This window comes from Melospiza georgiana, chromosome 4, assembly GCF_028018845.1.
Source record: "Melospiza georgiana isolate bMelGeo1 chromosome 4, bMelGeo1.pri, whole genome shotgun sequence".
NCBI lineage: Eukaryota > Metazoa > Chordata > Aves > Passeriformes > Passerellidae > Melospiza > Melospiza georgiana.
This window is the reverse complement of record NC_080433.1, coordinates 56,642,355-56,775,739: the sequence shown is the minus strand read 5'-3', so window position 1 is coordinate 56,775,739 and position 133,385 is coordinate 56,642,355. Positions and strand designations below refer to the sequence as shown.

The window sequence follows — 133,385 nt, the reverse complement described above, 5'->3', positions numbered from 1 at the left end:
CGGTGCCGCATCCAGTTTCTTCTTAAACAGCTCCAGGGACGGTACCCCTCCCACCTCCCTGGGCAGCCCATTCCCATCTCTAATCGCCCTCTCAGTGAAGAAATCCCTCCCAACACCCAGAATAAACCTCCCCTGGCACAGCTGAGGGCTGTGTCCTCCAGTCGTGTCCCTGGTTGCCTGGGAGAAGAGACCAGCCCCAGGCAGGAGCAGAGTGTCCCGGTTTCAGCCCCATGGCAGCGGGCGCTCAGTGAGTGCGGGGCCCGGGCGCCCCACAGGTGCTGAGGGCTAATAGCAGCGACAGAAATGCGCGAAGTGATTTGTACTGTAGAAATTGGACGTGGATGGTGTCAGTGGGAGAAAAATAAGTAGATTGAAAGTTTTTTACCTCCAGACTAAGAAATTGTGAAGAATGTCATCCAGCAATGTGACATTGCAGCTCCACGGGGATTTGGGATAATGACTTGCAGGGATTGCCTCTGGGCTAGTGGTTACTCTTTGAAAACATTTACAAATACAATTTCTTAATGTCCAGCACAGTGTACTTCATCTCAGTTATGATGAACAAAGAAAAGCTGATCGTTGAGGGGAAAATCACAGGTGCTGAGATGCACCTACATCAGTCATGGTTAGTGGTGTGCATGTAGCCAGCTTCAAGCCAGAGAATCTTGTTATGTTGTGGAATTCGTCCACATCTGTCTTTCTTGCATGAATATTTCTACATAAATGCTGCCAAAGTGCAGCAGAACAAAATATGCCTATACCTGTAGAATTTTTCAGGGCTGTTACTCCAGATGCTGTAAGAGGACTGCCACATGGAAGTGAAGGAAAGTGAAGTTGGAGACAAAAAGTGGTTCAAGCCAAATGTGGATATTCTAATGGCACAAAGAAAGTCAGTATATAAGGAAAATATGTAAATGAAAATAAGTAAAAATAATTAATGTATAGGTTAGAAAATATGGCTGATTCAGGACAGTTGAAGAAAGATTTAAAATACCCGAAGCCATGGAGGACAAAGATAATGGACAGTAGTGTATTTATGTGAGGAACAAGATAAATGACAACCAAAGCTAATGTTTGACAAGACCATTGCTAGATTTAGAGTAAAGTATAGAACAGAAGATATGTATCTAAGAGATATCTGGGTTTTGAATATTTTGCATATATTATAGATTTTATATCTCAATAATAAAAGGTAATGGTCTGTAGCAGGGAACAGCATTGTGCAGCATTCAGTGTCATGCAACAGTACTTTATAACTTCCACCCAGGAGTCTTAGGAGAAACTGCCTGAGGTTGGTGAAATGCTTCTGTTAATTTTTAACACACCTTGGGTTTTGCCAGCTGAGGGATATTGCCATATATTGCCATGGGGGTTGCTTTATTTAATGTGTATCAGGAAGATAGTTCAAAAAGGTAGATCTTCTCAGATAGATGTGAACAGTTTTCTTGTAAGTTAATGTATCTGTCTGTTGGATGTACCATGCTTACACCAGATTTTTCTTGGAAGTTTGCTGAAACGAGCAAGATGAAGTGAATGATTCAGATGAGGACCCTGTAGTCATGATAGAAACTGATGTGAATCTTCCTAATAGTACCCTCACAGGTACTTTACTGTGACCTTAGGACTTAATGGGAAATGAATAATCATGCAGAAATAATGTAACTTTGTGACTAAAGTATTTTGGACTGTTTGTGTGTCTTCTCAGGAAGAATACGGAAATTTCAGAGGGATTTTAAAGGAGGACTGAAAATAATCCTGGAGATGCAGAGAAAATTTCAGGATATGGGGCTTAAGTCTGTCAAGATTGAGAAGTGATTTTGGATATAGCAGTGATACATGAGTTAGTTTGGAATTTAAATGCATCTTCTGTGAAGTCGTATATCTCTGCTTGCTGTTTTAAATTGAATACAGCCAATTTCCAATCAGTAAATCTCATATACAAAATTCATATATTTTCATGTGTTGTTGTCTCTACACATTGATGAAAGGCTAATTTGCACTACAATCACATATAGAACAGCAGAATATCCTGTTGCTTACTAGCTAGCTCATGTCTTAGCAGCTGTCTAGTCCCACTACATGAAGCTCACCATGGGCTAGGAGATCTGTCTGATGAGCAGCATGTGGTTTAGTGATGTAGTGGGAGAAAAATGAATTAATTATAAAAACAACCCACTCACTCCCCAAACAACAGCTATTGAGTTTTACTTAATCTGATCAGACATAGTAGAGCTATCAAGTACCTTGCTATTTTTCTGAACTGCTTCTGTCATTTTTTTCTGTATTGACTGCAGAGCCAGACCCCAGGTCCTTGAGTTGCATTGGAGGGAGAGCACAGAGCTCCTCACTGCAAGGTCTCCCTGCAGGGCAACCAGTATGGCTTGAGACAAGTGCAGTTTCTGTGCTGAAGCCATCCTGAAGATTGGCAGTGGGGTGACAGTGGTTAGCACAGCACGCCTCTGGCCTTCTGCACTGGTCCTGAACATTTAGATCAACAATGCAGAGAAGAATAAATTGCATTTTCATTCTTCTTTATCAAGGCAAGTGATTGACATTTTATCTATTGCATCTGCTCAAAGGACAATCTCATGAGAGGTGTGTTTGGGGCCTACTTGTTTAACCTGGAGGATGTACTACATTCTGTAGATTTTCTGTAATGAAAGATTTTTATAAGAAGTCACTAATCTTCTTTGCTTGACTACTTCCTTTTATATTTCAGAAGGAAATCAGGATTCTTTCTTAAGAGAATTTTGGATTCAGCCCTTTTGCAAATCTGCAAATCTTATCAAACAATACATTCAAGGAGTCAAAGGACAGGTAAAGAAAAGAAGTTGGCCACTGTAGACTACATTTAATAGCTAACACTGTGGCTTTTAAAAAGCTTGCATACTAAGACAGCAAAGATAACTAACACATTTGGAGAAACCTACAATCAGATCCCCTATGTCAGAAGAATACAGGCTACTACAGAATCAGTGGAATGGTCAAATGAATCATCTGTAGAAAGATTTCATTGAGTATTTAAAATTGGATCATTGGGGAGTATTTTTGATACTTAGCTGATAAACACCTGAGTCTCAGCTCATGATCCTCAGCTTCCATCAACAGGAAGAAATAAGCAACCAAAGGTGGGATTCATCTGACCTAGTTGAGACACCTTTCTTGGGACAAGGTTATTGTCTATATGAATTCAGACCCAGATGTCTAAATATTAGGTACCTGTATTATGACAGCCAAATCCCCTTTCACTGTTAAAAGATCAAAAGGAAAGAAGGAGGCACAAGGGGCAGCTGAAGTTAAAAAGCTAAGGGAAGGAGAGAGGACTTGCAGTTCAGCCCTGCTCTGTGCTCCCTAGGGAAGCTGAACTCCAGGTGGTAAATCACATATTTATGCACAAAGGACTTTGTACCAGGAGGGCTGTACTTCTGTACTGCCTTTATTGCAGCTCCTACTCAGACATCAGGAATGCTGCATCAGTAGCTATTGATAATATGGAGATAAAGCAGGATTGAGATTAACAAAGGAAGAGAACAGGCTGGGAACCTGAACCAGCCTCACTCTCTTTTGGTGTACCTGTTTGTTTGCCTCTGCTCTGTACCAGGACAGACTGAGAAAGCAAAACTGAGGAGAGCAAAGGAGCTTGGAGCACTGCTTGTCCCAGCCATCAAATTATTACAGGAATAGAACAGTAGCTCACAGGATTTGAGCAGCTGTCTGATTTTGAAAAGCTCCATTAGAAAACATAAAAAATTCCTTTCCTTCCCTTTCACTGAGCCTGGTTCTTGCTTATATTTTTAGTTATTCCTTTCTCAAAAAAAAAAAAAAAAAAAAAAAAAAGGAAGTGTAGTCTTCTAGCTGGATTTATTTACTTTCGTTTTAAAGGAGACATTGTTTGGCAATTTTATTTTTCAACAGGAAATGGTAAATGTGCTGATTTGTTTAATGAAGTTGAGATTCACTGTTGGAGTCCAAATTCCTTTTTTGTTTTTTATTCTGTAGAACTGCATGTCTTATGTAGATAAAATCTCAGTAAAGATAAACCATTCAAACAGATGTGAGTAAAGAGCTGAGAATTTCTGGGCTAGTGTAGAGAAAAATGCCTCACAGAGTCAGTGGTACTTCATGCTGCTTAACAGTGGTGTGGGGCCCTAATTTTTGATCTTGTGAACATATTGGAAGAAATAGTAGGAAGAGAAGGCTGGATATTGAAATAAAATAATTTTGGTTTTGAATGTTGGGCATGTGAATGATAAACAGCATAAGCCCTTGAGCACACTTGCTTCTGACCTCATTAAAAGTCCTGAATACTTGTGAAAGTCAGGGCAGTGTCTGAATGTTCATGTAGGAACATTATTTCTGTTATCTACTTTTGAAACAGTTGTCATGTTATGTCTTGATAAAATCACACTGATCTATTAAAACACGTTTCTTTTGTTTGTGTGCTTTATTTTGTTTGTTTGTTGTTTGTTTGTTTGTTTGTTTTTCTTTCCCTTTTTTGTTGTTGTTCTGCAGTGTTCTGTTGAATCAAAGACTGGTTGAGACAGTGATGCAATTTGCCTGTAGCAGCCAGGGCTCACCCATGGCCTTAGAGCCCAAGATCTGCTTCCCTGGGGGCTCTGTCATTTCTCAAAACTGCACTGGAACACAGTGAAACCCCATTAGATGTAAAAGATACTGGAGAATTTATCTTGCCATTTGACTTTAGCAAAAGTAGTCCTATATATGACTGTAGTAATTGCATTGTTCTCAATTTTCTGTGGTTAGAAAATTTGAGACTGCAAGAGAGCCAAGATTTTACCCTCATGGATTCTGAAGCTGATGATGACTGTGGATAAGGTCAGGTAAATTAAATGAGCAGGAATCAAGGAAGGTTACAGGTAAATGTGCAGTGTGTCTGAGGGAATGTTGTTTTATATCACTATATATTGTCCCAAGATAGCATTCAACTGTTTGACTTAAACCCCCTACATTATCGTATTCTGAGGCTGCAATTTTACACTGAATTTGGTTTATAATGGTACAGAGGTCTGTTGCAAAGAGAAAGATATTAATATCAGAGGCGTAACAAAGTTAGTGCAGGAATTATCCATTGCATTATTAATTTAATAAGTTCAGAACAAGCATTATTAATCAACAATTAATTAGAATTAGAACTCCCTGCCCCAAGTATTTCCACTGTTGATTATCTCAATGGGAATGTTTTTGATTAGATTAACAATTCTGTTTATTCCTGAGAAGTTTGTAAAAAGGGAAAATGCTTTTTGTTGTTGCAGTAAATTACGTTATAGGGATTGTTCTCCCTCAGCTGTCATGAAGACAATTGACAAACATCTAATGCAAACCCAGAGAAAATGCATCCCACCATAATGTCCTCAACAATTCACCAAGAAATAATTTTTTTGTTAAGAAGAGCAATTCAGAAAAAAAAGTAACGCGAAGATGAAAGGTCTGATTTTAATGATTTCATTTCTCCAGGCTCAAGAAATGCACAGAGGAATAAATCATTATATTTACTCCAAAAAAAAAAGCTGTCATTTCCCTCTTTGTGGCACTTTAGAAAGCCTTTTGTAGGGACTAACTGGGAATGAGAAACCTCAGAACTGTAACTGTATTTTGGTAGTAAATAATAACTCGCTAAAAAAATTTAATATCTAGATGAATTATTTCAAACCAAAGAAAATGCTTTTGATCCTGAAAGGGAACAAAGTTTTATTCCACATGCACTTTAACCAGTTTTCCAATTTTTAGAGAACCGCATTTGTACATACCTGTGCCTGTTTTAATTCCAGTTGCTGTGCTATAATGATATCCCTGACTGACATGGATCAGTATCAGTCTGAGCAAAAGCCTGGTGCACATGCCTCCCAAATGGTTAGTTCAGGCTTTTGCAATCTGTGGAAAGTTAGTGCAAATACTGTGCTCCACTTCCTTCCTCACAGTGAGATTTTGAAGTTCTGGTTTTAGTCGCTCATGTCAGATCAGGAAATGCAGCAAAAAAAGGAATTCTCGTGTTTCTGTTGGGATGTGTAGGATGAAGTGATGAAGAGCTACAAGCAGAAGTGGGATATCCAGATCTGTAAGTGTGATGAAGAGGGTTCTCTAGTCTCCCTATTATTTGTTTTTTAAACTTTTGTGGCCCTCAAAAGTAATTTTAGGGAAAGGGGGAAGAAGAGCAGCAAGGTGCCTTTATAGATGTTTCAGGTGCAACACAGGACAAGAGAGAGTTATCTTGGAATGTAATGGTAGCAGAAGATGAGAGTTGGATAACCTATGAAAGACCTAGAAGGAAAGATGGTGGAGGTGTAAGACACAGGTGGACAACTGCCTTCCTGTGCTGCTTGCTGACATGGTGACTTGAAGAGCTGTTTCTAAACCTGGTTGAGCTCACACACAGAACTGCTGTAACTGAGTCCAGCTTCCTCATGCAACTTGTGTCATCACACATGGTTTTCTGGCCATCCCCTTGTGCTGCACAGGATGGTTGGAGCTGTATGTGTTAATTTCTGGTGGTTTTAGCTCTTCATTGCCACTTGTTTCTAGGTTTAGCTCTACATTCCTTTTAGTCACAGTCTGTGCTCTGAGCCACATCAGACTGCTGATTCCACCATTGCTCGCTGCCTTGTCTGCTGGGGATTCTCCTGGGAGCCAGGGAAGATAGAGTGCACCTAGAAAAGGAGTGGGGAAATGGGAAGGTAGGGAGAAAAGGGAAGCAGAGTTCATGTTATTTTTTTTCTTACAGCACATTGCCCTTCACAGTTTCCATGCAATATGGCCTGTCTCTTCTTGTGGGCTGTGTTCCAGGGAAGGATTCTTCAAATGCTCTGTTAATATACTGAGTCACAAAAGTCTGTTGCAGCTCTCTAAATCTGGCAAAATTGGGGTTTAGTTGTGTGCATGGTGGACAGCCTGGTGGGGTCACAGGCTGGTGACCAGCCCTGCTCATGGCAGAGACTGGGAAGGACAGAGGCGAGGGCCTGATCCTGCCCATGGCACAGGGTGGGGAGGAATGACTAAAATGGGCCAGGTCCATGTCATAGCAAGGGTTTTATGTTTTAACATTTACAGGAGTTTCTCTTGGCCAACCAAAACAAAACAAAAGGGAAACCAAAACAAATAGTGAAGTGTTTTCAATGAATGTCAATGGACTAGTTGCCCTGATGTCAGGGGGAAGCCCATGAATAAAGCTGCAAAGTCTGAAGGATGTGTGCTTGACTTCTGTGCATGCTGCACACATCTGTGTGCCCAATGTCAACTGAGACGTGCCTGACACTATATTTTATGGATTAAAGATTAGTGATACCAGGCTATACAAAAAACCCCGGTGAAATATGAGTCCTTAGGGTGGGAGGGAATCTGAGGCAATTGGCATAGAGATTGTAATCTTTTTTTTCCTGCTGCAGGATATACAGCCTTAATTTCAGGGTCTCTTTTGTAGTTTAAGGCAGTCTATAGTAAAAGCTGCCAATGAATGTACTTTAATGTAGTGTAAAGGGCCAAGTGTGATGCTAGATACAGTGGGAGGACTGTGTAGGATTTTGGGAAAAGCGAGCCGAATCTGTATTGTGTCTGCCTGAAAGGGGGCCCTGCATGTAGGTACAGACTGAGGAATGAGATGCTGGAAAGCAGTGCTGCAGAAAGGGACCTGGGTGTCCTGGTCAATGGCAAGTTGAATGTGAGCCAGCAGTGCCCTGGCAGCCAGGAGGGCCAACCCTGTCCTGGGGGGCATCAGGCACAGCATCACCAGCCAGGCAAGGGAGGGGATTGTCCTGCTGTGCTCTGCACTCCTGCAGCCTCACCTTGAATATTCTGGGCAGTTCTGTGTGCCACAGTGTAAGAAAGATACAAACCTATGAGAGAGCATCCAAAAGAGGGCAATGAAGATGGTGAAGGGCCTTGAGGGGAAGCCGTGTGAGGAGAGGCTGAGGTCCCTTGGTCTGTTCAGCCTGGAGGAGACTGAGGGGAGACCTCATTGCAGTCTGCAACTTCCTCATGAGGGGAAGAGGAGGGGCAGACACTGATCTCTTTTCTCTTGTGACCAGTCACAGGACTTGAGGAAACAGCATGAAACCGAGTCAGGGGAGGTTTAGGTTGTGTATTCGGAAAAGATTCTTCACCCAGGAGGTTTTTGGGCACTGGAACAGGATCCCCAGGGAAGTGGTCACAGCACCAGCCTGATGGAGTTCAAGAAGCATTTGGGCAATGCTCTCAGACACATGGTGTGATTCTTGGGGTTGTCCTGTGCAGGGCCAGGAGTCCAACTTTGATGATCCTTGTGGGTCCCTTCCAACTCAATGTATTCTGTGATTCTAATAAAAAGCTTTGAAACATATGCAGAAAGTTTTATCTCTTTTAGTGCATATTATAAAGATTATAACTTGGATTGGAAAAGACCTTAAAGATCACCTAATTACACCCTCTCTTCCCACTTTGCCTGCCCCTGCAGTGATCAGGGCTACTTTCACCAGAGCAGGTTGTTCAAAGCACCATCCATCCTGGCCTTCAGCACTTGTGGGGATGGGGCATCCACAGCTTCTCTGGTTAACCCGCTCCATTGTCTTACCACTCTCACAGTAAATAATTTCTTCCTGATAGCTAACTTAAACATACCCTCTATCAGTTTAAAGCCATTCTCCCTTTTTCTGTCACTCCATACCTTATAAAAAGTCCCTCTCCAGGTTTCTTGTAGGACCATTCAGATACTGGAAGGATGTTATAAGCTCTCCTTGGAGCTTTCTCCAAGCTGAACAACTCTTCTTTCAGCCCAGATAACATCTAAAAATAACAAAAATGTTTCAGTGTAGCTGTTTTGGAACAAAATTATTTAGAACCTGAGAATAAATGTCAATGTAGACCTTTATTTGTTTCAGGTAATTCCCAGTCAGCAGTTAAATCTACTAAGTAGATTTAACTGTGAGGTTTTACTACAATACAAATGTAAATATGATGTAAGACTGTCTTTGCCTTAAAGTTATATATTCCCCACCTCGGGACCTCAGGCAAATGGAGTGTGGCATTAATTTACCAGTCCTTTTTCGTTAGCATGAGGAAATAGTGAAATAAAGAATGAGGCGGTTCTGTGTGGTGCTCTGACCCCAGCAATGCACTAGATGGCAATGTTGGTTTTAGTTTTACTGCTCCTCTTCTCGGGAGCTTGTCTTAATTAGCTCCTTTTGAAAACAAACACGCTGTTTCAACAGAGGGTCAGTGTACATTGTTCTGGGCTGCTGCTTTTATATTTATAGTCATGTAATCAATATGTTGGAAGGGTAATTAATTTTTAACTTCAAGCCAATTGTAGATCAAATGCCACTGGAGTTACTGGGTGGAGACAGTTTAATTTCCTTTGAAGCAATGATACTGATTAGCTGTAAAGGGTTTGCAGTGAGTTGCTAGAGATCCAGAAGACCTTTTGCTTTGAAATACTGGTGTTAACTTTAAAGTAACACCATTACTGTGATACAGATTAATGAGTTGTGGCATAATTCTGATAAAGTTCCACTCATGCACTGCTATATTTTGTCAATTCCTATTTCAAAGAAGCTTTATCTGCTTTGACTATTCCCCTCCTATCAAAGGAATGGTACAAAGTAAGCATTAAGTTGATCAAACTGACTTTCTGCTTTTTATCCCTGTTCTCTCATTATCTGTCTTTGGGGACTCTAGAGGCCCATGGCTAAGGATGAGATGTGACCATCTGCACTACAGCATATTGGAAGGATGGCATGAGAATTTTTGAGAGATTTTTTGAAATCTCTCCAACCCGTGCTTGTCAGACATGCTGATGTCCTGGCCTCCTGTCCCTTTCTCCTATTGTCTAGGGCAGCTCTGTGTGTCCCTCAGGTTCCTTACTGGGAGATACTTGCTGGCTCTCAGTGCTCTTTCAGTGCTTTCAGCCCATCCCCTTGATGCGTCCTTTTCCTCTGAGCTAACCTTCCTTGATCATATTTTCATCTGTTCACTCTTTCATCTTCTTCTTTGTCTCTGTTCTTCAACATCCAAGCAAACTGGAATCTCAGCGCTCTGCTGTCTATCCCTGTCTTACAACTTTAACACCTTCCTTCTCCTTTTTGTAATCAATAAATGAGCCATTTTCATGGATAGGCTATTGATCCCTTCTCTGGATGTTTGGATTCTTTCTGATCTTGTGGCTTTGCTTTCCGTTACACAAAGACTTTACTACAGGCTCTGACTATCCACTCTTGGATAGCCTCTCTGCTGTCCTCATCTTTGTTGATCTCTTGGCTGACTTTTGATACTTTGATCATTTAATTGGATTTCATGCTGAGTAAAACCATGAGCACTGGTTTAATCTGAAATTAAACTTTTGTTTAGTCTAACATTAAAAAAATAAGGTCAATTTCAAAACAAAAAATATTTCCGTTTCTCTTTAAAAAGCCAGCCTCTTGTATTTTTATGTTTAAACTATTAATTTAATTCAGTCTGGCCTGAGCAAATATTTCTGTCCTTTCAAGTAATACTTTTGAGTAAATCTTATCAATTAATGGAGCTATGTTACTGAACTGTGCTGCAAATGTCTCTGATTTCTGCTGGAACCAAGAATAGCCTTCAGTACAGATGGACACAGCCATCAGATATTGAGACTTGTCAGAATTTTAACCTTTTCAGGAAGACAAAACATCATAATTAGGAAAATGATCAGCAGAGGTTAGGGTCCAGCCATTACATTTTCTGTCAGAAATTAATATTGTGAGTAATAAAGGCAGGACTGCAGTTACTGCAGCAGACTGTTCTGTAGACTGTAGCCTACAGTTGTTTGTAAGATATTAGATTAAGATCATGAAATTTATTCTAGTTTTGAGACAAACTAGAGATGGATATATAGAAGATGGATATGCAAGAAGACTGAAAACTCAATTATCATAACCACAAAAACTGAAAAGAAAAATCTGTGCTGTCTTCCTGTCTGCCGGTTCTGCAGGATCCATTTTTCCAGTGCTTCAGAGCAGTACTTCCGTCAAACCTGAGCATTTTGGGGAGCTCTGGGGTGGCAGAAGAACACATCCCAATGTATTTACAGTAGAGGGAGCTGATGTTCAATGAGCTTGCCTGTGAGTTTTAACTGCCGTGCCAGTCTTTGCACAGAACATGCCATTACCAGTGTGTGTGTAAGCACTGCTGAAGAATCAGCTTCTCAGGAGTTTGAGAGAACTTCATCCCTTTCCCACTGGCTGCAGTCTCACAGAGCTCTCTGTCAGGGTCAGTGGCCTCAGAGAGCCCTGGTCAGAAGGAGACACCTCCCAGGGTCCTTGGGCATTTTTCCCATGCATCAGGTTTGGCATGAGGGAGAGAGTGGCAGGAGGGCTGGTATGACATTGCAAATGTGGAGCCTCAGTGCACCTCCTCCCTCACCTACCCGAGTCTAATGTTTCCATCTTTCCAAATATCATAACTCCCTATTACACCATGAACAATGTCTCTATTGTGCCCTGGGCTTTGCTCTGCTTCCTGAATCTGCCCTGTTTTCTGCCTGACACATCCATGAATAAGTGCTCAAGAAATTCCTTTTCGTACAGCTCCTTTTTAGAAGCCAGAGGTGTCTCATTTGTTGGTATTGCCTGGCTGGATTATGCAAGTTATTCAAAGTTAATGGATCAAAATTAGTTAAAATAGAGACAAATGAAGTGTGAAACCACTAAATACATATGTATTTAAAAATATGTATTATGTAAAATGAATGTAATATTCTTTTAATGCAGGCTAAGGTATGCAGGATTAGGGTTCCAACTAACTTGAACTCCTGCTCCTGGCTTTGCTGCAGCTGCTTGGTTAAAATTGTCCTCTTGGGGCAACTTTCCTGAGTGCAGTGGTTCAACTAAGGTAATCACAAGAGAATGAGTTAGGAGAGGGACATAATCTCAGAACAAAAGTAGGATATAGACTTATAAAAAAGAGGACTCAGTGTATTGCAGACCCATCTAACTTGTATGACCAGAAAGATCCTCAGGCAAGTTACTTATTTGCCTTGTTCGCACCTAGAGCCACATTTCTCAATCTGTTTGTGGGAAAAAGCCTCTGAGCACGTAATGTGCTGCAGTATGTTGTTTGTCCAGGCAACCTGGGTTATATTATTGGTGACTTAGTTTAGCCATGAGCAACACAGCTGCTGACCTAATCACTCTATAAAGTGGTACATTCCGAGTTTATCTTTGGCACCACACTTTAGAGGGAAAGAAATAAAGATAGACTGGGAAGAACCAGCAAGAAGAAACTTAATGTGTTAAGAAAATAAAGGCTATGACTAAGGGATGAAAAGAGCTTTTTAATCTGAGAAAAAAAAGAGATTAAGATGGGACATCTTTGCTTATTTTTTTTCTACAGATAACCTGACAGTTGTTTGTTGGCTATGTAGCCAGTGTTGGGACAAAAAGAAGGATATGGGTCTCATACAAAGTGAGAAAGGTTTAGAGAAGTAATTGAGGAGGACTTCTACCACTATAAAAATAATGAAACCTTGAAATCCTTGTAGCTTGTACAAGTGGTTTTTAAAAGAAAACATCAGACAAATGTTTGCCAAGGCAAACATTAAGTGTGTCTGCCCTTAGTGACATGGGTTGGACCAAACAGTCTGACACATCTTCCAGCTCTGTATTTCTGCGCAAGTACTTTGAAATTTATTTATGAAAAGCACTCTCTCCAAGCTAGGTAGTAGTATTCATTATAGTAAATGAAAACTTGTATCACCAAAAAGAGAGATAAAATTGGTTCTTTCTGCGAATTCTCTGGTCAGCTTTCCTCCTCAGGCCTTGGCACTAGGCAGTATCATAGCAGGCTGCAATTTTCATTAGCTGTTTAATCAGAGGAGTATTTGATTAGAAGCATCATCAAAGGAAACAAGGAGGCTTTTATGAAGACACTTATACAATTTTCAGTATTTCCTAAACAAAATAATTTTGCTAATCATTTCCTTAACAAGTCTTCCTAAGAGGGATTGATTTTTGAGCTGTATGCTGTGGTCTGCATAGCTGGTTAGTTCCTTCATGTCAAACAGTGTACTGATGTTAGCTGATCACAGAGGTAGGATGGATTTGATGCTTTTATAACAGCTTTTTTTCAGTTTTCCCTTGTCTTGAGTGAAAAATGATTGTAGGCTGAGGAATATCTCTCATGTTCCCTAAGTGTAGCTTGGCTCTGTGGGAAGATGTGATATATATGCAATCTGTACCTGAGGAAAACCCACTGCACAACAGAAGTGTCTGCATTTGTGGATACCTTTCACACACGATAAACACAACACTGGCATGGCAGAACATAGATAAGCCAAAGCAGCAGTCCTCCTTGTTCAGATCCCCTGTATCTGACAGCTTACTGCTAAATTGTGCTTTATGACTGAACAGAAGTTCCCTTGCAACTGTGCAAATCTGTCACTTTATGCTCAGATATTTGGAACTTGCAGTAAGTACATCTGGGAAGTGAAAAAATGCTGGGAAGCGTTTCAGGTCTTGCAGTTGAGCACTTCAAACAGATGGCTTTTGTCCAGAGAGAGCTCTTCCAGCTTTTAAAATTACTCCTCATAAAATTTGACCAAGCTATTTAGGGGTATTAGTAAGAGTGGTGGGGAGGAGTGGCATTAAACTTGTAGAAAATAGTGTTGGATACCTTGAGCAGTAAAATCCTTTGATCTTCTTGCAGTCTCTAATTTCCTGATTGTGGCTGAATGTAGAAATGATGGACAAAGTTTCTGTATTCTCATTCAGGTGATAAAGGAAGTTTGGTGAGTTAGTTTTTGTTGGTTTTTTTTTTTCCACTGAAATGAGCCCTTGTTGATTTGAATTCAGGTTGAAAATACCAGAGTGTTGATCCTGTATGTTGTACTTTATGAATGAGTCATGAGTCTGTTTTATACTATCTGCTTGGCAGACTAGTGCAGAAGCACAATATGAAAAGTAGGATCTAAACCAAGCATTTCATTAAGCAAAGACTTTTGTTATTGGCTTTTCAGTATGGGCCATTAACCTTCATGGACACTACTTTCTCTGCAATGAAGTTACCATTTTAACACCATTCACTATTTTATGCAGTAAAAGATATAACTACATAAATTTTATGGTAAGTACTATAAGGACTTTGGAAGGGAATCTTGAGAGAAGTGCTGTGTCAATAATGACTTGTTCATCACAGTAGTAATAATAGAAACCTATTGTTCATCACCATCCAGACTTATCTTCCTATTCAGAATTATCTACAGAGAATAATATCAGGTGAGTATTTGTGCACAGAACCTCCAGTGATGATGCCTTTCTGGTAGTGTGAAGATACTAGAGGCAAAGACACAAAACCTATTTCACAGTGCCCAGAATGCCAATAGAAAAGAATTCTCTTCAATTATCCAAATGAATTGGCAGATATATTTGGAAGCTCCTAGATATATGACATAGATTTAAACATATTTTAAAATAATTCACTTTGTATTTTTGTGATGGTCTTAAGAAAATCCTGCTGATGCAAATTAATAATAAGATTTCTAGCAAATGTATTTTATCACTGTTATTTCAGATGTACAGGTATTTTTTCAGGATATTTTTGAGTAAACTTAATAAAAAGAAGTAGAAATAGTTCTGACATTTGTTTACCTTTTGTTGTCTGCCTTTTGTTTACCTGCATTTCGTACAACAGGTCAGGTGCATGAAATGCTTGTATGAAACAAACTCACCTTTCAATTAGGTGATTTTGTTTTCATCACTCACTTCAGTGACATAATTCATGGGAATTGCATGGGCCTGACAATTTTTTACCCTCTTCCCATCTGATTCAGAGCTACTGTTTGAAAATTCAGACAATAGCTGCAACATATTGGTGCTCAAAGCTGTATGGAGGACACAGCAGTGCTGGAGCACTTTTACAGTTATTGAGCTGTTGACGTTTGAGGGAAATGTTTCAATGCTGTTGGAGTTCTTGTGAACAGGTGGCAGAAATATCACATAGGCATGGCTAGTGATTTAATAGACCAAGTAATTTCAGTAGGTACATTTCCAGTAACTGACAGTGAATGAAGAAGCTATTAGTTTAATTACATTTCTCTACAAAATGCAAAAATCACATGGTCAAAGTGTTTTTAACTTCTGATGGTGGTTGTCATTCCTGTAGCAGTCTCTTCTTCTAAGGTTTGCCCAAAGAAACTGGTAACATGCAGTTGGAGTTGGATGTGACTGACTCCTCGTTATGTGCCACTTGCTGATGAGGGTGTGTGTATTGTCACATCTTCCCACATGTTTGCCATCAATTCTCCATCATGAGCTCCTACAGGCTGCAGCCCCACTGTATTTCTTAAACTCCCTTTATTTTATATTGAGCCACACAAGATAGAGCATATACCACTGTTGTCTGGAGGGCTTTTTTTCCCTTCCTAATTAAATTTCAAACTCTTTTTTTAGCATTTGCATTCAGTTTTGTCACACTTGCAAAGCATGCCAACTGCCCCAGTGAGATGCAGCCTCCTGGCAGCTGAGGTATCCATGTTTGGTCATGCACCCTAAAGTTTTTGGCAACAAAACATTTTTTACATCCTAAAGAAGGATATTCAACTGTCATTTGTGCCAGAGAGGGTCTCACTGTGTGCTTGATAATTAGAACCTGGCAAGTGTTAATGCATGGTGTTTGTAGGAATGCACACAGCCTCAGAGGCCTGAGCAAGGATGAATTCCCTGTTAAATTGTAGTGCATGTAAGAAAGGGATGAACTTCCCAACAGCACTGGGCTGCATCAAAGTACTTCCTGCTGAAACAGAAAAGCACATGCAAACCAGAGGGTCCCCCTGGGCTGAATATGGCAAGGATTTACCTTCTGCTGAGGGTCTCTCCCAGGCATTGTGTGTAGTGAGGAGGCTGCTGGTTCTTGAAAGGAAAGCACCAAAATTAATAGTAACAACAGCCAGAGAAGCAGATTCTCTTACAAAACAGAAATCTTTTCTCTTCTGTCCCCCAAGAGGTCATGGAGTGGCTACAAGTGCTTAGCTTAATCAGAAAGACTCTTTTGGAATCCTCACTGGAAAAATGCTCCTGTAGTGTTAGCAGGTGGATGGGGATTGCAAAAGGAAAATTCAGGTTTAGTGTCAGAGCACAGTTCTGGAGTGAGAGACTGATTTCCACTGGGCTGGTGTCTTTTGAGTCAATAAAGTTGTTCTGAGTTCTCCCTGCTGTCTGTGAGATCACAATTTCTTGTAAATGTTTTTACTAATCAGTTTGGCACAATCCTAAGATTTCCTGTGTCTTTCTTTCATGCTCGGAATACTCAGTTCATGACCTGTTTGTTAAAAAGAATTGAAATTGGAATTTTCAGGAATAGATGTTTTGCTTAGTGAGTAAAAAACCTATTATGATTTCTATTTCATTTATCTACTATGACCTTTTCCTCTGATATAATATTATGGCTGAATCCCAGAAATCAAATTCCCAAAGGGTGAATTTCCTCTTTACGTATAAAATTATTTTGAGGCCCTTTTGCAGTTTCTCATATGTACTGTTTTGCCACTGCAACCTCATAATTTATTTACATAAGGCATGTAGGTCTCTTCTTCATGACTGATTTTAACACCAGAGACAGAAAATTAGCAATATGCTAAGCCTTAGAAACCCAGTGGTTCTGTGTACCATTTTCCTTTGTTTTGGAAACCTTTGATATTGGTGGATGTATTAAAAATCTTCCTTAATTGAGGCAAGTTACTCTCAATGGAATAAAAATCTTCCTAAATAGAGGCAAATGACTCTCAATGGTTGAGTTAATAGTGCACTCAAAAAGTTGGTGTAAAATCAACAGGAAAATTAATTTCTGTGGGGTGAGATATCCCTGCCTATTTTTCAGTCTCTTGGCTTTTGTTTAGGGTATCTGTTATGCAATGTTTTGGCCATGGGCCCCATCCACTGTTGATATTCCTGTGGTGGGAAGCTTGCCAGTGTAAGTCAGCTGCAGATCTGCTGCAGTGTGTACCTGGTATAATCAAAATTACTAGGATGAGCATGGGAAGCTTGTGATTCTGTTGACCCTTTCATAAATGCAATATATAACATCCCTGAGAAATCATGAGAAGTAATCAGAGGAATGTGTTACAAATCTGGTATTTAAGTTCAGACTATCATTTGACTGTGTGTTATGCTGGTTTAGATTGAAGACCCTAGTATTAACAGTGGACTGTTTTAAAACCTCGGAGATTTTTTACTGACTTTTCAGGGAAATCCTGAAATATTATTGGAAAGTAAATTAAATGTAAATAATTAGAATAAAAATGGATCAGTCTTGTGACATAGCAAAATGTTTTCATTCTTAGCTGCTATTTTCAATGCATTTTTCACAGAATAAAAGAATATTTAGGGTTAGAAGGGACCTCTGGAGATCGTCAAGTCTGATTTTTTCCCTGAAATATATTTGGAGGTAAAACTGAGTATATATATTTTTTGTTAAGAAGTAAATGTGTCTGGAGAAAATGTGTTTTGATGTTGAGTTTTCCTGATATTTTGAAATGACAAGGGCATATAAATACTGTTTTTAATCAGTTGAAATCACAGAATTAACTAGGTCGGAGATCTTTGAGATCATCAAGTCTAACCTATGACCTAACACCACTTTGTCAACTAGGCCATGGCACTGAGTCCCTCAACCAGTCTTTTCTAAAACATCTCCAGGGCCCAGCTTAGACTGTGTCCTCTTGTCCTGTCTCTGGTTCCCTGGGAGAAGAGGCCAACCCCCCCCCGGCTCAGCCTGCTTTCAGGTGGTTGTAGAGTGATAAGGCCTCCCCTGAGCCTCCTCTTCTCCAGGCTAAACAACCCCAGCTCCCTCATAGAACTTGTGTTCCAGACCCTTCACCAGCCTTGTTACCTTTCTCTGGACACATTTCAACATCTCAACATCCTTCCTAAACTGTGGGGCCCAGAGCTGGACACAGCACTCAAGGTGTGGCTTCACCAGTGCCGAGTGCAGGAAAGGAATCACTGCCCTGGTCCTGCTGGCCACACCATTGCTGATCCAGGCCAGGATGCCATTGGCCTTCTTGGCCACCTGGACACACATTGGTTCATGTTCAGCCTGCTATCCATGAGATGCTGTGCATTGAAATAATATTGAGTGAGTTAAGTACAAAATGTTCCCCTGAGATAAGACTCTGGAGAAATAATTGTGAAGGATCTGACTTAGAGAGGCGCAGGATGGTGTGTATTGCAGTGTTTGTGGGATACTCACTAAAATACACTTCATGAAAGAGAACTTGTGAATTCAGTGGGATACATCTCCTTTAACTGGGAGGAAATGTGTGGGGCAGGCTCCTCTTGTTCCAGAAGAACCAAGAGCCCCATGGATTTTTCTCACAGATACAAAACACCTCACAGCCATGAAACGCAGGATGGATGACCCTGAGGGGCACAGGTTCAGGTAATTGAAATTTCTTGTGAATTGTGACTGATTAGGGACTTGGATACCAAACACAAGCGCTGGCATCCTTGCTGGATCATGCAGGTACTCCTTATGATAGCAAATTTCCAAGCTTCAAATGCCACCCCAACTCAAGAATTGTAAGGCTCTGCATGGGTAGAGCCTGTGGTTAGGCAAGAGGCTTCCTATTCAAACAAACTATGCCATAGTTGTTGACAACAAATATTTGGTATCTTTCTCTGACGCATTTATGACTAGGAGGCTGATTAACTGTGTGTTTGATTTATTGCTGCACTCTCTATTTTTAGATTTCTGAGGTTTTTTCCCCTCTCCCCCACAGTTTCACAGGTTGCTCTTCCCATGTTTATCAGAAAAAGTATATGGACAGACTTGTCAGTTTAACAGTGAATGTGAGCAGTAATTCTAGCACGAGGAGTTTAACATATTACAATAATTCATTTTAATAACATGTTTATTCAGTCATGACAACAACTATAAACATAAGTACCATTCAGCTCTTTGCCAATATATGAACTTACTAACATCAAATCTTACCAGAATCACATATTCTTACAGGTGTCCCAGACACAACGTTAACTTTATTAAGCAAAAGTTCATAAATAGTAAAAATGTCCTCTGTTTCACATTGCAGCGTTCCTTAAGCATGTACGTACAAGTTTGGAGTAACTTCTCCAAATCTTTGTGTCATAAACTTCCTTAGCTGTTTTAACAACCATAGAGATGATTTTTTTTTGCCTGCAGCAAAGCCTTTTGTCCTTGAGCAATCTACAATTAGTATCACTCTCAGCAGACATGAAAGTTCATTTCTGAAATGAAAGTGGTGATGAAACACAATACAATATTATCTGCTCAGAGCTTGCCTGCACACTCTGCCCTCATTATAAATCTTTCAGTTATAACACAGTCTCCTAAAGAACAATATATCTCCCTAATATCAGTTCTTTATCTGCATTACCTCTCTTTGAAGATCTTAAAATGCCTGGCCTGCAGCAATGCAGATATTATACTTAGGGTGGAGTGTGTTTACAGTCAGTTCTTTTCCTTTTTAATATTTACACAGTATTTCTTAAGGTTGCTACAGTTTATGAATCATGTACATTGACATACGTTTTCTGAAATGTTCACAGTGCAGTATTTTGTGGCCTAACCAAACTTTGTAAATGTCATTAAAAATAAACTTTTTTTTTAATATAAAAATAGAATACTTTATGTGTTTACACCAGCAAACCCAGTTCTATTCTATTCTAAACAAACTATACAGTAGTATGCACAGAATTCCACAGGAACAGAAATGACATGTGATGTTTGCCCTAAAGTTATAGTACTCTTCCCTAATGAATATAAGTTTTATTTACTATCTCTTTTCAAAATTGTTTCTCTGGTCATAACATAGCATTAAAAGTAGATAATTCACTGGGTTGTGTGATCCAAGAAGAGAGTAAAGAGGGCCTGAAGCCATTTCTTCTTTTGATCAGTCTTCTCTGCTCTTCAGGGCTGGTATGAAGAAGTTACTGATATGCCTGCGATGGTGGGGTCTTTTTAGGTCAGGGCAGCCTGCAACACCTCTGCTCCTTGCTCACCTTTGTTAGGAGCTCTACCCAAGGGCAGGTGGCAGAGCTTCAGCTGCTCACCAAGTGACTCACCAGACAGCAGCCTTCAGGTTTTAATTCCTAGAGTGATTCACTGTTTATTGAAAGAAATGGAGGCTTTTCATTTTTCAGCAAGAGATCTGTTGCTGTAGACTGTTTGACTCAAATAAATGACTGAATGTTGGAATAATGTTGACACTAGGAATGCTTTAAGCTAGATGATTTTCCCTTTGTTTTTGTACCGTCTGACTATACCAGAGAACTGGTAAGACACAGAATCAGAGAATCATAGAATGGCCCAGGTTAGAAGGGACCTTAAAGATCATAGAGTTCCAGCCCCTCTGCTGTGGGTATATTGATTAATGTTGAAAATTCCAGGGATGGGGCATCCACAACTTCCCTGGATAACCTGTTCCAGTGTGTCACCACCTTCACAGTAAAGAATTTTTCCCCAATATCTAATTTAAACCTTCTGTCTTTCAGTTTAAACTCATTCCCCTTTGTACTGTCTCTACATGCCTTTGTAAATAGTCTTGTTCCATCCTTCCTGCAGGCTCCCTTCAGGTACTGGAAGGCTGCAATTAGGTCATGCCAAAGCCTTCTCTCTTCCAGGCTAAACAATTCCAATTCTCCCAGTCTTTCCCCACTGGAGAGGTGCTCCAACTTTCTAATCATCATGGTTGATGATTGATGTCCTTCCTGGGATGGGCCCCAGATGCAGCACTCCAGGTGGGTCTCACCAGAGTGGAGAAGGGGCAGAATCCCCTCCCTTGATCTGTGGGCCACGCTGCTCTTGATGCAGCCCAGGATACAATTGGCTTTCTGGGCTGGGAGGGCACTTGGCCTGCTCAGTGCAGCCTCTCATGCACCCCAAGTCCTTCTTGGCAGGGCTGCTCTGCATCTGTTCATCCCCCAGCCTGTGGTGATACAGGGGTTGCCCTGACCAAGCTGCAGCACCTTGTGCTTGGTCCTGTTAAAACTCATGGCATTCCCACCAGCTCTCTTCTTGAGCTTGTCCAGGTCCCTCTGGATGGCATCCCATCCTTCAGGTGTGTCAACTGCACCTCTCAGCTTGGTGTCATCTGAAAATGTTCTGAAGGTGCACTCGTGCCCTTTGTCTGTGTCATTAATGAAGATATTAAATAACACTGGTCCCAGTGCTGACCCCTGAGGGACACCACTTGTCACTGATGGCCATGGGGACTCTGAGCCATTGACCTCTATCCTCTGGATGTGCTGTCCAAACAACTTCTTATCCATCCAACAGTCCACCCATCAAATCCATCTTTCACCAGTTCAGAGAGGAGGTTGTGGGGGGCTGTGACAAAAACCTTAGAGAAGCCCAGGTAGATGACATCTGTACACCTCCCCTTGTCCACTGGTGTAGTCACTTCATCCTAGTAGGCCACTAGGCTGGTCAGGGAGGACCTGCCCTTGGAGAAGCTGTGCTGGTGTCTTGAATTCTGGTGAAGAACTGCTCTGTCCTTCATGTGCCTTCTAGGAGGGTCTGTTCCATGACCTTCCCAAGCACAGAGGTGAGGCTGACAGGTTGGTAGTTCCCAGGGTTGTTCTTTGTTCTCTTCTTAAAGATAGGTACACTGGTCCCTTTTTCCAGTCACCTGGGACTTTCCCTGGCTGCCATGACTTTTTGAATATCATGGAGAGCAGCTTGGTGAGTGCATCAGCCAATTCCTTCAGAACTCTGGGATACATTTCATCAGGTCCCATAGACTTGTGCACATCCAGATTCCCTGGATGGTCATGAACCTGGTCTTCACTTACAGGGGGAGGGGCTTTGTTCCCCCAGTCCTCATCCTGTTGTCCATCCTTTCCAGAGGTGTGGGAAGAAATGATGCCATTGAAGACTGAGGAAAGTCTGAGGACTGAGGGAATTCTGAGGACTCAGACTTCTCCTCATCCACTAGCACTGTTTAACAGAGAGGGAGCACCTTCTTTGGCCTTAGTTTTCTGATTAACATACCTGTAGAAGCCCTTTCTGTTATTCTTTGCATCCCTTGCCAGATTCAGTTCCAGTTTTGTCTTGGTCTTCCTCACCCAGCTCTTACTCATTCATACTTTTCTATACTTATTTTACTGCACACCATTTCTTGATTTTGATTTCTGTTAAGACACCAGGAGGCTGGCTATCTTGGCTTCCTAGGTTCTTAGAAACCTTGTTGATGTAGTTCAAAAATCCGAAGTTTTCCCCATGTGGGATGAAAATACATTTTAAACTCTTGTAATTTTCATTGCATTTCTTGGCCTTTTGTGTGAAAACCATTTCTGCACTGTTCGTTATCCTAAAGTACATGCACAGTAACAGTCCTTCCAGCCATACTGATTGATATTCTACTTCCATGGCATTTGTTCTTGGGTCTGAGCACACATTAATGACAGTTTGTGGGAACTAACTCTGGAGGGTAGCACACCACATTTCTATTTGGTAAATTGATGGCGTTCTCCAAATACTTGGAAATTACTGTTTATGGAATCCTGTATCCTTAAACAATATGATATTGTGTCCTTGTACTAGTGCAACTTGGGCAACAACATAAACATGTGCAACAGTGTTCTCACAAAGACTGGGCAGTAAAAACTAGTGGACAAAATGTTTTGCTCTTTGTTCATACAATGAAGAATGGATTTTCCTTAATTTCAGACATACCCGTCATGTGTCAACATCCATGTCTGTGTTGTCTTGTGATGACAGAAGAGAAGGATATGGAGCAATGGACTTGACATTGACATAAGTAGCATTGACATGAACATAGTGTTCCCCAATAAAAGTGGAGAAGATTGTTGATATTTTTGAAACAAGTTCAGAAAATGCTGGACGCATCTCAGGTTTTGGATGCCAGCACTTCAGCATGACTTCATACCTGCCATTCAAATAGAAGAGGTGTTCAATTATAAAATCACATAAAAAGAAAAAACCCAACTCTCTCTTTCCTCCCACAGCCTCAATTACTATAGCAGAAGAACCAGCAGGATTTGCAGAAGCCTTTGCAAACGATTTACTTACAGTGGATCAGGGCAGTATTCAGGTTGCAGCAGCCTTCTTCCTTGTAGTAAGTAAACAGTTATATCAAAAGAATTTACATCAGGATAAGGTGGTGCCCCTCGTGTCATAAGTTCCCATAACAATACACCAAAGGACCACTAAGAAAACAAAGAAATAAATAAGAAGTTAAAGGGTTGGAGGGCTTTACATTCCTGTTTTAGAAGATGGTTTGACAGATTTAAGCATTTAACTGCATGGATTTTCCCTTTGAAAAGTTGTTTTACTGCATTCAGCTTTCTTTTAAGTGGGCTAATAAATGCTGTAGGGACTTGAGGAGCCACTTAAATACGAGCCAAAGAATCTCAACTAAGTAAATGAAAGAAAATAAAAGCCTATAGGCCTGCTACTTTGCTGGTATAAATTGGCAAGACTTCTTTTGAGGTTAATGGAGCTCTGCCAGTTTACATGAACTGATGATCTGACTAACTTTGTGTAAATACCTGCTGAAGACAATATACATGGTGAAAATTCTGTGCATCACAGGTCAATCTGAATCTGGATTGAAAAGAGAGCTAAAATACAAAGCAATCCAGCCAATGACTTCATTGTAACAATTTTTTCTTCGTACATGGCCAGGTAATACTTGAGATTACTGTAGGCAGCCAGACTAGATCTCCAATTTAACCTGTTCTGTCAAGCTTTCCAGAGCCCCTCCTATAGCAGGGTTCTTGGCTTCTTAGAATGTCCTTAGTGTCCCTTGGAACAGGGTTTAACTCCTAATTCTTTCCTGAGCAGTAACATATAATCAGGTCAACAACTTCTTGCTTAGTGATTGGGACAAATACACTTTCTGGATGTAGAAAGACTCTTGTTCTTATGTGAACAAAAGCTAGATTCAAATATCAGTTTTCATTTGGAGCTGTTCCATTAATTAAATACTAGAAAGATGCCTCAGGCAATATAAAAGAAATAAATAGGTGATACAAATATGTTTGTACATTACCACATCTGACTTTGTTGTGAACTTCTGAGTTTGTAAACTTTCTAAAGCCATCCATTTCACTGGCAGTTTAGCTCCTGTTTTATTGTGTACACTGTAGTATTCTTTATCATAGACATCTCTAGCAAGACCAAAATCAGCAACCTTGACAGTGAATTTTTCATCCAACCTACAGAAAAGACAAGAGGTATTATTTGCAACTGAGTGGGAAAGATTTACCGTGTTGGTGGATTATAATGACTGACTTGCATTTTTGAGACTGTGACTTTGGATGGCAGTACTTTATTTGGCATCTATGAACTAATGTAACACTGAAACAAAAGTGCAGCAAAGCATATTTGACACGCATTTAACACAGTGAATGAACTCAGGAAATTACTGATATTGTTTTGATAATACAATTTGAATTACAGCTATTTTAAAACAATTGCTATGTATAAAAAGATTTTTGCTAATAGCCTATACATCCTGATTGAGTTCTACATCATTTCTTCCACAGCTGTTTTTTCTTCTGTATCCTTAAAACCTGCTCATTTTTATTTCCAAGTTAATGCATCACCTTTCCTACTTACTCTGTTTTGATAAGGAGGGATCCATCATTATCTCAGTGACTGCCTTTATGTAATAATGTACTCCTGTAACTAAGGATGAGTTTAGTGTGTATTCTGGGAGAAAATTATGGCATAACAAAAGTTCTGTTGGGGTACCAGCTCAGCCATACCAGAAGACCTCCTTAGCTTCACTTCTCCTAAGCCTGGTATTTGTCCTGATGAGTGGTATCATTGTTACAAACAGACAGAGTGTGGATGTGGGCATTTTCAGGCCTATCCTTCTTTACAGGTGCAGACCTAGTCACAGCAAGCACTTCTTTTTGGGCTTCCTTACAGCATCACAAGGTCACATAATGGGTGTGGCTGGAACGGGCCCCTGAAGATCATTTAGTTCACCATAATCTCTCCTACTCAAAGCAGGGTCTGCTACTACAGGTTGCTCAGAACCATGACCAGCTGGGTTTTGAATATTTGCAAGGATAAGGACTCCACTACCTCTCTGGCAACCTGGGCCAGTGTTCAGTCATCTGTATAAAAGTGTTACTATGTTTAAATGCAATTTTCTCTGTTTCAGTTTGTGCCCACTGCCTCTTGGCCTGCCCTTGGGAACCACTTAGAAGAACCTGGCTTCCTCTTCTTTAAGTCACCATATCAGTTATACATATGGATAAGATCCCCTTGAACCTTCTCTAGGCTAAATGATCCTGTCTTTCTGTGTCTGCACATGACATTTCCTTGTCTTGAATTTATGAGGTTTCTGTCTGGACAACTCTGGTCTGTTGAAGTCAGTGCATGGGACAGAACCATCTGCTGTATTTACTGATGTTGTAACTTAATCTGATGAAGGGAGTAGGAGGAACTTTGATGGAGCAACAGGAAACAGTTTATGCCATAGCAGGTTCCTGCACCTCTTCCAGGATAGTGGAATAGAGTATATAGTCCCTGAGGACTATATTTGCAGCTGGCTTCCTTTCTGATAGACATCACCAGTGCAGCAGGGCCTGAACTGAGCGTTGTATTGCACATGGCCTCTGGGGACAGTGAGTCTGGTGGCTGCAGCTCTCCAGGCTCTGAAGTGCTGGTCCCTATAGGAGTACATTCAGTGGTCATGTGAGACACCCTGAGAGTTGCTCCTTCCTCACCCAAGGAAGAGACAGCAGGCCAGGGGCAATGTCCCATTGTCACCATTTGGACTTTGATTAGATGAACTAGGTCTTTTGTTCAGAAACCCAATGCATTTCTTCTTAGGAAGTATCAAAATCTGATTGTGGCTTTTTTTTTCCCATCATTTTAAACAAACCAATACCTGCAATAAAATGTTCTTTTTCAGAGGCTGTTCAGCTGCACAGGTGTGCAGCCTTGAAAGAAGAGTAAGACTTCTGATGTCACAGGTTAATGACCTTTTTGCAGCCAGAGTTCCAGTTTATGATGTGCTAAAAATAAACTTTAAGGCTGTGCCTCATTAATTCACAACATCAGTGATAAATCAGCATAATCATATTGGCAAATCCTGTATCAGTTTTTCTTTGTGGGAACAGAACTGTCTGGCTTCCCAGACACTAGTAAGATTCTTTGAATAATAATTTGTGTGCCTGTTTGAGCCAAAGCAAGCTCATACTCATGTAATGAAAGACTATTGTCAAGAGGTCTCACTGGTGTTTCTTTGTGTTCCTGTTTTTCTCACCGAGTTCCCCTGTGTTCCTCTCCCTCCTGGTTAGGTGTGGCAGCAGAGACATACTGCTTCTGAAGAGGCTGGGTGGAAGCACAGCAAGTTGAGGCAACAGCAGTTTAACTTCCCTTAGGAGATGCCTTTTAAACTCTAACCAATGATTTTGAGAGGCTACGCTTTCACCTCAGCTTTCTTATTTCTCACACTCAAAAAAAGCTTATGTGTTAGAAATGAGCCCTTAGCAAGATGAGTAGCTCATCAGCATGCAAGACAAACATCAGTATAATTGCAGAGCAATGAAAAAACCACCATCTTTTTACTAAAAAATAGCAGAATCCTGGAAATTTCAGTTTATCTCATCTCATCTCACTGTTTTACACAGAAGAGTGTGGTAATGTGGCTGAAAGTAGACCTTTGTACTTACATACAATTTCTTGCTGCCAAATCTCTATGGACAAACTTTTTACTTGCAAGGTATTTCATTCCTTTTGCAACCTGAAGGCCAAATCCAATTAAATCTTTTACTGTTGGATTCTGTAAAACACAAAAATTTATGATAAAATTAATGCAGAAGCTTAAGGATTGGAGAGCTTTATGCTGTGACTCTAGGTTTTATCCACCTCTCCTGCTGCCAGAATGATCAAGAAAGGTTGGTGCTTGTAGTGAAACTGGTTTAAGTTTAGTTCAGCTTCTTACCCCCAGTGAGAAAACACACTATAAGAAAACAAAAGAGCTGACAGTGTCCAGAAGAGTAGAGTTTGCAGCATACGCAGCATAACCTGACCTGAGAAGTGGAACAGTATGCTGAAACTTCAGCATCACAGATGATACAAAAAATTCACACGTGGACTTAAGGGTGATAGCGTGTAACTCAGTAGAAGGTAATAACTGTGAACTTGGAGCTCAACTGTGGTCATTATTCTATTTATTTCAGGAAGGAACATGGCACTATTTACAGACAAGGGTCCTGGTGCTTGTAGAATGAAAGAAGCTCAAATGGGAGCGGGTCCCAGCCTCTCAAAGCTTAACTCCTCCAAAAATTTGTTGAAATTATTTTTTTAAATTGTACTGTCCATTGATGGTTTCTGTAAAAGCAAGGACAAAATCCCATGGGCTCAGAAGTAACTTTATATTGTTCTAACACTGTGAAATAGGTGAAATACTACAGTGTTAAGTGTGCTCGCACTGCCTGAGGTAAGATCTGTGGTCTCCTACTTGAGAGAAAGCAAAGAGGCACATTTGAGGAATCTACAGTCTTTCAGTGGAAATGGGGAAGACTGCTGATAAAAGAGTATACATAATTTGTATAACAGCTCCTGTTTTTCTTTCTTAAGATAAGAAGAAAAAATACTGACAATAAATGTACTGTGACACGAGCTGCACATGGAGTTCCCTTACCTAGGAGCTGGAAAAGCAGATGCTGATGACTGGCACTGCTGTGCTAAAGTCAACAGAGATGTGCCAGTTTAACCAGAAGATGATTGAGCCCCTGGACGCAGATCTCATAAACACATTTGTTTATAAAGAGGCTTATGGATGGGAAATGAGAAATACTTATTGCTGATAATTTCTGGGAAACATTCTAGAGAGGAATTTGAGGGGGAGGGGAAGGAGTGGCACTGCTGCGGCTGGGCTCGGTGCCAGACTAAGCAAGTGCTAAAGGTTAAGGTGTAGGAACAGCAGCAAGTTGCAGACGTAATGCAATTATGAGAGCCTGTAAGTGTTGGAGCAGGGCGTGGCCAGACTTGCATTCCCCTCCACACCTCACCAGGTACTTACATGAGTCTCATTCCTAATGAAGTTTCGGAGATCTCCATGTTTCATGTATGGAAGAACAACTAATGGGGATCCTTCATTGGGCAAACAGATTCCCAGGAGTGACAGAACATTGGGATGAGTGAAATCTTTCATGATTATACCTTCTTTCAGAAACTGAGCTACTTCTTCCAGGTCTGTAATTCCTGAGAAATCCAGTCATAAAGTCAGTTAATTAAAAGAAACAGAAAAAAACTAGACTTCATTTCTCTACAGCATGTCACTGCACAACAAAGTGATAATGAGAGACTACAAACATGCTCTCCACCTCCCACATTAAAATGAGGTTATGTGCATTGGTTTTCCTACAATGACCAAATACAGGTTGTTGGTAATGTTGATTTTGTTTCTCCATTTCTTATGTTAAATGATTTAAAATTGAATAATAGCACTTGAATAAAGTCCTAAATAAATTTTATACTATCTTCCTGGTTTTCCAGCAGCTTTGCCCACTCTTCAGCAGTTTAACCTCCAAACCCGAATCTTCAGTACTCAGTAGAATAAAAAAGTAACACTACATTTCCCTTATTTTCCATAGTTGTTTTCTTTGTAGAGGAAATATATGGAAATTTCATTTGATTTAAAAATATATGCCAATATATTGTGGTAATTTGGAGTAATTGGAATTGCTCCAAAGATAAATCTGATTCAGCTGCAACTAAAGATCTTTGTTTGTGAATCTATACTTCACTGGAATTTATTGGTTCACCCCAGTTATCTTTGGAATTAATAGTAATTCTCACTATTAAACATGTAACTCACTATTCAGTGACTTCACAGCACAATGAATTTTCCTGCTATCGTTATCCAGCAATGTCCCATGGTACACACAGCCAAAATGTCCTGTATAAAAAAATGACCAATATTAGCTTTAAGAAGTAAAATTAGCTTTCTGGTATTTTCCACTGGGTAGCAATCATACTGTAACAAAGTGATCCCACTCCATTTCTATCCAATTCCCAACATTTGTAATATACACTTCCTAACTAACATATTAAAATAAATGGAATCAGACCATTACATAAAACCACCATTCATAAAATCACCATTACATAAAACCACCACTACATAAAACCACCATTACATAAAATGAAAACTCTACTTGCAGCATAATTGGTGTTTCTTGACCTAAATGCAGAGTATAACTAATGACAAGGCTGGCGCCACAAATATTTCGTGTTCTTGCAATGACTCAGCATACGAAACCCACGTCAGCCCATTCCCACCATCTCCTGTGACATGGGTGTCAAAGGAGGACGCCTGGAAGGCACAGGGAGCAGTTAGGAGCAGACATGACCACTGGATTGGTGGCTCCCAGTGATCTGCAAGCCCATGCTAAGCAGTCCGCTGGACTGTACAAACTTGATGCATCTGACGGAAAGGACAGCCACTCTGGGATTACAGTGGCTCAGGTCTTGCTGCTCCATGGAAAATGTTGAATGTTAAAAGTGATGTGCTGGCTGTGGATGGTTTGGGAGTTGCTCTACTGATCACACACTGATGACACCACTTGGCAGTTTTTTTCTGTGGCCTAGCTCCAAGTATAAAATATCACTAAAAGATGATGAACAAAATTTGCCTTCTTTCTCATGGCCTGAGCAGTGAAATGAATTGCCAGGGACACAGAAATCCTGTGCTTTCCTGCCAAGCAAATGATGTTGTCTACCAAAACTTACTATGAGAAGTCAGGTTTAGCAGTTTGGGAAACAGGGAAGTTTGAGCTCCAGGTTCACACATTAATTTCTCTAAATCAAGTTATGTACGTGCAGTTGTGGCTTCCTTCACAGATGAAATATTTACTGGAAAGTTTTAAAATACTAATATTTGCAGTTAGAAAGCATGATTTTTTTTTTTCTTAAGTGTGAGCTCTACAGAGAATAAGACTATCTGATTAATTTTACTATGTTCCAGTCATAAGCTCTGGTCAGAGCTCAGTTTGCTTTGCTTTTGGCTTGAAGTAAAATTAATCCAAAGTTTGTTTTATAAAAGCAACTAAAATCCCATCAGACCACAGATTGCTTGGAGCCTGGGCACAAATCCTAAAGCTTGGATTGGGTGTGTCTAAAATATTTTGGGGTTTGGCCCATTTCTAGTTAGAAGGGAGAAAATTTAAAATGGTTAATTATCTCAGTGTCATTCCAGATATTTTTCAAGATTTAAAAAAGGGGAAATTACTTGGATTTTTCCAAAACAAAAAAGAAAAGAAAAAGGCCCACCCTTGCTTAGGGGATGAAGTAGTGTAATACATAGAAATGTAACACACTGACTGTTTGTTTGATTTGTGGCTCTTGTCCTGAAGAAGAGGCATTAAGAATATAATTTATAGCCAATTTTTTATCAGTATTCTGATACTAAACAAGAGATCTCTCATGCATGATCTGTAGAAATACCGAAATACAGTTTGTACTTTGGTTACTAATAGGTACTCAGTCATACAGAGTTTAAAAATGTCCCAAACAGAAATACTGGCTTGGGCTGTGAAAGGTAAAGGGCGCTTGCTCATGAAGATGTAGAGGAATAGGAGTGATGAGAGAAATTTAGAAAAATAGGAGACTTGCTAAATCAGGGACAAAACTAAGGGGAAGTGAATCAGGAGCTACATATTTCTGCAGCTGGCATGAGAGGAATGAAGTGATATGAAGAGCATTTGCTGGGAGGAAACAAGCAGCAAATTCCTCAGAGCTGGTGGAAACTTGAGGAGGGAAAAGGGGTGTGGGCATTTCACCTGGGCCATGGGGACTTTTACTGTATGCACTAGTGACTGCAGGAGTCTCCCCTGTCATGCAGCAATCCTGACAGACAATAGGCTCCAAGTTTGAGGGCACTTGTGTTCCTGCCTCAGCATCCCCTGCCATTTAGGTGTGTGCCTTAGGTTTCACACAATACCCTGAGGCAGATTCACTCCCATACCACAGCCTCACGGATCAGAAGCCCTGGCTGAGCTTTCTGTAGCCTGGAAAAGGGTGAGAGTGAGGCACTTGTAGGGGAACCAGCAAGTCCATGAGTTTAAAAGAGCCTCATTAGTTGGCAGACTCCTTCCTCCTGATGGTGTCTTCTCAACAGATCAGATGCACTGACTTCAAAGGAGAGCCCCTTCATTCTCTGCTTGATTCAGTACATGGTATGCAGTGCTATAAGAGCTGAAAAGCTTGAAAAAAAATCTCTGTATGGACCCCTTATTCAGAATGGGTGTGCAAAAAGAGGAGCAGTTTGCAATGTAAGAGTTGCAGTACCCACCTCTTCCTATGACTTCATTGAAGTGCACAATCAGACTGTCAGCACCAATAACCACGTGCTGCACTTCTTTGACCAGGTCGGGATTTAAGGCACTGATGTCTATGTGGACATTGGTCTGGAGAAGTGGACTGGCTAAATCTGAGTCTCCACTAGACAGAATCGGGGAGAGGTCAGAGTGAGGATACTGGGCAGGTCTGCATGATCCATTCTGAGACATGCTTGGAAACTGATCTGGAAAATGAACAGAAACTGTTAGAATCCTTTCAAACTCCTCCTTGAAAAATGAAGAGTTTTATTGCATTGGTAAGAAAGGTTTGATTTTATCAGTTTGGAAGTGGCTTGGCTTTACGGAAGTTTTGGTCACAAAGGGAAAATGAAAATATGCCTTGGTAATCTGCCAGCCTCCAGGAAAACCATGTCACTAGAAACTTATGCTTGTCTCAGCTCATTTATTTTAAGAAAATAAATGGCAAAACTTGCACTTTTCTGAGGGGATGGAATGAAGCCTTGTCACTTCTTGCCAAAGAGAGGTTATAGCATTTCTAGCAATTGGGAGTAACAAGATTAAAACAGAAAAATGACAGCAATATGGGAGGAGGAGGTAGAGAACAATTGAAAACATGAAGCTTTTTATTATTGTCATGCTCTAATTTGGTAGGGAACTTTACACTTCACGAAGGTTTCCAAAGTGCTGGTGAGTAGCTGTATTTATCCAATGGTAAATATTCAACCAGGGAAATGCCTAGAGGTGATTCATTTCCTGTAACTGCTGAAGATATTACAGTTGGTGCTACTCATGAAAATAACATGAGCCATCTGATACAGCAGAAACTAAAATATTTCAGTAAATCCAGGAGTATCTATTTTGAGATTTTATCAACAGCATGTTGTTCAGGTATTTCAAATTGGTTTTGTTTAAAACCCTTTCCCTAGCATTTTGTGTGGCTGAATGAAAGAACTATGTTTAGTTTACATCAATTTGAGTCTGGAATGATTTCAGTGGAGTTGATGAGCTGAATTTGGTTCAGGGTCAAAAACAAAAAAGAGAGTAAATTTACTAATAGAAATTATCAGATATCTTATTACAAAAAGTAAAAAAAATATTGTACAGGTGTTCCTTATTTATTCCTGCATAAAACTTGTGGAATTTTTATAAAGTGCTTTTATCACTCTGGGAGCTGAGAAATACTCTGTTATTTTATCTAGGAGCAAAAATACCAGCTCTTACAACTTAAAAATTAGTTTATTTGTAACTAAAGGCAAATATCTATTTAATAAGCGCAGTAAAATAATCTAGCCATGGCCGCAAAATAATATTTACAGCTGCGAAATGTAAACCTGCATGTTTTCTAATGTTTCTTTTCTTTCATTCTTTGATAATATTGACATCAAATTGCTGCAGGACCATTAGATGAACACACACCCTTCTTGGATGCACTCTCCACTGCACTTTGCCAGTACACAGTGGCTGCATGACCACTGTGGATTTGCCTTTCACCAAGGATCTTTGCATAGTTTAGTTTTGTCTCGTGTACTACTTTCCCTTCTGACCAGTAGCACGGGATTTTCTTTCCCTTTGGAAATTTTTCAATCAAGAAACTTCCTGTACAAGCTGGTGGCAGCAATTAAAGAATAATAGGGGAAAGCTGGGAGCAGGCCTGCGTCTCAGATAGCTCTGTGATTGGGGCTTGCAAAGGTGGAACAAAGATTTGAGTTATTTCTGTTGAGTTGTATACAGCAGCACCTGAAATAGTACAAGACTATGTCTACACCAAGACTAACAATTATCTGTGATATCTCACACACCATAATGTGGTAACTCCTAATAGATAAAGGTTCTTTAATGGTAATCACAGAAAATGGTCTCCACACGTGTTAAAGGATCTTAGCATGGTGTGACAAGTGTAGCAGAGTGCTCTTCTGAAGAATACCCACTTTAAGGTCACATTATTCAGCACAAAAATGTATTTGGTGTAGGATTATTCCCTGAGACTGGCAAAATGGCAGATGGCATATGGACCTCCATTCAATTTGTCACAGTATTCATATCCTTTTAGCTTAACTTTTAAAGTAAACATTTTTGCATTATACAATGTCCCATTTTACAGGAGGGGCATTAACAGACAAAAGAATATGAGTTTACAAAACTCCATGTGCCATGTCAGGCCAACAGAACTGCTTTATTATAACTGTAGGAAGTCACTGGGACACACTAAACCTACAGCCACTTGATGTTATCATTAAAATCAGCCTTTTCTGAGGGGATTTGGGCATGGTGCAATGGATCTTATGACAACACAGAATCACTATATACACTAGCTCCTAATAACTTGTGGAGCATACTTATAGAGAGTTTTTACTAATTTTATTTTATTTATTCCTTCAACCTGAGTAAAAGTAAAAATCCTATGGACTTTGATCTTGGGAAGCACCTGAGAAGCTCAGTTAAAATAGCAAGCCTGTGAATACGAGAGAGGCCCAAAATTGCAGACAAATCAGATGAGAAACTGAAATTAGGATACTGATCAAAACAGCTATCATTTGAAGACATATGAAAATCAAGATGTGTAAAATATCCTCCATACTGATTCCTAATTAGAGTCATACCTTCTAGAAAAGTTGATCTGTAGTCTACAGATTCGCTTGAAACCATTTCTGTGGTTGGGCTTACACTCCTTGCACTCACCAGCCTGTCCAGGTGAGGAGTGTGCACTCTGCCATCATAACGAACTAGGTCACTTCCCAGATCTGGAGGGGGAGGAGAAAGCAATAATTAGAAAACCCTCATGTTTTCAGTATGCCAATATTGATTTATCTACTTATTTAAATTCAGATTTTCTGCTCTGCTGGGAAGAGGGTTAGGTTCTTGCTGTGGCAGATGTGCAGGACTTGATCTATTTTACAGTGCAAGATTTTCTGGAAAAAAATCTTGTGTTGAAGACTCACTCTTACCTATACTGGAAGATCAAAGACTGCTTTGAAGGCTCTAGGGGCAGCTTCATGGTCTGACTGTGACAGTGCATGAGGACAAGACTTGGTTATACACCAGCTCCCCTCCTCCTCCCACCTTACATAGTGTGGCTGCTCCCACTGGAAGGAAACCCAGACACAGGGGCCAGTGAGGAACAGAAGTCTGACCAAGTTCATGATTTGGGGGAAAAAAAGACCAGGAGACTGCAGCACTCTGTGTCTTGCACAACTCCTGCACAGCCTGGATGAAGCTGAAGTACTTGTGATTCCACGCATGTCATTTACCCATCCCCTCTTCCAAAGCTGATTAGGGAAAAGAAGTTACTAAGTTTTCCTAATAGCTCAGAGTTCCTCAGAAATCCTTCTGCTTAAGGCATAATGTGGCCCTTCACCCAGCTCAGGCTCTTGCCAAGCACTGAAATGCAACTAAACACTGGGTCTTGATTGTGAAACCTCTGCTGACAGGCTACAACAGGGCAATGCATGGCAGTTAAGCAAAGCACAAAGTTATGTCAGTTTTTAAAATCTAAGATAATAATGGAATTATTTGATGGGATTGACTATTATGGACCTTTAATTTGTTTCTTCTTCCTTCTCCAGAAGAAAACCATCAAAAAGATAAAAATTAAGATTGATGTTGAAAGAATTCCAGCAATTAGTCCCGTGAAATTCTGATCTTGCCGGATCAGCACTTTTCCAATAACTGTTGACAAAACTTCTTGCTTCCACTGAAATAACAAAGAAAAAATAGTGTAATGATTTCCAAAGACAAGTAAGAACTAGATTATTAGTACTAAAGTATGAGCTGATATGTCTCATATGTATTAAATCTTGATTTTGTGATGCTGTACTGCGATAAGAGACTGTGAGTGGAGAAATTGTTATATTGGTGTACATGAAAACAGAGCTACATGTTTATGACTCATTTCTCACCTTTAAGAGCTCTGGTAGTGACACAGCTCTGTATTTGACACACCACACACACAGCATGCACTCACATGCACTCTGGATAACAAGGTTCCACTGTTACCAGATGCTAATTCAAAAAGTTATATTCCTACTTTTGCTCATATGCTGCACAGAATGGGCCTATGGCTATATGGGCTGACATGTGCATTAAAAAACATAGCCCAACTGTCTTTAATGTGTGTCCTTCTGGCACAAATATGCTGTAACATCAAACTCACTCTCTTGTTGACAGCGTGCTTGCATTTTAGTTCCCAAGGTCACGTGAGCCTGTCCCTTGCCAGCTTCTAGCTTGCTGACAGTTTAAAGACACAAAACCAAACAAAAAACCATCCCCAAAAACCAACAACCAAACAAGCACCAAGCAGCTGACAGGGAAAAACTGTTTTAGGTCACACAGCACTAGCTCAGTCAGTTGGAATGCATTTGGCCATCTTCTCTCTTCCTCCTGTGGAATTCATCCCTCTGGGTACTGTAATGATGGATTTGCCCGTCAAAAGAGCAAATTTTCTTCTTCGCTGGGCAGACTGCAATTTCTGAGTCTCCTTGCCAGTAAACAAGTAGAAACCTTGTTTAACCCCTTTATGTTTTGTCCTTTTCTGTGCATGAAACATGTCACACATATCTGTTTCTTAGAAGTCAAGAAAATATCACAGAGTAGAACTAATTGAATCCAATGTTAGTCCTGGTCAGATATGTAAAAATACAACATATTAACTGAATGCAACCTGTGCACAAGTATTATTCTGTGAAACTAGGCACTTAAAATCTGGGAGACCTACACCAAAAGGAGAGCTGCATCTGATTTTATAGTTTGACTGATATATCCAAGAAAATTAATACTTACTTTAAAAAGAAATTGATATTAAAATAAATTACTAGTTACCATATTAATAAGTCAAATTAGTTATTACTATTTACTTAGATTGCAGTAGCACATAGGAATATCCTTCAGAGCCCAGGATCCTGTGAGATGAATGCAATAAAGACATTGAAAAAATAGATGTCCCTGCTTCAAAGAGCTTACATAGACTTTGATCCTAACCACACTTACATGACCAGCAAAGTCTCCACTGTTCTAAGTGAATCAGAGTACAGTTTCATAGTTTAAAAGCAATTCCATTCCAATTTCATTTTTTCCATATATTTAAAAAAATAAAAATGTATTGAAAGATTTATGTCTTATTCTATAAATCAGTATGTCTACAATTCAAATTTGCAGTAGCACACTGAATGACTCTAATGAGACCACCTTTAAAGCAATGACTCAATCATTTGTCCCAAGTGTCTTCTTCTTATAAAAAGAATTGAAATGAAATTATAAAATGCAGACCAAAAGAAAACAAAAAAACCTTCAGGAAAGATTTGATCCTCTTGACTGCAGCAGAATGTTTTGTTGAAAAAAGGGCTTGTGATTTCCAAACTAAAACTGCTCCATTATAGCTTCTCTTTCTTCCCCACATGTTTCCTCTTGTGTTTGGATTAATAACTATAATTTTATTTCTGTGCTTAGTTCAGGTCCTACTTTGTGCCTAAGGCTCCATAAAGTCTCTGTACAAACAGGTAATAACAACAATGACGATCATATTTATTTTAAAATAGCTGATACTACTTGAATTTCCATCCCAAACAAACAGGGATAGAGATATCTCTGTAAGCAAAGGCTTAGGCTTAAATTTTATTTAGGCTTAAAGTTTATTGGTTCAATAGTGACACTGTGAGTAATAATAAAAATGGCATTAATATCTCATGTGTGGTGCAGTTGCCTCACCTCTATATTTAGCTCGCTGTTGGATTTCAGGAGATCGCTGGGAACCGTACACAGAATTGATTCCGACTGCAGGAGAAGGTTTTCGCAGCTTTTGTTTCCAACTTTTAGCACCTCACCTTTAACAGCTTCTGAATCAATGTAATTTCCCTTGGAAAAAAAAAATCAATTTCATATTACATAACCATCTCATAAAAGTTAAGTAGTTATAAGCTTGGAAGATATTTTTAATGAAGACTAAATTGTGAAATAAAAGACTAATGAGAACTTACACTGTCCCGTCAATATGCATGTATAGGCTTATTTCATGTAAATGTGACTTTGACAGAGGGGCCAGTGTAGGATGGTAAGCTTTACAGATAAAATCTGCTGTCACTCATACAGCTCATACAGACTTCTGAAATTTTAAATGTCTGAGGGATTAATCCTGTTGGTCCTGTTTAGATTTTTGCATAATTTGTTTAAGAAAGGACACGTTATTTAACACTGTTGTTTACACAAAACTGGCATTATATTATCCACATGCTTAAGGCATCTTAAACATTTTGTTTTGCAAGTGGTTATGGTAGCAGAAATGAAGCTTTCAAGAAGAAGTAATTAATTAAAATAATACACAAGTCTGTTAAAATGATATTCCACAGACCAAAAAGGAAAAATTCTTGGTAAAGATGAGGCATGAAAATTTTACTTCTTACCCAGAAAACCTGCTCTCACATCCCAGACTTGGATGAGAAATTATTGCTTCTGATTCTGTGACAGCAGAATCCAAAGGCCAAGTTTAGGATCTTTTGTGCTCAGGAGTGCATCTCTATTTAAGAGCTGGCCTGGCCCATGTGCAGCCCAGCTCAAGATGAAAGAAGAGACATACTAAGTGGGATTGAAGGAAAGAAGGGAGAAGGGAAGGACTAATACAGGCTGTTTATATGGGCTGGATCTGGGAGTTTTCCATGAGAAGGGAGGAAGGCATCACAGCTGACACCACTGTGAAGCCTTGTATATTGGAAAGAAAACAAGAATTCCATTCTGAGGGGCAAAAAATAATCTTATTTTGGCATATGTTTTAGATCTGCTTCAGAATGAGACTGAACCCTGAGAAAACTGTAACAAATGTATAGGAGAGCCAGTTTAATATCCTATTTTGATGGCAAAGCCACACCCCAGGTAAATGCTTTTTAATTGCTAGCCATAAAAGTCCATTTTGCACTCTATCTTCTGTCTCATTGAAGCCATTCTGTTTGGTGTTAAGTAATAAAATATTCCTGGGCTGGGGAGCATATGAATGCTTATTGCTCATTTGTTTGGAGACTTGTGGCAGATTGTGAGCCACATCTTTCCTCTGATGATGTACCTCAAAAGACTTGAAGTTAATTCTTCCATCTTCAGGATAAATATATCATCCTGGAGAGTGTGGTTGATTGGTCTCTTCTTCTACATCAAAGCCTAGAATTTTTTTCTCCACCAAAACTGATGGAAAAATAGGAAAAAAACCAAGCTGATATTTCCTAAGGTGGTCTTTACCTAGTTATAGAGATGGCAGCCTTTACTTACTACTATGAACATTATGTTACCATTAATATATTTTAGTCTCAATTATATTCACCAGGATATCTAAATATATTAAAAGTTTCAAAACACTTAGCAGTGGTTTTGCTCTTCTTGGGACAACAGAATTTGCCTACAATTTTAGGAAAAGGAGGAAACTGGCTCCTGTGAGAACTGAGAAAAAATATTTCCTCTTTTCAAATGTGTATTACCCCCTTCTTGGTGAGCAATCCCCTTGAATGCAAGCTGGAGAAGGTAATCTTCAAGCTGTACTGGGTAGCTGTTGCAATCCAACCTGATAGCACAGCCACCTCACAACTTTTAGAGAGATGGGGATAACTTGGGTAAAAGTCCGAAAGCAGAAGAACAGTAAACTAAATAAGGGATGGAAATTCTGAGACTGGTATCAGAAGCAATTTTGAGGCTCCTAAGCAGAGTGAGCCAGTTGACTTGGGGAGAATGAGGAGTTACTGCAGCTGCAGAGGTTCCTCATCAGCTTGCTCAAAAATACCACGGTTTCCATATTGCTGTCTTTTGGACCAGGTTTTGAGAGTAATGATTTCCTACGCCATGTGAAAGATTGACAGTAGAGTGACCTATAAAGAGGCAAGAAGATTTCCTTATGATTGGCGCATAAAGAAAGTGTTGCACTGGCTTAAGAATAGAGTAGGCAAATTAGTAAGTTTTAAACTTACTAATTTGCCTACTCTAAACTTACTGAACTCAGAGTTTTAAGACAGAAGTGCCAGAATGCAGCCAGGATCTCAGATGTGCTGTATAGCATGCCAGTTGTTACACATTGAATTTCAACTGTGCTATGTATTTCTCTAGTGGAAGATTTCTATTTGTAAATATACTTTTGTTTCTCATGGCCCATGCCTAGGTCTCCTCTGGAACAATGCACAGAGTCCCTGCACCATCTTAGTGCACAATCACAACCCCAGAACAGACCAGGCCTCTGGGCTAACTGAAGAAAGATGCTTTTCTTATTTATTTGTTGCTTAGTTTTCTGTGGGGTTTTTTTGGGGGGTTGGTTTTTTTTTTTGGGGGGGGGGGGGGGTTTCCCCACAGCTAGGATGCTCTCATCTGTCAGCAGCCCAGCTTGCAGGTCTGGATTAATGGCTTTTGGGGAAGGCAGCAAGTGGACTCTGTCCTTTTCAGCAGACTCAGGAATGAAACACCAGTATTTCTCCTGCCCTGACAGCTTTCCATGTTGGCAGGAGATGGGAGTCCTTCTGAAGGGGTGTCTTCATGGTGTTGAAGGAGAGAGCTGTCTGTCATGACCCCTCTGACTGGGGCATGGTGGGCACCAAGAGACTTGAAAGGGCCACATACTTGGCATAGGAAGACAGTGATGATGTGGGATGTAGAGAGGCTGGCACTGAAGACAAGGAGGACTGGCATTTGTGGCACACAGTGCCCTGACTGTGTTTTAAATAGAAAACCTAATGTTTTCTTGTGTATAACATTTTCTTACAAAAACATCTTGTGGTCATCAGGGGAAACCAAACAGAACATTTCAATCGGTACCCACTGTCATTTGATGAAAGCCAAATATGTCACACTAGATTAGTTAGATTGAAAAACTTGTGATAAAAGTTCCCTCCTCCCCTCTGAAACTAATTAAGAAAGAGATAAAAGAACTTTGGTTTGGTAGAACAGACTGTTCACTGAAGCAAGCTGCCATTTAATTTCATGCTGAGCTTGCTTAATTACTGCACAAAATATGATCATGAGGCATGTAAAGTTGTGTGTATTTTTGAATGTGGGTACAGGGCGAGGGGGAAGTGTTGCCAATATGGCTTGTAATGCTCTTTTGGCTCCTGACTATAATTTTTGAAAGTTGTCTCACAGTTTTGATAGAAGCACCCCACTATAACTAATTCTATTTAGAAGAAGATGCTAAATTGGTGCCTGTTCATGCAGACCACCTTTCACTAATGCTGTTCTCCAGCTAGTTGTCAGGAAATAACCAGGACATTAGGCTTAGGGAGACATCTCCCTTGGGTGCCATCACTGCAGGTCAATACTACAAAATTGTGACTTTGGTCAGTTGTCACTATGACAATCCTCAGTCAGCCTTTCTTATCTAAATGGGTTTTTTTCCCAGCAATAAACAGCACCAGAGACTTCTACAGGGAGAATAAAAGAGTAAGCAGAGTAGAGAGTTTAAAAACCAACTAATTTTTGACCCTCAGTGTCTCTGAAGATTATAGAGCAAGTCCTCACGGACGCACTTCCAGGCAGAGGAAGGACAAGAACACGACTGGGAACAGCCAGCACAGGTTTCCCAAGAGTGTATTTTGCCTGCCCAACCTTCTAGGAGTACAGGACTGGCTCTCTAGAAGAAAGGAGAGCATTGGACAAGCAGGCCTTGGTTTTAGCAAGTTTTGCAACACAACCTCTCCTAGCAAGGAAAAAAACTTAAGATGGTATGGACTGGATGGATGGTATATAAAATGAGTGAAAACCAGATTGGACAGAGATCAAATCTTTATATGATAGTGGAACCAATACTGCTTAAGATCTTTTGACAGCTTGGACATAGGGAGAGGATGCATTGTCCTTGAGCTTTCAGATGATATCAGACTTAATAAAATGACTGACATGCTGGACCATAATGTGAAATTAGACAGCAGTATGCCACTTTAGTGATGAAGGCTCTGCACACATTTTAGCAGCAAAGCCAGTAGATTGAAGGCGATTGTTCTTCTCTGGTCAGCACTTGTGGAGCTGAATTGTGAGAATTGTGTCAAGTTTTGAACCCCACAGAAATAGAGAGGTACTGACAAGCTGGATGAAGTACAGAAGAGGGTCATTGAGCTAGGAAGGGACCTCAAGCATAAGATACACCAGGCAAGACAAGTGGAGCTGAGTCTTTTAAAGCTGTAGAATCTCCATTCTTGGAGATTTTCAAAACTCATGTATACAAAGCCATAGGCAGCCTGACCTAATTTTTATTTCAGCCCTGTTTTGAGCAATGGGGTTAGAATATGAAGACCTCCAGAGGTTCCTTCCAATCTACATTATTCTGAAATTTTCCCCAAATTAGTCCTCTTTCCAACTGGTTGATATGCATGACTTGGAAAATACTGGAAAACACTGCTGTCATTGCACAGAGGCACTGAGCCATGCAGCAGCTGTATATTCCCAGATCTGTTGACCTGCACATCAGAACTCTTTCTAGCGTTTCTCCATAACTGAGCAAGAGATTTGCTCTGCATTGAGGAAGAAGTGATTGCATGGCTAAGAGCTCAAAGTAGAAAAAAACAATGTAAAAACTAAAAATCAGACCAATTATTCTTTGGTATTTGCTTAAAACCCTTTGCAGATATGGATTAATATGCAGAGTTTGACTGGAACTCAGCATGGCTGACAGGAATTCTGAAGTAATCCTTCTGATGTCTTGCAGCCCAGAAGTTGGCCCACTGGACCATGTTAGATTCAAAGACCTTAGGGCTTCAAGCTTTCTTCATTGTGATGGGGTAAAAATTTTGGCTTACAGACCTATGCAGGAGTGACACAAAGAAATAACCTAAGCATTAGGACTGATTATCTTCCATAAAACATTTTTATCAATTATATTTTATATAGATTATAGATATCTATGTAAATAACATATAAATACCAACATTTTTTCATAAGCATTCAGTGTAAACTAGAAACACCCATATTTATAACTTTTCTATTTAATACTCAGAAAAAACTAGACTTCAAGAAATTGCATTCTTGGACTCTCGCAAAATGGATTTAACTTTCTCTACAGCATTGTATTAGAGAGAGACCTGTGCTATTGAGGACCCCAAATTCCTAAGAGATGCTTCTCAGTGCTATGTAGGCTATTCTCAGTGCACTTTGAATAGGCATTCTGCATCAACTTTGCATTTTTCATGGATCCATAAATATTTAGGCTACAGCAGTGACTGATCCTCATGAGTGACTTTGTGCGCAGGCCAGAGTTTCCCTCAGCTCCAGAGAACTGAAGAAGCCAGACGACATCTTTTGTGAGGAAGGACACATAACCATGGGACAGTAAGAGCCAGGGCTTACACACAGACCACATACTTCATGTTCTGGGCTGCTGGCCATGTTTAATCCTGAACTGGTGGTGCAGCCCATTGCACTCCGAAGCTGATGCTCCGTGGTCCTCCACGAGGACAAGGAAAGCCCCTCTCCCACTTCACCTGATGACAACAACCACCCTGGTACACACACACATCTTTGTTTTCAGCTCTGAATCTTTTAAATGGTGACAAGTGGGCTGGGGTGAAGGCAGTACTGAACACAGTGCTCTCTCTGCCCTCGCTTCCTCGGGGCTTCCTTTATTTCAGCAAAACGTCTCTTCCACGCTGTGCTGCTGATGTGCACTTGAGAATAATTGAAAAACTTATTTCAGCATTTCTTACCTTAATTTCCAGAACATTTTGGTTGCCTCTTGAGATGAACACTGTCTTTTCAAAATGCTTAAATACAGGATTATTTACGTAATCAAAATCAAAGTACAGGGAGCTGACACCATCAAAAATAAAGAACACTTTGGTCACAAAGGGTGGTTGGAGATTGAAATCTTTCAGTGAAGGTGTTGTACAGCAGATTATCTCTGAGCTAGAGCGGTGGCTACATGCCTATAAGAAAAAAAAAGAGGTAGTTGCAGTATCTACATGGAGAGGAAGTCACTGATTAATGCAGCTTTCTTTAACAATACACATATATTGAAAAAATAAACACCAAAGGTCTTGTTCTCCTTTAACCAAAGCAAAATCCTGATCAGTGCTACACAGCGTTTATGTAGAGCTGGGAGAAAAGTATAAAAACTTCACGTCAATGGTGTTTGCACTCTTGTTGAGGAAATGTTCAAGTAAACAAGCTTCCTGGCCTGATTGTTCACAGCACTTTTAAAGTAAATATTTTGCAGATAATTAATGGAAAATGATTTCCAAAGCCAAGGACCATCAGGAGGCTAGCCTGGTGTACTGAGCAGCTATAGTTCAGGTTTCCCAGCTTGTCACAGTGACTGCAACATGGATTTCTCTTTCTTTTTCACTACCAAAGCAATAGTAAGGGACCAGAGGACAAAATAAAAGCCAACAATGCTAACTGGAACAGTGGAAAACAGAAGTAAAGCACTGTTTACCCACAGTGCAGCTAAGTTGCTATGTTTCCAAAAGGCACTGTGGACTCTGAGAAAGGGCTTTAGAGCCAAAGCCACTGTGGATTCTGGGCCACAGAAGCTCAGCAAAGTGTATATTCTTAAAATGTGTATCTAGGGCCCCAGATGTGTGGCACTTGGTGCTGAGGTACAGAGTCCTGCAAGCTCCTGCTGAGAGCGTTGCCTGTGGGAAATGCTTTGCACTCTATCTCGGACCAGTAGGGACAAGAAGTTTCACCTCACTGTGGTGCAGGAGCAGCCTGACAACAGGCACGAAGCCACACGTGCCCCTCACTGCCACTACTCCTCATGGCAGCCTGCAATGGGGGAAAGCTGCACCCCATGATCAGAAGTCCTTTGAGAGGATGCTCTGTGCTATGAGGATGTGATCCAGTACAAAACGCAGGACTCATCTGAACTGCCTTTGCAGCTGACAGGGACAACAGCTCATCTAGAGTGGGTTCCATCTGATCCACCTTAGACAACAATCTAATCTTTAATTAGATTACTGGTGCTCTAGAAGAGTCAGCTTTGTCTGGACTGTGAAGGTTTCTACAGGAGTACTTTGCTTACGATGCCAGCAGCACATCCACAGCCCCAGTGGGAGGCACGGTGCGTGCCGGCTGCACCACACAACTGCAGAGGGGCTGTTTGTTATTGCCCTGCGCTGTTACTGCACTGTTGTTATTGCACTGTGCCCTCCCTCCCTGGCCTGCCCCTCCTGCTGCCCACCAACGACACGGCTGAAGGACTTCTGGCACAAACACAGTAGCTCCAGCTCCACAGAAGCATTTCTCTTCCAGCTCTACAAACTGTCTGTAAATAGTCCCTTCTGCACTGTGCCCTGAGAGAAGGACAAGCTTTTTCTTTTTTTACAAAATATAAAGGAGCATATCTGACATATGTTCCAGAAAGAATGGGGCTAAGCTCCTTGTCATCATAAAGCTTACATTTGTTTTACAAGAGATTTCCTTGGAAGATCAACAATGCTCTTGAATACCTTTGTGCATCCAGAGAAGGCCAAAATACATATTTTTCTGTTTTGTTTTTCAAAATAAATTTGTTCTCATTACCAAATGCTGCCTGAAGGAGCTTTGAAATTAGTTTAAATTAATGCAATGTAATTGTGCTTTTTCAAATCACTCAGGCTGTATCAGCTATATACCCACTTTAGCTGGAAAAGCGGGTTTAAATTAGCTGCAAACCAGCTGTAAATCAGGGGTTTTTGTTATCACCACAGCAATTCATGTTTCTGTGAATAATATTGTGAAATCTTGAATCTGCCAAGGGAAACATTTTCAACATTCTGAGCATTAGTTTTAGAGCTCCTATGTGCCTGTGAGCTGTGAGTTTGGCGCTCAGTTAACTAACTTGGTGGAGCTCTCTGTGATGCTAATGGCATTTGCACCTGTGTATCTAACTCCCCATTTAAATTCCTAGCAGAAATTCAGAAATATTTTTGTAACCCTCATGTCAACAAGGTAAACTGTGGGACACAAGACAAGGCAGATTTTTGCTCCATTTGCTTACAGTATCAGATTGTTCCTTAGAATACCTTGTTATACAACACTGACTATATCTCAGGCTTTGTTCTATCACATAGATCTAGAAATTAATTTCAATTAGTACGGAAATAATAAGATGCATCATTAGTACAATGGATGATCAAGCCATACTTTTCCATGATGTATGAATATTTGTTATCTATCATATTGTGTCGATTCTTAAAAAGGATTACTAAAATATATATAATTATGCACCCAAGTATGTCCCAAGTAATCATTATATTTATTTGATTAATGTAAATTCATTAGACTCTTTATCTACTGCAGAGTAGTGATGTCCATTAAATGAATAGCAGTGGTATTCATAACTTTGTTTGTGGCTATCTATTAGAATCAGATACTTTACTTTATCAGGCTGGTCTCTGAAGCAGAAGCTTTCAGAAAATGATAAAAATCTAATAATACTCTTTGGAGGGGATGCAATGTGACTGATTGGTAAGGTCAAGAAAAATCTTATTTGCAATGCCCTTATTGGTACATGATTTGACATGACATTTTTACCTTGAAATTGGTTTTAGCAATTGAAGAATATGACGGTTTAGTTTTCAAGAAATATTGGATTGAGGATCTCCAAGAAAACCCCCCTAATTCAATCTATTGCCTTCTCAATTAAGATACTGCCTATCACCCAGCACCTTTAACTTTTATTTAATTAAACTTTAAAGTAGATTCACTTTAAAAGCTAAGCCTACATTTTTCTTGTGACAATAATCTACATCTGAAGACAAAGAGGAAGAAAAAATATAAAAATTATGGAGCATTTCACAAGCATAAGTAAATGCTATACCCCAAAGGGAATAATAATCCATTGCACAATGCATATGACTCATCACTTAAGGTATGTATTCTTGTTCCATTTGTAAAATATGACCCTTGAGGCAATTAATTCAAACCTGACCTACAGAACCTGAACTTCAGTGCCCAATTCAATTCTTTTTCATCTGATAGAACAACAGGAGAAGTATGAGGGAGGATCTCTGAGCTCCAGAGGTCTCCCAGCAGCTGACCCAGATTAGAGAGGGGCAGTTGGGTGTGTATTACAGGATCTGCAGCTGTCAGAAAGGAGAAAAGGGCCAATTTGTTCCTTCATAAAAAGTAAACTTTTGGAGTTCCAGTGAAGAATGAAAGATGAATGAAGCTAAAGACAGACCTGGAGACTCTCCAACCATCCTTGCCAAAGGATGATTTCTCAATAGAAAGAGAAGAAAATACAGATCCAACATGAAGAGAAGCCCATTCAGAAGACTTTTCTGTGTAGAGCATATCCTGAGGGTTTTTCAGCAAATTCATTGCCTATTGCTGCCATTTTGGGTGGCACAATGAATGATCCTGATGTATTGGTAGCCTTTTTATTTTCGTGTTCTTTTTGGATGAAGGCATGAGAGATGATGCTTCTAGTCTATCAGATCATGAGAGCAGAAGGTAGAGTAAAATGTCTCTTGCTCTTGGGTCTGAGAGCCAGCCCTTTGCACGACATGGTAAATACTGGCTGGGAGTCCAAACTCCTCCCTGGGCTTGGGGTGGTCAATGTACCTTGTAGCACTGCATCCCTGGCACCCTGGTGATTTCACACAGGGGCTTTCCCCTGCTGTCCCCTTTTCTTGGCAGGAGATGTGTGTGAGCTACAGATTTGGCACAGAAAGAAAGATGAATTTTCCCCTCTGTGGGGGAACACTTCACTGGGATTCTGTGGCAGCTTTGTGCCCCGGAGTCAGGAGAGATAGAGGATCCAAGCCTAGGAGTCTTTGGATAGGGAATCATGAATATCTTCAATAATCACACACTCACTACCTGCACTCTACAGGGAATTTGTTTTATCATTATTTAATACATCTAAGGTAGACACTCACTGCTGAATTCTAGGCATCTTGATGAATATGACTACGGATTGCTTACAGACTTGGAAACATTGAACGAACTTTAGACTCTTTTAAAATTGTCCTGTAAAACAACAGGAAATGGCATGTGGCAGGGAAAAATTTAAAAATGCTGAAGAACATTCAAAAGACTACTTACTGAAGAGATAATTAAAAGTCTGTGGAAAGAGAAGATGTTGCATAGCTACAGAGTCAGTTGTTGAAGGTCATGTAATAAAAAAGCTTCTTCTTAGTTTTGCAGCCTTGCATATCTTGGGACATTCATTGTTAGAAGAGATTAGGTAGAGGGAATATATATTGAAATTAGCTAATAAATGGCATATTAAAAATGCCACAAGAAAGGATCCCCAAATGACCACTTGTTCACTTTGAGGGAATCAAGGCAAACTACAGGCTTTCAAAGAAAAAAAAAATAACTCACAAGTGCTTCAGAAGCAGAAGAGTCATCTAGAATGACTTACAGCACAGGTTCCTGATCAAACACTATTCCAAACTGTGCCTTGGGTATTCTTACAGGCACAATGAAAGGAGGGAACAAGCTGCTTCCCTGCTTGTGTACCTCACATAGGAACTGGATATGTGAACAGAAGTGAGAAGGTTTCTGTATTCTTATGCTTTCTCTAGAGCTTTTAGGAATTTATGCAGCACTGCCTATATTCCAATTTTTTTTTTCCGTAGTTGGAACAAATGATCAAACAAACTCATGACATAGAAATTTAAAAAACCACATTGCAATTATTGAAACATATGGTTCAATACATTTTTTCACTCATTGAAATAAATACAAAGGAGGCAAAATGTATTATTTTGACAGTATTAACATAAAATGTAATATAAACACAACAAGTGTGAACACAGTACTGAACAATTTTAAGGAAATTTAAATAAATATGAAAAAAATACAGTAAAATAGAAACAAGGCATTTTTTGCTCTATTGAAGAAAAATTTTCAGAGATACTAAACTACAAACATGAATGCTGAAAAGCTCAACTTTAATGTTTCTTCTGCAGAGGGCTGACATACTGTGCCCAAAACTTTTCAGTCTCAGTGAAACTGCACTTCGTATAGGAAGTTCTTCCAGAAAAACTTTGTATCAGTTGTACCACTCACCTCTACCACTGGGATGGAAAGAGGCAGAGAAAAGCAAATGCCCCAGGGCATGTCTGCTGGCTCTGCTCCCTGAGAATTGGGATGCAGAGCATCCCCAACAGCTCCTGCTGTTTACAGAAATGACCCTCCACCTACATTGTGACTCCATCAGGACTCTAGGCCACAAAAACGTGAGGATAGAGAGCTGACATGAAAAGGTGAGACCCATTTTAAATTGGGCACTGCCAGTTTCATGATCTGAGAGGTGGCTGAAAGAATGAGAAGAGCTCTAGGAAACAATATTTATCAGGAGAATTTGGAGTGGTTTGGTTGTTTTAACTGGAAAAGAGAAAGGTTGAATCATAATTTAGTGCAAATATATAAAATTAGCAGGAGGGACTGATTATCTGTTGCTTGTATCCACAGAGGGTTAAACAAGAAGATAGGTAATTAGCCACAGGATTTGGGTTAATTATTAGAAAGAAGTCTTTCCAAACCACTAGGTAAGCAGGTAGAGCAGCTCTCTCTAAAGCTTGTTTAAGCAAGATTGTGAAACTTCTTGCACAAGTAGCTTTAATAACAGCCTAAACAAGTATCTGGTAGGCAGTGGTCTGGGCACATTTGCTCCTGGCACAGGGAAGTGGGCCATGCTTGGCTGCTCTGGTCCCTCCCAGCTGTATTTTCCTTTGATGCTTTGGGATGTGTCTCAGTGCTGGCTTTGGTTTTCCCAAGAGCCAGAGTTTCTGAATGCTGACAAAAGCAGCTTCTTGGAGGAGGCTAGTGAGAGAAAACTGAAAAGAAAAAGGGCTTAAATAACAATTTAAAAAATGATTCATTTAGCTATCCTCTCCCAAATTAAGGAAGCCAAAAGACTCATTACCTCAGCTATAGCACTTCTTGAGCACTTCTTTGGTCTGTTCAGGAAAACAACCTGTCTTCTCTTTATAAAAGGGATAGTTGGTCTGGATCTCTGCTGGAAATAGTTCCTCATTGTTGTTTATTTTTATTATTGACTGGATGAACTTGGGGTTTTTTGGTATATCTCCCATGCAGAGAGCCCAGAACTTCCAGTGCAGGATGGGCAAGACTACGGCCATAGGCATCCTGCCCCAGAAATTTCCTCAGTTACACAGTACAATCCTGTTTTGCCACTTATAAATCTTCCCTTTCTACCACAGAATTAATACTCTTCCTTTAGAAATATGCTTGAGGTAGAGAATAGTGGCAGAACAAATGGCTGCCACAGACGCAGAGAATGCAACTGAGTGCCAGAAGCCTTTAATTTCACTAGAGCAAAAATATATTGCTTGGGCAATGTCAAAGTATAAAACACTCTGGATTACAAGCCATTTCAGGTTATATTCCACCTTTTGTGCTGGGAGAATGAGCTTGTGTACAGCTGCTCATACACTGGGGCAATTTCTTAGAGATCAGCGGTGGCAGGAGATTTGTTTGTTGGCAAATGTCAAATGCACTGCACGGTGTGAAAAGAAAAAGAGTAAAGGAGATAATTCTGACTGACTAAGTCCATGATTTTTTTCAACAGCAACTTAAAGGCAGAATGAAAGCAAAACACTGCTCAAGGTTGCTCCCCAATATTTGGGGGAAAGAGTAAATTCTATGGTGTTTATTGCCTGGAGTTGCCAGTCACTTTTGGACAGTGTATTTTCTTTAAAACTTCAGATCTTTCAAATCTGTTCAGATTCTAAGAAGTCCTAAATATTTGACAGGGTGTACAGTATCAGGGCTTGAAGAGAAGCAGTATTGCATATTCCCACAGGGGAATAGAAAAAGCAAACAAATGATCTTTGCACGAAGCAAAATCTCAAGACTTGATTTCAGCAACAATATTTCCCTTCAAAAACCTTTGTTCTTAGAAATAATTATGCTCACATTACTCAAAATCTAATAAATTTTGAGTTTGGTAGATTTCACTGGAAGATTTTATTTTCTGACTGATGGGTAAAGTGACTTTTTGATAACACTTAACACTGTGTTACATTGGAAAGGAACCGATTTTTAGATTAAAATCTGAACCTATTAAATTACAAGCCACGACTACATGCTGCGGAAATTCAGGTCCTGACACTCATAATATTATACAAATTAGGATCATGAAGAATATGATGACCTTGAAGCTATAAAAGACTGCAAATTTGCAGACGTACCATTTAAAATGCATTGAGCAAACCTAGGTCTGATAGTTAGAATTCAATTCAGGAAACAGTGTATGATGATCATTAGAAATAAGCTGAGAATATGAACAGTAAGTAGCATGTCATAAAGAGTGTAGGTCAATTTAGCAATTTAGCTCCAGTTAGACTAAACAAACCTTACAGGATAAGAGAATGTTGGAGGTAGAACAAAAATGTGTAGACAAAAGCTTACAGAAGGCAGTTAGAGTAAAACTAGATGGCAAATGCCATCTTTGCCCTATAAGAATTAAAGCAGATCATATAATCATATCTGTGTTTAGATTTGGACACTGTGTAGTGTCGACTCAGGAACAAAAAGAAAAAAAACGAGACTTACATCTCTGATTGAAACCTGCTGTTTAAGCAGAGGTACCCAATTGCAAGACCCCAAATCCATCTTAAAACTCAATGAACTTATCAAAGTTAGGACAGATTTCCCCAAAAGAGATTTTGGCACAGAAATTATTAAAAATAATACTTAATTTTGATTTTATATATTTACTCCTCCTCTTCCTTTGATATATACCCACTTCAGTATCACAGTAGTGCCTGAACTTGTCGTGTAATCTGATATATTTATATTGCACTGCTGCATGTTTAGTCATTCAATTTGTATTGTTAAATTGAAATATATAAATCTTCTTATCAGATACTGTACTAGCCTTATTTCTTCGGAAAAGCTTTACTGGAAACAGTTGTTTTATCTTCACATTAATTTCAAATTTGTTTTGAATTTTTCCTGTACAGTGAAAACAGTCTTTGCAGAAAACACAAAATATCAGTAGAAGCCCCAAAGTTTCAAGGCAAAAGTCAAAGTATTTGGCTGAAAATTCACAACCATTCACTACACCAAGATGAAAAGATAACAGATTGTGTTCTCTAAGATTGACTCACCACAGAGAAGTTCATGCCTAGTTTAGGTACAGTAATCACCATCTGAGGAAAGCACACTGAGTTCAAGTTGATTCCCTGAGCTGTGATTGTACTTCCACCACTAGGAAAATTCACCAAAAGAAGAAAAAAAATAAAGGAAGGAAAAGAAGAAGAGAAGATAAGTAGAATAAATAACTGCTGTGATAATGTAATGTTAATTACAAATTATATTTTAGAGTAAATGATAACATAAAACCATAATTAGGGATATGCATTGGGTAAATGCAAATACATAGCTTTGAGCAGTGAGATAATTTTTCTGGGAAACAAATTTTACATTTACTATAACAACTTATCAAAAAAAGAAAAAAGAAAAACAATTTTTAAAACTGTGATAAGCCAGGGTATATAACAAGTGCGTAAATTTTAAAAGAGGTTGCTTTTTCTGTACTTTGTATTTGCTAACTTACTTATTTCACCTATTGTGTTCAGTGATGCTGAAAAAGGTGTCTCTTTTACTGCTGACATTTTTTTGGCAAAGGCAGATGGCTTGGATTAGAGCTACTGGGACTATAAATTTGTCACTTGAAAACACACACATTCTAGCATACATATATATTCATAATGTTTATATAGCACTGGATTTAGACTATTTTAAAATCCATTTGCTCTCCTGAGTCCGCTGACTTGTCACATTAAATGATTTTCCTCAGCAATCAGTGTAATGTCCAGACACAGCATAGGAGACACACTTAGCAGAGCAGTGGGTATCTCAGTGGGACATCACAGGTAGGCTCAGCAGCAGCTAGGAGTGAAATCAAAGAGAAAAGAGGCACCCTTCCCCCTTCTCCTTCACCTCTGAAAGGAAATGATTTGCCCTCTGCAACTGCACCATAATAGAAACAATTGGCACGGAAGATAGAGATAAAAATGCAATTTCTTTTGATAGATTGCTGAGCAGCATAGCCGTTCTTCGTTCATTTGCTGCTTGTCTTATTTATATAAGAAAATTTCACTCACCTAAGAAAAGATTTGGCTGGATGAATTTTTAAAACAACTGGGTCTTCTCTGTATGTGAAATGGCTGCTTGTGTCTCGAACAGCTTCATCGATTTCCATTCTCACACGATATTCCTGGGGAATTTGCTGTGCTGGAGTGTAGCACTCCACAGTGCTCGCCGATATGCTGGGAGGACTGAAAACAGATTGCTTGTCACCATTATGAAACATGTACTTGGCTTAAAACACTGTCCTTTACTGAGCCCCAACCTTGCCTAAGGATCTGTTCGTAAAAAAGTAATTGATTTTCCTGCTGGATAATCAGATTGCAACAAGTAAGCATGGCATAAGGTAGAAATTGCAACAGCATGGCTTAAGCTCAAGATTAATCTTAGTTCAGTTGACTTGCACCTTCCTGATGGAAGGTGTTGTCCCAGTGCTGGTGACAACCCCATGAGCCCCTGCACCCTGCAAAGGCAGCTTCCAGCCTGGAAAACAAGAGCACGCTCCAGGTTTAAGGAGAATGACTTGATCTGCTGTAACCAAATAATGTAACCTCTTTCAAATCCACAGGAATTATTCTGTGTTAAAAGCCTCAAGTAAGGGTGCTTGTGTGGGATGTACCAGATGCTGAGGGGCAGGCAGAGGGCAATGAGAAAGAAGGACAAAATTCAAGAAGAGCTGGCTGAATTCAGTGGAGTGTCTGGAATATTCACCTTTCCCTTGCTATCATGGCTGGCCATGGAAGTCCTGCTCCTCCTACACTGAGCTCAGTGGGTGAGTGGACAGCAGGAAGATCCTCAAGTTTGAAGCGCATGAAATGTGGCCAGAGGGAGCAGGGCACATCAGAGACAAGGGTGGCAACTGACTGGGGAGTAAAAATAACTCTGCCAGCTGGTTTCAGGGATTTGGCCCCAAGCACATCCATGGGCCATGCAAGTGAGGTTGTTCTCATAGAATGTAAGAGATGTTAGACAAAAGGGACATTTGCTACCACCTCTGAAGCTTTCCAGGAAGGTGGGGTTCACCATAAGGGATAGCAATTCATTCATCTGTTTCTGGAAGCTTTTTAATGCCTCTTAAAGGAAAGAAGTAAATCTTGCTCTCTAGCTGCCCACAGAACGGGAGAAAGCTGCCTGTTTAGCTAGAGAAACACCTGCCTTGAGAAATTGGTTAAGATTTACACAGAAGTCTCCAGGCAGCTTGGCTAGTGAGAAAGAGGGGTACTGGAGATGCTTATTGGGAAAGTCTCAGCTATTGTTCAATACCTAGAGGTCCACCTAACCAACATCTGCCTCTGAGCTGGCTGCTGTCCCATCCCCATAACAGAATAATTCCCAATAGATTCTCAAATGAATCATTTATTTCTCCATTAGCTGACAAAGACACCAAGAAATGCAACCCTAACTATTAATGAACAGAAAAATCATGAAGATCTTTTTAGTGATCACACTTGAATATCTAAATCCTTTTCCTTGATTTAGTCAGACTTGGCTGATTTGATCAAGAACATACAATAAATCATTTAGTAGTAAAGAATAAATTTAATCTCTCCTGACTCTGAGTCTTGTGTTAACTAATAGGCTACTGCTTCCCCATGGTCTCCACAAGTGTGAAGTTTTACCACTATAACTTTCCATAATCATCAGATGATGCTCAAATTTCAGAGGAATTGCTGGATGTCCTGTTTCTGGAACACAGTGGGCCAGATTCTGCTTTGTCCAGAGAGGTGACAATTCTGGAATCACTCTGCTGTTCCTAAGCAGAGAACCAAGTTGGATTTGTGCCATGATAGAATGGCTACCAAATTCAGAACTTGTCTGCCCATAGTGGAGAATCTGTGTTTGGTGACCAAACACATCACAGATTTGTGACTGAGCTCCTGCTGGATCCAGTACAGAGCCACAAGGAATTCTGGCTTAAACCTCCAAAACAATTTTCTAAATACCAGGAGAAGTATGATGCTGCCAAACTGATGCTGCCTCTGTTTTGTAGGCTGTTCTCTGATAGCAGTGCAGAAATGTCTACCCCATGCTCCTCTGCATTGTCACCCTGGCCAGGTTTCCACCCAGGCAGGCAGCAGGAAATGGTGACTTGTGCCCACTGGCTGCTCGCTGGCAGCTGCTGCATGAACAGCAGCTCTTGCTAACAAAAGAGAGAGAGCTGAGTGTGTGAGAATCAGGGTGACAAAAATGATGGGAAATAAGCAGTTTCTTATCCATTAGAAGCTGATTTGACACTTCTCTGTGCAACCTTTTAATGAGGTTAATGAAGACACTAGAGAATAAACAAGACTTCCAGAAAACTATAGTTGCTTCTAGAAATCTTTCAAGTATCCTAAACTCAGGATACTGCGTATTATAAATTCCCCAATAAGTGACACAAGAAGAGGAAAGCAAATGTTTGAGTTTGGTTTTTTAACTCCAAGACTTTTAATCAAGACATTTCAGTATTAAAATGTGCTTTAGTCAGTGCATTACCTTTTCAAAGTACATGGTTGCTCACCAACAAAAATCCTCATGGATTTCCCACTGTCTAGGTATTTTCCAGCTACAGTCAACAATGTTCCTCCAGATTTGGGGCCATAGGTGGGAGATATACTTGTTATTACAGGATTCTAAGGGGAGGTAAAAATAAAACCAGTGGATTATGAACATATTTTCAAAATGTTGAGAGGACTTAAAACATTTGTTAACATTTCCGTGAAGTAACAACAAAGCCAACATGGATACAGAATTTACTATGCTGGATTGGACTCATGAGGAGTCCCTAACAGTTAATATTGAAGCTAATTTTGACTATAAAATTTTAATCTAGTGCTTACCACGTATGAAAATGTATTGAATAGTGTTTTGCCATGTCCAACAGAAACACTACTGGATATATTAAAACCAGGACTTTTTGCAGCAGGAACTGTGCATTCCAGCCTTTAGAAAACAAGGAAAAAATGGGATTACATTTTTTTTTCTGATTGATTTTTTCATATTAAAATAGAACCACTTCAAACTCATAATAATGGGGAATCCATACTAAACAGATCATCAATCTATGTGCACCACAGACATTTCAGAAATAATAGCTAAAAGAACTGTAGCCCTCTTCCTTAATAATAAATACAAATGCTGTGGACTTTATAATACTTGGCCACAGAAAATAATTTTAGTATATCATATACATTTCAGAAAAAAAAGCATGACAGAAAAAAACAAATACCTCTATTCAATGGCTGATATTTTTTAAAAAAATTTCCTTTAATATCAAATTTTGGCAGACAATAGCATTAGAAAAAATGAATCATATACACAAGTTTGTTATAAAAATTAAACATTACCAAAAATTAAACTTGAACTTCTGCAGCAGCATATGTCAATGTGTTATACTACATTCACATAGTCTCATATATAATCTAGTCTCCTTAAATCATCTTGTTTCCATTGAGACTGTTCAGAACAGCAGTTAGGAGAGTGCTCAACACTCTGGAGCACTTGCTGGAGTATCTGCACTGCTGTGTATGTGAACAGCAAAGCTGTGCCACGATTTGTGCATTGCTTTGGTGGTAGAGAGAGGATATTCACTGAACTTGCATTTCTGCAAGATAAAAATCACAGTAACCTCTGTCTTAAACTTAACCCATTATCCCTGTGCCTCAGATACTTATTTCTGAGGAGGAGGAGGAGAGGTGCAGTGGAGGGTCATAAGCCTCTGGGTGACGAAATACCTGCATCTTCTCACACTTCTCTCGAGCAGCAGCTTTACAGATCAGGAAGACAGAGGTGACATAACTTAACCCAGCAGGATCCCGGCCAAAGGAACTGCCCCCTTTTCAAACCTTTGAATAGACTCATTCTTGCCAGCTTTCACAGATGTTGAATAGCATTTCACCGACAAATCAGAAAAACTGCTGCAGGAGCTATTGGCATAAACTAGATTTATTTCATCTCCATTTTGAGCATTGTTTTTCTTGGTGACTTTATTAAACCATGGCATTTCTTCAAATTTGAAATTTCATAATCAGAGATGATACTTATAGACTGAATGTTTGTATTTGCAAAAAATTCCATACCACATAAAGAACATCTGTATAAATGAAAATTAATATTTTAGGTTTCTTACCTATTTTTGTTGCTAGATTTTGCTTCCAGAGGACAAATTTGTCCTCCAATATGGACTACGGTATTTTTTAATTCAAATCTATTATTTTTGTTGAATCCAAAGTCCCATCCACACAGTGTCAATTTTGTCCCGCCTTCTATGGGAGCGCTGCTTGGGAGAATCTGTTAAAAAAATATTGTGTTAGTTGAATCAGATTTTCTTGAACTTCACTTGGAGCTAAAGAATGGGCAAAGGAATAATTTTAGAAAAGCATTTCTTTTGGTAGACTATGTCCTAGCATTCATCTTAATTGTTCTTCACCTTTCATTTGTCACATTATGAGCTTTCTATGACAGTAGCAATAAATAACAAAACCTGTACTGGAAGGCTTTGAAAGATAGTGTTTAGGGGCACTGAACAAGCTGTGCATTGTAATAGTCTTTTAAATCCTGCAGTTCTTGTCTTTCACATCTTATTTCTGCTGTGTTAAACACACAATATACTTATTTTGTTAGAAGCTGAATGCTGAACACAAAAGAGCCCCCAAATGACCGTTTTTTGCCAGCTTGATGAAAGTTGGGTTCAGAGTGAAGTAGCTTCAAAGACACCATAATCCAATATTGCGTTGACTGTGATAAAGTTAACATGACTTCTGCTATTCTTTCCGTAAACGTTTTACATTTGGTCACCTCTAATTCCAAGTCAAAAATAAACTGCCCCTCAGAAACACAGAGACAATCTACAAAGGAAATACATTTTTTTTTTGTATGTGTGTGTGTGTATTGTAAATTGTCCTGTAAAATATAACAATGGTGGGAAAAACGTAGGAACATTATAGAAGTCTTACAAAACTCAGTAAAAGTACCGGTTAGTTCTGTCAGTAAAAAAAACCCAAAACCCACTAAAAAACCAACCAAAAAGAAAATACATTAGTTCAGGAATTATGAGGGCTTTCAACAATACTGCACAATTTTGCAAACATACCAGTACCACTAGACAAACAAAAAAGAATGAAAGGAATGAGAGACTGAATTTATACTTGTGATTATAGTGCCTAAGTATCTTAATGCTTTAGTGATAATAATTTTGCCCCTAAAATGCAATACAGCTGTCCTTCAAAGGACCCGGCTTAATTTTCAAGCTGAAAGGAAAGTGTTTGAGTGATACTCGGCTATTATTTCATCTGGAAATCCAGTAAGACAGCACATTTCTTTTCAACTCTCTTGTAGCTATACTTCAAGACTCTCACAAATGAACTATTGTAGATAGAAAGGCAGCTGAAGAATACTTCAAAAGAATATATACTATATATGGGGAAATTTACTGCCCTCATTAGAAACCAGACAAAGAGTCTGACTTAAAATGCACTGAAGCCAGGAGGAACCTTTTCTGTTTTAAAGAGCTTTGAATCAGCTCTCAAGGAGCAAAAAGGGAACCTATGCAGGACCAACACTTTTGTACAAATCCGTAAAGAAGGAGTGACACACAGCTGCAGCTATGAGCTTGGAGCCATTCTGTGCCCACAAAATCTGTGCAATTCCCAGGTTTAACTTTTCCTGTTTCTTTGGAGTTTTCTTCTTCAAAATCTGGATTTGACTTCAGATTCTAGTTTTCCACTCTGCTCAGTATCTCAGCACATTATCTATTTTTGAAATAGCAAAACCCTAGCAGAAAATGAAATTGCTCTGTGGGAGTACAGGATGTCCCGATGTTTTGTACAATACATTGACATGTGGCATTTGAAGAGTTTGAAATGTAATCCACAAGTTAGCAAAATAAGGGCTTCACAAAGCCATACAGAATAAAAACTGAATATGTTTTTAGTGATCTTATATGGCAAAAGAGACTTGTGATAGCAACCTGTGTGCCTTAATTGAGGGGTACCAAGTATTTAGTACATTTTGTCAACAATTTTAGGAGGCAACTCCTCTAAGTAGATAGCAAAATATAAAGAAACAAAAGATCAAAGTTTTTTTTTTAAGTTCTGCCAAACTCCCCTGTTTTTATTCAAAATTTATATTTGTTCCATTTGTTTTGTATGATGAAATGTCTGAAAATCAAATGTGGTTTTCCAGACCTTTTCTTGAGAGTGTTGACAAGAATGGACAGTGAATCTCCTGCACCTCCTACTGAGGTATTTGTAGGCCTCCTCTGTGTACTTACATTGCACTGGTAGTAACAGAAAACAATCAAACCAGTATAAATGCTATGAAATGCAGGATTCAAAAAATATTCTATTATTTCCACTGATAACATGGATCAAGTCCTGTCATTCTGCTGCTCTCTGAACTTTTGGTTAAGGGAGAAAGTGAACTTTTTGTTTTTGGAAAACTTTAAAGCATTTTATTTTCCTTTTATTTACATTGACAGCTAATATCCACTTAATATATTTTTGGAAGAAAATACGTATTTATTAAAGTTTTATTAGCACATTCATTTTAATTCAAAGACAAGAACACATGTGCACAACCACATGTGAAGTTTCCAGCAAAGCCTCCAACCTAAACAGGCAGCAGAAGGCCTGATGTTCTCGATACGTCTGATACAAAAGCCAGCTAAAATGACTCACTTTAAAAACAACAACAAACCATGTCAGATTTTTAACCACAACAAAGAACCAGAAGGGAGCCCAATTTATTTCTTCTTTTACACCCTTCACCTTTCAGCGTGACCTGAACACCACGCGCAGATGCCTGCGATTTGTTCCAGCACCAAGTGATCTCCCAGGAGACTCCCTCCTGGCTTCCCTCTGGAGCTGCTCATCCAGGCTGATGAAAATCCTCATTGCTGGCAGAGGCAGGGGGTGGGAGCAGACTGGGAGCTGGGCTCTGGAGGGGATGTGTCCGAGCGCCTGCCCTGCTATGCTGTCCATGTCTGGGCAGACTTGGCTGCTCCTCTCCAACCCACAGCTCCAAGGGAAAGTGCTTAAAGCAGGGCAAAAGAGACAAAGGATCTGCAGGACTCCATGGGAAAACACTGGGCTTCTTCTCTGCCATCCCTCCTGAGAGGAAAAATTATTTTTTTTCCCCGTCGTACACCAGTCTGTATAACAACCTGGGAAAACGTCACTGAAGATTAGTTAGCTAGCATCCACTGGAGCAGACCCTCAGGCAGCAATCTGCTCCCCTGAGGTTAAAGTGATCATATGACATATCTCAAGCAATCTGTCCCTCTGAAAGCTGCAAAATATTAGGGAGAGGTTTGGACTGAATTTCAGATACTATGCAAAGCAGGTCATCCTCCGTTTGTTAGGAACAAAACGAGCTTGTTTCTTACATTTTATGCATGTGAGTTTCAAGACAGATCAGAAGATGATGAATAATCTGTTTTATATTTTTTTCAGTAATCATGTTAAAAGTCATGGTCCAGTAGAGCATGAAATTTGTCTTAACAGCTAGCAATCCAGTGGATTTAAGTATCCAGCTGCATTTTTTTTCCTTACAAGCCTTCTGGAAGCAACTTCTACCAACATCGGCACGCAGTAATTCGAGATTCACTTTCAGATCCATCAGTGTCACAGCTCCATATTGATTACAGGGTAGACTGGGCTTGTGCTGAGCAGGCTGGGCTGAGCCATGTGGGGAAGGGAAGCACCTACCCAGCCTCACACCCGTTCCCACTGCCCCACGTCCAAGGTGTGCTCCTCTGCCAGCACTCACAAGGACTGCAGAGATGGCTGTGGGGGATACACCTCTTGCTCTAAGTGCCTGTGCATGGGCTCCAGGCTCTTGGTTCTTAAAACTGCTGAGTGAACACATTCAAAATTGAAATTAAAGAGGGCTACATGAGTTCAGCCCCTCTGAAAATCAGAAACAAAGCAGTTCGGAGCCTGGGAAATATTTTTTGAGCTATGGAAATATACAGCCACTTCTGGAAAGTTTGCAAATTAAAAAACATTAAGGGTGCTTGAGCTCTAGAAAAGATGAAACAAACTGTGCAGGACAGGTGAGCACCTTGGGTCTGCAGAGGTACAGAAAAATATATAAGAGCTAATTCTCACTGCATACCTTTGAATTGGGGACTCAATCTCATACAGACTAAGGCTATAAAGGATTGTCTCACTATCTAATATAAGCATTTTGAAACAAATGTGGTTTTGTATAAAGGAAAAGTAAACTGTTCACATTCTGCATTAGCAAGTTTTGTGCATCTCCTCTGCCCTAAGTAAATGGCCATAGAAGGCAGGCAAACCACCCCTCCCCCATCCGTTTTCCATCCCTTTTGGGTTTGATTCCTACAACTCTTCATTGTTTTTTCACTGAATTTTACCTGTGTTAATCGTAAATTTTGTGACTGAAAGGTGAAAATGGAAAAATCCAACCCTGTAAACATGTGTTTCTATACTTCTAGATGAATAGCAGTTTTGTCTAAAACATTAAAACTTAAAAATACTGTTGTACATGAAATCATATGCCTGGATGAAAGAAATACATTATTTATTTAAAACCCACTTTTTTCTCCCTTTCTAAGAGTTTGGCATATCAAACTTTCATGTCTGTTTATAAGTTGTATTCTAATAAAGGAAAATGTATTTTTAACTACATGATGTAGTTTAAATGCACTAACATAAGCGAATGTGGCAGTAAATGCTACCAGAACATTTTATGCTTGTCCTTCCCTTAGATTTCTAGTCCATCAACTGCCCTACAAACCTCTGCTTTCACAGTCATGTCACACTTCACACGGGAAGGTTTGGTTCCGTGTACGGTACAAATCCTGCATTAAGCACAGCTGAATTAAAGCTGGACTGTGCCAGTGCAGCTCCCTGCTCATCCATGCCTTCTTGTTGTCACACACCCTTGATGAGCTCTGGCTGGCTGGCAGCAGCCTCTGGCTGCCCCTGTCCTGGGGGAGCAGCTACAGGCTTGCTCCTCGTTGGTGCCAAGTGGACCCATAGGAAGAAGGGGACAGGAAGAGACATTATGGGAAAAAAGACTTCCCAGGAGCTTGGGTAGGGGAAAGAAGGGGTTTTTCTTAGAAAAAAACCACCAGGCTTTCCTCCAACATTGGAGCCAGCACAGGGATGGATGAAGAGTGGGAGCCAGAGCCCTCCAGTGCTGGGTCAGGCTGTGGTGGCTCTGGGCAGGAAGTGCTTTCCTCCACTTTTGCCTCTGAGAGAAGCCCAAGAGGAGGGATGCTCCTTTCTGTGACTGGCTTTGCTGTCAGACCCCTGCCAGGCTCAGACCCATCTTGTTTCCCCGTCAGAAGTGCTTTGTAGGGCTAGGGATCTCCCAAGGCTAGTAAGGATGATCAGACAAACCTTTCCATTCATGAGCATCTCAGCCCACACTACTCAGGGAGACCACGTGCATCCAGTTAGAGGATTCATGGGCATCACGGCTGAGGGGAAGTTGAGGAAAGCTGACGATTTATCATGATTACATGAATAGAAAATGTCTACAGAGTGCAGACTGTTCTTCCCTCAAGAGATAAATGCAAGAAATCCACCTCTTTACCTCATAAACCCTAGGCAAGCAGGTGTCCTGGGTCCAGGTGTTGCTGGGGCACTCAGAAGACCTGAGGCACTGCTGGCTGCACCAGCCACACTCCATGAAGGCTGGGGCCAGCAGGCACTGGCTGCAGGACCTGAAGTGATGGCAGCCTGGCCCCTTCAGAGGGATCTTTGTTATCTGTCGATGGAGAGACATGGTGCATACAGCCTTTTAATACATGCACTAAGTGGCAAGGAGAATCTCTATTTATGCATAGCATGCTGGTGCTACTCAGATTTCAGATGTGCAAGCCACAGTTCGACTTCTCTTTAGCTCAGTAATTATAGGATCTTATAAGTAATTTAACTGACATGATTTTAAATTCGCTTGGGAGAAACCCTAAAGGCATCTTAATGTTATATACAGTTACTACCAGCATCTGGTGTTTACAGCAAGATAGCATTTTTTGCTGATGGAGAAAGAAAGCGTGCTCCTCCCAGTTCTGTATCTCAGAGTGCCTTAGTTTATACAGTGTATCTCAGTATGCCTTACTTTATACATTTGTAAAAATAGGCATGATGGCTATTTCAGCTTTGGTGAGGATGTATTAATAGCTGTGGCACACTTACAGCATGTGACTGCCCATGTACTTGTTTTTTAACACCTATCATCAAAAAACCCCATACTTTACCTAAAATACAACTTAAAATATATATTACTTAAAATATCAGGATAGTTATGAAATAGTCACTCTAAACATGCAAGAATTATTTTTTGGTCAAATATTAAAATCAATATATAATTACATTACTATATTTCTTTATATTTCTTATATTTCTTTATACTTCAGGACCTTCCTTAAATTTATTTTGTACATTTTCTGAAGATCGCTCTTATAAATAACTCATACATTTCTAGTAAATGATTAATAACAATCTTTATGGCTGATGTATTTCTGTAAGTCCTTATAGAACTCAAGGGGTCAAATTATTGCTTACGATTATGGTTTAGGATTATCCGTAATATTATCTGCTGATGTTTTAAACCTGTTCTTCAATGCATATCTACTTATGACAATAGCATATTTATGATGGCTCTTCATCTTTTATTAACTCTTTGTAGACTACATGCTAAAGTAATTTTCAAGTCTTACTGACTTACAGTTTTAAAGACATGCATGTAACTCTAGCACACACAACCGTCCTTAAAAAGTCACAATGCTGTGACACAAACCAAGAAAAGCCAGGAAACTGAACACCATTCTTTTCTTAAGCCATTGTGTGTTTTGTCTTTGCAAGCTCTTGATTTAGGGACAGGTTTTCAGCCTTAAAATTTGTATTTCCTGGCTTTTGTTGGTTTATATCACCAGCTCTTGCATTATTTAAGCATTTCTCAATATTAGGCTGCCAGTTTGTTTAGCAGGGGAATAAATATATCTTGGAGGAAACGTACATCCCCAGTGTTCTGAGGGAATGGCAGGGCCCTGAGGATGCAGTGCAGAAAGCAGCAGTGAGAACAGAGGTTTACACAGTGCACAGGAGGATTAGATTATGAACCACTCACCTTCTTCCCAGTCACTACCAGGGTATAGCCATCATCTGCTAATGAATTCTCGACAACAACCTGGGGAGAGATGGGGTTGGAGTCCAGCTGAAAGCTGACATGCGGAGTTGTGGATTCTGAACGGGAAACCACTATCTAAGAAAGAAAGAAATTTTGAAAATCAGCAGGCAGTGTGTAACCCAAATGCAGGCTGCTCAGCTGTCTCATGTTCTCTGCTTGCATTAATTACTTTGCATTACATTGCATAATATTTTGCATAATGTTCCATCATAATCTGATTAAAGTGCTATAAAATCTACTTTATTTAATACAGCAAAATCATGGCTGTTGGAGGATCCTCAAAATACACCATGTTTACTAAAATATGCAGGAGCCACTGCATGCTTCCTAGTCCTTCAATTTCAGGTATTTATATGTCACCATAGATAATGAAGAGACTGACCTTTAGTCAGTCCTATACATTTAAGAATGAAGAATTTTATCTACAATGTCTATTTAAAAGAATCTTAAAACTCCAGGTATTCAGAAGTCAAAACCATTTCCTTCTATTTCCACTTTGGTCCTTGAGTTTGAAAAGCAAACTTTACCCTGTGTCAACCTTGCTGCACGTGGGGCAGCGAGATTGCAAAGCTATGTCAGGCACTGCAGGTCACGCAGTGGGCAGCACTCAGAGTGCCCCGAGCTCAGCAGCCAGGGCTGCCCAGATGGCAATAGCTGCCAGGCTACTGCTCTGACAGGCTCCTTGCAAGGTTTGGCTGGGCACCCTCAGCTCTGGCTCCTGTTGGTTTCTGTGTGAGCCGGGTGACCGGGACTGAGCATTCAAAGCACTCCTTAAATTACAGGGAACGGTGGAGGCTCCTTTATGAGATGCTGCAAAACAGGAGCCTAATTTAGTCATTCTGAAGCCCCTTTGCAAAAACCTTCCCTCTCTCTCTCTCTCGATTTCAGGAGATCTTAGAGAGATTAGTCACACCGCTATGAAATTCCCTCACTACTCATCTCTCTGCATCTTGAGTTACCTAAATTCTTCTGAGAATCTGGGCCCATTCCTGCAAACACACGCCTAACTTTACTACTGTAACTTTGTTGACTTTAATGGGATGAGTCATGGCTGTTAAGCAGAGGCATAAAGCATCTGCAGATCGGGGTGGATATTTGATAGCAACATTTTATAGGCTTGGGCCTGCAATGCAGAAGGATGTGCACCCAAATGTGATAGCATCAGACAACAAAGGCAGAGGATTGTTTACATGAGGGAAGATCATGTTCATGTTTCAAAAGCTGTATCACGTGTAGTTTACTTAAGGAATTTAGATAATCAACATTTGCTGAGAAGTTAGGATTCAATGGGGCTCATTATTTAAAAAGATTGAAGCCATTCTGGAAATAACTTGTTTGTCAAATGTTTCATTTTTTACTATAATGAAGCTTTTCTTCTGACTCCGAAGGCAGAATCAGAACAGCCAGGACATTGACTTACACAATTTCACTGGCTTTTCACACTGCCAAGGGCTTTCAACAAGATGGCTGACTCCAAAACTAGACTTAGAGATGCTGTAATTATAGCTGCTGTTTTGATGTAATTCAAGACTTAAATAAAATATATGAGCAGTTAATTCATACCGATAACTACTTCACATCCCAGAGGTATTTTTAGTTTGGAGTTGCAAGAGGCTTTTTTTCTTTAAAAATGAAACTGGCTTTGTTACGGGCTTTGCTATGGATTTATTTCACAGCACAGAAAGTACAGATTTTAGAAATCAATAAAGTATGATCATTTTTGGTGACACAGAAGTATGGTCTCTGACTCAGTGTAATAGGGCATGAGCTCTGTTTTTCTATTCAGGACAATGAAAAATAGAATGGACTGGAAAGCTGCATGAAAAACCTTGATTAATGTTGGCATTATGGGGAGAGGTAGCACCACAGCTGCAAATACCTTTTTAGTTGATCATTAGCCGTGTCTCATCTCGAATACCCACTGCTATAAAATGCTAAGAATTCTTTTCCATCATTAATCCAGGCTTCCTCTTATTGCCAAGCATTCTTTCTGATTGAGCCACAGTGTTAACTCTTTAAACACATCTGCATTCCAACCTCAGAGCAATACATGAAAATTTGGATTCCATCTCTACAATCTTGGAAAAATTACTCAGTACTTTAAACACTGACTGACCTTTATTTTACTGAGGTTGATAGTCAAATCACCTGCTCAAAGCCCAAGTGACTAGACTTTGACCTCATGACATACAGGGAGCTCAGATTACACTTCCTAGCACACAGAATGAAAGTTTGGATTTTGCTTAGAACTAATCTACCAGCCTACAGTGCTGCTATAACAGATACAAGATGCAAAAATGTTCTTTTTGGTCCATACAACTGTGTGATTTTTGCACACATCAGCCCAGTCCTTGAAATTCTATCTTACCCTTATCCAACATAATCCTGAAAAAAAAAAGCAATTTGAAGACAGCTTCTACAGCAGAAGGAAGAGGCTACTTAGGACTCCAGTGTCGTTCTCATAAAGCTCTGATTTTTATAGCTTGGAACTGAGCTGGTATGTGTGCAGCATAAATTTCATCTGTCGTGGACACACTGACATACAGGGATCACTACCATGAAAATTGTTCAGTACTACAGGAGATTTTTCCCTCTGCAAAGACTATAAAATTCTTGGGGTTTTGAGGTGTCTTTTTTGGGTAGGGGGAGGGGGGAGAAGAGTGGGTATTGGATTTTTTTTGTTTTATTTTCATTTTAGTAATTAATTTATTAACCATTCACTTCTGCAGTGCATAAGAGAAATGAAAGCTTATTTCCATGCCTCCACTCAAGCAATTAGGAGTGAGGGAAGGTCTAGCACAGGTAATTAACCAAAGCAGAACAAACAGACATTTGTAGCAAATGGTCAGTGACTGCGACTGCAATAGTAAGAAGTCACCAGAGGTGTTGTACAAGCTGTCTGTGCTGGGGTCCAAACTGTTCCATACACCCAAAAATGAGTTGGAAAAGTGGTTGAGCAGTCCAGTGATAAAGTTTTGTGATGATCTGAAGGTATTCAAGGTGGTTAGGATGAGGATAGACTATGAAGGATGGCAGAAGGACTTTACAAGACAAGGCAATAAAATGGCAGATGAACTACAACAATGATAATTAATTTAAAGCAGTATATGTTAGATAGTTATCTAACTGCTTAGCAGCAGCCAAAACCAACCTAATAAAAACTTATAAATTATTAGAAAAGGATTAGAGAACAAACCAGAAAACACCCTGATAATGATATCAGGATAATGATAATGATATCGTATGAATTCATGGCTTGCCTGAAACTTAAAATCTCTGTGCAGTTCTACTTGCCTCCTGGCAAAAAAAGGAGCATGTTAAAAAGGGGTAAAGCTCAGAGAAAGGTAACAGAGATGATCAAAAGGCTGTAATGAACAATGATTGAGTATGGTACCTGTGGAATCTCTATGATGAAGGAATAGAGAATCATGAGTTGGTAGAGACCAACCCTACACTCTCGTCTACAACCACCCAAAATGGGCTGTGGCCAGCTCGGGGTTGGTCACTTCTCCCAAGTAACAAGTGATAGGAAAAGAAGAAATGGCCTCAAGTTGCAGCAGGGGAGGTTTAGAATATATTTTAGGGAATATTTCTTCACTAAAAGGGCTGTCAAGCAATGGAACAGGCTGCCAGAGAAATGGCTGAGTCTCTGATGACTCACATGTAGAAGTGACACTTAAGGGCATTGTTTAGTTTTGGACTTGGCAGTGTTAGGTTAATAGTTAGACTCAATGATGCTAGAGGTGTTTTCAGTCCTAAATGATTGTATTATTCCACTATTTAATTATAATAAAAATTCTAAACACTACCAAAAGACAAAAAAAAAAAAAAAGACTTGGGTTCAAAGCAAACAAAAGAATATGACATCCTAGCAATATGTGATGACCTATGGGACTCCCTGTCAAAGGATAAGAATGCAAGAGAAATGCATATCCAAAGGCAAAATGCACAGGTACATGGAAAGAGCTAAAGAGACAACAATCAATAGCTCAGGAAATTCCCAGAAAAGAAAATAGTTGGGAACTTGAAGCAGAAGGTAGCTATGTGTGTCTGGGTGACTAGGCATCCACTAGTCAATACCACTGGAGACAGAGCACTGAACTATATGGACCCCTCATTTAAATCCATGTGGCTCTTCTGGTATCTTTAGAGAATCACGTTCAATATCAGTAACTATGACAATATTTATGTCTCTCTATTTAGAGAAAAACACACAATTTTCTTCCAGCATTGCTTAGACTACTTCCATGAAATACTTTCATGAAGATAACAGACAACAGTTGATTAATGAATGAATATATTAATGTATTCTTTAATACTGGGAGTCAGTGATCGCTTAGGTCCATGAACACTAAAGTTATTAATTTAAATATTATTTCATTGCCATCAGCTGGTGTTAATATTAAATATGAAGATGAGTCTAGGTTTGTCTGTGTGTAATGTGGCAAATTAAGACTGTAATAACTTGACTTGAAAACCAGCATGCAACAGCTTATTTTAAAAATCATTCCAATGCTCAGTTGTGCTAGTCAGCAGGATTGAATTACAAATGTAACTGTCTACATGTTGAAATATCTTTTGCAAAAATGAGAGGCCTTCTAAAAGGAATCCAATCTAAGTATCATGTTGTTATTTTTTTCCCTAGATGTCTGGCAGGTGTATGCCATTATCCAGCAGAGATAAGCTCAGGGTTAACTATATTCTGCAATGCCTCAAATGCCCTGGGATATGCAGCCTAGCCTTGCAAAGGGCACATATGTAGCTCTCTAAATGCTGTATATCATTCTAATCCATGAAGAATATAATGGATTTCTTCTGAAGAGTGTAAGCTTTTCTACTCAAACTGAATATTAAAACATATGTGCGCTCAAACCAGTTATTCAGCACCAGGTGTTAATTTTAATTTGGCTACATGGATTTTGCATTATGCAGTGTTTGATACCTTTTTTTTCCCTGGGAGAATCAAGATACATTCTTTACCACAGAAAGAACTGCTATCATAAATGCCAAAAGTTGAGCCACCAATAGGAAAATGCTGCTTATCAAGAGTTACCACAGTTTTCTGTTAGCTTAAAAATGAAAGATGGAAGGATTGCAGCTACTCACATTCCTACAAATGCTTGTGTTCACAGTTTACATGTAGCCTTAAATAGGTCAGACTGCCAGTATTGAAAAGCCAGATGAATTGCTGGGCCCCTGAGATAGGACAAGAGTGGGCACTGAGGACAGCCTTTGCAATGACTCCGTGGGCATCCCATCACTCTTTCCCCCTCCAGGCTCTGTAGGGTTTAAAGTCCATGCTCATATATTTCTTGACCTTCTTGCACTTGGTCCAAGTGCAATATGGCTTGCCACTTGCACGGGTGGGTTTTATCACAATGACATTTGTCTAGAGGGACAGGAACTGGATCAAGAGGAGTTTGATAAATTCAAAGGTGCCTATGGCTTCTAGTACACCACAGAATAAACTGGATTTGACTGAGCGCAGTGAAAGATGCAAAGCTCTGAATTTCTTTGCTCTGTGTCAACTCATTTTGCTGACAGGCACCATGGCTCTGAGTCTTGATTCCTGGAGTGGTGAGGTCTTGCTGCTTTGCTGTTTGCAAGAGGAGAGCAATGTTGAAGACTTGGCTCTCTTGCTGAATTCTGGGACAAATTTTCCCAATCCTTGAATGCAGTTACAAATAAAAAGCAGATGTGATGAGTTTTTTTCACTGATTTCTGTAGCACGCATTATATTCCCTGGCATGTAGTCTATGAAAGCAGCTACAACACATGCTAAGTTCTCTTATTTTGGGGAAATGAGATGTGTGTTAAAGTTTGGTGGTGGTGTTTGTTTTTAATCATAAGTATTCCTGGGAAATGAGTGTGATTATCAAGTGTTCTGTCTACTTGGATGTGAAAGACAACAGATTTGTGCTCAGTGTGTGAGAATTTCCCAAACCATTGATTTTTGAGTGCCCCGTTCCTATTCCTCATAGGGCAGAATCAAAGGCAACAAAAGAAATGATAGGGCAGCAGGTTAAGGAAACCCCAAAAAGCTCTATCATTCAAAGAAGAATGAAATTATGAAAGTCATTGTCACAGCATACCACAGAGGAGAAAACAAAAATAAATTAAAAAAAACAGTAAGCAAAACTTTGGAGAAAGGAGTCCACAAACAACTACTAGGTGACAAATATGGGTGCAATTTCCAGCTCAGAATATCTTTGGGTCACTAAGTGCCAGAAGCTGGAGGGTACTGAGAAAGCTATGACTGTGTGCTTTTACATGTCTCATACCTCTCCCTTCTCCATCTTAGGCCCTGCCAGAACTCTGCTCCTTGAGCCTTTACTATAACCTCATATAACCTTTCTTAGCAAAAAGTCTGGTTAAAAAAAATATAATGGTTCTCTAGAGTAAGGCTTGCATTAATCTGTACTGTTGCATGTCTAACAAGTGCAGAGAGCCCCCTGGGAGGATGAGTGGCCTGTTGCCTGGTGTGCAGTACTCCAGCAAGGCCTATCTGTACCATCACACTTTGGTTTTTGTGCCCAAAGCTGTTTTCTGTCCAGAATTTGCTCAGACATGACAGTGCATTACCATGTTTTGCTAATGCTTGGCTTTTCAGCTAGAGCTGGCTCGTGCTCAGCCAGATGGGACAGGACTGCAGCCAGCATGTGGCTGATGGCACCTCAGAGTCTATGTATGCTCATGGGAAGACCCTTTCCTCACCTCCAGAAGCAACAGGATGGATGTTTGTCCCACTGAACCATGCAGATGAGAGGGCCCGTGGTGGGGTCCCTCATTCTGCACTACTGCTGCCCCGCTGTGCACTGTTTCACTGGCATAGTCAGAAGGATGAGGTGGGCCTGCTGCCAAAATTACATCTGTAGAGAGTGGTTGCCCATTTTAGCTGCAAAACATACAGTGAACACCACTGAAGGCCACCAACAAGCAGTTGTGGTGCTTTTGCTGGGGTGCTACAATGCTGAGGCCAGCTTCAAGTGTGAGGGCACATGCACTGTTCTGCTTCCAAACATACTCTCAGGCTGAAATCCAGCCTCTGCTACGTCAAGGGCATTGACCTCTAGTTCATTGTTGTGGCCAGACCAAATGTGAGCTTCCAAGAATAAATCTTGGTAGACGTTCCCATATCCCACACTTCCCAGAGCTACCACAAAGATTTCCCCTTCCTGAAGAACTCATTTCATCATCACTCTAAAAACACTCTCTGAAATAATGCCAATTTTAGGTAGAAAAAACCAAAATGCCTTGAAACCAAGAAGAAAAAAGGAACGATATTTTATCTCAATATATCATGGAGTTTTTTTTTTTTTTTTTTTTCCAGAAACTATAACTTCCCAAAATACTGGCTGGTATATAAGCGTCTTTTCTAGCTGTGAGTTGTATTCTCAGAGTAGTTTGGTTTGAGCAGAATAAGGCTGTTTTACAGCAGCTGAAAATCTGATTCCCTCAGCTCTAGCAGTGTGACTGGGTGCTGTTTTCTAATCAAATAACCACTGTGAAATACCTGATTCACTTTGCACCCAACAGCTGTAGTTACAGTCTGTGTTCCCAGTCACAGTCTGAAAACAAGCACAATAAGAAAGGCTGAAACAGCTGCAACTTCTCAGCAGAAAAAAAAAAGAGAAGGAGAAAAAAAAGTTTGTTGTCAGGCTCCAGCTTAGGAAGGAAGTAAAACCATTTTTCTTTTCTGTCTCATGCATGTCAGCTGTCTTAGAAAAATTATTACTGGTCTGTTTTGTAACAGAAACTCCACAATATTTAGTAAACTACAAACTCCAATCTATTCATGGCCAAATACAGATTTGACATTTCTGAGGCAGCCAAAACACGCTCAGTATGTGAATGGGCTGCAGTACTTTTCAGGAGAAATCTGGAATTCACCTCATGGCCCTAATTATCCTCCTTAGAAGAACACATGCATCTTCTGTATTTGGACCATCCAGATTGATTTTATTTTAGTTCCAGATTTCGGCTGACAAAAAGAAACATTTAGTGAAGGAGGCTATATTTACTTTCCAGTGTTAGTGCTTTCCAAAGCTGTTCAAGTGAATAATTCTATTTTATCAAACTAAAAGCAAAAAACAACAGGTGAGTATTCCTTGGTTGGATAAAACATACATATCTTGCATTCTGATTATTACTGGCTCTTTAGAAAGATTTTTCAAACTAAGTAAAATTTGGGCTATGTTCTGAGTTGGGTTATTAGTAATGCTATAAGCTTTGGGGAATCACTTGTAAAGTTAGGAACTATTCATTGTGATAAATCCCTAAATACATTAAAACCCCAGAATCTGGCAGCCATCACCTACAGAAGGAAAAATGTACATGTTAAATCTATTTAATCTATGAATTTTGCAGTAATGCTGTGCTATAGCCATGGGGTAAAGAGATAAAAATTGATGGAGATAGAAATAGATTTGGAGACAAGAGGAATGCAGGAAGGTAGAAAGTGATGAGTAGAAGAAGAAAAGCAAAAGGAGATGGAAAGATGACAGGAAAGAGGAAAGAAAAAAAAAGACAGACTCAAGTGGTTGGCTGCTGATCAAGTATAAACAAGTATAATGGGGGTATGACATTTTCAAATAAATTTCTCTCAGGTTCAATAGCTTGCTGCTGCACCTATTTGCTCCCACAGCGCAGGCTTGGAGCTCCAACTCAATTTAGATGACAAGATCACTACGTTTACAAGAGGTCCCCCCCTGCCACCTCCTCTCCCCCCCAAATCTTTCGTAACAACTACAAGAAACCCTAAATTAATATAGCAAAAATGTGATTCAAATGTTCATTACTTTCACCAAACTGATGCATATCCCGACACTTCAGGGTGTGGTCAAAGACAGAGATACTGTATTACTACTGATTTTAATCTTATGGGTGGCTGCTAGTACTGAAATTTATGTCAGAAACCAAATTGTCTAAATATAGTAAGGTTTGGTATTTCAAAGAAGATACAAGATGAACTGGGTGCATTTGAAGGGCTGAGCTGAATTTCTAAATATAGAAAGCTACACATGAATATTTTTTTCATTTGCTTTTAAATAGTTGGCATGATAGTATGTTCTCAAAATACTAACACAATACAACCAGTTTTAAAACAGGTTCCCTGATGGGTAGAATTTTGTAAATAATTTTCTCTGAAAGCATGCCCGTGTCTGAAGTCAGCTTTGAATAGCTAAAAGTTACAAGGAAATTGCACAGGAAAATTCAATTTTTGCTTGTACAAAGACCTAAAAATATCAGTGCAAATGACTGTGCAAAAGAAGTGAAGAGCTGAGGATTCTTTGTGAAATGTTCCAACAGATTTGTGAATGAAACAAAAAAGAACATTACATTTCTTTGCTAAAAATGTGTGGAAGTCTTTGGGGATATCCTTTTGATGAATTAAACCATTGTTAGATTATCCTGACTTTTTTACCCATTTTACTTCAGTAATGGTCATATAATAGCTTAATTTTTAATTATCTGAATCTCATTGCTGTTAATAGCTATATTTCCATAGAAACACTACAAATCTACTTTAGTTGGGCACTTCCTAACGAATATGCTTGAAAGCACTCCTAAATCACTATTAGAGAAAAAAAAAAAAAAAAAAAAAGGAAAGAGAACATTAAAATCTGCAAAAATCTGTGTCTTCTGTATCCTACAGATCTGGTATCCCTTCCAAAATAACTTAAAGACAAAACAAATACCAACCTTTTATTTGGAGGTAGTATCACTAAAGGTAGTCAGTATGCTTATTCTCCTGCTAGCTGCACCCAACCGTCAAGGAAAGAGCTCCTATTTAGTACAATATGAACCCAATGCTGACTTCCCCCTGTAGCTGAAGCCAGTCTGATTCAATGATGAGAATATTTCTGCTAATGGCCATGTGCAGTTTACACAATAGCCTTTTCTTTTGATCTGTAACTGAACCTGGAATGGGAAATGTATTCTGGAAATATTTAATTGTTCCTTGAGTTGGGCAAACATCTGAATGAAGTGTGTGCTGCAGGATTTGAATGAATAATTTAAAGAACATTACAAATAAAAATAATGCTCCCTTGTGCTTTCTACCAAACCTTCCTAAAAGCTTTGTGACAGCCTAGAAGTAATGCTGGGACTAAGAGAGTAGTTGTTATTAATTGTATTTTGTAGATAAGGAAATTACTTCAGAAAGGTTAAACAAATTGCTCATTTTGCTGTGTGAATCAGTATCTGCTTCCAAGAACAGAGTGCAGTTTGGGCCCATGCTCAGTGTGCAGCTCTTAGCATTTGCATCTCCTGCACAGAAGACAAACTGCAGCTTAAATTTACCAAGGTCATCATGGGAAGTTAAGGTAAAACTGGCAAGCTTGTCATTGAAAGTTTTGTTAAATTTTTTGGGGGGAGGAAAAGAGAAACATGATTTTCTCTACTTTTTTATCTGTCCTTTGTGGCAAATCACTTTGAACTCTTTGCCTGTAGAAGCATTACAGAATTTGCATTATGCAGCTGGTTCTGTGCCTAGTCTGAGCAAAAGACTGGAGGTATAGGATTCCTTTTATCCAGACAAGGTGCATATTCTGAGAACAATATATAACCCTATGCACTGCATGTGGCAAGGAAAGGAGGGAAAGGGAGAGAAGAAAGGAAAGGATTAGTTCCATTAAAGGCTACATGTGCCCAACCATTTTCTAATGGAAGCTTACGGGAAATGGGGAAACTGGAATGGCACAGCAGCTGACGGTCTTCTCATTAACTTTGATGACTCTCTATAGCCTACAGAACCAGGAGGCCAGAAGGCTGTCAATACTTCAGGAAGTTTTCTAGAAGACAAATAGTACTGGCAAATTGAAATAACACAGGTCCTTGGGTGCAAGAAGGATCCTGACTGAGATGCACATCCAGGCTGGACTCTGGCAGCTGGGGAAGGCAAGCTCTCCAAGGAAGTTACTACAGGATGACAGTGCTTGAAATAAGTTAGGTGAACTCAAAGTATTTTTTCTTTGTCTTCTGGTGTTTGATTTTTACTGCCAAGAATTTAAAAGACTGCTGCTTGTATTCATTGTAGTTATTTAATTAGTCACCTACAAAGAAGTCATGTAGTATAATCTACCTGTCTAGATTAGTTATGTACTTAGTAGAGGAAGACAAACTACTCAGGAGGGTGATTTATCTCTTTTTTATGAAAAACTTGTTTTAGGACAGGAAGAACTGTAATCCAAAATAACAGAGTGAGATAGGAGTGAGCAAGAGCCTGAAAATCTAATACACATTCAGAGAAACTTGAAAGTAGGTGGAGAAGGAGCTAATCTCAATTCTACAGCTGTGAGTCATAGGCTATGGGTACACTAGCAAGGAATTTTGGTGCCAGGGGAGTGGATCAGTATATAAAAACAACTAATGCTGAGGGTCCTGCTTCTACATTATAAACTGTCTTGGCCTTTTACATTGAATAGGTATAATCTGATCCTCTAGAGTGTAGATACATACAAAGTGTATTTTTGAAGCTGTTTGAATAATCAGTCACTGTTTTAGACCTTTCTGCCCCAGCTGGGGTTGAGGCATATTTCATGTCTATCCAAGATCCTGCTTTCAGTTTAGTTTTCTTTGAAAGAACTCTTGTTTATATGAGTTTATATGAGCTCTCAATATATGAACCAAAATTGTTCTGTGAACTAAGACAGCCAGAGTCCATGGTAGAGTTTGCTCCTCAACCACTGTTTCAAACAACAAACTCCAGGTAACCACTTAAAATACTGAATGCTCTATTAGACAATTTATTTATATTCTAGAAGCTGTATTTTATTTGGTAATTTCAATTTTCTAATGCCCTTTTAAACTGAGGTACTAATTCTCCTCCCTTTTCATTATCCTGCTAAAGGCTAGTATGGTTTTTATTGTGAAGTTACTGTGGCAATATGGTAATATGGTGACATTTACCTGCATGAAGCGGCCCTCTGAAGTTCCCAGGTTAGCAATGGTAAGGTTCCCTTTGGTGAAGACAGAAATTGAAGTCAGCAGGACACTGTTGAACTGGCCCATGAACAAGTCAACCCTCTGCAGAGGAGTGGTGACTTCTAGGCGGTATTCATCATCCTGTGCTCTGCAGTATGAAGCGTTTCTTGAAAAAGCCTGTTTGAAAATGAAGCACAGATGAGCACTGTCTTTACGAGTAGCAATAGATCTTTGTTAGAGAATGAAGTCATTTAGCACAAATGCATTCGACCAAAAGTATTTTAAGATGTTTCAAACTTAATTGCTTCATCAGTTATGATGTTTCATGAGGGGGGCAAAAACTTCTTAATGTTATGGGAATGTTTCTATTAACTTTTAAAATCATGTCTGCAGGAATAAAATATAGGGTCTTTATTTAACTAGATGATATGTGTATAAGCACATATATTAAGGTATCCTTTCTCATAGTGACTTCCTTAATGTTGCTTCTCCAAAAGTCTGAGAATTCTTGTACTGCAGAGCCTGCCCAGTGACACACCTACTTCTAAAACAGTTTCCTAAAAAAAGATTCTCTAACAACAACGTGATTTTTTACATTAAAATAACAATTTCCAATATTCTTCTCCCTCTATTTTCACCAGCTTTTTAAGAGATAAGACACTAAAGTGGAGAAGAAGCCAGATAAAGAAAAGGGAGATAAATTAGGAAAAATAGGTTTCTGAATAAACTAAGGGGAAGACAGATTTTGATAATTACTGAGATTATTTTACTGATCATCTATGGTTCATGCACTATTTCATCTGATCTCTAGATGTCTTGAGTGTACTAAAATAATAGCTGCATTTGCAGGATTTTCGCTTTCCTTTTGGGAATAGAGATTGCAAGTTCTTAGTTATCTCTGAAGAAGAATATAACCTCCTAACAATTCAATAGTAATCTATTATTAATAGATTTCAATTATATTAGATTATCAATAATAATTCCATTATTATTGATATTACATAATCTATTTTGGGGACATTGTGTAAAGATAAAAACCAGGAATCCCTTAAATTATCTTTAACCAGTTTAAATATGGAAGTCATGTAGTATGTCACCCACTGTGACATACTTTATGAATAAACATTTAGGAAGATTATAAAGGATCTTACAGTGGTTCCCTCTGTTGAAATCAAGAGTGAGCTCAATTTCTCCTATTTTTTTATTGGTTTGTATTTTGTCAAAAAACATGTTTTAAAAACATGTTTTAAAAAATCTTTAAAGAAGCTTGAGTGAAACCTTTTCAAGACAGTCAAGAGTCTCGTTACTAAGTCAAATAGATCTGTATCATACCCTTACAGAGCATGCAGAAAAATTTTAGAAAGAGAAAATTTTACCATCTTCTAGATTCAGATGTCTTTTCTCAGAGTATGAAAAAGAAAGCAATGAATGAAGAATTTCTTGGCCTAACTCTGGTGAATTCTGTACTGAAACCCAAGGCATTGAAAATACTATCAAGTACATGTTCAGCCTAGTAGCTCAGCCCTTTGCTGTTGAACTGTGATGTTTCTGAGCTGAGCCCAGCAACAGCCCTAGCAGGCGAGGTTTTCTGCAGTCCCCAGGAGTTGCTGTCAGCAATGGTGCCAGCTTTTCTGAAGGTACCCTGTCAATTTACTGTAGCATTTAGGTGAAAGCCTACATCAGACCAAATGAGCAGCTGAAATCTCTGCACAGGGTCTTAATGATACAGGAAAAGGGCTTCTAAATTAGATGTGGTACAGCAGTGACTTAACAGTTTGGTTATCTACATACTAAAGGTTTAACTGTATTAGTTTTCCTTTTAACTGCTAATATACAGCGTATTTCCTTCAGCAGGAACTGCACTAGGAACACTGAACACACTTTATTTTTTTTTTAACCCAGTCTTTGGCTGGGTCAAATCATCAATGGGCAAGTTTGGCTTTTCTTTGTTTTGGCCACCAAACAAGGGAAATGCTGTACTCTGTTGCACTCATATCCTACCGAGTGTAAAAGTATTTCTGAAACATCTGTGCAGATTACTCATACAATGAGTATGAATAGTTCAAGTGCAGAAAGATGTACAGTTTTCATGCTTTTTGAAATAAGGCAGATTTCTGATTTTACCCTCCCCCAACATGGGATCTTTGCTCTTTCCTGTAACTGCTTTTTTCCATAAGCAAAGACTTTGGAGAGAGATGTTTCTGTGCTAAGCTTAAAGTACTTCCTCCTACATAGTCATTTCAGCACAATTCAAACATCCTAACATGCTGCCTCATGAAACCCTGCTCAAGCTCTTTGGAAAAGGTGGCTAGACTTTCCTGCTTACCCTGACACCTTTCTTAGCTTTTCCAAAGTCAGCTAGCCACAATGTCAGCTCAGCCTTCCTCAGAGATGCCATAATTTCGTCTATCTGCTGAAGAACCTGTAGATTGTTACACATATGGTTCTTTAAAAACCTGGCACTTCATGGATTAACCATAATGTAGGGTTGGCTGTTCAAGAAATAGGAAGGCTTTGATCTTTGAGTAGAAATGCAGAGATTAAAAGGCTACTTAGAAAACTCAAGGAAGATTGATAACAGGGAAAACTTTGTGAAACATGCTGCTTTAAATTAACACTTTTAAGTCTGGTTCTCTCTCTCTCTCTCCCTCCCTCCCTCCCTCTCTCCCAGTATACACATAACTATCCATTTGGCTGTCAATGTGGAAAAATAACTGATGTCAGATGATGCACTCTGGATACCATGCCAAGTTCCACTGAGAAAGCACACAACTATTGAAATGGACGATTAGAGCACGGGTAAGTGCCTGGGTTCAGCTACATTGCTTCTCCTGCAGGACAAGAGGTGCCAATTCTGCCTGTGATTCACAGAGAGGGCTTTGTTACTGTTAAGCTGGCACAGGTGTGCTGGTGGAATGCAGTGAGGTGTGAGCAAGCCCTGCCTTACAGCTGTGTCCAGAAGGCTAGAAGATAATTAATGTTATCTTATTTGTTCATACGGGAAGCTGTGGTGCTCTGGAATTTACCCTTGATTTGGCCCACAGAAGACAAAAATGCCAAAAATGTCTCTAGACATCAATGAGCTGAGCTATCAGGAGCTGTCACTGTTTTGCTGCTAACTGATGGTTTATATGTCATAATCAGTGAGCATAAAAACAAAATATTTCAGACAGAGTTGCATATTTGAAGCCAAAAGTGCAAAGAGGGGAAGGAATTATTACAAAAACTTGTGAAAAATCACAAAAAAACCTGGTTAGGTCGGTGTCAGAAAAATGATTCAAAAGTCTAGTCTCTGGTCTGAATACTCTACCCAGGAAAAAAAATCCAAATATATTTTTGTGAACATTTCTCTAATTTGCAGTGACTGCAAATTGGAGAAACATTCCTCCAGGCTCATTCTTCTAGAGCTGGTTAAAACCTGCTCTTAGTTAAGTGCAGTGCTCATATAGAAAGTGATATTATGTGTAATGTCCTGATATTATGTTTAATGTCTTGAATAAACTGGAGATCAATGACTTAATCACTGCAGAACATTTCATACTGTCTTGTGAGCCACTTGGAGGACATCATTAAAATTAAAATTTAATTTGACAAATTGGAGAAATGGTCTGAAAGTAACTAGGTGATATTTCCTAGTGCCAATCACAAAATAGTGCAGCCACGATGTAAAGCGCAGTGCAAGTAGGAATATGCATGAGTTTTATTTCCTGCTGGTTTGTTTATATGACTTCTAACTTGCTGGCTGTCAAGAATCAAAATTCAAAGTATCAAAATTTTTTTCTACTGTGAACTCTGGGATTCTCCCTCAAGAGAAGTGGTCACCAACAAGAGCCAAGAGCATTTCTCCTTTCATAGAATCAAAGAATCCCTTAAGTTGGAAAAGACCTTTAAGGTCTGTGGCAAAACATGGAGTAGGGAGAAATAAGTTATTGTTAAATTACCTGGATCCAGATATCTGCAAATGGCAAAAATCTTTTTCCAAAGAAACTACTGTAGAGTTTCTGAATGAATTGGTGATTCTACATAACAAATGGGTTACCAAGATCATTAAAATCTAAGAGAGTGTATAAGTTCCTTGTATCTTTTCTTGTGGAAGTCAGTGAATTAAGATGAATAATCAAATTTCAGTTTTCAGAGTGGGTCCAATTGGAATCAAACACATAATGGATTTACAGTAGACTCTGTACAGGAGAAGTAACTATGAGGAATCATATCATATTTTCCTCTCTAAATATTTCCATGTATTTTCAGCCAATGTAGCCTTTGCTGTTCTTGATACACCTTAATTTTCTGGGTTTCATTATTTCTCTTTTCATTATTTCTCTTCAGGTGAGAAGTGCATTTGATCACTGCTTCTCTCCATTGAAAACACAAGAATGTAATTCTGGCCCAAATAATTCAGTGAAGCCAGGTAGTTGTCTGAGGATGAGAGTGACTTGATCTTCGTCATGGTAATTATGATCCTTGTAATCCTAAGGAAGGGAAAAATTAATCATATTGAAGGGCACAATTTTGCCAGTGGAAGCCCATTCATGTGCTAAACAGTTCCCATAGAAGCAGAGACACCAGAGGGCTTCTGGTTTCTTCTTGGCTGGAGAACAACACCTGGAGGGTGTGTGGGTGCTGTGAACTCAGGCCAGTGCTCATGCAGGACAGAACATGTCTGGGACAGGGGACTGGGTTCTCTGTTTCTAAGAACTTCTGCTGAGGCAATGAAGCTTTACTCTAAAAGGCAGAAGAGTTTCTTCCTCTTCTGTTTTAAACAAAGAAATGTTTCCCTCTTCTTCCTTCCTCCTCTTCCCAATACTCCTCATGTATTTGAAAGCAATTAAAAGATTTTTATATGGAATACAGAGAAAGCATGTCCCTTTTCTGAGAATAAAATTTTTAAAAGAACTCCATCTGTGTAAAATTTTACACAATATCATTTCAGTACTCCTAATTCTTGTTGCTTTGATCTACTCCTAAAATGAGATGGGGGAAGTTGCTGTACTGATGCTCCACTTAAGGTAATAGGTAAAAAAACATCTATGTTAAATGTAATTAGTTAATACAAATTAAGATGATTTTATGTTCTTTTGTCAAGATCATTCAAAGAGTTATTTGCTTTTGTCATTGAACAGTACTGCATTAGTTCTCATAATCTGGTTAGTGCATTAGCACTAAGTAAATCCTATTGATTCAGCAGACAAAATGGACCTAAGTAATCTTTGTGTTTTGCTGATTTCCTTTATATTAATTTAGCATTTAACTCAGTATACAGATTATCAAAGAAGAGGTGTTGACTAATTACACATTTTTAAGAAATAAAGTAATGCATTGGAGATATTGTGCTGATGAAAGCAGTTATGCTGTACATTTGTAGTGTCTATTAGGTGCATGTTTCATGGAAGTCCTTACTGACACTGAAGCTGTGGTAAAATAGAAAAGCTGGGAATTCCATCTAGATCAGCCATCCAAAGATAATGCTGAATGTGGAGACCCTTATTCCAACAAAACATTGCACAACAACTGCATGTCTAGCCAAATCAGTGGTGCAAGACATGTGTGGGACAGAAAGAATTCAAGAAATTAGAAGAAAATCACGCAATCTGCCCAAATTTCCACAGACTGTGTATAAAAGCAAGTGACATCTGCCTTAAGAAAATTAAGCTGTCATTATCACTTCCTGCAAGATCATTTCTCTAGCATTTCTTTGTTTTCACACACCCTGTAGATGGTACAAGTAATAATTTCATGTGGCTTACACTTGCTTTCTGAACCATTTGTGCCATGGATCTTCTGCCTCAGCATTATTATTATTATTTTTTTAAATTTACTGTGGGATTTGATTCTGGTTTTACTTGTATGTTTGGAAATGAGGAGTAATTCCACTCTGATGTAAAAGCTGTCTGAGATCAGAAACCCACATGCCACCTAGAAAGTTTGAGTAACACAGCTCTCTCCTGGATAGTAATTACCTGCTGTTGCTTTAGTGAGCAATAATGATGGCCAGATGTGGTCTTGAGTCAGAATAAGCAGAGTAAGTAGAAAACTGCTGAGGTAAGGTGGGTGCTGAGTGAGCTGAAAGGCAGATGCCTGCTTTGTCAGGACTTATGTGTCTCTCCATTGTTTGGCAGCAGAACACGAGAAAAATTCATTGCTTGCTTAGATGTGTCAACCACCTACTAAAGCCAGGTGGGATGAATCCAGGACTTTGATCTGCACACAGAGCGCTGCATGATCAGCTTCTCTTTCTCTGGAACTTGGAATTGTGCTTAAGGAAATCCAAGTAGATCTTTCAGAAGGGGCTGAGATGGTCCCATTGCAGAATAGTCATCAGCAGACTTGGTGTGAACTTAATCTGGGACTAAGGAGTCTTAGAATTTGGTCTGAACCCAGGAAAAGAGGCTCAGATCTGAATATTATACATCTTCAGAGAGAATCCTTGGTATTCTATTACTACTAGTATACATTTTGAACATCTCTTTTTGTGGGACTATAAAATTTTTCTAATTTGCAAGGCTACATAGGATAAGAAAATTACACTTTGTTCAGTTCTAGTCTTTAGACTTATTTAAGTGCCTTCAGAAACTGAGACATAAAAACCACATGACCAGATATTCATTTTAACAAAATAAAAATTACTTTCTGCCTGAAATGATTTCTGTGCAATTCCAGAGAAAAGCAGCAGAGTCACTTTTCCACACTAATGACCAATAGGGAACCATGCCTTCAGTGGAAGAATTTGATTAAAAAGTCTGGAAATGGAACATTATTAGTAACTCTGTCTGATAAAGCTGTGCCCTTTGCAGAAAATGGTAGTTTAATGGATGCTACTTTTTCACAGAGAAATCCAGCTTTCATCAAGAAGATGATAAAATGCCAAGCAGCAGCACTGGGAAGCAAGGAAAGACAGGTCCCTAACTGGACATCAGCACTGGGAAGCAAGGAAAGACAGGCCCCTAACTGGACATCAAGAGAAGGAAAACAGTAGTTTTTGCAGCTGTGGGTGACTAAGAGGTTTGCCCCCAAACTCCATAGCTCCTGGGCCTCCCAAGAGCCTGCAAAGACATCAACCACGAGGGGAGGTGTGGCACTTTCCCAAAAAACTCCTAAAAAACTGGTGAGCACATCCTGCCTGCCCTGCACTGGCACAGGCACAGCAGAGACCCCTGGTACTGCCAGGATTCACTGCAGAGGCACAACAGCAATGTGGATGCAGCTTATCCCTTGTTACTAGGGTTTAGGCATGTCTTAAAGGGTGCCAGTGCACTCTGCCCATAATTCTGCCCTCCTCAGTTATTGTTCTGAGATGTCAGAACCTCCCAGAGGAGCTTGCATACAAATGGGAACAGATTTCATGCCCAGGCAGAGTGCTGTATGCCATCTGATATAGCATTTCCAGAGGAATAAATGACTGGACAAATCTAATGGATTCTGGTATCTGACTTTTAGGGAAAATATTCAGTCACATTCTACTTGCAATATGAAAACATCTCTGTGCTGTGAGACTATCTGAGCAATTTACAGCAACCCATTTTAATCAGAGATATGTGGTGTTATTTTTAAACCTGACAAAATTCCATGCCAAACGGTGTGGGATATTACAGTTCCAGAGCCTCAAAAGAGTTATTTGTCTCTGTTTATTTTATTAAATATTCTTAGACACAGTCTTAAGATGACAGATCAATAAATGCCTTTGCGGTTTCCTGATAGAAGGCAGCAATTATTTTCTTCCATTACAATATAAGCATAACCTAATTTTACTCATCTGTCAAGTGTGTAATGGTAATAAAGAAGCATCACCATGTGTTTCTTTTACCTTCCTTTTTTTTTTTTGTTTTTTTTTTTTTTTTTTTTTTTTTTTGTTTTGTTTTTTTTTTTTTTGTTTTGGTGATCTTCTGTTTTCCTTTCATGTTTTCCAACTCTTTGTGCCTTTCATTTAACAGGAGTTGTGACCAGTTTGTCTTGCTTTATGACACTTCCTGGGGGCATGGTAGCAAAAGCCTGTCTGTGACTTCTCTTCTCCTGTAAGGTCTAAGTATTTTAGGCCTTCACCTGAACTTAACTGTAGAAAACACAAAGACATAAGATCTTTACAGAACTGAATTTGGATTTCATCATTAGAGGTGTTTTATCATATAAGTCCATAATTATTAAAGTCAGGTAATTTGGCTTACAATAGTTTATCACATAAGAGATGCAGAAAGGACAAAAAAAAAAGCCTGTAAGATCCTGATATATCTAAAGACAACTGAAATGTATAGTTGAGATTGTCAAGGCTAAAATCAACTCATCTTCCTCACTTGAAAAATCCCATTTAATACAAGACTACTGGACTATGACTGCAAATGAAGTAAGCAACATTTGTCTTCTCATCTAAGCACACCTCTGCTTTGGGGATACCACACTGGGGCTGATAATGACTAACTGACCAAATAAACTTTGCTGAAAGCTTACATCCAGTTTTCTCTTTGTTGTGGAAGATTCCTGAACAGTGATTCAACCCCCCCCCCCCCCCCCCCACAGCAGCTACCTCTCAGATATCTTTGTCCTGACTCAAGCAATAAAACCTCCTAACTATTACTCCCAATTTTTCTTTTAATTCAAAGCCAGCTCTGTTTCCATCTTGCTGTCATTTAAGTGTCAGCCAGCTCTTCCCTGAAGGAAATTATTAGGCAGTCCTAACTGGTCACAGCTCTGCTGAAGTATGTCTGACATCAATCAGATGCTCCATCGGATTCACTTTTCCTAACCCTGACTTCAGTGAGCCCAGGTTTTGGCTTAATATATATTACACTTAAACACAACTGGAAATGTTTTATTTTGATTTTATGAAAATCCATTTTATTTGATTCCATGAGCACTGGAGTAAGTGAAGCACAGTTTAGTCTGGATTTATATCTTGTGGTTGGTTGACTTTGCTCTTCAACTAAGCTCTGATGGAGACTATTCCTATGGGTGAGCAATACCTTCCTTGTGACTTCTGAAGTTTAGAAAGGTGCTCCTAAAATTTCATCAGTTCCCATAGCCTGAGCCTATATATCAGGCCTGTCCCTGGATTCACACCTGAATTAATATCTTTAAGATTTCTTATTGCTGAGGCTGTAAGGATAACTAACAGAGACAGACCTAAAATAGCATGACCACATAAACTTCATTCCTTTAGAAAACAAGGCCAAACCAGAAAAAATTTTGCTTATTACATCAAGATGAGTGGAAGCTTTACTTATTTTTGCTTTAAATAAGAGAAGAAAAAATTTAGGAAGTGCTTTGGATATATCATTCAGGTTTATTTTGAATTAATTCTACCTTTAGAAGCCTCAGATGAAACAGTCCTGAGGGACAGCCGCTTAAAAAGATGGACTACCCAAGTAGTCAAACAAAATTATGTACAATTGTCTTATGGGACCTTTTTTTGATAACATTAAATAGCTTTCATCAATCAGACTCTAACTGTAAACTATCAGAGAGCATTTCCTTGCAAAGAGTGCTAGAGGCTCATTTTTCTTTTTAATGTTGAAGTTAGTGGTATACCATATTCACTGCTGGACTGTTTTCACTGTCCTATGACTTAATTTTGCAGTGGTCAGTGACTTTCACTTGCATGAGTGATCTGTGGTTTTATTCTCTTGACATCAAAGAGAAAAATCATCTTGGCTACATTACAAAAACCAAGTTTTGAACTTTGCAACAATAAACTGTGACAAACTCTCAGATTTTATAAAAGCTTTCTTTTAAGTTGAAGGTGACCTACAAAAAGGGGAAAAATGTTTTATGCCCTCATGTACACTTTTACAATGAACAAAGAAGGGCCTAAGAAGAGTTGGGGGGTTTGAGAATCTTTTTTTATTAAGTATTATTTAATCTCCAGCAAAATCAGGAAAGATCAGATTTGACATTTTAGGCCAAGCATAAGAAATAATGTCCCTTCCTTTTTCTGCCTGCTCCTTCCCTTCCTTCACATTCCAACCCTTCAGGTCTACTTTACACACCAGAGAAAAACAGGTGTACAAAAGATGGTTGGCAAATTCTTGCCAATCTCTGTGGCTAGTTGAAACCTCAAAAACCTCAAAGGACACTTTTTACTGGAGCCTTAATGAGCCCTCTGCAATCAGGCAAAATAAATGGTACAGCAAAGCTTGAAAGTCTTGATATTTCAGTGTTAAGCAAACAATCAGGACAAAAATTTCTGACTGGCTTTATGCCATTTAAAAGAATCACAAGAAATCATAGAAACATTTTTCCCTTTATCAATTTAATGTAGCAGAAATCAGAGCTCTGATGCCATTTCTTGAAAATAGGCAACTTTAATAAACACGTCGGCAGTACAAGACATTCATTCTGATATGCAAAGCAGCAGCAGACTCTGGAAAAGCTTTTGAAACACGAAAGTACTTCCCAGCATGTGAAAAGCTGCAAATTATTCTGTCAATATTTTAATGGTATACTTTGCTTTGAAGAGATCACCTTATGAAATGTGTGTATAGGCAAGAGCAGAATGAGATAAGTTAAAGGCCACGAGCTTTAAAGACAGTCATTCACAAATCATATACCCCAGGAATATAGAATAAAATACTTTCAGAGTAGGACAATGGTTCTTGTTAAAAATGAATTGAAAAAAGAAAAAAAAAAGGATATGACTACCTGAAATGAAAAATTAGGACAGCAATAACAAAGTGAAGAGAGAGAAGCTACTCTGCTGAAGGTTTGCTAACTTGTTTTTAGTTCCTGAAAATTGCCTGTCCCCCTCCCACGAAAAAGGGCATGAAATGCTATGTCTGTTGGGGCTGCTGTATCAGCATCCACAGGCAGTGCTACATCTGTGTTGAACACCTGGGGCCTGCTGTAAGCAGTCATCCCCCAAATGGCAAGGCTGCTGTGGTTGTGCTCAGATTGCTTCAGACCCTCTCTGAGCACATCCTGCTACTGGGGAGAAGCCACAGGGTCTCTGTGATGGGTTCTTCTCCCCAGACTGCCCTGTCTCACCTCTGGCAGCGGAGAGCAGCCCTTCCCTTTGACAAAACAGACTCCCACCTCCAAGCAGAGCATTCTGTCAACATCCTAACCTGATGCCCTGTGCTGAGCAGCTGTGTTGCAGAGGACACTGGTGGTACTTGGGGTGAAGAAGGTCTGTGACTCGCACTCTCACTTTGAGCTGTCCCAACAATGGGATATGAGAGATACCATCCACCTCTAAAGGCAGGTTGAGCTGTTGATCTGTCCTGACACTGGCCTCAAACTGGCTGAGTAGAGCCCCACCACAGAGGCTCTGGCCCTCTGGTAGAAGACAGTGTGCCACCTCTGAGCTCCAAATTTCTTGTATTTGAGAATAGAAAGTTCCCCAGGTAGGATATTTAGGGGCCCGCTTCATAAGCAGGTGACTGAAAGTTCTAATGTTTCATGTTCCAAAATAACTGTTTTAAGTACCTGATTTCCATATTCTGTATTTCTTTTACAAGACCTAAAACCAGCACAGACACTGGCCAGAAGAAAAGGGAAAATTTCTGTGGTTACTCTGCTCACAGTATTTCATATGGTTGGAGAGCAGCAGCCTCCTGAAGTCATGGTGTACAGAAATGCAACCCTCCCACCCGAGACCACCTAAACCCTCATTCAGATACAGATTTCACTGACACTTTCTTGCAGAAAACTGATGTCAGTTGAACTGTTTCTGTACCAAGCATGACTAACCACATTACAATCTGGCTCTTCATGCCATATTCCAAACCAGCTCTTTCATTTTTTTCTGAGAAGGGCAGTGATTCAGCATTAACATACTTTTAAGTATGTGATGTTTTTCTAGGACTCTTCAGTGCACATGAATGTTTATGAATACTTTTTTTAAATATTAAAAGAAATAACTGCTAAACGTTCAATTTATCTGCATCAGTTTCTCAAGCAAAAAACTACATTTTTCAGCCCCATAAAGACCTCAGTGATTTTTATACTCAATTTACATGAACTAATCCTTTTAGGGATAATCAACAGGAATGCTAAGCAATCTGCAATGATCAGGGGCTTCTATTTTGTAACTGAAACTGAAGGGACGGATACCTGGCAATGGAATAGGCAAAGAGAGAACAAAAGTCTCAAAATGTAACAAATAAATTATCACTTACCCTGTTCAAGCAGTATTTGCTCTCTTTCCCATAAAAGTGTTGGAGGCATTTCATGTTCTGCTTGTCAACAATCTTGTTGAAGAACTCGTTGATGGTTCGCACAGAGACGGCGCAGACAGCAGATCGGTTGGTTGGTTCAGAGGAGTCTGGTTTGCTTTGTGCAAAAACACCATAGAGGATATCATCATTGAGCCCAAGGCCCATTTCGTGTGCTAGAGCTGCACCAGGCTTGCTCACGTAGGCAGCTTGCAAAATGTTGAATACCTCCTTCCGGATGGACCTCTTCCTTCTCTTTTCAGTAAAAATGCACTCAAGAGGCATTTCCATGTAGGAACGCATCTCTGAGTCTAAAGTGCAGAAGCGGATAATTCTAGTGTGAAAAGACTGTGAGTCAAGAGCTTCTCTCTGTACAGTCAGAAAATAGACAAAGTGATCATTTTCAAAGGCATGGACGTACCTAACAGGATACGAGTCACGGAACTGAGGGAGGATATCTATATAAGACTGATCTGTGAGAAACTCAAAACCATCCTGTGTTTCTTTTAATCTTCTAACCGATATCGAATGCAGCACGTGGGGAGGTTGAAACACAGATGTCACAGTATTTCCAACAAAAAAGTTGACAAACCTGTCCTTTTCAGTCACCAAAACTTTGGTTCCTAAAGTGCTAACAACACAATCAGGACAGTTATCTGCTTCTCCATCCGCCTGGGGTGAGTACATGCAGTGCACCTCGCTTTCAATGTCAGCAGGGTTGTCAGGGTGAATGATGTGACGGTGGCAGATGCCTCCGGACACACTACCACAGCTAATGAGCTGATCATCATAATAAGTTTCTAAAAGCAGTGCCATGTTGATGTTATCCTTCCATATGCTGTTAGATAAATTGGCTTTATCTCGGCAGTCTTCACATGGTGCACAGTCAGGGTTCTCCAAAACAGGCCCAGTCTTGTACACAGAAATGTTCTGGAGAGTTTCATTTAGTACGTAAATCTTATTGACTGCTCCAATATAAACATGATGCTTGTATAAAACTACATTCTGAATTGGTGTGTCTGCAATGAAGTTAGGAAGATCATATTTTACACCAAGATTCATCTCTGATTTTTTAGCTGCTTCTTTGCATTGTCCATGGCTCCTCTGCAGCAAGGCAAACAGGAATACAATAAACCCAGAAGGATTTGCAGTAAAAGGCTTCATTGTCAGAGATCTAATCTGTCAAAATATATTTAATGGGAAAACTGGTTATATTTCATATACTAAACCGTCAGTTTATCAGACAACAGAAATCCGTTTCTAGGCTGCATGTAGTAGCTGAGCTATTTCAGTTTAAGAAGTGTTGCAATTTTGCTTAGTATCATAATAGTTGTATTAGAAACGGCTACAATCACTGTAGGTACCCATTTCACTGCCTTTAGAACAATTCACAGAAGGATTTTCTTATGATGAGTTTCTCAAGACCCCTTGGCATGTTGTAGAGCAGCAAAAGAGAGAGGACTACTTTCATAACACCATTAAACCAGCTGACTGGTACAGTTTAGAACAGGATGGTGTACACATAGCTAAAAGCAAAACTGCCCAGGAAACTTAGGGGACAACAGCACACAAAGCAGCTGGAGCACTTCAATGTGTGGCTATAAGATATTTGTCAAGTTCTCAAGGGGCTGAACGGATTCCTAGCACAGTTGATCAAAAGTAAGAAATAGAAAAGACATGAAATAATGCCAAGATTTGAGCCTAATGGGCTTATATTCTGTTGATTTTTTTTGATTAACCAAGGAAGAGACACTTCACCAGACCAAATGAAGAAACCCCTCTCTCTCCCTCCCTCCATCTTCTCAAATCACTGTCTTTCATAAAGGCCCAGTTTGGAAAAAAGAATGTCTTTTTTCAGCCAGCCCTACTTCTTGGAATAGTCATTCTCCCTAGTGTTGACAAGGCTTTGTAATGTATTATTAGAATATTTTATGCATCATGTGGTGTTTGGCATGTGCAAGCTTTATTTTAGGCGCTGTACCACAGCAGTAAGTCACTCTGGTGAGCCTTACAAGACACAGGCGTATCGCTGTGTTGTAAACAAAGGGCTATCAAGTGACCTACAGCCATTAACTGATGAAATCAAACCACCTAGCACTTCTCTCTTTTTCTTTTACATCTCCACACAGCTGTTTGATGTGGCTTGAAAAACCAAAGGCAGATGACTTGTGTGATATTTCACCCCCTTGAAAGATCAATGAAATGAACTGTGGTTATGAGCGTTTCAGAGCAGTATCCACACTATGCCCTGTCACACCAGATTTCTTCTGTCAACATCATGACACATTTGCTAAGCCAAATTTAGATTCTTCATGGAGAAAACAATTATGCATTCTAACAGCAATATGATCACATACTTTGGGAAATTCCTCTAACTTTGACTATAGTTAGCCAATTGTTGCTAATCAAGAAATGCTTGTGAGCACCGAGAGAATTTAAAATAGATGATCTTGAAAATTACAAACTGAAAATTAGGAATCTGTACCAATTTTTTATTTCATTAGGAAATGAAAATACTACTATGGACCAGAGCTGTTTCAACGGTGTATAAATCTAGTGTTTTCACTAGACTGGATAAAACAATCCATCAGTAATTCTTGTGGTGCTTTATTTCAGTGTCCACTGAATTCTTTCTGTGGTTTACCTCTTTAATTACACAAAATAATAGGTTTTGGAAACTAATTGTTCTTCTTCCCTGTTATCTGATAAGAATCATGATTGAGACTTGGGGATAAAAATCAGAAACACAGGCTAGTTGCAAGTATTAGCTGGTAAAAACAAGTCACACTTCTAGTGTTGAGACATAAAGATAATCCTTCAAATCAGTAACATTTTTCTGATATTAATTAGTGATAACAGAATCCTGGAAACAAATCTAGCCTGGATTTGAAAAAAAAAAGAAAAAAGAGCAAGGATATTGCTATAATTAGAAAATAGTCCCAGTACACAAACTGCTGAGTTCCATATTGTATAGGGCAGGAAACTGTCTTCTCATCCTCTGTAACATCTTGCTATTGTGAATTTTTTTCCTGCTCTGTGCTGGGATGAAACCAAGAGCTTTCAAAGTTTGTGTAAAACACCCAGAATTCACACATGATCCACGTTCACATCCTGCCTGGCCAGTGTCAAGTGCAGGTCCCAGCACTGGGAGAAGTGGGGCCTGGTCTGACTGTCTGCCTCTTTTCAACCAGCACTTCCCCCCAAGACACGGCTGAACCTCATGCATTCCTGCAGATTCACTTCTGATGAGTCAACGTGTTCTGACAAATACTAGATTAAGCAGAAAATTCCAAAAGTGCTCTATTTCTGACACCAGCCAGAGGTAGATATATTGTTACTGTAATAAGTTTAAACCGCTCACCAGAGGCAGCCCTGCAATGGGGAGACAAAGCAATGGGTGGGACAAGAGTTGCATGAGGATGGGGCACCACCAACACAGGCAAAAAAGACTGAAGAAAGGTTATTTGACAGGCACCTTATTTGTTGCAGTATACTCTGTGCTATATTCTTGTTGTAATGTTCCCAAATAGATTTCCTACCCAATGGATCCCTCAGTTTTCAGTTTACAATCCTCCCTATTCTTTCAGTGTCTAAAAAAGAGGATGCCTAGATGTCCAACAATCAGTACCAATGTGCACTGCAGGGGTATTTAGAGCCATAAATGCTATCTGACATATTTTTTCTCTCCAACCATATTTTGGGATGTGAGGCCAGTATCCTCAGACAGTCTGCCTACATTCAGTAAAACATCACTGATTTCAATCTATGTTCTGGAGACCAAAAATTCCACCTTAGACTCCTTTAGCAAGCGAGGCTGGAATGGAAAATTTAACAGTAAGAACAAAGGTGGGATTCAGTGTGATGTAAAGGATGCCAGGAATAATAGGTACTTTATTTTACCACTACAGGAAGGAAAACATGAGCAATAAATGAAAACCAAGTCATCTTTTCTCTTCTATTTGAGTTTCATCATAGTGCTTTTGTTTGTATATTTTTGAGATGTTTCAAGCATCCTCCCAGACAGAAATCTGCTGATTCCAACCTATGGGAAGCTCTGGCTCAGATTTGTGGGCAGCTCTCTAGGAAAGGTGGCTCTCCACAGCCCAGGTCTTCAGCACACTGTGAATCTTCTCTCAAGGTGCCTGACACCAGCAGGAACATGCACTACAGTGAGACATTTATAGCTTAGCGAGAACGTAGGAGTCGTGTGAAGAGCACTATGAACTTCACAGTCCTCACATCATACAAACTCTGCTGCTTCTTTTTTAGAGTCTCATGACATTTGGTGCCACTTTTCATCTGCATCTGACCCAGGTTCTTTCTCTATTCCTGCACTGCAAGGTCCAGCACAGAGCTGCTCTTTTATGACCTTCAGACCAGGTCACTGCAAATACACTTTACCTGAATACATCCTGAAGAAGCACAGAAATTTTGGTAAATTAAAAATTCAGTCTTTCTTCAAAGGTCCAACAGCTTTCCATAGCATACACTCAAAGGTAATTTGTTGAACTTACAGAGTTTTGATGAATTAGAACCAAAATACTTGTGCTATAGCTACAGGTCAAAGAACTAGCTGCTCTCTATCAGTTGCAGAACAAAAACAAGGAAACCTTTTGTTTCTCTTGCTTGGTTTGAATGATGGATGCTGTTCAATCTTTTGTGACCTTCCTGTGACACGTGTGTGTGTCCTTCATGTGTCTACAGATGACTTGTAAGTTTTGGCCTGTGATGGCCATCAGTGAGCAATAGCTGTCATGGATTATTCCTTTTGTAAGAGATATTTTCAAAGCCAGTGTCATGATGTGCTCATTTTTCCATTCCTCATCAGATAGTAGCCAGTAAAACTGATGAGAAAATAGATTTTGGTTAACCATTGCAAATGGTTGGTAATGATGTGTCATATTAGTGTGAGTGCTATGGCTGGTGCTTTGTTTTTGTACCGTTAAGTTTCCCAATGGTAATCTTCTTCCTACAAGTTTCATTCCCTCTAATTATGACTTGGGTGATAATTTGTAAATATTGAACATCATGTGTCTCCTTGGCACTGTTTGCAACTGTACTGACAAGTCAGGCCTGGCCTTATTGTGGAATATGTTCAAACTGGCATATGCAAGGAAGCCAGAAAACACAGGCATGCTTGTTTGCCTTTCCCTCATTTCAGAAACTTGGGTCCCATTTATCTCTAATCACAAGCACTCCATGGATCTGCACAAGCTCAGACAATATGCTGACATGAAAGCATTTTGTTCGTTGTTTGGTGCATGTCATTTTTCCTAGCTTTATTACAGAAAAGGAAATGGCAGGGTCCTCTATCCCACAGAGAGAGTGTTTGTACAAGAACATATTTAGTCCTAAGATAGGTCATTTCAGGTTAGGTGACAGCAGAGCCATGTTAATTCATGTTTCAAAAACGCTATTGTCAGCAAATGGTAGCCTTTTCCCTTTTTTAAAGCTGATAGTAAGGTTTTATACTTTTTCCAGTGGGAGAGTACATTTTGTTACTTTGGTCTCTAACAGACTTGAGGTGGCAAATTTATACAGAATAACCCTAGTGACCACTCCTCCTGAGACTTCAGTTTGCTTTGCTATTTTGGACTAAAATCTGTGCCAGTGCAGGACCTGATTCCCTGTGGTTCAGAGGCTGTGCCATGGAGAGAACATCATCATTTAAGAGGACAGGGAAAATGGGAGGGGGTGATAACAGCTCCATTCATCCAGCTTTAATCAGTTGTTGCAAATCTGCCACAGCACTGGCATCAGCTTCAACAGATAAAGCCCACAATGGATGTGCCTTCACCAGACTTTTCAATTAACCAATTCCATCTGCACACAAGGTTGAGAATATCTTAGTGAGGGTAACCTGTTTTCTAAGTTCAGAGGTAAAAACAAAAAGGTTTTAAATCTGAACTTAGTTACCTTAAGACAACAAAGAGAACAAGGAAATTGAAAAAGTCAGCAGTAAACACAAAAATTATCCCTGAGCTGAATTCAAATGGCTAATCTGAGTTAAAATTAATGTTCCCTTGTCTTCAGTGCTATTTCAGCTCTAGGTTAGGTCACTCATCCTGACTAGGGTGGCAACATTATTTTTCCTACAGCATGATATGCACTCTAGCACAATTCAGTTTTCCAGAGTATAGAGCCAAAGAACTTATTATCAGTGATTTAGGTTATAAATTCGTTCATAGCAGAGGTGGGAGGTTTCTATTTGCTCTTTTTATTCTCAGAGGTGTGTGCCCATGCAGATGGCTGATGGGGAAGAACTGTTGGGCAGGGCACAGTGTAGGCAATTGCTGGAGGATCTACCATTAACTAAATCCTCTACATACACAGTGCAGTCATGTGTGTCAGAAGAAATTTCTTTCATTAGCAGGTTCAACTGATCTGTAAGCCTTTCCTTACAATATTCAAACACGTAAAAAAATTAAATTATCCCTGCATAAAACACACTCTTTAATACACATAGTCCATTACTGGGTCTAATATACCATTATAAATCACAGCAGCTATCAAAAGAAGCATTTTTGTTGTCTAGCACATTTATTTTTAACAGGCTTTAAACCACAAGAACACTATTCTAGCCTTTGCAGTGGAGAAAATGCTATTCTTACACTCATTTGGCATTTTTTGGAGGTATCCTGCAGTGTAGTAGAGTATTTTATTTGAATTGCTTCAGAACTTAACATCCTAAAGCCAACTCATGTCATGGGTCTCTAGCACAACTGGATTTATTTAATCTTTTTTTGTTGTGATGGGCTACAATGGCACTACTGGTTCTTTTGTAATGAACCCCAGCAAATACTCACTGATATATTACAAATGAGTGGAACTGATCAAGAGCTATATATTGCTCAGAAAGATTAATTTAATCTTTAGGTTAATACTTTAATTTAGGTGGAATACTTAATACTTCCACTTAATAGGTGGAATTTCTTGCAATTGAGATAGATTTCTCATGTGAGAAAGTAGCACTCATTTTAAGGGCTGAGGAATCAATTCCACAAAGAACATGGACTAGAAGTCCAGAATATGCATAGAATAACTGAAAACCAGAAAATTACACCAAATAAGGTAGAACCTCCACTATCTCTTCATGCTTATATTTGCAGATGGATTTGGGTCTTTAAATAGAAGAGGACAGCTTTCCACATCTGGATGATAAGGATGGGAGGATTTAAAAAAAACCCTATTGTATTGTTTAGCAATACCAGGAAAATAGAAAGCAAGCTTTGAACAACACAATTGTTCCATCCTGTTCATCTGAGATGCAGGTCAGCAATTGTGGAACTTCAGGAAGAAAATAACTGCGATGTTATTGCGGCACTTTACCATTACAATTGAAGTAAAATATACCCAGTTCTGGCATAGACTTAAGCTTGGTATCTGCAGCAAATAGTTCAGCCTGACGACTGACATATGAACACCTTACTCAGTGCAAAGGTTCACTACCAGCAGAAGAAGAGCTCTGTGTGTGTGAGGAGAGTAACATGCTATGCCTGATACAGTGCATGTCATGACTAATAACACACGGCAATATTGGTCTTCTGGGTCAGGTTAGTGCATATGGAGATATTTGAGGGTCACTTCAAGTTTTTCATGTTTGAACAGACTAATTAATCTCTTATCTATTTTCACCACATATGCAAAGCAGAGGCCTTTATCAGCTTCTAGTGAGTTGAGATAAATGCAGACACACCCTGGTGGACTGAGGAAATCACACAAGCTCACATAAAGACCCAAGTCTTTGTTTCTGGTGTCACAGAAACACCTCACAGTAGGAGAAAGCAACTTGCATTTCTGAGTTGATGCTCTTGATCAACTTTTTTGCATGAGTCTGAGCATTTTGTGGGTGTCTGTACTGAATGGGGACAGTGTGATTTCCTTGGAATGTAGTTCCTCCTTTTGTAAAGAGCCAAGTTGGCAAACCTGGCTGCAAGCACAGTTTTAGCTCAATTCCCTCAAATAGTCCCAGCACTTAGACTTGCTACTCTATATTTTATGGTTATAACATCTATCCACCTGAATTCTTGTATTGAAATGCAGAGCATATTTTGGAAGCCTTTCCTGTCTTGTAAAGCTAACAGCCTTCCATACTGTGATAATTAAAGGAATGGCATGGGTCATAAAAATGAAAAAGATTAAAAGGCAGATATCCATGAGTAACCAAGACAGCATACAGATTTGATCTAAATGTTCACACAGCAATTATGAATGATCTTGATGCAGGACATTTCCTGCAGTTTAATTGTCATTTGCTGCTAATGGTTCTTAGGAGTCCCTGAGATAATAACTCTTCACAGCCAAACATTAATCTCTTTAAAAAAAAAAGTTCTCTATGTCAATAGATACAGATAGTAAAGTATATTATATATGATAACTGTGCCAAAATAGTGATTAGAAGGTATATTTTATTAGAATAGTACCAATGGATCTACTTGCCCACCAAATGACCAAGTTTCCTTTTAATGTCATAAAAAATATACTAATATCAGCATCTAAAACCCAAGAAGTCCCTGAATTCTTCCAAGGTGTGGCACAAATACCTAGGATACTAAGCAAAAGAAATTGTGCTGGCTCTGTTCTTTCCTCTGAAAGAGCTGGCAGGATGGTGTCAGGCAGTGGCTTTCTGCTTGGTGGGCACACATAAAGCATGCCACTGTGTGCCATGACTTCACCCTGCTCACTTAATGTGTCTCCAAGAGCCACAAGGCAAATTAGCAACCAAACTTACGGTCAAGGATTTCCAAAAGGCTGCTGATGCCTTGCTTGATACACAGCTTGTCAAGCTGAGATGTCATGGTCAAACTGTGTAGGGTCCCAGCAAGATCAGCACGTCTGTGTGACTGAACTGGGCTCACAGATTTGGAGAACTGGCCCAAAGGCTGGAATGAGACCCCCAGCTCTCCTTTACTCAGCCTGCTGGGAGTGGCTTATTCAGGGAAAGGAAAAACCAAGAAAAAGCTCTGCTGGTGCACTTGTGTCAGCACTGTACAGAGTTGCCTCCAAGTCATCTCCTTGCATCTAGGAATTTCTGTGGGGGGAACTGGTCTGGCCTGGCACAGTCCATTGGGCTGATAGTGTGTTGGGCTAATATTGTGCTTTGTCTACATGTATACTTAGGGCTGGAAAGCAGACTGCACTCCTTCCGTGCTCAAGCTGGCTCCACAACCTACAGTCACAATTGCATAATGCTGTGTTTGAGATAATCAGCCCTGCCAAACACAAACCATCTCTGTGCAAAGCTTTGGTGGTCTTTGCCCCAAGCGAAAATGTGGTGCAAACACTCAAAACAGCTACAAACAAAACTGAATTGGCTGTGTTTGTAAATTTGCTAGTGAAAGCAATGGGGTCTTTATTTATGCCCCAGCTTCATACATAACCTGATACCAAAGTTAATAACCTGATAGTCTACTTAACTTCGTAGCGGCTTTTTGATAATCAAACAGGAGCAATGTCAAGGATAGTGTTCATTTCCCATCTGTGTTTGGTTAGGAGGTTATGACCTTTCCTTTTCAATGCTGACCTCGCTTTTGTCACTGTAAGTTTATGTTATTGCAGTGCACTTTAAGTGATGCCCTACTTTCCCTTGGTTTAGAGAGGGAGCTAATGACGCTCATTGGCATGAGTGCTGCCTCGCTGCGAACCGGTGATTCATGATCGCCTTCCAAGGACCTTACGGAATTGGCCTTCATAAATCCCGAAATGGCCTGGGACCAGCCTTTCTGACATCCTGGCTCTCACCAGAGGCAACAGTGTCACAGCTGCAATCAGGAGAGTGGCTGATCTGCAGCAGCCTCAGCTCCCTTTTTTTGGCAGATGTCCCTCAGCAAGGGTCCCTCAGCCACAGATTTTATTTTGAAATATTGTGTTGACCTTCAGAAGATGCTGAAAAGCTCAATAGTTTGAAGAAGGAGTTCAGGGATGGCTGAGCAGTCTGAGTTTTTTCATGCTAATGGGATCTTTTTTTGTGCGCTTGTTTCTGAAAGGATTTTTCAGCTGGTTCATTTACTTTCTTTCAGCCTGTCCTCTCCCCTCATTTGAAGAGACCTGGGAAGCTTAAATGTGCAACTGTTGCTCTTCAGACGTTCTCATTTATACTGGGCCCAGAACAAGGTTTTGGACTTGTTCAGACCCTGGAATGCTTCCTTTAGAAATCTGGAGCCAGATAAGGAGTCTGTGAGATAAGCAAAGAGGCTGTTTCCAAACTTCAAGAGGGTATTTACCTTTCTCATTGGGGTGAAATGAGGACAATGAATCCATTCTTACAAAACACCTCCAAAACTCAAAAGGCTCAGTGCTGGTGTTTACTACAGACATAGCGCAGAAAGGCTGAGCTGTAGGATGGTGCCTGCCATTAAGGGGCTGATTTAAAACCATGGCCCTCATCCCTGCATGAACAGGCTGGCCAAAGGTCTAAAATGGGACTTGGGACTGGCTCTGCTGCTTTTGCCCCCTGCCCTCCCTCTGCAGCCCCTGCTTGCACCCTCCTGCCCTTTTGCCATGAGATCCAGCAATCCACCACACCAGGGCCATTCCTCACTCTCCTCCTCTTCCTGTCCTGGTGGGAAGATGCAGAGAGTGGAATGTGAGTCCTCCTGAGCAAAGCTGTCCTGATGCTTTGGAGCCAAGCCAGCTGGGAGAGGAGAGGGGACGGCGTGTGGTGCTGGAGGCTGCCTGTCAGCAGCAGGACCCGCGCCTGGCTCCATCCTGTCTGGGCACTGCAGAGGAGCTTGGGGGGAGCTGTGAGCCAGCCAGGACTGAGACGCTCTTACTGCTCTGTCTTCTCTCCCAGAACTCCAGCTCAGGTGAGATCCAGGGAGCATTCCGCACAAAATGCTGACACTGGTTAATCTAAGCACCTGAGAGTTTTGTGGCCAGTGAGTGTTAGCTTTTTAGATCTCTCTGTTGGACTTGTGCCCTAACCTCACTCTAAACCCCATTTGAGATGCCAAAGCAGCCTCTCTGGATTTTCCCCATAATATTAAGCTTGGTCTGTTTATCCAAAAGAAAAATAAAATGGCAGTGGTAAAATTGGAAATTGGTCTGTAAATGTATGTTTTTAATTTAGGACTTCACAGTGAAACAATTGCTTCTAAGCATGATGTTTTACTAAACAGTTGATATTTAATTCAATATTTTGGGCACTGAACAAAGGTCACTGTCATTTAGCAGGAACATTTTCTTTTACATCCTTGCTCCTACTAAAAATATTCAAATCGTATTACTTATTAGCACCATGTATGTTGTGTTCAGACAAAAAATATGGAGTTCTTATCATTAATAATTACTCACTTAAGCATTTTACATTTGAACAAGATACAGATGTTTGGGGTGAGGATGGACTGATCTCAACTCTTACACACCTTGCTTTCACACAAAGGTCTGGTTTTGGACCTAAGCTAGGTCAGGATAAGCTACATTCCTTCAGTGTGAAGCCATCATCTTTTCCAAGACTTGACTCCACTGTCTGTATGCAATCATTAGTGTCATTGATTCCTGTGATAGTTGAGCTGACTAAGGACTAGAGAACAGGGTGCTTAGGACAGGCTGAAAGACAGATCAGCGGCAATGACAGAATCTCAATACTACCTCATTTAAAATGTGCAATTGATGATAGAGGGTAAATACTGAGATGTAGAAGACATAACAGGAATAATAGGTGCGGAACAGTAAATCTTTAAAATCTTATATATTGTTAATGAAGATAATAATTACTCTTTACAGAAAGGCTGAATTAACCAACGCTGCATTTCTAAGTAACTAGCTAATGGACACAGGCATTATCTTTCCATAAGTCTTTGAAATCCCTATAAACCATGAGTAGTCAAATATTTGACTGATGGGCTTTTACCTCTGTTAACAGCATGTGATGGTGGTCTCAGTAAATAACTTTAGATTTCCCTCTTGCAGCTGGGAAAGGGGTACTTTCTTATTTTTAAGCCACCCCTTATTGCTACTTGCTGCTTCCTGAAAGGCTTTTTATATTGTGAAAACAATTCACCGGTTGTTACCTTATTTTTGTGCCCTGAAGGGGATTTTGGGTGCATGGACTCTGCTCAGATAAGCAGGGACCTCTCCCACTGCAGTCAAAGGAATTTTTAAGCCATTCCTGCTTACCTGCAGACAGAAGTTGGCTCAGCTTGTGTTTCACCTACAAGAAAATTGTGGCATTATTGGCATAAAAGAAGTTTTTTCAAAGTATGTTATTTGAAAACTTCTCAGTTTGAAAACAAACAAACAAAAACACAACTTGGCCCTCTTCAGGAAGCAGCAAAGTTGTCTCTGAGCTCTGCCCCAGAAGATTTTACCAGGGCAGCTTACCTCTGAAGAAAAACAAATACATACTTATTTTTGTAAACGTATTTTCAGAAGGAAGGAAAGAAAACTCCACAGAACAGGAAAAGAGGTCTTCTAACTGAAAATAACCACACAACGTGTTTTCCCTTTTTACAGCTCTGCATGAAAATCATAGGCTTCAGTCCTGCCATTAGAATGTCATTAATGATTTCTGTGATTTCATGTACACTTGTGCTGACTTTACTTAAGTCTGGCTCTCACCTCTCTCGACTTCTATTAGCATGTTCTGCATTCACAACACCTCCTCTCATGTAGCCTTCCATAGTCATCCAGGTAAAAAAAAGGTGACTTTTATTGGTTAGGTCTTTCTGAATAGAACCCGGAGGACAGAATCATCCCTTTCTCACAAATGGACATGCCTTGCAATCCCTCTCTTTTGTATACATAAGGTCAGGATAAAAAGGACAAAAATCAAATGTAATCTGATGGAAATAATAACTGAATTCTATGGGATTTAACGGAAGATAAAATGTAATGAGATTTTAACATGAAGTTCTGAAGCACAAACAGATTGAATATTAAATTTCATAGGATAATTCAGAAACTTACAGTAAGGTTCCCATGCTAGATTCAATAGGATTTTCCCATTGCGGAAATTTATGGTGGAGAGTTGACAAGGTCTTGAAAATGTCACTGGAGAGGACATTCGTAGAAAAGGAGCTATTCAATCCTCCGAGAAGGGAAAAGGACACAGTGAAATGTTGCCACCATGTCATGTACTCTGGTAATTTGTTTGTGAGGCCAGTGTTTGCAATACCAGGCAAAACAGACACTTGGGAATTTCAGATTCTGACTGCAATAGGCTTAATATACCCTAAATACTAGGAAATTAAGAAATCAAAGTAAAGCATAAAAACAGCACACATTTGCGTCCTCTGTTTTCAACTCTAGCATATTTTTCACTGAAGGTGATAGAATTTACACCCTGACTTTAACTAAAGGCACCTTCATCCTGGATAGGGAAACACCCCCATTTACTATTGGAAAGTGCTGCAAACACACAGTGATAAAACTCATTATCATGCAGCACTCCATCCTTGAGCATGTATAGGAAGGCAAAAGCAAAGTGTTCAAAGTTTTCCCTCATCAAAGTTTTCTTTTCCTTCATCAGAAGAGTCAAACAACAGTTAAGATAGTTTTCAATCATCTCCTGCAAGCAAAAATTGCATCTTCAAACATGAACAACATTTTCCACTCATCTAAATGGATGGTAAATACACTTTTAGGGTGAAATTTGGATTATTTTCTCTGATGCAGAAGTGCTTTATCACACAGGGAGCTCCACATTGGCTCACTGCTTACTGGAGCCTATTACTGTTTGTATTCTACCTACTCTTTAAAAGATTATTAATATTGCAATTATATATATATATATATTTTACTTCAGCTTTGGGCATTTGTAAGAATGATATCAAATACTGAGTATTAACAAGGAACATTTTCCCTCAGGAAAAATATTGGCCTCTAATCCAAAGAGCAAAAGCAATAAACCTAAAGAGTTTAAGGAAAGCAATATATAACATGTAAAATTAGTACTCCCTCTCTAGAAATAGACAGGAAAACTGAAAATAATTAAAGTAACTTATTTAACATTTTCAGTGACATCAGGAGAGGGCAATTAATCAACTTTTACCACTAATTCAACTACCAACACCTCTCATTGTCTTCAGCAAAGCTGCCTCACTCTCTTTTATCCTGCTTTCTCAGACCAAACAGAATCTGATCTATGTGGATGAGAAGACATATGAAAGTATATATAATACTGCCCATATAATAACACCCATAACAGATATCAGGATATAAAATAGCAATAGATAAAAGCATATATAATTCCCATAACTGAAATCCTAATACAATTTTGAATATGGAACAGTCTCAAAGATAGAGAGCAATCCAAGTCCGAGTTACCCCAGTGTGTATCTAAGACAAATGAAGCTTGTGAAATTATTTCAGTTTGCTCTTTTCTAGTCATACTTTGGGACAATCCACAGATTTGGGACTTTTCTCTGGGCCTACTTGGAATGCTGGGCTTACTTGGAAATTTGCTACTTTTATCCTCACAGGACCATCTGTGATGTGGGTGTGTAGAGGGGAGAAGCAAACCCCAATGTCTTAATTAATATCTCTGATGGTCCTAAAGTTCTGGTGATTTAGTTTGGGTCAACCAAACTAAAATCCAAAACACACTCTTATTTATGATACAGCTAAAGACAAACCAATAAAAAGTCATGTATTAGGCATTAACAATGGCACAATAGGTCTATTTCTACCAAGCTTGAAATCTCACTAGCTAGATTAGTTTCAAAACAAAGTAAAAGAAAGGTGAGATTCAGCATCCACCTCAAACAAACTAAAAATAAACAAACAAAAAAAGAAACATTAATTAAGAAACATTAAATAAGTAAGTTTGGAATTCTAAATGTAGATGATAATTGTTTTCATCTTGCTCATTAAACATGCTCAGAAAGGATTCGTTTCCACAAAATTTAGATGAACATAGATAGCTCCTACAGGACTGAACAACTTGTGCAACTATTAATGAGAAAAAAAATTTCTGTCCAAAAGATACATCAGCCTTCTATTAAAGTCAGAGAAGAGGAAATCCATTTTTCAAATATGGTGCAGACACACACAAAACTAGAGCTAAATCCAGTGTCCACAAAGAGTCAGTGGCAAAACTCCCAGGAATAGCCACGAGGTCACTGTCTTGCTCAGGGTTCTTACAAGAAAAGTGACACAACCACAAAAACAGGTAAAAAACCCCAGTTTCCCAAGACCCACATGCGTTGTTGGAGGCCTGAGTATTTGTGGTGGGTGATAAAGGGCTGGAATCCAGCTGAGGGCGGCTCTGCCAGATGTGGGCAGGGGTAGCAAAGCTGGGGCTGGGTGTGGACATCCCACAGCAGGGCCATGTGTCTCTCAGCCCTAACAAATGCTCCGTGTAATCAGTCCATTAGTCCAGGTTTCTCCCAGTCCCAGACAGTTGTTTAAAATGAGCATTAATTGAAGCAAACCAGAAACCTTAACACTGTATTTCATAAATAACTGTAACTTTACTGCCTAAATTCATGGTGGTCCAGCCTTGTTACTCTTGCAGGCAAAATACCTTTCTGAGTCTCCTCTCCTCTCGCCTCTGAAGGAGGGTCAGCCATGGCAGGTAGGTGCAAGGGCACGCCACAAGGTCACAAAGATACACACCCCAGACACCAGGAGGCAAGAGTGTCATATGTGCTATATTTTTGGTCACCTGCCCATATCTAAGCAGCTGAAAACCCCTCAGGTATTACATGCCATCCTCCTGCAGTAGGGCTACCACCTGGAGGCCACCTGCTGGCCTGCTCTTTCTAAAGAGAAGCAGAAAATTTTATGTGACTGTTCAGTCACAACCAAAGATATTATTCTAGCCGTTTTATAAAATAAATTATATATTTGGCAAATTTCATATCCTTATGCTGAAAGAAAATCTGGCTGAAGCAAAAAAACTTCCTGTGTGGGAAGTGAACAACTTACATAATATAAAATTGTCAATAAAAATTAATTACTCACTGCTTAAATCTAGATGTCTTTATAAGTGTGCCTCCTCAACTAACTGAGTCTGCTTGTAGAAGTGTAACTGAGAGGCCCCTGTGCTTCATCATCAACTCCAGCTATGCTATTTTGAAAATAAAAGACCTGTATCCTGTCCAAAAAATAAACTCTGGAGGTGACTTGCTGTGTTGCCATTTTGGATTACAAAAAAATACTCAGCCAACACACAGGGGAAGGCTTAATTCCAGCAAACACACACATAAACAGGAAACCTCTCTCCAGTCAGAAGGTATTTTTTCTTCGTACAATGGGGTTCAAAGATGTGTCATCATATAGTTTAAAACAATTGCTAAGGAACCTTACAATTTCCAATAGTTTAGGAATAGAGTTGGCTTCCACAGTTGAAAGTCTGTCTGAAATTGCATGGGAAGCACACAAACACTAACAAATATATGCTGGCTTAGACCAGTGCAGAAATTTTAATCAATAAGCATGTCAAGCTAGGGGACAGGGAGGGGAGGGAATCAATTTTCAGAAGGCAAATGGTAACAACTGTAGATTTAATCAAATTGCAGATGCAATCCCTTACTATTCTCAATACTTTTGAAAGAAAGTAGCTCCATGGCAAAGAATGAATTTCAATAAATGTCACATATTTAGGTTTATTGCTGAACTTTTAAATTTATCAAGCTAGGTCACTGATCCCTCACAGAAATGATAACCATACATGTCAAAAAGATTTTGATAGTGTTTGGCTGGATAAACATCAAAATGAAGGAACTGCAGTAAAGGAAAGCAACTTACATAAAAAATTGTTACTTCTGTATGACTATAGGAAAAAAGATATGCCACTGTGACCCTTCAATGGGAGGCTAAAGCTGCAAAGTACACAACGAAGGGGTTAGCTATCAAATGCCATGGTGATGGCCATGGTGTGAACACTTGGGCAAAATGAAAATCTTCTGAAAGCATTTGGCAATTTTCCTCCCACATGCATTTGCAATCAAATTTATCATTAATTCAGACAAGAACCTTTTGCTGCCTTCCATACAAAAGGACAATTGAATGTTAATTTTCTTGGGACAAGCAGAAGAATCTATCAGAGCTGTAGGATGCACAGAAAAAGCAGCATTTCATTTAAGAATTTTAAGCTTATTAAACTCCTCAGCATTGCAGAAAATCTTCTGTTATTGACAACTGCTTGAAAAATTGAATGTTCTGGAGCCCTTGCTTCCCTGGCGACCGGGGTGCTGGGAGGAGAGGCAGAGGAGAGGTTTCAGACCATTCACTGCTACTGTTGCACCACACGCACCCTTGTGCCTGGCTTATGTACACAGCCTCTCCTTAAAATACAAGCATTATAAAATTGTTAAAATTTGAGGGTTATAAGCCCCTCAAGTTATTTATCTCCACTAAAAAAAAAATCTATCTATTTTCCACTCTTATATTTGGTGTACTCAATTGCAACTAATTCAGTGAAAGTCCATCTGAGCCCAGAGGACTCTGTCACCATTCAGCCACATCAAGTGACTGAAAAAGATCACAGCGTGACTAAAAAGTCCCAGAACAGATCAAAAACCATGGCAATCTACTTGGGAACACTACTTGCTTCAAAGGAGTTATATCATGGACTAACGTGGTCTGATAACTTTACCTCTCTTTTCTTTCTCTAATGTTTAAAATTGGAGAAAGAAAAAAATACATTATCTTCTTGTACAACATCATAGTTTTCCTCAAGGCAAATAGCTTGGCAATTTGCTAGATTTGTTAATGCTAGAGGAAACAAGTTAGCACACATAGCATGTGTTTGAATGCCTTTGGAAATTAGATTGAAACACTGATTTGATTTCCTAAAAGGTATCTTAAACAAGGCAAGGTTAGAGATTTGGAGAGTAATGAGAATTTGTGTGACTTCAAACAGCTCTACATAAAACAGACCTGATATTCTGGGGGGAAAAAGGTCACCTAATTATTCGTTTCCTGAAGGCCCCGTCTATACTACATTTCCCCTGGGTAAGGAAACTGATTTAAAAATGGCTTCTGCTAACATGTTTGCCTCAGTGGCTATGTATGAGACAGAGATTTTTAAAGCCGCTGCCAAGAAAAACACATCATTTTTGTAAGAGAACAACAGAAACCTCCTTATCTTGGCTGTAGCAGAAAGATGCCACCCTCAGATGGAGCTCTTCATGGAGCTGTGGCCCTGCCTCCTTGGTGATGGCACGCTGCTTGGGCAGTGTGGCACAACCACCAGTGGTGCGTTGCACAGGCTTAATTACCAAATACAAAGGAAGCAAAATCACCAACTGTGGCCACAGCAGAGAAGATGCACAGGTTGATGGTTCATCTGAGGGTAACAGCCTAATGAAACATGAAGTTGTGCCACCAGCTCAAAGGACAGACAGCAAGAGAGCAACAGGGAGGTAGAAAGGTTGGACATAGGGGTTCCACAGGAGCCCACCACAAAGGTGGTGTTGCCACCCAAAATCTTAGCAAGGTGTGTCTGAAGCATCACACACTGCATGCACTCCTTCTGCTTTGCACCAAACAGATCCTTGTAACCCCCTACTGAATTTTGTGTTTCTGTAGTTTCAGATAATGCTGTTCAGCTACCCTATCCCTTTCTTGTTCAAGAAATGATGTGTAGTGCTGAGGGAGCCCAAGCAGGATTTCCATTACGCTAGATATTTCACAAACACAGATGGAGATGGAGGACCTCTCCTCGCTTTCTGCCTGAAGCAATAAAGTCTAGACACATGCCCACCACGAAGCAGTCGAAGCAGTCGTGGCACAAAGCAGATCACCCAGTGCTCTGTGGCTCCCACTGCTGCAGCTCTGCCTCTCTGGCTGCCCCAGCACAGCAGGCTGCCGGCATCAGGTTCCCTTTGTGGCTGTGAAGGCAAGACTGCTGCTCTTACACTGCAGCCAGCTGTGCCACTTAGGCTCTGGAGCTCTGGAAGCCAGAGTTGGGAGGCAGCAGGCTTTGAATTTCTCCTCTGAATTGAAAAAATACAGAGCAGACATTTGCAGACCATGGAAGAAGAGGAGTAGACGGGTTGCCCCCTTTGATTGCACTGGACAAGCAAGAAGAGGTTTCAGGTCATCAGCTAAGGTACGAGAAAACCATAAATGCAGGAGAATCAGGATGGGAAAGGCAGTACTAGGAAGACAGCATTTGCTACTCAGTTTTGCTTTCATGAGCTTTTCATTGAACCTCTGCTGAATTTTGGCTTTCTGGCCACCTTGCCCTGACTCAGTGAGCTCCCCTCCATCTATGGCTGCACTGTCATCTACACTTGAGCAAATAACACGTCTGTGAACCCCTCCCCAGCCACAATATGTGCACTTTAGCTTACCAATAAAGAACTGCTATGCAGTGGTTGGCCTCTGAAGAGAAGGGGAAAAAAAAAGAAAAAGGAGGAAAAAAGGGGAAAAAAGAATAAAAAGGAACAAAAAAGAAAAAAAGGGGGGAAAAAAGAGAAAATCCTTATATGATAATAAAGACAATTCATTCCCTGTCCACCAAAAAGGCACAGAAGTTCACTCTCTTCTCTAAATAGCGAGATGATTTTTTTACAAAATATCCCAGTTTCCAAATGATTCAGTTTGTATTAGAAGACAGAAAAAGAATCATGCAGTGCTGAAGAAGGATTAGGGCACAAAGAACAAGCGATACAGTCATTCTCCAAGTTACTTTGTTTTCAACGTGCAGCTCCTGCCAAAGGCTAGCTTTTTGCTCTTGCAGTGTGTGATCTGTAAACATTTAACCAGCTCTCTGAGAAACATGTGAGACACTTTATCTTGCCTGATTATGAATCCAAACCTCTCAGATCTAAAATAAAAAGACAACAAAAAAGAGACACCATCCTCTTTTTGCAGCTGGACAATGAAAAAAGCACCTGTGGGATGAAAGCAAATGAACTATCACACAGGGCATAGGTTCTTCAGGAAAAGCATGCACTGCAGCTTGAATAAACCTCCTGCAGGTTACAAACGCAGTTTGTTAAACAACACTGCTATTTGATTATTAATCCCTATTGATGTATGTGCAAAACTTCCAATTTCTAAGGAGCGCATTCAGTTTTATAAACCCTAAGACCACATAATTTAATGCTGACATGGAAACAGTGGTGGAATGCCATTATATGAGCCCTTTGCGATTTGTTTACCGTTCGAAGCAAATTCTGCTTTTAAAAATGGGAAAAATAAACCCCAAACAAACCCCAACAACAGCAACAACACAAAAAGGCCATACCGCAAGGAAAACTGAGAACGCCGTGCAACCATAAAGTACACATCCCCAACTTGGGGAATCCCGCAGGCTCACCCTGCGCCTCTCGGAAGGCGGTCGGACCGGCCACCACAAACGCGGAGCCGCCGTCTCCGAGTTGGAAGTTCCAGACTGCCCTGCCGGACACTGCCCCGCGGCGCTCCTGCCGAGCGGGAAGGGGCGGGAGGGGCAGCGGCTCCGGCTGCGGCCAAGGGCGCTGCCACAGCATCCCGGCGAGCGCTGCCTGCCCTGCCCTGCCCTGCCCGCCGCGGCAGCGCTCCCGCGTCCCGGCGCCCTGCGGAGCCGGGCCGGGGCAGGGGCCAGCCCGCAGCTCCGCACGGCTATCACCAGCCCCGCACGGCCACCACCTGCCCCGCACGGCCACCACCTGCCCCGCACGGCTATCACCAGCCCCGCACGGCCATCACCAGCCCCGCACGGCTATCACCAGCCCCGCACGGCTATCACCAGCCCCGCACGGCTATCACCAGCCCCTCACTGCTATCACCTGCCCCGCACGGCCACCACCTGCCCCGCACGGCCACCACCTGCCCCGCACGGCCATCGCCTGCCCCGCGGAGCAGCGGCGGCTCCCGCGAAGTTCCCGGGCGGGGCACAGGCAGCCCCGCGCCGCTGCCCGTCCTCCCCCGCTCCCGGCTCATCCCGCGGGTGCCGGTCCTTACCGCAGCGGAGCGGAGCGGGCTGCGCGCCGGCACCACGGCCGGAGGGGCGAGCGCTGCGCCCGGCGGGCTGGGCTGGGCTGGGCTGGGCTGGCTCGGCGCTCCGGCCCGGCAGCCGGCCCAGCCCGGGCGGGCGGGGCGGAGCGGGGCGCAGCCCGGCGCACCTCCGAGCCCCGCTCTGCCGCTCCGCCGCTCCTGCTGCCCCGCGGGCTGCCCCGGCCCTGCCCCGCTGCCGCTGCGGTCCCTACCTGGGGGCGGCAGGGGCTGCGCGCCCCGGCGGGCAGGGGCCCTCTCCCTCCCGCACGGCACCTGGGCTCGGGGCGGCTCTCCGCGCCCTTCCCTCAGGCGCCTCCGCCGCGCTGGTGGCGGCTCCCAGCGGTAAATCAGCCGGTCCCCGCGCTCCCTCCGCCCCTCCGGCGCGGTCCTGACCTGCCTGTGACTCACCACATCGCAGGAGCCCGGGTGCGCGGTGGGGGGAAGGAGGGAGGGGGCCTCCTTCTCCCGCTCCCCCTCCCCTCCTTTCTTCCCCTTGTCCCTCCCGGCCAGGCGCCCCCAGCCCGGGGCCAGGAGGGGTGGCTGTCACTCCCCACATGGGGAAAGCCAGGGGGACCATTGGTGGACTTTATCCTGCACCTCGGCGCTTTTAGGCCAAATGGGTATCAGTGATGTGGGCACAGCCTCCCTGCTCACTGCCAGCCGCTGGGCACCCACCATCAGGTGTCAGTGCCTGACTGATGCTAAAGCCTAACCCTGAGTGGTCGAGATATGGGCACCCCTAGGCTGGTCCTGAGACACCCCCCAGGCTGTGTAATAGTGAACAAATTTAGCCCATATTGCACTATCATGGTGTCGGTGCTGACTGTGCTTTAAATGTCTATCCACATGAAATTCAAACAAATGACCTTATTTATATAGACTGTCAAGTAGCTGTCTTCCCCCATACATGCTTCCTACAGGGTACTAAACTGCACAGGTTGGAGTTTCTCCCTCCCAGGGTTTGCAAAGCAGATGATGACTTCATCTTTCGGAGGTGCTGAGAAACTGAGTCACTCAGCAGTACTGCCTGTGCAATGTACACTTGTGGAGCTGCCGAGAGACTGCGAGTCTCAACACTGGGGCATGCAGCAAAGGATCCATCTTTTTTTTTCTGGTAACGAGTTTCAGCAGCTACTGATTTAAACCAGATTTTAAGTGAAAGGCTCCATATTCCAATAGAAGTTACTGGAGACATCTATTTTCCCTGTGCTTGCTTCCTTTTTTGGCCCCAACTCTGCTCCCCTTAATCATACCATTTAAACCGATGAATGTTTTTTGTGAGTGAAGTAAAAGGAACTGTAAGAAACACTGCCCAGTTTCATGATTAACCATGGGAAAAATGTCAGACCTTACATCAAAACATTCTGTAAGGAAAATTAAATATTGTATGTATTTGTTTTAGGCCTTGGATGTCACCATGTACAAAGACAAAGCTGTACAAGAGAACAAAACATTTTAAAAAAGCAGTTAGCCACCTTTCTGCTAGTCTTCTGCTGGTCTTTCACAATTTATCTGTCTCCTCTTTTCTATGGACTTGCCAGCACTAGTGATAAAGACATCTAACCTAGCTATAAGCTGTGCAAAAACAGGTGTGTGATTGAGGGCAGCCTGCCCCCCAGGTTCCCCTTGAGAGGAAGTTGTAACTGCAATGAGGTCTCCCCTCCGTCTCTTCTTCTCCAGGCTGAACAGACAAAGTGACCTCAGCCACTCCTCTTAAGTTTTCTCCTCAAGGCTCATCACCATCTTCATTGCCCTCCTTTGGATGCTCTCTAGCAGCTTTAGATTTTCCTTATATTTTGGTGCCCAAACCAGCCCCCAGCACTGGAGGTGAGGCTGCCCCAGTGCAGAGCAGACTGGGACAATCCCCTCCCTTGCCCAGCTGGTGATGCCCCCAGGACACAGTTGGTCTTCTTGGCTGCCAGGGCGCTGCTGATGAATTCAGCTTGCCATCAACCAGGAACCCTGGCTCCCTTTCCACAGTGCTGGTCTCCAACTTCTTGTTCCCCAGTCTGTCCATACATCCAGTGTTGTCCCATCCCAGGCGCAGAATTCAGCACTTGTCTCTGTTAAAATTCATAACTGATGTAATATCATTTCTTTCAAGTGTCTGGAAATCTGTCAATTTACTTCAATAACCTTTGTTTTAATTAATACTCAGCAATAGTTAGAAAAGGAAGACAGTGCCAGCCCCTCCCAGGGAAAAGCGTGGCTTTTACTACTTGCTGGGCTTCAATTAGTGATCAGTCAGTCATTGTGCATCCATACAGCCACACTAGATTTGGAAGAATCTGCCTTAAGAGTTTTGAAAGAAAGTGATAAAGAAAAAGATCCGGAGTTCATCCTAAGGACAGCCCCTCATATTATTTGTTCTTAGGCTGCTCCTGAGTTCGCTGTGCACCTGCCTGGGCTGAGCAGCCAGCGCCCAGGCTGTTATCAGTGCGACAGCCTGTGCTATTCTAAAGCTAACAAATAGATTGTCACTAATATAAAAAGGAGAAACAGATGTTTCCTTTCCATTTTGACCATGCTGATGCCATGTTATTTTAGATTAGTTTTATGAGACAGTGACACTACACTGAGGCTTTGATAATCATCTGATACTCCTTTCATCATGCTTGCAATGATATATGTGCACCATGAACAACTTTCTCAGGGCCTTGAAGTACCTTTAAGGTGCAGTTATGGGTGAAAAAGAAACGATGACTTTCTTATTCATCATCCTGGTCTCTTTATAAGTTTTCCTAGTCTCTCTCTCCTGTCCAAAAGGAGCTGATCCTCTTCAGTCTGGCATAAGATGGTGTGACACATTTTAGAAAGCTGACGGCACTGGAAAAAACAATTCAAAAGTGTGAAGGAGAGTCTGTGAGGGTGATCTGTTCAGTAAGAGAACTGGAACACACCAGGGAGTGTATTGGCACATGCTTTCCAGCCCTGACGTGTTTTGAGATAGGAAGCTGATGAGCAAGCCCTATCATATTTCCAGGAACACAGAGTTAGAAAAATGAATTGCAAGGCTATGTTGAAGTTAAAGTTTCAAGTGTAAACATGAAGAATGAAAACACAGGGTGACTTCTGTGCATTGGCAGTAGTGCATCTCAACACACTAAAGTGTCCATTTCAGTTTTATGGGTTTCATTGTGACTTCTGTTCAGAACCTGAGAAATTATTTATCATAACTACAGGAAGCAAAATGAAGTTTATAGACCTATGCACCCAATTTTTACTGAACTTCAATAAGGAAAACATATATTTAAATACCTCTGCAAATCTGGATCTAACCACATTTTCTAAAAGTGCAGAATCAAACACGAATCTACTGTGCCTTGCTGCGGAACCACACTCTACTACATGGCACCACAGCTGTATGGTACCGTCAGAGGATTTACTCTTTGTCCTCTGCTGCAGTCATTCACACCTTTGGGAGCAAATATAAAATGCAAATGTCATTGTGAGGCTCCAGAGACTTCTGACTTAGTGGAGCTTACTCATGAGTAAATGATTTCAGAAGGAGCAAGACAGCGGAAAGGAATTAATTTAATGCTTAAGAACACACAAGACAAAGATCTCTGGAGCTGAGCTTTGTCGTGGTGGGTATCCGGTACCTTCCTGTCACAGAACCCTGCAACAGGGACTCAGAATAGCTGAGGCTGAGTCTCTCTGGAGGTTGATAAACAAAATAAGAGCCTTAGGTGAACCCACCCAGCTCAACTGCCTGACAGACCCGTGATCTAAGGGAAAAATTATAGTGCAACAACCTGCTGGGGCAATGTGTAGCTGTATTTCCTGTAGACCCTTATTCACTGGAAGGCAGCCTGGCTGCAAATGCCAGGGGCAGCTCAGGGAAGGGGTTGTGCCTGAGGCACATTTTCCTGTGACTACTTTGTCCCTTCAAGTCACTCTGACACAATCTGTCTTTCACTGTCTTTCCTGGGCTCAAAAAGCACACAGTGGGCAGGGAGACAGTGTTGACTGGGGGTTGGGCTTTGGAGAAAAAATGCCCATGGTGTTGTTTGCCTCTCTGGAAACCAGGCTGAATATCACAATTGCTACTAAGATCTCTAGATTCCAAAGATTTGATCATCACTGCATTTTATGGCATTTATTGTCTAGCCATTTATTAACTAAGCCCATAGCTTCTGAAAACTAAATAAGTACTTTCTGTTTGTTTGTAAGAGAGTCAACAATGTCACTGGAAGAAATTTCAGCCTGTGACTGGTGGTTGCAAAAGTCCCTTGCAAAGCCAGGAATAGAAGTCTGCAGTTAGAAGTCCTGATCTCTAACCACTAGGCTACCCTGGGCAGTGCTCCATTTGTATAGAAACACAGATCATAACAGAAGGTGTTTCCACCTAATGCGCTCTGGATGATAGGTGATTTCTGAGCAAAGGGAAGTCTTTTGTTTAACTTGATGAAATTTTTCTCCTTGTTTGTATTTCTGCTTGTAAATGGACACAACTGGGCCATTCTAAAATCCAAATGGTGAATGCTTCAAGTGTAATTCTTGAAAATGGAGGAAAATGTTTATGGGGTTAGTGCATCTGAAGTCTCAATTGCCATGGCTCTGTGTCCTTCTTGTGCCAGTCCCAGAGTCTTGGTGATCACGTGGGAAACTGGTACATGAAGTTCAGGAATCCAGCAAAAATTAATCACTCAAAAGAACAAAGATTAGTTTACAGATAGATTAGCTCTTCAAATCCATCTGCTATGCAGTAATGTGAGTGCTCGTGCTGCAAAAGGACGAGGTCAGAAACCCAGGAGGAGGGTGGGCTCATGGCAGCTGAGATTTCCATCAGCTTAACTGGAGGGGGCACCTCACCCTCCAGAAGGCAGAGGAGGAGATGGTGTGGATGTCATTGCTCCCCACCTGAACCTTGTCTCCTTTCCTAGTGGTGTTGAAATACATTAAATCCCTGAATGAGTACCTCAGAACATACAAACCCAAGGAATCATTTCAGGGAAGGAAAGCTGAATAGTCTTTGTGTTCATATCTGTGAAAATGACAGAAGTGCAGTAGCCCTTGGTGCATTCACTGAGCTCACACTGCAGCAGCAAAGGCTTTCCAGCACATGCTGAGGAGAACTTTCCTAGCACAGCTAAGCATGAACTGCTTCAGGCAAAGCACAGTGACAAAATCCAAACTCAGTACCATACATGTGTCACTTTGGAACAGTAGATTTTTTTGCATAACTGAAAACAAACCTGATGATACTTAGAATTAAAATATTTTCAAAGGGAAGAAATCGCTATGTATAATATTCATAAGTTCACCGCTATTGCACACTTAGTTAAAATGTTGTTAAAATGTTGTTGATGTTGTTTTTAGTACATTTGAAATGAATTCCACCACCCCTTTATTTTTACTGTTGCTTTTGTTTAGTAGTGAAATCACTCAGATTTTTATATTTCCAGGTTTATTTTTGGACTAGCTGCTAGAAAGTTTCCTAAAGTCTCTTTTAAGTCCGATTCCTGTAATGCAGGTGCGGCCTTTTTTTCCTCCCCTCAGTTTGCTGTTTGTATTATGAAGGGCATAGCATCCAGATCATTGAAAATAGAAAATCTGCCTATTTAGAAGCACAGGAACAAATCCTGCCTCCAGCTATGTGTGCACCTGGTGAGCAGGGGAAGGGTGTGACTCTGCCAACATGCGTGTGAGCATGCATGAGCAAACACAGTTCTGATTCAGCCTACTTTTGGAGGATATAAGCTTCACTAGAGATAATCAGATGCCTAAAATTAAGCTCTTGCCCAAGTTAGGTGATGCTGAGTGCCACAGGCATTTGTAGCCTGGCTTTTGCAGTTGTGCTCACCCTTGCAGGTCATGACACAGCTCTGCAGTTGCCATTTGCACAAATAATACTATTGGTGAACTCCTGTGCACTGAAAGAGAACCATATTGCACAAATAATACTGTTGGTGAACTCCTGTGCACTGAAAGAGAACCATCGCCTTCAGATTTCTCCTTTGTCTGAAAGTATCTCAGAATGCTACTGCTTAAGGTAATGCTGCTGTAAGGACTATCTCCAAGGAGTGGAACAGAGATTTTGAGGAGAAAAAGCCCCTTTCCTTTCTGCTCTTACTTGTATTTATAGCAATTTGCCTGTTTTCAAATTAACTCAAAGACTTTTTCCTCAATAATTTTTTGCCAGCAGGTGTGAGAGAGGAAAGCACTTTAAACAGAAACCATCTTTGTAAAACTTCCATAAAATGCCAGAGAATACAGAAAAAAATGAGATCCTGTATTGATTTATATTTTCTTGGCATAACATTAACCATGTGTCAAGAGTAAAGAAAGGAGAGGCATTTCAGAATGGTTTGGTAATGAAATCAATTGCATACACAAGTGTTTGTAGACTTGTGAACTTGTGTCCTAGCTCTCTGTAACTACCAAAGTGGAGGTCTTTGGCAAAATCTCAGGCTGATGTTGTTTATAGTGGCAATTTGCCTGACATGCTTAGTCTTGAAGAGCTGTGTCTAGATGTCATCATCATATTTTCCCCACATCCAGGGGCTTACACACAAAAATATTTGTCAGTTTGGAAAACCTGGTCACTTTACCTTGAGTGTATAAATTTTTTTTTCTACATCTCCTTGAAGAATTAGAGCACAGTTCTAAAATCTCATAGTGTTTTTACTTAATGTCATTAAATATGATATGTTTCTCAGATGTGGTTGAGATTGTGTTGCATTTCATGTACAATACCTATTCTTATACATTTTTAAAGATAAATTAGTGTATTCTGTTACCAAGCCAAATTATTGTAATTCAGTCTTGCATTTGGTTCATTATCATAAAAGAATCTACATTTTAAAGTTAACTTTAGAATAACATAGTTGATTCTCTAATGATGTAAGCATATGGTATTTGCCAAAAGCTCTATTTCATAAGGCTGGTTTAGGATACAGCCCAACTCATGAGGATCTTGATAGGAGATTATTCCTTTCAATAACTTTCATTATTTAATTAGACACATGTGCTGATTATGAATGTAATACTATGGAGAATGAAGTCAACGTTAAAATCCCATAATTTTAAATTAGGCAGGAGCACACCCATAACATGTAGCCAGGAAATATTTGTGTCCTTTACAACATCTATACTGTTAGCAGTACATTTCTTCACAAAAAAAAAAAAAAAAAGAAGAAAAGAAAAAGAAAAAATTCAGAGTGTTTTTATACTATTATTACAACTTTATTGTTTGTACTCCTTTGGGAGCTAATAGCACTGTTGTGTAACATACAGGGAGAAAGCATGTTTAAACATACCAGCAAGTACTCAGGTGAGCTTAAAGTTTAACTTTGAGTTTGGGAACACTTTCAAATCAAATGAAACAAGGAATTCAGAGGAAATACTGAGCCAAACCAAAAAGGATTACTTCAGCTTGGCAATTTTATGTTTCACTTCCCTCTATCTGCTGACAGGTTTTTAACAAAGGCAAAATTCAAAGTTAAAACGTGGGTTTTGTAAGAACACCTTACTGATTTTGGTCACTTTTATAGATTTAATTTTATCTCTAAGAAGGAACAAAAGCACCCCACCAAGAAGTGGGCAGCAGGAAAGAGGGAACCAGTAGGACAAAACCCATCCAGTTCGGGAGATTTAGCTGTATAATGAGTACATCAGAAGTGAGAGACTGGAAGTTGATGCTTTTTTTCAAATTAAATCGTGGTACTCACTCTGAATACCTGCCCAGCCTGCTGTGGAGGGCTGCAGAAGGCTCAGGCATTGTGCTCTGGTGTTCACCAGGCCAGTGGTAGCTGTGAATCTGTGCCAGTCCCTCATAGATGTGGTGACTGTGTCTGCCCTCACTTTGGCAGGGGTGGTTTTAATAGCATGCTCATTATACAGAAATATTTTCATTTGACAGACAATTTAAATGATCGTATAAAAAGCTGCAATTACCATCAGGACAAATCCAGCTCTGATTGACTCCCACGTTTGCTCCTAAAGTTTGACTCTGAACTAAGAGACTAGAAAGATTTTTACCCTTCTTTTCTTCATTTTTACATAGGCTCTTCCCTCTTATTGCTGTCTCCCATGCTAACATACTGAAGAACATCTCAAATTCCTGCTGTCTTTGTCTTCAACAAAAGTCACTACTAGCAAGTACTACTAGCTTCATTTTACTGATAGGGAAGTGAGGAACAGAGAAAACCACTGCCTTGACTAGGTTAAGACAGGAAGGAGAACTCTAGAGAAGCTTAGGGATGAAAGTAAGTCTAATGTAGAATTAACTTTCTGAATGTCCAAAAATCCTAGAAGCAATGGGGTTTGTTTTGATGTCTAAATAGATCAGAGAGGTAAGCCTCATGTGGAAATAAAATTAAAATCGCAGCTTTGAAACTGGGAATATAAGCTATGATGCTAATTCTGGAAATATTCCTTTTGCCAATGTTGTGTTGTTAATCTATGCATTAGTAACTTATTTATTTGGCTGCACTCATAGCTGCTTGTTTGTGAAATCCAGTGATTTTTGTCTGCAACCGTTTCTGAGGGAAGAAATCAGAATTCTTTAGATCATCTGCCTTGAGCATCCTGGTCACCATGTGAAAGTCCCCTTGGTCACCTTGGTCCAGCTAGCTTGTGAGGTCAGCTGTCTGCCTCAAAGCATCCAGGTCACTTCAGCCTGTTCTCAGTCCCCAGAGAAACACAGGAACAGGGCTGAGAAACTCAAAGTTGTACTGAGGGCAGTGTGGGAATGGCCATTTGTTGGAGGTTTTCAATTTCCTTTGAATGTGCAAGCTAGACAGATCTTTTACGTCTTAAAGTAGCTTTTAATGCTTTTCTGAGAGCTAAAATGTATTGCAAACATTTTGCTGGTATGTGTTAGTGCTCTTTAATGACAATTATGATGTAATTACTGTTAACATTATCTTGGAAGGCTGTGATGTGTCTCGTTGCACACATCCTATTGGCATTAATCAGGAGACAAGCTTAATCTCAACCCAAACATGTCAGGGGAGTGGCTGGGGTGGAGGTGTGACTGGAGATAAAAAGGAAAGGCTGCTGCTTTCTAGGAAGGAAAGGAAGATCTCAGCCCCATCACACCACTGTGGGGTGGCCTCTGTGTCAGAGGTGGGCTCTCAGCCATTCTCTCACCCAGGCAAGACCCAGATCCCTTCATGTGCCCTGTGAGATGCCCAAGGATCTCAGTCTGGTCTCCTTTTATAGTAAACAGCAACAGAGAGGAAAACCTCTGAGAATTTAAATCAATGTATCTAAAATATCAATCACTTTATTTTTGTTCGTACACTTGATTCAAAATGTAGGACATCTTCCTATCTGGGTCTCAGTTATGGACAGGTAGTCAGACAAGAAGAACCCAGCTGTTTTTTGCCTGAAATGCGATGAGGGAAATACATAGGAAAATGCAAAAGATGGAATTTTCAAGACTAATTAATTTAGATCAACTCTCAATGGAAATATTCCTGCTGAATTATCTCTGGTGTTGTCCAAGAGATTTTGGACCAGACGTCTTTGCTTTTGAGAAAGAAAGCAAACAAAATCCACAGATAAAGACATAAAAACCCATCACTTACAAAGCTCCTAAATGTATCCTAAATTTCTTGACTCTAGGCTTCTGGGTTTATTTCTCATTATGAAAGGTAGCATTAGACCACACAGTAGAATTCTCTCTTTTTGTTAAGATTAAAAGTGCAGCAAAATATACAGGGAAAATTTCTAGTTGTGCAAATTAACAGTTTTATTAAAATTTCATTTAATATGTGGCTAATGAAATACCTGATCTAGCTGACCTCCTGCTCTACTTCTGTCACAGTAGTTTTGAAGATAGTTCTTAAAAGGACACAAAGAAATTGCAGACATTTTGATCACTGAACACTTTGTTTCTCTTCTACTGTTTCCATCCTGGCAATTTCAACAGCCTATAAACATTTACTTTGTGTGGAGCAGGGGGCTATTTAAATCTGAAAGTTTAAGGGTAAGGGACTGCCTAATCAAACCTTAATGTGTTTTTCCCCATCTTGAGTGTAAACCTTGCATGCTTTTGTCCTGGATGGGAAGCTGCCTCCATACCTTGTGAGGGGATGCAGAACTGGTTCTGCTGATCCCCTGCCCAGTATCAGAGCTGAGTGCCACTGCTCTGAATGGCTACAGATGGGTTTGAAAGGCTACAGAGATCTCCCTCAGACACAACCTGTGATTTGCAGACTGGCCAGGTGTGGGCATCTGCAGGTAGGTCCGAGGTGGCAGCAGGACTTGGGCTTGCAGCAGGACACAGGTGACAAGGCTTTGAGGAAGGCTAAAAGCTCTGTCTTATCCAGCTTTGACCTGAGCTGCTGGAGATGGAAGATGTTCAGAGGAGATGAGAGAACTGACTCAGAAGGGCAAAGTGTGTCTTATGTGTGCTGGGACTCCAGATGTCTGCCTGTTTCCTGACCTGGCTTCTGGTATAAATGACACCACCACACAGTGTGACCTGAGCGGCCAGCTCACATGTGGACACCTGTAAGTGGGCACCTCAAGGTGGTCATCCTCATCATGCAACTTAGTGTGGAATGGCAAAAGAGCTGGGACCACAGCTGAGATGTTATGTGTGGGCAAGATTATCCCAGGAGAGAGAACAGTGAAAGGGAGTAAGAGTCAGAGCCATGTGGAGAGTTGGAGAAGGAGAGGTGAAGATCATGCAGAGGAGTGGTCAGGAGAGAAAAAAGAGGTACAGTCACAGCCATGAATTTTTAAGAAGAGCACTATAGCTGCTACAGAACCTAACCAGTTTTGGAAGGTGGTGACAGGTTGAGTTAGCCAACTGTGCAGCTCTTGCTCTGAGAGGCAGCTAAAAATGCCAGCAGTTAGGAAATCCCAGCAGCTAGGAAATCCCAGCACCAGCTCTGCTGATAGCAGCTCTGTGTGTTCATGGCCCCACACTGCCTGGTGTTTATTGAAGGGCTCACTAGAATAAGGGAGGAAAGCTCATATTGGATGTAGAAAAAATTGAAATTGACATCCTGAGTTTAAATAAGATTACACTAATTAATCATCCCCCTGGGAACGTGACGGATCCTGATGGATGTGATCTATCCAATCGCGTTAATCTCCTCAAAGCGGCGGCAGCTCCTCGCGGGCCACCCGGCTGCGCTGGGCACGGGGCCAGCAGCTGGGACATGGTCACAGCCCCATGGGGACTGACACACCAGCCTGCACACTGCGGGTGCAGAGGCACTGCCAGCCGGGCAATCCAAAGGAAACCACTTGCTAAATTCTTCACGACCTTTTCCTTCATTTACAATAGGGATGTGGTGTTTCCTGGGGAAGAGTAGAATAGGACAAGCATATTTCTCCATTTAGATATTCTTAGCAGTTCTGCAGCCTTATTATTTAAAAAAACAGAATGCAGATATATTTACATGTACATAGGGACATATTTTGTGTTTTCCAGATAAGGAGCTTTTTGTTAAAGAGATCTGATATGAGCAAAAATAAGCCTAACGTTTCATATTTTTGCTAAATAACAAAATCAATGTTTTCTAAATAAAAATGAAATAGGGAGAAATTGCCATTTGTTTTTTATTTTACTTTTATCACTGTAAAGGAAAGTTGGTTTGGAAGACTGGCTGATTTTTGGATGTGGTGTTCTGGTTGCAGAATATGATCACATCTGAGTTCAGAATCCTTCACAAGCTTCTGTAGACACCTCAACACTGGACACCTAAGACCATGACAGATGCCTCACAGGAAGTCTGCTCCATGTCTTTATACAACAGTTTCTACCTTTTCTTAGGAAAATAATTTTTCCTTGACAGGTTTTAGAAATGAAGGAGATTTCTCAAAGAATTCCCCAAATTTTTCAGTCAGAGGTGATAAATATTATGATATGTGATATCATAAAATATAATGTTTTAAAAATAATACTAATGTTTTAGCATGCAATACTAAGAAAACTATGACACTGCCACCTCGTGGATTCTGAGATAATATCTAGATCATATTTTATCATCCTTATTTACATAGTGGCATAAGTGGGTGTTGTACTTCATGGCAAAAATAGCTCATTTCTTACCACAGAATTTTTGTTAACATTTAAACTTCTATTGATGCAGACATAATCTTACACTGATTTATGTAAACAACTCCATAAGTTCCTAAGACTTGCTTTCTGTTTGAAAATTAGGAGACATTCTCACATGAGCAGTGTAATAGTCTAAACTTGACAATTCTTCCCTTTATAGCATCTACAAAACTTAATGCAGAATTGAGATGTAGCGATACTGCAAATTATTTCTGGAATTTAGTTTTTCTTAAATTATTGAAGGCTGCTATTATAGGGAATGAAAAACTCCATATTTAATTGTTCATTGTGATATAAACTGAATCTCATAATTCACCTCTGAGAAAGTCTGGGTATGTGCATCAGGGGAATCTTTTATCTTGTGTTCTCCTGAATGCGGACCCTGAAGGGCTCTATTCTACTATTGATTCCAATGAATCAATGAATCAAGGAAAAGTGAAAAAAGCCAAAGACTCTCTTTTATTCCTGAAGGATCTGAATCATTCCTTCAGCACATCAGCAGTGACTCCCTAATGAGTCAACACATGAAAAAAAAAACTCCAGACATATTGTGGCAACTTCAGAGATGTCTTTGCTTTTGGAGTTTACCAAGAACAGCACCAGGATCTCAAATCCCATACATGTAGGAGCCAATATTTGAGGCAGAGCTCCAGTAAAACATTGCTGCAGCTTGATGTGCAATATGGATCCATTCTGAGACCAAACTGTTGGCAGCTGAAATAACAGTGATATCAATATTTGTGTCAAGGCAGCTCTTCCCCTTAGGGAACGAAAAATAGCACTTCTGCCTATTTAACCTCAGGTGTGAAAACATTTGTGAAAGATGAGTTGTTGTGCTGTACAGAAGCTAGGGAAAGGGCCTTCAACCCCCCAGATAAACAATGCCTGGGGATTGCTGTAGTAGAAAAATCAGAAAACAGACACCATCCCTGAAATAAACTCCATTATGGTTCATATTTAAGGCTAGACAGTGATTCATACTGTTTCACTAAACTCAGCATGCTGCAAAAGGCACTTGAAATAATTAACACTTAGAATTAAACTACTTAGATTTCACATCATCAAACATTTAACTTTCTTTAATTCCCTCTGCAGCTGTGATTTATTTGCATTTATTATTTTTTCCTATTTACCAGCTCTCAGTTTCTTTTTAAGTGCTCATACTTCCTTCACCTCTAAGGCTGAACACTCACTTATTGTTCTGGCTTTAGCTCTTGCATCTTTCTCATACACTTCTGGCTAGTTAGAAAATGCATTCCATCAAATATGGTTTTAAAATTGCTAAAAGGAGATTTCTGTTTCATTTTAATAATTGCTTTTACTGTACTAGTTATTCACAAAATGCATGCTCATTACTGCAGTTTGATTGTTTGATATTGGAAGAATGTCACTAGACACATTTTCTGTATTTGTTAAAAAAAAATTTTCTTTTGATAGTGTTTAAGAAAGAACACATGTGAAGGGCAAGTCTCCTTTGATCCAAAGCTTGTATCAAGAAACATAGATCAGAGTTCTCAATGTGACCAAATTGGAGAATTTGTGGAGACAAAGGCCTGCTAAATAACTTGAGAAGAATGGACCTGGGACATATTATAAAATTCACCAGCTTTGACAAAAGGCACTTGGAAGCTATGGTGTCACTGGGAAATCTTAGAAAGTGTTTGTAGTCATAACTATGAAGGAGATTGAGGGAGAGACATTGACAACATAAGTGTACAAAAATTGCTACACTAGAACAGGAGAGAAGTCCAAGAAACCTGTCAAACTTCTAAATCACCCAAAACATATGTTTTGGGGAAAAGCACAAGAATGAGGCAAACATACAAAGACAATTTTCCCTGTTTTCCTAATCAATTTCCAACAGTCTGCACCCAGAAGTCTTCCTGAGCCAGTTTCTGATTCCTCAGAGTTTTGTTTCATTGCTCTTGATGGACATTTCTTCCATCTGCTTTTCCTGTCCTCTTCTGTACTTGCATACACATATGGCCTTCAGTGTCCTCTGCCAATGAGTTCCACTATTTAACTAAAATCTGTGTGGAAAAAAACCCTTCCTCCTGCACATTTTAACCTCTCTGCCTTGTCATTTAGTTTGGTTTTTTCTCCTGTATTTTAAGAAAAAATGAATATTCTTTTCCCTACATTTTTCCTCCTGTAATACTTTGATTTCTTTGTAAGCCTTACATTTTCCTCTGGTTGTCACTTTTTCAAGTTGGCAAATCCTAATCTGTTTAGTCTCTTCTTGGAACATCATCCTTGTTAGTGTATTCGAAACATTTGTGTGGTTCCACCATGTCTTAATGTCAGCCCCAGAAGTCCACAACAACAAATATTTTAAAAACCAATTAATTTTTCTTAAAACTAATATAATATTTCAGATTTTGAGAATCTACTAATTTCTTTTGGAGTTTGTTTTTGTTCAAAGCTAACCTGAGAGTTGGTCACTCAGGTCTCAGAACACAAATTAATTCAAGCTGGTTGTGAACTGCACACCCACATGTGCACAGTGGTTTCTTAATTGTTTTTAAAATTTATTGCAGATATTTGACTGTGAAGTTCCTAACTCTTGTGCTTTCCCAGTCAATTTGAGAAAAAATCTGTTTATCCCTCAAGGGAAACGATGGGAAAATAGTAGCAGGCTATCAGATTTTGACTGAGTTAGTCAGCATCCTCACTGCAAAATACTGTGTTAAGAAAAACAAAACAGGTCTAACTGCAGTATTCAGTTGGATTATTTACTTGCTCTCAAAGCACTTCCAAAAGAGGGTAATTTTTTTTGTTGGTTTGTGTAGGTGGACCTGAGGGTTAAAATTTGAATAAGAGCTTTGGTTTATAATGCTGCGGTTTTAGAGGATATTTTGGTAAACATTTTATTAACCTTCTGAAAATTCTGCTATTATTATCCTTTATGAGCTTAGTATTTGCTGAAATAGTTATTAGTAAGAAGATTGCCCAGTATATGCTCAGATTAAAACCTGGAATAATGACAGAAGCTGCTGGTCAATGCCTCTGAACAGAACAGAGGGCTCAGAGGAAACTAAGGACTTGGATCTGCCTCCTGTTGTTTCCCACCAGAATTTTTAAGCTGACATAAGCTACCAAATTTCATTGATAAGCTGCTTCTCATAGAGCTCATCACCTCAGAATTCAAAACATATAGCTCCAGCTTCTGTAATTTACGAAATGAAATTTACCTCACCTAATTCTGAGAGTGCAGAAGCCTGGTGTGTAATATAAACTAGCCAAATACGCTCTCTAGTCAATGAAGAGAGATGGGGCCTTTTGGAGAGCAACCATTTTGCCTTCTTCAGAATCCCCTTTTTAGCATGTTCTCAGCAGAAATTTAGCATTCTTGCTAGGTGAATCCCATCCTGAGAGCCACACAGACTGATACACAAATGGGAAAAACAAACTTACACATAAAAGGAACAGCAAATAAGGAACCCAAGGGGAAACCTGCCAGATAACTTGACTGGTCCCATTATTTTTCTCAAGGCAGCTGGAATCAGCTTGTGGCTGCACTTCTTGCTCGAAGCACTAAGTCTAGGAGTGGAAGGATGTAATGGCTTTGAGTCATTACTCAAAGTCCTAAAAAAGGTATCTCCCACAAAGGTGCTAATTGAAGAGATTAATTCAGCAGTAATCCTCTGAGAGCAGATATCAAACATTGCTCACAGCACTGTTGTCTTGCAGCTTCAGCTTTCCCTTGGCATTTTTCAGAACTGGCATGTGTTTTCTTCCCAGCAGCTCTGTGGGTGGATGCAGGGACCTGTGCTCTGGTGAGGCTGACTTCCCAGGCAGGCAGGGAGGCAGGATGGAGTGAGGTGCCAATAACAGCACCCTCAGAGGTTCCACCATTTCCAATACCTTCCTCCAGGAGCACAGCTCACCTGTCCAAGAGCAGGTTTGGTCCAGGGCACTCAGAGGCTGCGTGGCTGTGCTGCAAGGCGAGGTGGCACAGCATGGGGAGCAGTCTGTGTGGGGCTGACTTCTCCTTTGGGCTGTGGCCCTGCATCTCAAGGCTAGCTGCTCCCAGCACTGCAAAACAGAAATACACTGGTTAATGCAGCACTCAAATAAAGTGAACAAACTACCACAATATATTGTTTTCACAGAGAGTGTTATAAACCACAGCATGGGACTAGGGGCATTGTCATCAGCACATTCACAAGACAATACTTCATTATTTGAAGTTACTTTTATGCTTAGTTCTCCAAACACTCACATACACATATATACGTACATTTTTCTCTCATGAGAGGAAGGGATTTTGCTATATGCTGCTTAAGTAGCTTGGCTTTGAATGCGAAGAATAGAGAACCTCTTATTTTATATAGGTACATAATCTACCCCTGTCATTGCTCTTGCTTGGCTTTTTGTACAGCTAAAATTGTGATTAAGTTTCGGCTGTAGTGATGTATTTAGGTTCGTGGATAGAACTTTTTCTGGTTCCCTATTCTGTCTTGCTTTTTACAGAAGCATTTTTCATCTTCAAGAAAGATGGGATATGAACATGAGTTGTTTCAGACAGTCATAGCATAAGAAGTTTAGAAATTTTAGTTATTTGTTATCTTCATTCAGGGAGGGGTTGTTTTAAATTTTTCTCCCTGAAGCTATGTCACTAAGTATGCACTTATCTTAATGAAGAATTACATTCTCCCTAACACTGTTGCACCAATAAACTGAGGTGCTCTGACAGAAATTCCTTGCAGCAGAAAGATGACCCTTCTGGAACTGGTCAAGGGAGATATGAGAAGGAACAAGGTGTGACAGTATTTCTGGCCTGAACGTGTTCAATGGAAACTGGGCTAAGACTCTTGAAATGGTTTCAGAAGACAGCAGTTGATGAATTGTTCCAGGACTGAACATCTTCGCGTTTTCCACCAAACAAGTTAATTACCAGTGTTCTTGGCAGTAAGGAACTGCCCTTCTTGTAACAAGCTTCATTATGAATTTAAGATTGCCAGGAACATTAAGTATTTTGACCTGTCCATGTCCATGCCTCCTTAGCTCTGTTGTCAGTACTCAGTATAACTAAGCCAAATCTAGCTTGGAAACACCTCTCAGAACTGGAAACACCGGGAATATACTGAAAGCAAATCCTAGGATTATAGCATTCCCAAGATATTCAGAATTCAAATATTCTTCTTTCTCAGGATGCTTTTTTAGCCTGATCAAAGCTAAACAAAGAGTTTTAGGAGGACAATAAAGTTTGGTCTTGTATTGTGACAGTTAAAACATTCATTTCTGTGCCATAGAATCATTTAGGTTGGAAAAGACCTTTAAGATCATTGAGTCCAGCCATTAACCAGGCACTACCAAGTACATCACTGAGCCACATGCCTGAGTGCCCCTGCTACACTTTTAAATAGACCCAGGAATAGTGGATCCACCACTTTCCTGCGATCGTATCCATCATAATGTGATCCTTTGTTTTTTCTGGTTACAGCTCTGCTTCATATAATTCTCAAAAAAAAAAAAAAGGTAAGAAAAGAATCACTTTTATCATCAAGAGGAGACAGACTGCAGAGAATCCTCCAGACCATGGCACAGTATTTGACAAAGACCTAGCCAGTACTCTGAGGGCATTTCACAGATTGTCCCGTCCTGGCTGCCAGGCTTCTTGCTTTCTCCTCCAAACAGCTACAATGCACCCAAGACTGAGTTACAAACCATGCACACTCACTGCTTCCCTGCTTGCTGGGAGCAGGGAATGGAGGGTGGACATGGCAGCACCATCACACTCCCTTTTCAGAAGTGGCCAGAACACTTTGCTAGGGGTGTTACACACTGCTGGGGCATCCCTGTGTAGATGGGAGGCAAAAGTCAGTTGATTACATACATCGAGATATTTTGGCTTATTCTACTATAAAATCTACCTACAATATATATATGTGGCAGCATTTTTTTTAATAGGATATGCATCATATCCAAGAGGTAGTTGCTTGATTTCAAACTGAATATAACTGCAAATTGTACTGCTGTGGATCTTACTATTTATAGGATTAGAACAATGCCATGTGTGCTGAAATGAAGGAAGGGTATAGATGTTCAGCAGTGTGAAGAAAAATTATAGAGTACTTGGGGGTTTACATTTTGAAGTTGGGAATCTGAAGATGAATAAAACAATACCAGGGCATATTCCTGTTTTTTCTTTAATCAGTTAAGATGATTTCCTCTGCTTATCTGTAGCATACTTTAAAATGTACCTTTATTTTTTTCTCTATTACTGGCTTTATTCAAATGTAAATCTATTGACTTTAGCAGAGCTTTGATATTTATCATGTTTCCTCAGTGTATTTTCCAGTCTTAGCATGAATTTTCTCTTCTAAAAAGCCCAAGGAAAAAGACCTGCCAAGGTTTATTTGTTATATGCAAACTGAAGCTCAGCATCTGCAAAATATTGGAGGCTGAGGGGGTATTACAAGGTGCTTACCCTGTTCCAGCATCCTTTCGCAGGCCTCTGAATTGAGTTCATTCTCAGATATAGTACTGGGCTGAGTGGACCTATCTATCTGACATGCTAGAGCCTTTTACTGGACTCTTGTGACTGCAACTCTGCTGTTAAATTATTCAAATCCTCCCTTAGGAAGCCTAATCCAATTTAGCTAACTTTTAGAGTTTGAAAATACCAGCATGAATAACAAAACCCAGCATAATTAACAATTTTGGCTTTTTTTCACAGTAAAAGATCAGTGATCAGAATTAAAAAAAAAGACAAACACCAAACTCCCTTTCTCCTTATTCTGAAATGATGTATAGCTAAACACAAAAAAGAGAAATGGTCAGTCTTTTTACACATGTCAAGCAAGTTCCTACTGGATTTATGTACAGCAATACTTATGTGATGAGCCAGAAATCACGGGCACATCCTAGGGAAGAATTTTTGTTTCTGGAGAGAATAGCTAAGGTCACTGGGCAAGCAAAGAAGAAGGCTTGTATTCATTGTACTCCAACTAGAGCCTCAGATTAACATTTGGAGCTTTAATTTGAACAATGTCAAATACCATAGTGCTTAGAAGCAGAAGTACAAATATTTGCTCTTAGAATTAAAGCTTGTATTTTACCAAAGCTTATGTGCTGCTACATTTTAAAATATAGAATCACATATGAGATCAATGGGGCAGCATAGGATACTAGAAGATAGGAAGATACCATGTCCAGGACACTTCCAACCCTGTGGGCTGGAAGTCTGGAGCCCTTGGCTATGCTAAGAGCTGGGTCCCAAACTCTTGTTTCTTGTAACCAATCTAGAGATCTTTCCTTCTCTTTTTCTTTGGCAGTTTGGCAGTCCAGGGGCTCACTTGAGGGAGTGGGTCAACACTTGGATGCTTCCACTTGCCTGGTGGGATGGGATTCAGATCTCCCATTTTCAAGGTATTTCTGCCCATTTTCTTATTGTGCTTTTGCTTCCTTTTGGCATCAAATATATATTTCTCACTGTGAAACAGCATTTTGAGCTTTCATGTAGGAGAGCAAGTCTTTCTCTTCTCTGAATGATTTATGCTCATGATCAGAAGCATCCTCAGATGGGAAGAATTGACAGTGCCTTTATGTAGATGACCCAGCAGTCTGGTTGATAAAGTTGGAAGCTCAGAGGCTGCTGCTTCTGGGGGGAATACTGATGGAACTGGGCCATTGATATGGCTGCATGTGACTTTCTTGCAGTTTTCCTTCTGTTGACAGGAAAGCACCCCTGCCATCCCAAATAGGTACAAAATAGGTACTTAATTAGAACACCAATTAGAATAGCAACATCTTTATCACAGCATGGTTTAGGATTAAATGCATTTTGATTACCAGGTTAGCTCTCAAAGGATGGGCAAAGGCCACATTATTGTGGTGCAGGGTATGAAGCAGTGCTGCTGAGATTCAAATGAAAGATGTGTGCTCAAACATTTCAGTGCTGCCAAAATGCAGATGGTTCTGGGATACTCACATGCAGAAATGTAGAAAGCAGGAAGATTTTTTGTGTCTCTCTCTAGTGTTAAATTGAGGTTTTAAAGATGTTAATTTGGGACTTCAGGAGTCAGCTGGAAAACTTAGTTCCTGTTGTGAAGGTAGTAATTGGAGGCAAAGAGCTTTTCATACATATTGAGTGCTCAGTTTCTTGGATTGTGTGAGTGTGTATTTTACATAATGCAAAGTGCCTCACAATTGCACCGGGCAGTTGTGGGCGTCAAATTGTAAAGAATAGCTGTCTGACAGCCTGCTTGGCCCTTAGCTGTTTTTCTAAGCCTACAAGGCAAATTTGGCCAGCACGGTGGGAGAGTAACTATACCTAAGTAAACAGTCTGATTCAGTTTTTTTCCTCACCTAAATGAAACGTGCATAGAGGGAATAGCAACCCCCAGTGTGCAGAGCACAGTATTCACAAACAGCAGCTTACTGTAGAAATACACTGTGTTGTCAAGGAAGGTGATTTTTTTTCCTTTTTCATCCAAGATATAGTGATCTTTCCCAAAGCACGATGTTTGTTCACCCTTTCCAGGCTGGCAATGCTGTAACCCCTAGTTTCCAAAGCTGTTCCAAGGAATAGCTCTCTCAGTGCCCTGATGGCTGTGACTTGTCCCAAACCACTTGGATTATCCAGGGAATGAAGCACTGCAGGGTCTCCCAGGGAACACAGGACAACGTCCTGCAAACTTCCCCGGGCTGAGGGTGCTTCTGCAGAACAAAAGGCTGAGCTGTATTTCACTGTCAGCACGGTGACAAATGGTGGCCAGCAAGCCCCTGAGCCGTGTGTAACTTGGCTGGCAATCAGTGGCAAAGGTCACAAATTGTCCTCTTACATTTTAAAGCACAGTGAGACGGTTTTGTGCCGTATTAGTCTCCGTGTATTAAGTTTCAGCAAAGAGGGGGCAGGGGAGGAGGGAAGAGATTCTTATCTGGAGCTAGGTGATGCTAAATGTTCTCAATAATTAGATAAGATTCTGTGTGTCAAACTCTGTAAAGGACTGGTTATGTTAATAAAATATCTTTGACTCCCTCTGCCTCCTTACCCCCCAGTACATACATGTACACACACACACACACACACACACACACACACACACTTTTTAAGTGGTTTCAGGGCCCTTTTAAAGAAACCAGGCCCAAATTCTTTCCCACCCCCTTATTCTTTCTCAATGGGGCAATCCATTTAGAATCCATATTCTGCAAATTTTTTGAAGTCTCAAAAAGTAGCCAAAATAGGTGAAAATTCACTTCCTCTTGCTGATCATTTTGTGCTCAGCATGGAGCTTTTAAAGCCTGCCTAAACCTCCACTGCCAGGGCAGTGTCCCAGAGCTCACATCAGCATCACTTACATCAGCTGACTGCTGATGCTTCAGCTCCTATTGCATTTTGAAAAAGGTACAAAACCTTACCAGCAACAGGTGTCTAAGGATACCCACAGTGTAATCCTGACTCTATTTAAAAGGAACCTCAACCAAACTGAGCCATGCAAAAACATGATGTGATTATGCAGATGTGTCCCCGTGAGCTGCAGCTCCTTCTGACAAGTGAAGTGAAGCCAAGAGGAGGACCAGCCTTACTCCTGTCCAAAACCAAGCCTGCCTTCACCCCATGCCTTCTCCTAATGGGAGGAAGTAATTTTCCTGAGTAAAGTGATATTTTGAACATTTCTCTTATTGATATCCTCTCACATCTCTAGCTGCTGTCACACCTATGTTATTCAACTGGGATCTATGATAGTTTATCAGGCAGAATGCCTAAAGGCTCTGGTAAGCAAAGGTATTACAGGGGTAGAAACACCAGGGAAATCACAAGAAAACCATTAAGATGGAGAATGATTTAAAGACAGTGCCACCATTCCAGAGGTCTGCTGATCCAGAGGAGGACCATCATTTAGCTTTTTTTAGTTCTTTACAATCCAGTAAATCTGGTGTCAATGGAAAGTATATCTAGGGATAGAATTGCAGTCACTCTTCACAGACAGATGTCTTTTACATCTGAATAAATTTGTCTTCTGCACCCCACTTCCTGCAGGGGAAACATGGGGTGCATCCAGAGGAGCTGTCATGTGGAATGATAACCTGAGCATCCTCCTTCCATGGCATGGGTGGTTGGACCAACTAGGGAGGCTGTGTGCTCCTTTCCTGCAGAGGTTCTGGCTGATGACTCCATGTGCAATGGGGTTACACTCTCTCAGGTGGTTTCATTGCATCTTGTTCCTCACATATCTGCTTAGCAATGGGACCTGATTACTCAGCAAAAAGGTGGAGTGTGGAAAGTGTGGAACGTTGTCTCAGCTGTGTGCTGCAGCTGACTGTGACTGGAACCCCCAGCCAGAGGGGAATGAGTACCCCCCACAGTCAGTGCTCTCTCATGACAAGTTCCGGGCACCCACAGTGAAGCTTGCACATGAGAGCTGAGACCACCATACTCTACCAAAAACTGATGAATAAGGCAATAAGCAGAAGCAGCCATCACTATTCTCCTCCACACTTGTTTTTCCAGTGCAAATACCTTATGAGTACAAATTCAGGAATGTTAGGCATGATATTGTCATTGATTCCTTCAAGCCCATACTTGTTTCTGAGTCACCAAACTATTAGATGAAGAGTGATGTATGCTGAACAAATCCAGCACCTGATTGATATGAATGGGCTTGCAAGGCCCCAGGTGAGGGCAGGGCATGTGGAATTGACTGTGAGACAGCACTCACACGAAAGCAGTCCTTGTAGGAGATGTTGAACAAGAATAACATCAAACCCTGCTCTTTCTGACGGGAATTTTGCACTTTGTATTGATGCACCCCTGATGAATTAAATAGCATTTGAAAACATCCATGCAAACACACTTAGTGCTGCTCAGGGAGCAGAGGTGGAGGATGCAGAGATGAGTGGGCACTCTCTCTTCCCCGGCTGCGTGCAAGGAGACGATGCAAGTGAACAAAGCCAGTGATCACAGCTGTACCCAAGGATACTTTAAAACAAAGAGAAAGATAATACTTTTAAAACCAGGGCCATAATTACTATTTATTTCAACAGCAATTTGCCTTATTATGGTGCACAGCATTTGTTACCTAGGCAACAGATTTCTGTAGAGGCCTGGATCAAATGAAAGTAAATCAGGCAAGATCTAACACCAACATCAATAATATATTTAAAAAATAAAAGACTAGAGAGTTGGCAATTTCACCTAAGAGTTGTATTTTTTATTGTTGGCATCAGCAGATACAAGCAATGGTCTGCAGCTAAGTAATACCTTTCTCGGCTGTGACTGACTGATCTTTTTCATATACATTTACAAATGAAGGGAATTTTACAGAGTTCTGCTCCTGTAACTGTAGGCATGGATGAGTGTCACGCAATACACTTCTGCAGCCATGTGTAGAAGAAGCACTGTTGACATGTCTAACCTGGTATTTTTATTTCAAGCCCTTGCTGAAGGCCAGGCTCCAAGTTGTTTATGAGCTGGTATGTGCTTTGCTGTGGGCTCAGGCAGGTATTTGATGTACACCTGGGGAGGAAAGTCTGGGTCTAGTCACTGTCATGGCACCTGCTCTCTCCTGGATGACTTCAACAGATGAGTGTGGGGGAGGCTGGACTCCAGCTGGAGCTTATTTAAGGGTTGCCCTAAGCTCAGGTGCTGTGAGTGAAACTGTTGGGCAGGGATATGTATGGATGGAAAGCAGAACAGGATGCTTGATGTCCTTGTGCTTGTCCCCATGCCTCACAGCATAAGTAGAGGTCAAATACCATTTTATGAATTCATAAATAGCATGCAGTTTGATGGTTTTCCTATCCATTGGCAAATAACTAAATTAAAGGACTGAAAATTTACAAAACAGAATTAGGGAATAGTGTTCAGATATTGGAGATAAACAGTTGTATTTCAGGACTTGCTTTCATTTGAACAAACATTGGAAATGTAAGTCAGTGAAGATTAAAATTTTTAGGAAAGGAGTCTGACTCCAACAGATATTTTAGAGTCCAAAGGAGAATGAATATAGAAGGACAGGGCTAAGCACTATAAACTATACATTAATCGCTTTCGAAAGTCTTCTTAAAAAATGCTAGTCAGGAAACACTAGACACCTTGTAATGAACCATTGATCATTCTAATGGGTTTTTTGCACTTATTCTTATTTGATTTTTTCCTTTTTCTTTTTTGTAAGTACAGAACAAAAAACAAAATACCTGAACAAAAAATGCTGTCTTGAGAGGTAATATGAGCCTAGAAAAAGTAATATGAAGTTTGTATCAAAGAAAAATGCTCAAATATTCCCCTTTTTTAGGCAGCTCTTCCACTACAATCCTAATGGTAGATTTCCCCTGCAGATTTTTGACCTATTATATAGATCTAACTAGCTATTGTAGGCTTTTCTTCTCAGATTGGGCTCTTCTACTCTTGGCACACCACTGTCTTTATTGTCTAACCTTTCTCAATCTATCTCCACCTGCCTTCCTCCATCCCAGGGCTGCTGAAGCTCTAGGACAGCTTTTATGGATGAACTATGGATGAATCCATAATTTATAGCAATTATGGATGAACTCCACAGCTGCATTGTGGCTCTCTGTCCATCGTGGCTGCCTGTCCTTTGCTCCCTCTGCAAAGGCAGCACTGGGGTAGGGAGCCAGCCCATGGAGCTGGAGCTCACTGCTGGGAGTCACACAGCTTCTGGTGATGCTCCTAACAGCTCTGCCATTGCTTTCTTCCTGCCTCTCACATAGCTGAGAGCACAGAAAAATCCCTGAGAGAAAAGAAAGGTCCTGACTGTTAGAGCCATTGGGCAAAAAGTATTTTGCTGGGAAAACTTCTTAAGTTGTTGCAAGATGACCCTAAGGTAGTGCCTGCTTTCTGAGAGCCTTTACAAGTTCACAGCTGCCAATAAATCCCAGAGTGGTAAACAAGGCCAGCTAACTGACATGAGAGAACAAGAGCTGTTTAGTACTCTGAAATAACCTGGATTGCCATGCCACACCTGGGTTATCGAAGATGCACTTGGGGGGATTTGCATCAGTTTGTGCTGAAAATGTCAGAGGCTTTTCTTGGGAATACGCATCCTGTCTGTAGAT

At 40.3% G+C, this 133,385-nt stretch overlaps 1 protein-coding gene across 1 annotated transcript; it reads right to left on the bottom strand.

Moving 5' to 3' along the window:
• Nucleotides 1-21,025: 21,025 nt before the first annotated feature.
• On the bottom strand, nt 21,026-107,850 carry MET (MET proto-oncogene, receptor tyrosine kinase). The gene is given in 22 exon segments (XM_058023294.1): nt 21,026-22,867; nt 23,011-23,147; nt 23,993-24,158; nt 26,634-26,743; nt 27,989-28,170; nt 28,787-28,867; nt 31,262-31,492; nt 33,869-34,009; nt 34,803-34,959; nt 36,969-37,115; nt 42,914-43,132; nt 51,278-51,377; nt 52,277-52,450; nt 54,735-54,871; nt 55,079-55,181; nt 56,368-56,528; nt 61,803-61,976; nt 63,342-63,476; nt 75,312-75,503; nt 87,431-88,645; nt 107,607-107,778; nt 107,780-107,850. Coding segments are annotated over 22 exon segments (4,416 nt in total). The 3' UTR covers nt 21,026-22,656.
• Nucleotides 107,851-133,385: the final 25,535 nt, after the last annotated feature.